We start from the raw sequence: 144,179 nt of genomic DNA, 5'->3' as shown, positions 1-144,179 counted from the left end.
TTGAGCTCTTTCGTTCACAATTTCGATGTAAGGGAGCTTCGATGCCATAGCCATGTGAGGGGGAGAGGAGGTAGTTAGCCCATGTTCACCGCCCAACAACAGAGGATAAGAATGGTGCGGTTACACCTCCCACTAATATGTGTCCTGCCATCCACATTCGCCCAACCATCCGACCACCTAGCTCTATGGCTAGCCGTCCGCCTAGCTCTATGGCTAGCCATCCAGTCACCTAACCGCCTAACTCTATGGCTAGCAAGCCGGTCACCCGGATGGCCACCTAGCTCTATGGCTAGGCGGCCAGTCACGTGATCGCCTAGCTCTACAGCAGCTTGTTGGCAACCGGTCACCTAGCCATAGCCAGGTGACCGACTGCCTACCTCTATGGCTAGCGAGCCAGTTACCCGATCGGTTACCCAGATGGCCACCTAGCTCTATGGCTAGGTGGACGGTCACCCGACCACCTAGCTCTACGGCGTGCCGGCACCCAGGGTGATCAGTCACCTAGCCATTGCCGGGTGACCGACCACGCCTAGCAGTAGCCGGGTGATCGACCACATAGCTCTATGGCTAGTCGGTTGCCTATCCGTAGAGCTAGGTGACCGGTCTCCCATCTACAGCTAGGGAGCCAATCACCCCGGTTCACCGACTAGCTCTACGGCTAGGTGGTTGGTCACTCGACTGCCTAGCTCTATGGCTAGCTAGCCAGTTCGCCTAGCTCTATGACTAGCCATCCAGGAAATTGGTTGCCTAGCTCTACGGCTAGCCAGCCAAGTGACTGGCTGCCTAACTTTACACTCCGACTGTGGTATCCTCACCCCTGAACCTCACTAGCTCACATTGGTCATGCTCGATCCTCGATGCTCAAAGCCCGCTCTAGTGGTCGAGCCCACGTATGATGCTGCCTACAGGCTACATGACATTAGCCCCCCCTAAGAATAGTTTTTGTCTTTGAAAAAAAATACGTCGTTGTTACTACAAGCTACATGACATCCAGGCTTGCTAGGTCTTGAGCTCTTTCTTTCACAAGTTTTTGTTACAGCTCTTTGATGATGGCATCTTTCCTTCTGAGTTCTACAAAGCAATTCACCTCAGTTTATTATTTAGCCAATGCATTAATGGTTGGCTCTTTTTCCCTCTACAACATGCCTATGGCCTTATCTCTCTTGGTGAGGTGGGATTGATTTCTTGATAGTAGGTGGGAGGAATGTAAGACCCCTACCCCTCTTTCTAGTCTTTAGTTAGCCAGTGGAAGTCTTTTATCTTTAGGGTAGAGAATCTTTAATCGGGGCCTCTCTTACAATTATCTTTATCGTTGGCTATCATGGAGACTTGCCGTCGAAGTTCAACCAAAAAAATCCCTTAGTAGAGAAATGCAAGTGGTTCCTCCAGACGTTTAAATCTCACTTTACTCATATCATTTCCCCTTTTAATTCTCACAATCAGACTTCTTCAGCAACTCCCTAAGGCTCAATAGGAAAGATCACACTCCTCATGTAAAGAGAGAACTACTTAGTGTTTTATTTCACAATTTTTTTTTAAGATTTTGGTTTTGGTTTGGAAAGTACTTGAATCTTGGGGTCCACCCTACCACCCACTTTCCAGTGTTTGGTTCCTTAGCTACTTAGACTAGTTCCATAAACTCAGCCTAGCCCCATCCAATCCCATGGGTCTTGCCTTTTGCCCAACACTAGGTCTATTGATCCGGCATTTTTCAATTAAGGTTGTTGGGGGGTGCCTGGGGATTAAGGAGTATTCTCCAAGCTTCCTAGTTGGCATCGATTATTGTGTGATCATGCAAAAATATAGTCATACCGCTAAAATTTAAGAACACATGCATGCCTCAATCATTTTACTCACATGCTTTCCTTGTTTTAACTTCAAACAGTCCTTATTTCACAAAACTATTACAATTACTAAATCCTTGAGAATTTCTCTTTGTTATCAATCCATCATTTCTTGGGCACTTTGTCCAAGTCTACATATTCCATATAACTTGCATTCCTATCACTTAAAGTCATTGGACTCTCTTGCCCTCATCCCAAGTGAACGATATAACCTGCATCCTCATCACTTGAAGTCATTGGGCCCTCTGACCCTCAACCCAAGTGAACCATATAACCTGCATTTCCATCACTTGAAGTCAATGGGGCCTCTAGCCCTGATCCCAAGTGAACCATATAACTTGCATTCTCGTCACTTAAAGTTGGGCCCTCTGGCCCTCATCCCAAGTGAACCATATAACCTGCATTTCCGTCACTTGAATTCATTGAGCCCTCTAGCCCTCATCCTAAGTGAACCATATAACCTGCATTCCCGTCACATGCAATCAATCATGGCAACCACACACGATTCCATGTCAATAGAACTTTGAAAACTCCCCAGGGAGTCCCAACCCTAGATAGACGGTCGTACATGGCAACCACACAAATGCCCATTCTAACAGGAATTAAGAGACTACCTAGGGAGTCCCAACCCGAGATAGACAGTCAAACATGGCAACCAATCTGGGTCCCATGCCAACATAGCCCATACTGTCATACCAAGGAAGGGTATAGCCTTGGCAAACTATTGCTATGAGAGTGCACCCCATACTGTCATACCAAGGAAGGGTATAGCCTTGGCAAACTATTGCTATGAGAGTGCACCCCATAGTCGACCTCTATGAATATCACACTCAGGGCATTCTCGGGATATAAGGTGCGACCTCGAAAACCACTCAAGGCATCCACATATCCACTTTATCAATTCATAACATTTTCTCAACAATAACAATATTCATACTTTCAACAATCAATGTAAAATAATAACTCAAACAACTAAGCAACCCTTTTTCCTTAACTCGAAGTTATTTTGAGGGCCCCTAATTTTCACGGGCCTACACTTTGCTTTTCGTGGATCCTACTTTAATGGGGTTCCATCATCAATAGTTCCAATAAAAATCCATAACTCTTCTTTAATCAATGCAAGATATCATATAAGAACAAGTTAATGAACTAAAGCATCAATAATTTCAATAGAAATCCATAATTTTTCTTTAATTAATGCAAGCTATCATATGAGAACAAGTTAATGAACCAAAGCATCAATAATTTCAATAGAAATCCATAATTTTTCTTTAATTAATGCAAGCTGTCATATGAGAACAAGTTAATGAACCAAAGCATCAATAATTTTAATATATATCCATAACTCTTCTTTGATCAATGCAAGATATCATATGAGAACAAAGCTATCATATGATGAGAACAAAGCTATTGAACCAAAACATCAATAGTTTTAAATAAATTCATAACTCTTCTTTGATCGATGCAAGCTATCATATGAGAATAAAACTAATGGACCAAACCATCATTCGTTTAAATAAATCCATAACTCTTCTTTAGTCATGAGAAGTAACACCTATCACACATGAGTACTTGATAAATATGCTTCAACAAGAGCATTGATTTATACAAACTATGCTTATAAGCTTGAATCAAGCTTAAGCCTCATACATAATTTGTTAGTATACACTCAATTCTTGCCTCTCAACATGTATCTCAGTTTGATGTGTATAATGCACATTTGTTAGGCCCCCATTATTGAGGAGTAGCCATGGTGCATATGTCTTTAGTGGGAACCCCGGCTTAGATACCGATGGGGTCATTATTGTGACCATTGATGATGGTTAGAGGATGGTCAGGGGTACAAGTGTTAGCGGGAGCATAGGTACCAGGTCCACCATTAGTGGGCGGTGGTGGTGGTCGGTGGTCAATGGGCCAAGTTCTTGATACGACGCATGCGATGATCGTGTCTATTTAGTGTAACCGCCCCCATTGTATACGTGTCTACCACACCGCCTCTATAGTACTATATATGGAGATGGTTGCCATGAGCTAAGATATCCACCAATACTGGTGAGTATCCACCTCCTTTTACACTTCGTACATCCTCCATCCAGAGTCTGTCTAGATCGCCATCTAAGCTCTACTTGAGAGTGCACGGGTGGAGAGCACCATCACTTGTACCTCTTTGGTATAATCAAAATTTTTAAATTCTCTCCGTTGTGTATCTATTGCATTTTCTATTGTGCTTTGTCTTGTTATCTCTTTCCGCTCTGCTATATTTTTATATGGTATCAGAGCTTAGGTGCTCTTAGCAAGAATAGTGCATAAAGTTTAGTCTTTCTTTGCATAGAATCCTAGGAGTGATGGCTTCTATCTCTGTTTGCTGCACAAGTCTTGCGTATTCGTCCACCTACCTTCACAGAAGGCAAGCTTGATGGGATGAACTACACTCTCTAGAAATTTAAAATCAATGCCATTCTAAATTCTTATGAGCTCCTAGAAACCGTTCTGGGAATGGATGCAAAACCAGTGGGAAGTCTTGACCCTAACAACCCTATAAACATGCTTCCACTAGATGCTACACTTCTTCAGGCATGAAGAAGGGACAACGTTGATGCACTTTGTGCCATTGTCACCAGCGTAAGTGATTCTGTTCTCACTCTGATTCAACGTATTACCAAGGTTGTAGAGGCTTGGATCATACTAAGAAATCAGTATAAGAATTGGAATCAGAGCAGGATTCAGAACCTGGAAAATCAGCTTGCTGGCTGAAAAGTTTAATGAAAGAGAAGCTACTGAAGCATTTATCTCGCGAATCAAAAATCTACGAGATCAAATGGCTACTGTAGGGATTACACAGACTAGTGAGGAGTTGGCCTAGAGGTGTATCCGAATTCTTCCACAGAAGTATGATGGTTTGGCTACATCACTAAACACTCAGGTTATAGTACCACCTTTATCATTGGAGAATTTAGTGCTATGTTACTTGAGGAGGAGATATTGAAGACCCACGATGGTGGTGATGTTGCATTTTTGGCCAATGCTAAAGGTAAAGGCATGACATCTTCTGATGAGAAGAAGAAGAATCCAAAGAGAAGTTTCAAGGGAGCTGCTACTGTGACAAGAAGAGTCACGCTGTCAAAGATTGTAGAAAGAAGTAGGCTGACGAGAAGAACGGCATGCACCTTGGAAGGGAAAGGAGTCAATCAACAGTGTCAAGACCGAGCTTAAACTTTGGGTCACCACATTGAAGAGTTATGGTCATCTGCTCAGGCTCCAATTGTTGATGATTCATGGATTTTGGATAGTGGAGCATCCTGACACATGACCAATAAGAAGGGTTGGTATAGTTCCTAGAAGCCTCTACATAGGAACCCATCACTGTTGTTGTTGGGAAAAATGCTAGTCACATAAATTCCTTTTACTTTAAGCTCATTGGGCCTCTTTTATACATTACATGGAGATGTTAACCAAAACATACTACCTTGCACAAGAGAGGGAGAGAAGAAGAGAATGATGCCATGCAAGAATTGATTCAGAGACTCGCACACTTAGCCAACCCTAATGAGGGTTAAATCCGAGATGTGAGGCTGCTAGGGGCTCACTTCACCTCCACTTGTGTCACTCAAATGGAGATCCACAAGCTAGGTAGTGAGCAAAGAAGAAGGGAGCTCTGGAAAGCTCTACCTCCACTCAATGCCAATGTGCATGCAAGAGGGATCTTAAGAAGGAGAAGACAAGACAAGACAAGACTCATCCACTCCATGCACACACTACAATCAAGCAAGCAAGCATTCACCAACACAAGCTCACTACCATAACCACAAGAGATTGAGAGAGAGAGAGAGAGAGAGAAGGCAAGACTCAATTGTGACAATGGGATTATGTCTTTTCATATTTCATAAATCACTTATATACATGAGCTCACTTTTTACAATGGCCATCCACCCATTTACAATTGGGGGCACAAATCTTACTTCCTAGTTCTATGTACATTTAGGCTCATTTCTAGGGCCGGCATTATACCAGTCCGTAACCTTGGTCATCCCATATATCTTTTTTCATTAAGCATTTGATGTAGTTATATAATAATGGATTACAAAAAACATAAGCACGCTTGAAAATTGATGTTAACCAGTGTAGTTAACATACCCTCCTCCCTAATTTAGATCCATCCTCATAGCTAGCAAGGGATCTAGTGGTAGTAGATCGAGTAGGTGTGGATGAAGTCTCACCACTAACATGAGATGTGGGGAGGCTCGTCGATGGAAGACTTTGTAGCTTGTCCAGAAGTCTCGGCACCACGTGAGATGTGGAGGGGCTTGATGGAAGACTTTGTAGCTTGTCCATAAGGTAGTCTCCATCATGTCTTCAAATGTTTGCAGGCACTAGGCAGGTATCCATAGGATGCACTCATAATAGCCGAAAAGCTGCTTTTTCAAAGTGGGGCCTTTGTTGAGGTCGAAGGTCAGGCCTTGGCTACCCTCATGGTAGTGGTGCCAATCTAGGAATACTTCCAAGAGAGTGATCATGAGGTGAAAAAAACCGAATGGTGGCCACCATTGTGGGATCAGGCACCTGCTTGTATCTATCAAGATGAAGGCATGTGTATGCACTTGAGCATGGTGTCCTTAGTGCAAAGGTTCTAGGTAGTCATAAGAGTGAACCATGGGAAGTTGTAGCGAAGCTTAGGGTTCTTTGCTTGCTCTCGATGAAAAATGTCCCAGGCCCAGCAAGGCGTCGGATGGGCAGATAGGCTAGATCAATGCGTAGTTTGTCGTGGCTCCTTGCAGTATTGTTCCCAGATGAATGGTTTGAGAAGGAAGGGCCTACGCAAGGCCGACTGCTCTCCCATGAGGTCGACCGTGATGGGGCAAGCAACGGGCGGGGGGCTTGTGGCAACCTCCGTGTTGACGGGGGGTGCTCGCATTTCCATTTTCTATGCTTGGCATTGAGGTAGGGCCGTATGACATGGATGTCCCCATGTGGTCAATCACCCTAGGGATGGGGGCTTCCTTGAGTTGTCGACCCAGCAGGATGTGTATTGCCTACTCAAACTCCATGCAATCTAAGGGATCGTGCCAATCGAGGGGGTTAAGGGGTGGATCCACCTCATCTTGTTCCTTCGTGGAGGTAGGGGGATTTCACCTTCCTCCAAAGGTGTGGGGGAAGGGATGTCTAGAGGTGGTTGTGATGATGGTGGAGGGGCTAGCGAAGAGGCTAGCATGGTGAAGGTTTCATGAAAGAGAGGGGGAGGCCTTGTCGATTATTTTGAGGGAATGTCTTTAAGAGATAGGGGAAGGCCTAAGTGAAGATTCAGGGTGGTGGGTGAAGGGGGTGTTGGTGATGGAGGCAAAGTGGGGAGGTGAGCGGGTGTAGAGGATTATGAGGGGAATAGAGAAAGTGTGGTGGTGTCAGGTGGGGGTGGGGGTGGGGGTTGTGGGGTTGGGTGCTTGTGCTGGGGTGTGATGAATTGGGAGGAGGGGGTTGGTGCAGGGGAGATGAGGGTGGAGTTTGCCGATGGGGGTGGTTTCCTATTGCTCCTCCTCCGCTGTCATCTTTGTAATCGTCATCCTCGGAGGAGGTGTTATCATGGCTTTTAGAGTGGAAGAAGGTGCGGGCGTCGGGACGGCTTCTTCGGGGGTGAACTCCATGGGAAGGCCATGTGGGAGTCATCGAACTACATGATCCCTGTGGCCTAGATGATCTCCAATTGAAGATTGCATCATTGGTAAAGAATGAGGAGGCCCTCGGCTATATAGGGTGGAAGCTCGTAGGCGGAGGAGGGATGTGTAGGCAATGTAGACAATATCCTAGTCACTGCGGTGGAGGTAGCAGAGGGCGTTGGTGGTGCTGGGAGGGGGGGAGTATACTTTTCTCCTTCATAAAATAAATCCACACTTTCCTAGTGTGATCATTAATGAATGTAACATAATACTACAACCTTGTACATTCAAATGTATAACATCCAATGGCCTTGCACTGATATGGATAAGGGCATAGCCCATCTGCAAACCGCTAGGTCAATGGGGTCAGTTTGCTCTGTGGGTTGCCCAAAGCGAAGGAGATGGACCCAGTTCATGAGATTGGCTTGGGGGGGATGGATAGGGAGATCAAAAAAGATGGTGGGGTGTGTGAAAGAAAGCTGGCCTTGAAAGAAAAGGTGGCCATGAGGGAGATGGAGACGAGGGGGAGCTTGGTGAGGACATATGAGAATGTGGCTTAGGAGAGGGGTTCGTCGAGGAAGATATCATGTTGGAGTAGATTTAGACGAATGGTGCAAAAGTGGAGCTCAAGGATTTGGGCTAGGTTTTAGGGAGGGACGGTGAGGATGGGGAGTTCGGTGGCAGTGTCCACATCAACCTTTTTTCCTTTAGCACTAGGGATAGGGCTAGATGGGGTGGGTGGGGGTTGAGTGGCCCAGGATTCTATGACTTTGAGTTGAGAGGCTTTGTGGGCGGAGGGCTTCCTCGGCAACCTCACGGTACTGCTAGAAGGCGAAGGTGGTGCTGGTGAGGTTCTCTTTAGCTTGTGCCACTTTCTGTCGGAGGTTCTGGGCTTTGGCTTGGGTAAGAGAGAGGGCGTGCAATGCCTGTTGTTCGGCATTGTGGGCCACCTGGAGCTTTATCTAAAGATTTGAGAGTGAGGAGAGGGTGTTGGCGATGGTAAGCTCACGATCCTCCAGTGTCCATTTGAGGTTAAGGTTGGCGATAGTGGCATCATAAAGGGCTCTTGGCTCTGCTACTCTTGGGCCTTTGCTACTAGCAACATCTATTGCTATGCCACGGTCACTTGCTCTTGTTACCTGTACATGCATTCCATCATCTGGCTAATGAGCTCTCGAGCCAAGTTTGAGAATCCTTGGGCAAAGTCCGGCACTACTCCATGAGTTGTACGGATGCCCTTTGAGTAAGCCTCCTATGATAGAAAAAATTGCATGTTCGTGCCCAACGGAGGGTCTCCAATGTGTTTCATGAGGGAGAGGAGGTGGGGGAAGAGGGGACAAGGAGAGAGCAAAGAAGAGCTCAGGGGTGGGGGTGTTTCATACAAATGCTAAAAAAAAAAGCCTTGTGTTGCGCCTCCTCTTCAGTGGTGGCCGCCTACGCTGCTCCTCTTCTTCAACGGGCTTCAGCATCTTGTGCCTCGATATTTGGTTCAGGGGTGGAGTGGCGAGGAGCCTGCTCCTATCTGCTGAGAATCAGAGTGATGGAGCTTGGGTGGTGGAGAGGTGGGAGAGGAGCAAGGGGGAGGGAGAGAGACCGGAATGGCATTGGGACCCTCTAGTTGGATGGCCCTAGGGAGCTCATTCCACCCTACGGCATGATAAAGGACCTTTGTGAGCAATGATGTGGCCGCACGCTTCCCTTGTGGGTTTGCACATATCAAGTGCAGCTCCTTGTGTAAGTACTCAGCACTGTTGACAAGTACTCCGTCCTTAACCTGGGCTAGTGTGGATAGGCTGCATCGATTGAAATGATCTATCCAGTGGGTAGCTAGTAGAAATGATAGGGCACAGGCATGCATGATTAGCTCCTCCTAGGTGATATTGGACCACTCTACCCCATCCTTGGTGGTGGTTCACTAATAAGTGCCACAAACATGGCATGTCATGTTGGTGAGGCGCACATAGGGGTGGTCCATCCGTGGAAGCGGCCCCCTATTGATCGCTTCTTCTTCTAGGGGGTATGGGTGAGGACCTTGATGGAGGAGTCTGAATGTGTGGCCATTGTGCTAAGGCTAGTTAGCTAGGAGGTGAATGCGTGGCCATTGTGCTATGGAAGGTGAGTGCTTAAGAAAACAATTGGCAAGGGTTTGGCTAGGGAGAAAGCAAAGAGTGAGGAAAATGAAGTGGTGGGCCTTGTATTTATAGTTTTCCAAGAAGGACATGGGCATGGCATAGGAAGGACATGGCATAGAAAGCAAAGAGTGAGGAAAATGAAGTGGTGGGCCCTGTATTTATAGTTTTCCAAGAAGGACATGGGCATGGCATAGGAAGGACATGACCATGGCAATCTGAAAGGTACAAGCATGTCTTCACCAAGGTACAAGCATGGCTTGAGGTTGGTACGACCATGGTGGGGCAAAAGGAACTGGCATGGCTTCAGGTTGGTACGGTCGTGACTTCAGGCGTGCTGAGAAGGGCATGGTCGTGTCTTCATGTTGGTATGGTCGTGACATCAGGTGGTGCTGAGGGGGGTACAGTCATGACTTCATGTTGGTACGGTCCTGAACTTCAGGTGCTGAGACGAGTACGGCCGTGTCTTCTTGTTGGTATGACCGTGACTTTAGGTGCTGAGAAGGCTATGGCTGTGTTTTTGTTTTGGTACGGTCGTGGCTTCATGTTCGTACGACCATGACTTTAGTGATTTGTTTTTTTTTTGGCACCCTATAAATAGGTTTTGTACCCCTTGGCTATTATGTAGCCAGCATCCCATTACGGGTTTTGTACTGACTCCTTGCCCAGACTCCTTGCCCAGTTTGCCAGAGTGAAAAGGCAGCTCCAATTTGGTTGTGGTGGCGAGGTTGGTATATCCTTTGCAAGTTCAAAGGCTTCCAAGGAGGGAGCAACTGAGGGTGGAGAGGTTGGTTGTGGTGGCGAGGTTGGTATATCCTTTGCAAGTTCAAAGGCTTCCAAGGAGGGAGCAACTGAGGGTGGAGAGGCAAGGGATTGATTGGGAGTACACCGAGAGTCCGGATAATTAGTTGTTGGGGAGTAGCCGAAGTTGAGGGTAGGCCACTTTGGGCTTCCATTGAAATGTGGGTGCTCGTTAGATGACAAGGGTAGGAATGGTGTACCTTGGGTGCCAGGGGACCCAAATTTGTTTATTGCCTTGATAGAATTTTCGAGCTTGAAGTAGAGGCTTAGGGATCCACCGGCTAAGTCATCCTTGGGCAAGGCCGAGGTTTTGGGCGAGGATGGATCTGCCTTGGGGAGCGTTTGGGCAAACGAGTGTCTTGTAACCAGTGGTTTTATGGTTTTGCCAAATGGGTTGCCAGCGTCAAGAGGGACAAGGAGCTAGTGTTGCCGATATGTGAGTTTGGGAAGTGAATCGGTGGGGGATCCACAAAGTTGTGGTACCTTCATAATATCCTTGGTCCGTGAGGAGAAGCTTCTTAGGTATCCACTAGAGAGAGTGCTTGCCCTATGTACATCGATTAGACTTGTTAGTAGGGTTAGTCTGGTGAGTGGGGTTAGTGTTGCAAGGGGGTTCAGCAGTGGTGGTGGTGTTTGTGATGCAGGGTTGGGCTGTTGTAGAGTTGGGTAGTGGTGAGGGTAAAAGAGGCAACTCGGTAGGCATAGTGGAAAGAGGCCTCTTTTTAAGCGACACGGATTTGTATTGGTTGGAGGGTGGAGTAACAGTGGTGAGGGGAGGAGGGGGGTTATCAACTTAGGCTGAGTGATCAGGGGGCAAGGGATCTTCTTCTATCATTAAGACTGTAACTTGGCCGAAGGCCACTTGGAGGGTGGCAATCCCAAGGGAGAGCCAAGTGTCATAGGACATTAAGCTGTGATTAGCCCCTATATCGACAAGAGCCAATTTTTGGGTGAATCTTGTTGGGGTTGTCATTCCTAACCACAACCAAGTAGGTTTCACCTCCTAGTCTTCTTCTTCAAGGTCTACTACTTGGGCCATGTTGACTACGATGTTTTCCCCTCGAAGTTTTGCTTGGCACTCCTTGGCCTCTCGTTGAGATGTTTCTTTCATCTCTTCATGTTGCATTTTTTGTTTTTTTTTTGGTCATGAATGGCCCTTAGTGTGGATCCCGTGAATGGGCCATAGTATCGTTTCAGTTTTCTATCGTTGAAATACGCCGCCATCTAGACACCGTCGAGTGTTTCGATGCGCACTATGCCTTGCGGGGTTATCTCAGTGACTAGGAAAGGTCCTAAGCCTCTGAGTTTGAGTTTCTTTTTGTGGTTTTTTTTGCTAGAGGAGGACCATATCACGCTCGTTCATTTGTTTGTCCTTAAGTTGCTCATCAAACCACCATTTACGCCTCAGTTTTTCTATAATCATACTATATATAGTGCGAGGAGGCAAGCTTTTCTAGCTCAAACAGGAAAACAGCTGAGGACATTACCTGTGAGAGTTTTTCCTTTACCACAATTCGCAAACTGGGGACCAAGAACTTCATAGGCATGATAGCTTCAATACCATATGTTAAATTGAAGGGTATGTTCAATAGGCCCAGAGTGCTGCAGGTAATTTTTGTTCCCAATCATTGCGCGGTTGGCTTCAACTATTTTGGTTAAAATGGCACAAAGGACTTTATTTGTGCTCTCTTCTTGGCCATTAGCTTGGGGGTGGTAAGGGGAAGATTTCCTGTGAGAGTGACTAGGAATTCTTGTAAGAGGAATTGTATCACCTCAATAATGAAGTGCATGAATTGTCGCTCACGATCTCAAGAGGGCATTTGAAGCGAGTGATCACTGATTCATACAAGAATTTGGCAGTGGATCGCGCGTCAGCCTTGCAGCAGCAGGTAGCCCTGGCTTTAACCCATTTTGTTCAATAGTCCATTAGCTCTGCGATGATGTATCGAGCTTGAGTGTATCGAGTCGCTAGACTAATGGGTCCTATGAAATCAATGCCCCATTTTTCAAACGGTTGCAAGGACACAATGGGGTTCAAGGGCATGTTGTCCTTAAAGCGTAGAATTGCCACTCATTGGCATTCATCACACCATTTGACATATTTCACTGCATCTGACATATTCAGATGTGTCTGCCATCAAGGTGGGGCCACCATAGCCCTGCCGTGAGGAATTTGCGAGTACTCATATCTGTTGCGAAGTGGCCCCCCAACACAGGTGGAGTGAGCCTATTCTAAAAGGAAGACATACTCATTGTTAAAACCCTCAAGATCTCTCTAGCTAATCACTATGCATAAACTAGGCATATACTCATCCACCCAACCACCCCGAGCCCAAGGGTGCACACATAAATACAATGAAGTACCACATACCTAACCTTGGTGTCCCATACCATCAAGAGATATGACTTCATTCCAGCAGCACATAGCTCTAACATGAAATGGCGAGAGAGTAGATACAATGCTCTACACAAGGGAACATCCCTTGAGAGTGCCCCATGCCCCTATTATATAGGAGGGCCCTCAATGAAGTACCACATACCTAACCTTGGTGTCCCACACATAAATACAATGAAGTACCACATACCTAACCTTGGTGTCCCATACCATCAAGAGATATGACTTCATTCCAGCAGCACATAGCTCTAACATGAAATGGCGAGAGAGTAGATACAATGCTCTACACAAGGGAACATCCCTTGAGAGTGCCCCATGCCCCTATTATATAGGAGGGCCCTCAAGTGACTCTTGACTCTCCATTTCCATGTGTGACCCTTGGTTACCTGACCCTAACCTCAACCCAAGGTTAGACCTAACCCTTACCCCACTAGAGCATGTTTCCATGCTCCCATGCTCACATGCCTAGGGTGGGTTAGTCTCCTAGTATATGTACATATAATGTGCATATAACATACTTCCCCTCTCTCAAAACATTGCATTCTTGCAATAAAAATAAGAAAACCTACATGAACGTTCTCAACTCACTCCCAAGTCAAATCCTCAATTTCCCTATCTTTCCACTTAATTTTAACCTCAGGGATTAAGCAACTACAAAGTTTCCTTTCCCTGAATTCAAGTACCTTTTCAGGTTCATGTGGAACATAGGATAAATCTTTGACTTCAACGAGTTCTTGAGGAGTAACTGTGTTATCCTCACCACCTCCCAACTTCTCTTTTAGTCTACTGACATGAAAGACTGGATGAACTCTAACATGTGGAGTCTTGGCTCAAAAGACCGAGGTGAGCGTCCCCTATCAGCATAAAACCATGCTCTATCATGAGCACTCGTGATAGAATCCTAAGCTTGGGTCAGGATTTCTTGCATATCATGGGAGAAATCCCTCGATGCATCAAGCTCAATGACTTTAAGACCGACATCAATAAGTGCCCGGTGAAGTTGGTTCGAGTGAATCATGATTTTTGAAGAACCTTATTACCATGGCTCATATTGATTTCTCAGTCCAATGATAATGTCGATGAAATGAGTGATCATCCCAACTTAGGTAGGGAAGATCTTAAATTCCAAGTTGAAGAAGAGAAGGCTATTGGAAATAGTGGATTTATGGAAGTGACAGAGCGTCTAGAGGCAACTATAGCCAAATTCCATGACGAGATATAGTCACTGCTGAAGATGCAGATCTTGACTTTGCAAAAAGCTCTTTTGGGCAGCACCTCCTACTCCTACCAAGTGAGTTGCTCTATCATTTGCACCAAAGGTGTACTAGATCCAATCCAAATCTATACTTAAGCCATCTTGAGAAACCTTATGACCCAAGTATAACAATTCCTTTTTTGAAGAAATCACACTTAAATAACTTACAATAGAATTTCTCCTTCATGAGCCTTCCAAGAACCTCTTTAAGATGATCCTCATGCTCAGCCAAAGTTTTATTGTATATCAAAATATCATCTAAGAAAACCACCACAGATTTTCCCAACAGATCCCAAAATATATCATTTATCATGTGTTGGAAAGTTGCTGGTGCATTAGTGAGACCAAAGGGTAACACTCAAAATTATTAATGGCCATAACGTGTCCTAAAAGTAGTTTTAGGAACATCTTCCTCAACAATACGGATCTGATGATAACGGTTTGCAAATCAAGCTTTGTGAAATACTTAGCTCCTTGTAACCTATCAATAAGATTGTCTGATCTAGGCAATGGGTATTTGTTCTTAATTGTAGCCTTGTTAAGACGTTTGTAATCAATACACATCTGCTAGGTACCTTGATCTTTTTTCTTAACCAGGAGGACTGGTGCACCCCAAGGAGACTTACTTGGTCTAATCTGATCCATCCTCAAGTATTTAGCTAGTTGCTTGGCTACCTTGTCTTCCTCAGTCTATCTAAGCCGATATGGAGGAATACTAACAGGTACTGTCCATGGTACTAGCTCAATTTTATGGTCCACCTCTCATTTAGGAGGTAATCCATGAGGTAACTCATCAGGAAATACATCTTGAAATTTGCTCTTAATGGAATTTAATGCTTTACTTTCCCAAACATCTAAAGAAATAGTGTTTACAAAATGAACACATACAGACACTGGATCCATAACCAATTGGAAAAGTTTATAGTTAAAAAAATTTTCCATTAACTCAAGCTCATTAATAAAAGTTTCCTTGGGTACAACAATGTTTCCCTTAAGAGTAACAAGGTTTCCATTGTGATGGAAAGACATCAAATGTTTGACCCAATCAACATAAAAATCTTTATTTTTTCGATGAAACCATTCCATCCCTAAAATGATGTCTATATGACCCAAGCTCATAACATGAAAATCAAGTCTATCTCAGTACAACTGGATGTCTAACGGTAGTTTTGGTACCTTCTTGTCCCAAAATTGGACTTGTCCCCCAGCTATCTTGACCTTGTACATGTGATCATTCTGTGTTGGTTTCAGCTTCATCCTCTGTACCACAATGTTGTTAATAAAATTATGAGTACTACCAAGATCAAACAAAATATGAACATGATATCCATTTATTAATCCATAAACACGAAATAATTCGTTTGGACCAAAAATGTCTTTACTGAAAGTACAATCTGAACATTGGCTTCCTTCAAGATGTATAATATTGACCTCAAAAAATTTACCTTGAAGTCCTGTAATGTGTATATATTTATTTGGTATGAACTTCTTCAATGCCACCTTTTGTCCAAGCGTGGAAGGTGCTGTAGCTCCATTCAAAGGACATAATTTCTTCGTGTGTCCCTTTTCCTTATATTTTAAACATGTGATACTATCCCTTCTCACAAATTTCTGCTTCTTGCTAGCATTGTTATAATTTTTTGGTTTTGGTGTGAAAACCAACTTTCTTTTTTGTCCACTATTTGAAAAAGTGAACGTGGATTTCTTTTCATTAGACGATGGTTTTGAAGTGTTGGCACCGACCATAGTCTTATGAAAAACCTAAGCTGCCTAAATAGCATTCTCAGTTGTTTTGACCTTGCATTTTTTTACCTTGTAAGTACTGATAGTCACGAGCTAGACCACTGATGAAAATCCGACACAAGGTATGATCATCATACTTGGCTTTGGTAGCCAATTGTCTAAACTTTTACACATAATTGTCAAAAGACTGATTTCCCATGCTATTTTTAACAACCTTGGCAATTATTTTGAATTCATCCTCTGGTTGGACAAACTCTTTTTGAAAGCTTCCTTGAAAGTTTGCCAAGTGGTAGGAATGGAATCTTGTTTGAGATCCTTTTATCAAGTTAATGCCTTCCCTTTCAATAACCCCTACGCTATCTGTAGATTTTGCACATCAGTGAATAGATGAACATGTCTAGATTCCCCTGAACCGCCAGACTCCCACCTATTCCTACCCGTGTTTTGACATTATGGGTAATGCCGCACATTGAGTTCATCACCTTTGAAATATTGTCCGAGTTTCAGTGGGGGTGCCAGTGATCCCTTGAGGTTCGATGAGTTCATCATCTTCTGTCCCATGAGAGCTACTAGCTCTGTAGACTCTTGCATCCCGGCTCCAAGATGTCCCTCCATCCAATACTCTAAATCCTTCCATAAGCTTGGGCTACCTTGGAGTAAGGTGCCAATGGGGATTTGGATATGAGACGAGAGGACTACAATGTCTCTGGGAACAGGTGTGGTTTCATGAGGCGGGTCTCTTGTGCTTGTCCTTAAGCTCTTGCCCGTATAGGGTATTGGGATCTGGACTTCTGTGTCCATCCTTTTGAGGCGGTCATCCCCCAGGTTTTTGAGATATTCAGCTACCAAGGTTTCCGTGGTGGGGGATATCTACAGCGGTGGGTGTTGCTACTTGTGTGAGTTTATTAGGGGGTGCTTGTTCTTGGAACTCTCTGGTATACACCTGAGCTTCCTCAGTAGGCACATGTTGGAAAGCGAGGGGCATGGTTTGAGTTGGAGGTTCATCCTCTAGTTAAGCTTAGTAGTCCCAAACCAACTCTTGGGCTGTCCTTAGCCTCTCCTTTTCCTCAATGGGATTAGGGTATTCGGTTAACTTCTTGGGAAGCTAGTTAGGGTTAATTGGCTCCCTGGCATAGGTGGCTGAAGGTAGCAGTTGCTCCTCTTCATATGAAGAGGTTCATCCTCTAGTTAAGCTTGGTAGTCCTGGACCAACTCGGGCTGCCTTTAGCCTCTCCTTTTCCTCAATGGGATTAGGTTATTTGGCTAACTTCCTAGTTAAGCTTGGTAGTCCTGGACCAACTCTTGGGCTACCTTTAGCCTCTCCTTTTCCTCAATGGGATTAGGGTATTTGGCTAACTTCCTAGGAAGCTGGTTAGGGTCAATTGGTTCCTTAGCACGGGTGGCTAAAGGTAGCAGTTGCTCCTCCTTAAATGAAGAGGCTAACACATGGGTGGCTGAAGGTAGCAGTTGCTCCTCTTTAGATGAAGAGGTTGATGCATGGGTGGTTGTGCTGTCTTTCGAACCGCTTTTTATGACTACCCGGGTATCCCCTTTTCCAATTTTTGTGGCCTTCTTTCGCGAGCGTTTAGTCATGTGCGCTTGTTCTAGGACATTCTTTTAAGATAAAACTTTTGCGTGTCCTTGGTTTTGCAAGGTTGATGCCTCTCCTACACCGTGAGCTACGGCCCTTCGTCTGTTCTATAATCTGGTCACTATGTTAAGAGGGACCGTGTGGATGAAGCCATCTCTTACACTCAGTAAGTTAATGCTGGTGCTGGGATTAGCTTCCCAAGCTTTTCTTGCTATGCCTACTCTCAGAGCAGATAGTCCTTGTACATGTGGTTGATTCTGCACCCAATGCATAGGGGGGTTAATGTGGAAGCACCTACGAGATTACTTGCCATCCCTTTTTTGATCGGATACTCAACTACTCAGTGAGGTCTTGCACAATGGTAACATTGCATGGGTGGTCATTTAGCCACAGTGTTCATGTCCCATCTCCCTGTGGATTTGGGGTGGCTAAGTATACATGGTACATATGGTCGCCCTCCATCACATAATGGCTTAAAATTTGGGAGGGTGGACTGTTTGGTTCAAGAGGCTCGAAGGTGGGTCCTTTAGCAACTTCCCCCTCATCACCTTCTTCAAAAATTTCCATCAAGGTTAGTTGACAAACTGGAGTGACTCAAGGTAATGAGGGTTGAGGTGGAAGTACAGGGGGTGGTAAGGGCATCTCTGGTACCCTAAGGATTCCTCTTTGGGCCACTTCCTAGCCTAGTTAAGGTGCATTATAAAGTGCAGGTGCTAGCAAGGCTAGCGGTTGCCTGGGGTTTGCTAGTAGGGCTCAGGCTTGAGCAGCTCTTTGCTCATAACAATTTGTAATTTCATGACTCTTTGGTAGGATGTGCAGTAGAGGGTGGGATGGGCTCTTAGATGTGGATACTCTATGCTAGGATGGTTAGCTCAATAAATTGGACACCACACTAGTTCCCTCTTGGGGTAGAGATGAGGTTGACCAACTCGATCCCGGCCTTGGCTGGTTCTCTAGTGTTGGGTCATTTACTACATTAATGCAGGTTGGTGAGCTGTTTGCTTGTTGTCCTAAGGTGGACTCCTTGCCTTTTCTGTCAGATCTGGTGCTTGTTGTTGAAGGAGGCCTCAGATATGCCCTCATGCAGTTCTCGGGAACATGTTCCCTTGAAGTTATCCTCAAAGTCCATAACATTCATGCAGCATTGCTCAAAGGAGGTATAGGCTAGGGCATACAAAGAATTATGTAAGGGTACATCGTCGAGGCCTTCAAGAAATCTCCCAATTAGCCTTTCATCAGAGAACTTGTCTCTAGCACTACAATGGGAATGGAGATACCTCACCCTGTTGATGTAGTCCGGAATGGTTTCTCCATGCTTTTGTTTGACATTGTGTAATTTCTCAACAAGACTCCATCGGGTTCCTTGACGGGAGTATCCAACTTTAAAGGCCTCTTTTAAGGCTTCAAAGGTGGCCTTATCCTTTGTCTTCAGGGATCTAGCCCAAAGGTAGCCCAATATTCTAGCAAGGATATGAGAAGGGGGGTGATAAGCCTTAAAAAAAAGATAAATATAACTATTGTCAGAATCCATGTCATTATATCAATGAATGCATAAAAAGGTTGGAGAAGCAGAAGAATAAAGAGTCAGGCATGGTTATGGTGGTTGATGCATTAGTACCAAGTGGTGAAAAGGAGGAGTCAGGCATGGTTATGGTGGTTGATGCATTAGTACCAAGTGGTGAAAAGGAGGAGTCAACGAACTATGCACAAGATGAAGGGCATTCATTATGCACTATAGTTACAACCCTTCTATCCATGATGTATGCATATCAATAATGGATCAACATGTCTAGTATTTTGATAGTGGTGCTAGCAAGCATATTACTTCTCAAATGATTTGTTTTCCTCTCCTGAGTGTGCTCCTCGAGGAGGCACAATCACATGTGAAAACAACTATCTTGCTTCTACTCTTGTGTCTAAGCAACAATGTAATAAGCTGGATGATAAGGCGGTAGAATGCATTTTTGTCAGATGTAGCTTAGAAAGCAAAGGGTATAGACTTTACTATCTGGCTACAACGTGAATTTTGCTGAGAACTCAGTTCAAGCCATGCTTTTATGTAAATTATAACAAAAAATTTTGCTCACATGGCATCTTTGAAACACTCCTACCTTTGTACAATGCCGAGCATCGATGTGTGGAGCAAATGAATGCTCAACAAGGGGCTACAAATCATCCCATATACCAGCTAAAAACTAGCTTGAATTTTAGCATATATATCAACCTATTGATGAGGTAATTGTGGATAATGCAATGGATAAGGAAACAGCTGCCATATAGGCATCCAAAAGTATATCAAATTGGCTTGTGTGTAAACATTGTGGGATAGCAAATTAGCTACTCCTTTGCCTAGCAAAACACATGCATGCTCTTATCATGCATCTTATTCTTTTGTGGATCATAATCTCATTGCCACAGTATATGAAATGAAGTGGAATCTATGTAGGCCATGTAGGACGAGTACGACTTAATCGTCAAAAATGACACTTGGTATTTAGCAGATTATCCTTATGGTAAAAAAACCATTGGTACAAAGTGAGTTTATAAGCATAAGCATAAAGCTAATGGTAGTAGCTTATTACAAAGGGTTATGCTTAAGAGAAGGGCATAGATCATGATAAGACCTTTGCACCCACATCATCATGGTTGGAATGTACCTCAGTTGGAATATTAAGACTGCCTTTTTGAATGTTGATTTGCATGAGGAGACTTATGTATCTGAGCTTCGTGGTTTTGTTGAGAAGAGGCAATAGTCTTAAGTACGTAGGTTAAGAAAGGCTTTATATGGCCTTAAGCATGCTCTCAGAGAATGGTATGAGAAGAGAAATACATACTTGATTACAAATTATTTTTTGCAACAATCTAATTGAGAGTACCCTCTATGTAAAGAGGAGTAAAGATTGTTTTTTGGTCATCATTTTATGTGTTGATGACATGCTTCTCATCACAGGCCGATCTGGGCTCATTGTATTATTATTTGGACATAATCTATTCAATGGGATGATGGTATTATTTGTAGTTAAAATACATACACAGACTAATTACATGGTTTTGTTTGGAAGACTATAAGCCAATTGTTATTACAATAGTAGAGACAGGTGCTAGGCTCAGTCTCTATGATGCAGGTGAACCATTTTGATACATCACTTTATCAACAGGCTATTGGGTGCCTCATCTACCTATATAATACAAGGCCAAACATTCAGTTTAAGGTCTCCCAATTAAGTAAGTTTATGCACAGTCCCAGAAGTAAGCATTGCTAGGGATACCAAGCGGGTATTTCGATACTTACAAGGCACTCAATCCCTTAGCCTATTCTACACTAAGGGGGGTGATATTCACTTGTATTATTTTAGTGATTTTGATTGGGTTAGATGTTACGACACACGAGTGTCCACTAGTGTATTTTACTTTTTTCTTAGTAATTCATGTATATCATGACTCAACAACCAAGGACAGTGGCCACTTTGAGCTTTGAAGCTGAGTATAGAGGAGCTTTTATAACAACGACTGTAAAATGTGTATGGCTCATACACCTTTTGACAGATCTTGGTGTTAGATAGTAGTCCCCCACTTCCATCTTTAGTGATAGCCAGAGTGCATCAGCCATGTGAGAGACCCAGTGTTTCATGCTCACACAAAGCACATTGAGGTGTAATATCATTATGTTAGGGAGAGGCTCATTATAGGAGAGATTAGACTGGATTATGTCTCTACACACGACAATGTGGTAGATGTATTCACGAAGGCTCTCCGAGAGAAGTTTGCTTATAAAGCTTTGAGCTTATTACCATTTAGGGATTGATCAACCATATAATCCCTATGCATGCTCACATTATCACTAGAGGGAGAATTCATAGTCATTTATATGGCTGTGATGTGTGGACATAGGTTAATAATGGGCCAAGGTAATTTTTCCTCCTTATGAGTTTTTTTAACATGAGCATGTGTACACACTCTTATAAGCATGTGTAAGTGACCTTATCACGTCACTTCACTTGTACTTCACTTATTCTCATCAATCTACTTTGAGTGTTGTGCTTCTATATATCTCTCCCTGCTTGCTGCATCTATGTGTGTGTTACTACTTTTATCTCCACCACTCCAGGGTGATTTCTCCCTCCTTAGGAGGTTTTTTTCCCTTGAGTGTGTGCACACTCTTATGAGTGTGTGGAAGTGATCTTGTCTCATGTCACTTCACTTGTGTTTCACTCATTCTCATCAATTTTCTTTGAGTGTTGTGCTTCCAGCTATCTCTCCTTTCTTACTACATATATCTATGTGCTGCTATCATTGTCTCCACTCCAACAGTTTCTCAAGAGTTAAAACTCATTTTTTCTCTCAATTACCCTTAAATTTCATATTTTTTCAAAGATTTTTCAAGCTTAGGCATATAACAAAATTTTCTATTAGTAGGTAGGGTTCGAGGTGAGTTATCCCCCACAAGGATCATAACTCACTCCAAACATAAGATTACTCAACAATTTCTATTTCCAAATTGAAAATCTATGTATTATTTTCTAGTGCTAATGTGTACAATTCTACACGTATATATTTCCTAGTGCTAATGTGCACAATTCTACATGTACATATTTCACTAATGATTTTAGGTCTTTTGTGCATAATAGTACACATAAACTAGTACTTTGGAGTTAAATGTGTATATTGATACACATAAATTATCCTAAAGATTTAATTTTAATAGTATAAGAAAATATATTTATAATCATATTTACAAGTATAATTACCAAAATAAAAAATTTCTATTTTTCATTAATTCTCAAAGGCTTCTGGTAAAGAAAACCTTTTTCCCTTTACATGGAGGTACATTATTTTCTACCTCTATTTATGGACTTAACCAATAAATAAATTTGAGATTTAAAAGTCAAAAACTAGAAAGATTAAATTATTTCCTTAGTGTACTTTGTAGACATGAAACAAGCATTATTTTAAAAGAATAGTGTACCTTTGAATAGCCATGAGTGAAAATGAGTAAAAAGGGGGTCAAAGCACTTGATTGCTTGTTGATTTTTCTTCAAAAATATAAGGAAGGATGCCCAATTTCTACACACCTAGGAGAAAAAGTCTCGTTTTGCCTCCAAAGTCACCTAGGGAATGTCGGTGTGCAAACTCCCAAGTGTGCAGCAACATGGTACTATGACAGTACTCAGTACCCTTGTCCCCTCATAAATTCATGAAAAGAACTCTAACAATTCTCAAGGAAAATAAGCCCTTTTCTTCATGGTGGGGAAGAGGGGTCTAAACATGTAAGTAACTAGTGCCAAGTGGTGGGATAGCCTCATTTTACTCAACTGAGAGTCTATTCACAAAATTTTAAGGCTCTTTAAATATTTATTTCTAGAATCAAGCCTCGTGGGCCAATGTGCATTTCTCATTTAATTTTTATGAAGGTCCTTAATTTTATTTTTTAATTCACTTTGAGAAACAAAAAGGGTGAATGTGCACTCGTGTATATAAGGATTTTTGCTAAAATCCCAAACTTGATAACCCAAAGGATCCAATTACTTTGACTTAACACAATGTTTCTCACTCTAGAATTTTTCACACAAAAAGGTTTCTAGGCTTACCACTTGGCTCCTTATTTATAATTGAAATCTTCTTGAAATTCCAAAGGGTTTCATAATACACAAGAGTTTCTTAGTGAGGGATCTTACAAGATCAATCCAAGTATCACATGTACTAATCCCTAATGCAAGGACATAGTTCAAAAAAGAATACATGGATCCAAAGGGAATCAACGATTTGATGATTAATCTAGTAAAATTCTCTAAAATTACCAACAAAGATACCATAAATCTAGAACATCAGTGGGTAGTTCTCCAATTGACTTGCAATACTCGATCATTGAAGTGCTTGTGAGAAGCTCTCGAGACACTTTGGGTGAGAAGACCAACATTGTGCGGTCATGTATTTGAGACTATTTGAATAATGGTCCACAAGATGAAAGATGAGACCTAGCCTTCTTTCAAAGCTTGTGACATAGAGACCATGGGGGGCAAAGGGTTAGATAAGCAAGAACTTCAAACAAGTTAGATAATAAAAATAAAGGCATCAACGCATAAGTAAGAACTTCAAGGCATTCTACTTTAAAACAAGATAGATAACGTAAACAAAGTCATCAATACAATGCTATAATTAATTTCCTAATGAAAAACTAGGGTCTTAAGTTATCCCTTAATCTTAGACAACGGATTTATGAATACGATGCTATAGTTCATTTCCTGATGGACTAGGGTCTTAAGTTAGCAGTCATTAAATTTGTGAATGACGTCAATATAAGCATATCTGAACAAATGGAGGTTGTATCTGCTATGTTAGATTATGTGGCTTCAATTGGTGATTTTGCTACATAAATCCATTTGGTATTATTCTTGTACTTTATATTTAGCCATTTGTATCTAAAAAGAGACATATGCATTTTGCCTACTACTAATATAATATAGTCTTTTCTCTTAAAATGGTTTGTTTCTTTAGTAAAATGCTATAGAGATCCTAATGAACCATTTTAAAGGGCCCCTAAAATATCTCAACACCCCCAAAAGTTGGGGTTGGAGGTTTTTTGTGTGCTTAAGCTTCATGACTTTTTTTGCTAGTTGTTCATAGTAATTGGTTCTTGCAACCCAAACTAACGCCTATTTTTTATAACACACAAGGATATGGGATAATAGAGTTGGTGAGAATTAGGAGTGAGATAACTAGTCAAATCCTTGAAAAACCAAAATTGCATCCCTCATTGGGGGTGTCATTATTGCCTAAATGGTTTTCCATTTTGCATCCCTCATTGGGGGTGTCATTGCAATTTCTCATTGCTTTCATAGATATCTTACTTGCAACATATATGTTGAAGATTATCTCGAGAGATGTGATTACATTGTTGCCACCCCCCGGGATTTATGTTGTACATATATGAAATGACACCTATGTGCATGACCCCTTGACCATGTATATGCAAGAAGTGTGGAGCTTCTATACCATAATACTATATGGAAAGAAGATCAATACGATACCCTTATTTTCCAAATATATAAATTTCTTAAGTAACACAAAAAAACCTCCTACCCATTGTGTATACAACATTTGTCCAAGCCCAAACTGAACTGTACACCAAACACATGGGCATTACACAAGTGAAATCCCCTTGGTTGCAACAAACTACAAGAATGATTCTTGAATGAGCCTTTACTCAACTTACATTAAACTAAAATAGATATTTAGAGAGGATTGAGAAAATCTATGATTATATGCTTTTCCCCATATTGATATGGAATAAATTGAATGGACACCATGTCCATAGTAGTTGCAACAACAAGATGATACATTAGCAAGATCCCAAGTCTCTAATGGAGTAGCATGATTATATATTGACATGACACGTGCATCTATCCACAAAGGCACACCGTGTAAAGCAAAGATTCACCAACTAAGTGTCCTAGTGGAGAATAGAAGGCATGTAGTAGGTATGTGCCCTTTAGGATCCCTTTAGGATTTTAAAGTGAAGAAACAAACAAAAGTGATCAAAGGAATGAAAAATGAACAGTAATCTATACTTTTCAATTGATTAAAAGGTTTTTAAAAAATTAAGTTGAGGCAAAGAGGAAGTTAAACAAGTGGGAAAAGTCATTTATGTGGATACATGGTCTTATGCTAGGACATTAATAATGCTCTTGCAAGACATGCTTGCATACTCAAGTGTTATGCAAGTATTCTACTGCTGAAAATAATTTTATCCTTTGGCATGGTTCAATTTCCCTCTTCACAACCTAGTCTCCTTCTAATATTAATACCTCACACAACCTTTTCAGATGTGTTATTAGAAGTAACGAGCTTTTCTTGGAGCATTTCCACCCACCTATGGGATTTTCACTCTTGATTGCTCATGATGTCACATAGCATCAAGAATGGGATGACATGCAATTCAAATATGCTAAAGAGAGGAGTATCGCATAGACTCTCTAAGTCCACCCATTACCTACACATATGTTACATACTTATTATACCCTATACACATTAGTGCTAGTGCAATGCTCAAGCTTCCTACAACTTGTGGTGAAAGGAGATGTGGGTGAAAAATTTCAAGCATTTTTTCAACATCTCTAGCGAACCGCATAATGTCTTTTTGTAAAACATGGATATGCACTAGGGAAAATATGCAAAAACCACCCCTAGTGCTCTAAACTATCTTGCATAGTGTGCAACCTTGGGATATGCAAACCACATAACGTCTTTTTGTAAACAATGGATATGTACTGGGGAAAACATGCAAAACCACCCCTAGCACTTCCACACAAGTGCTCTTGTCAACTTTTTATTAGTGATGGAGCACACGTGTAGCAAGACATGATGATGAGCGACCACTAAAACAATAGGCAGGCCCCCCATCTTGAAATCCCCATGTTCACCACCTTAAAGGTGGAGGGATAGGGGGCCCAATGGGCTAGTTAGCCCTTTATCTAAGGTCATAGACCTTCTAATTTTATTATATGGAATAACTAGGAGTACACATGTCAGCCAGGAGAAACGACACACTAACACCCTCCTATTGTTCAACTCAGCGTCACACGCAGTATCCAATAGAGGTTGTAGCTTTTTTGAAGATGGCTTAGCTTAGAGGCTTGCGGTGGCTTGGGCTCAAAGGCACTATCAATGGTTTGGCTTGGCTTTAGCAGCTTGGCTCACAGGCAATACTCATGGCTTGGCTTGGCTCATAGGCATGAACATGTCCATTATACTCCAAAATGTTGAGTGTGAAATGTCGATGTATATCGCTGCACAGGGTGGCCATAATTATCCTAGCATCATGAATATGGTTGACCATCTAATTAAAAAAGGATGCAAGTGTAGCAGAAGACGTTCTTATTTTCAGTGCAATTTGCAACCTAAATTAGCAACTACCAATTGTGACAAACAATGTAATATAAAACTAATTAGTGGTATGGCATTTAACCCATGCCAATATCTACCAAGTTTGAGATGATGGAGTGCATGACTTGTAATGTTTATTTGTATAGGTAAGAAGCTTGTACATATATGCATTAAGAAGCACACTAATAAAATCTTGAAGACAAATTTCAGACATGAGCAAGAACTAACAATTAATGGGTTATTAGAAACTACAAAGAAGGACCATTTAATGAATTTTTAAAACCATGCTATTTTTATACCATTAAGAAAAGTAGGAATTGGGGCACTCTAGGACTTGGTTGATTTTTGTATCATTCTTAAACCGACATATTTCAATGCCTTACACAAAAAATAATTGCAACAAAGAAGTTATATATGGCAAGATCCCAAGTCTCCCATAAAGGGACATGGTCACATTCTATATGACAAGTGCACATGGTCACATTCTATCTACAAGGTCACATCATGTAAAGTTAGGATTTAACAATTATGCATCCTTGTGGTGTAGGTATATAGTGTTTAAACTTCAAAGTGAAGAAGCAAAGCGAATCCATAAGAGGAAGGAAAAGTAAAGAGGCATCACCTATACATATAAGCTGATTGAAACATTCAACAAAATTGAAGTCAAGGTTCAACAAGTGAGAGAAGGGGCATATGGTTTTATGCTAGCACATTAAGGTTGTTAAACCTTAATGGTTTTATGCTACCACATTAAGGTTGTTAAACCACCTAGTTTTCATGCATGCTTGAATGATCAAGTGTTAGTTGAGTAGATGTTAGTAAGAAGTTGAGACATCTTCGTGGTTCATTTCTCCTTGGCTTCTTCTAGTAAGACAAGCAACTGTGCTAGAAGCTATATTAAGAACTTACGAGAAAAAATGGGCATGGCATGCAATCCAATTAAGACAAGGAGGGGTTGCCATTAATTACACCATGTATGCAAATTCTCTCCACACATTCTTAACATACAATGACATGTTTTTGAATCTACATACATACCTTAAGGGTGGCTACACGCTTTTAAATCTACACATGTTGCTTTCTGTCGTCCTTGTACGCGAGGATGTTGGGCATGCAATGACTTTGTGGAGCCCAGGACATTGTGATTTTTAGGAACATGAATCATTCGCACTATAGTTTGAAGGTGATTGCAATACACTAAATGCACCACATCCATCCTATTCTAGTTTAGTTTTGGAAGATGATAGGCCCAAATAAGGACACATGCGTAGTCGTGTGGGTTTTTTTATATATGTGAGAGTTGACATTGAAAGTTGGGCATATTTGAACCCAATACCTCCTTCTAGGGAGGCATGGGTGCTGCTCGTTAGGCTAGGAGGCATGTGTAAGGTTGGTTACACAACCACCCTTCCCAAACAGTAGTATAGCAGCCAAACAGTAGTGGCCATCCAAGTTGCCTCATAAGGGATGTAAGAGTCAAGTCGAACAAGGGGCTTATTAGGCTTCTACGACTTTGTTTCTAACTAATATCAAGGAGGTTTTTGAGCAAGCCCACGAGTCTCGGCAATATTTGTGAACCCCAGAACAAGCCCTTGAGGAACCCCTACCCCTTTCCCCTCTTCTTTGTGGACTTCAGGAGTTGCACGAATCGTATGTGAGATTGCACAAAGATGGGCGGCTTAAGAGAACAATCAACAATCCTTATGTGAGATCTTAATTGGCAGAACAATCAACAATCCTTATACAGGACTATAAGCTTACGAAGGGCATGGTGCTCCCCACTTGGTGGAATGTCCACAGGTCATCACACGATGTGACATCATGGGTATTCCTTATGCCCTAAAGGAAAAAGTGAAGCGGCATCTACATCTACATGCGAATTATTTTTTGAAAAGGTCCTTAGCTCTGTGAGCGGTAGGCAGTAGTGGAGCTTGGATCCCATGGGAGGAGAATGCGTTGCTTTTTCCCTTATTGCTGCCTCCATCATCGACGCATGACAATGCGCTGGGGTGGTTATGTTCTCCAGAATCTCCACAATAATTATAAAGGGGAGGTGTGTCGCCATAGCTCCGAGGTTCTCTTCTCGTCTCTTCAACACTCCTTCCTCTCTACTGCCCCAGATCAGGAAAATGTCTGATGGCGTCAAACCCGTCTCCCATGTCATTCTCGACCTGGATGGCACACTTCTTGACACAGGTACGCTCTCTTAGTTGCTCATGCCATCCAAGGTTTTCCGTCAAGCAAATCGCGAGGCAACTTCTGGTGATGTTGTGTCTATGTGTGTGCACGTGTGCACTGTCTACGTGTGTGCACATGTGTTGAGGTTGGTGGCGCGCTAGGGTTTGAATTCTGAGATGTCAGCTAGAAGAATTGGAAATTTGCATTTTACTGGTGGTTGCCTGGAAGGGTTCATGCTTCTTGGAGGTGAAACAAGCATTCACATGTGAGAAACGGCTTGGGAGGAGGTCCCCCGCCAGGGTGGGGTGTTCCGAGCTGGAAATTGCGTGTTTGGGGAGGGGACGTTCCCTCCTGTCAGGCTGAGCCCCCTTCCGAGCTGGGAATTTTGCCCTCCTGTCATCCCCCGGCTTACCAAGTGCGAAAACTTCCAGCCGTATTATTGGTTACTGTTTTTAGCTGCATTTGATTGGTGGAGCAATCGAGGATGGATAATAACATTGTAGAATGCTACCAGATGTATGGTTCAGATTCGCTGGTAGGCTAGAATCAAAAGCCCATAGGAGGGGGGGTGGTTTCGGGGACGGGGACGGGGATGGGGATGGGGATGGGGACGGTTCTGGGAGACTTCAGAAACCTTTGTTTGAAACTTGTTATTTTCATGGTTCGTTAAGATGAAATGAAGAGAGGCGAGATGTGTCACATCAACACAACTTCTCCCTAAGACTTCAGCTGTCCTCAGCTGCATGACTTCTCGATAGGCAACTGAGAGATGTGACTGATTGGTGAACCAGCTTAGGCTGATCCAAACTGCTTGTGCATGGGGTAGCTTCCAATCTTCAGCAATTATGGCAAACCTTCTTCAAGGAGGCCCATTTTCTAGTGATGCAAAAGGACCTGCTCAGGAACCATGTTTCCCAAATGTCGCTATAATCAATCGATTCTTGGTTATCCTATTAATTGGAGACATCAACTCTGGGCAATAATCAAGAAGATTGCTCGAATGGAACATTGTGAGCATCCACCATTGGCTTTGTGATAGTAACATCACTGGGTGACCTTGAACTGTCTATTGTCTTAGGCATGAGCTTTGCTGACCTTGGCATATTTACCGTTGGCAGTACTTCTGAATCTTCAAGTAGACCTAGGTTCCTTTTTTGAAGGTTGCGTTTGTTAGCTTCCTTCACTTGTCCTGATTAGGGCCTTTTATATCTCCTCTCCCCCACTTACACCAGCCCCCCGCCCCGGCCCCCTTCTTCCTTGATCTGAGGGAGCATTGGGTGGAACCTATGCCATAATAACCTCAATGACTAGAACTTTTTACAAACACCTGCATAGGACCTTAAAAGTTGCCAGGTTGGTAGTTACAATGGTGTCATTCATGACATGGAATACCAATAGCAGATACTCCCTCCTAAGGCTTATGATGCTTTGAACAATACACACCAGTATAGTGATTGTGGCCTTGTTCAGGCTCTTTGTCTGCCTGTCTGCCTGGGGGTGTGTGTGTGAGGGAGGGAGGGGGGGAGCTTTGTATCGAAACTATGAAAGACAGCTTTTCACCATGTGCCAATGAACGTTGGATATCTATCTGTTAGTTACTGATTTGAAAGCCTATGAAGTATAAAAGTCTCAAGTGAGTGTGGTTACCACCTGGGCATAGGCAGGGATAAGGATTGTTTGCTTTTCAACCTATGGACTACTATCATTGTAATAAAGTAGGAACTTTATTCAATAGGGTTAATAATGGGACAAGTCCATGTATAAAAGAGGGGACTTGGACCATGGTTGTAACTTTTGATGATCATTTTTAGAAATGGAAACTTATGTTTCTTGGAGCTCATGGCTTCTCTCTTGGCTTGTGGAAGGCTATTTCCATTCTCTTGGTGAGAGACTAAACACACTTAGGCATCATGTTTACATGGTGATTACTCATATTTTTCATGCATTACATCCCTTCATTCCAATTGGTATCAGAGCTCTTGATTTTGATCATGGGCATGCATGGGTTGTTGGGAAAATTTGCTTGAAAATTTGAGTTTCTTTTAATTTTTTTTCTCATTTTCTTGTAATCCTTGAGTGATTCTTGACAAATCTTCTCTAATCTTGCTTAATCTCATGGATATGGTGAGCATTTCATGGAAATTGCTTGAATTTTGAGTGATTTTGGCCAATTTTACCATTTTTGGACCAAATTTTGGACCTCTGGACCAAAAATTTGGGGCAGTCGGGCCAAAACTTAGGGCAAGTGACTAATTGCAATTAACTTTCTTGCTAATCACATTTAGTAATCATCTTCTTCTTCCTCAAGCTTTCCATAGCCATGGGATGCTCTTCCTTTACCCGTTTTGATGCCAAACCTTAGGGTTTTTGTAGAGCTTCTTGAGATCTTTCATTTGAGCCTCTTTCTTGCAAATTTTTTTCTCAAGATTTGGGAGCTTGTGAACCTTTCTCCATGGCTGAAAGTTGAGCTTTCATTGCCAAGTTCTACTCAACATAGATGGGTGCAAGCATCATATTATGGTGATTTCTTCTCTCAATGAGCATGGAGACTAGCAATGGGGTTGAATTTTCACTTCCACGTTGAATTTTGGGGCTGATTTTCGCTGATTTTTATCGCCTCTTCCATGCCTCCTCCAAGCTATGAAGCTTAGCCACAAGCTTCATGAAGGATTGCTAAGTGTTTTAGCCCTTTTTGGTGAGATTTTGGGGAGTATTTCATGGCCAATGGAGAGGGAGAAATGGTGTTCTTTGGCTGCAAATTAGGGAGCAAAAAGAGGCTACGTTTTTCTTCAACAAGAGGCTTCTTCAACATTTTCTACCATTGAAGCTTTCCGGATGACATTGGTGAGTGGTTTGATCAATTTCTTGCAAGTTTGAAGCATTTGGTGGAGCTTGGGAATGGATTAGGGTTGGACACATTCAAACTCCCCTAATTTTCAGAAATTAACCATTAAAGCTTGACCATTCACATGCCAATATTGCTTCTCCATGCATTATTGATGGCAATGGTGAAAGGAATTGATTCCACATGAGCTTGGCCAATTCATAGATCACATTTTGGGGGATTTTCTTCATTATGTCTCATTTGGCATGCCATTGATGGAATAGCAAGCTTATGCAATGTTTTTGGAGTCTCTCATGCTCATCTTGATGCCATATGGACACTATAGATGCTATACATAGCCATGCCAATGCTATGTTTTACACATGGGCATAAGAGAGCATTTGGAAGCATGCATTTGTCAATATGATGTGAAAGGGATTGTTGGAATGTAATTGCAAATGCCTTGATTGTGGTTAACAAATGCTTATGCAAATGCCATGGTGAGGGCATTGTGAATTGTTGGTTTGTGTTGGAGTTTTTGGATGATGGATTGAGGCATAAGTCCATGCTTTATTGGTGAGTTCTAAATTGTAAAAGGGCATGAGTCATGCTCAATACTTGTAAGCCAACAAACTTGTTCTATCATTTGATATTATCCACATCATTTTGTACCTACACTCACCATTGCTACCACTTCAAGTTTCTATAGAATCTAGCAATGTGTGAGGGTACCTTGGCATTGGTTGGAGAGGCCAAGGGGAGAATGGCTTGAACTCTTTGTGCCGTGATTGCCTTGGAAAAGCGGTACAAAGGGGGATTAGGTACACCGGTGTGAAGACATGGCCTCAACCTTCACCTTGGAGGAAAACTCGGTGAAGGGGTGAGAAGAGCTTGGCCGGGAGATCGGCAAGCTTCAACGCGCGTCCTCAACAATCCTCACCATCGAATTTGTGGATGCATTTGGGCAATGGGGCCCCTTTTTCCGTCATATTGTGTGGATATTGCAAATGCTTTGATGGACAAAGAGTGCATATGATCTTTCATGACATTGTGGGATACAAAGAGTATTGCATGGTGATTTGAGAAGTTGCATTTTCATTTGAGATTTGGTACCAATTACAAAGGAGACTATGGCGGAATTTTTCCAACAAGGGAGCCAAACAAGCTTATTGATTGGAGATTTACCCCATGGATACACTTGAAGAGTTATTCACAACTACCAAGGGGAGAAACACCAATCATTTGTAGCCGGATTGAGCTTTGGGACCGAATTTTGAGAATTTCTGGGATTTTACAAAACCCTAATTCAGTCCTAGGGTTTTTGGGATTAGGTCCGAGTGATTACACGACTCTATTCTACTCATTGAGAGTTTTCAAATGAGCCATAGAACCCCTTAATCGGATATCACAATCTTGGTCAAAGTAGTCATGTTGACTTTTTGGTCAAAATCAAACAGAATATACTTCCACTTTGACTGAATCAAAATGCTTTTAGGGGTAGGTTCTATCTTCCGTGAGCTTTCTATAGAGCCGTCAAAATCCTAATTCCGACATATATTTTGCATTTTAGAGCCAAATTACTACTTTCAGCTGTCCCGCACAAACCCTAAAACAGAGAGTACTTGCCCACACCTAATTCTTACTGTGTTCATTTGGGAGGATAGTAGACACCATTACCTACCCATAGAACCTTCTTTTGTCCAATTCCGACATCATTTGGGCATTCTACCAACATCTTGCATTTCTTCACTATGCCGAAGGGAAGACCTCGCAAGGGTGGGGATGTTGTGCAAGAAATGATCATTGGTGATGAGGACATGGAAGGTAATATGGATGCAAGGGATGCATTCATCAATGAAGACAATGGGGGCAATGTACATAATCAAATTTCTCAAGGGACACAAGCGGCGGTTAACCATGACACCCTCATGCAAATGCTTGTACAACGGTTGGAGACCTTAGACTCCAAGCTTGATTCTCATTTTGAAACATTATCCTCACGGATTGGTGTGATGGAGGACAAGTTTGGGAAGTCTCAAGCACAAGAAAAGCATGGGAATTATGGTGACTATGAGCAAAGAAAAGGCAAGGGCATCTTGAATGAGGATTCCATGAAGGCCGTACAAGAGGATCCATTGGGAGCATCCACTCGGGGATTCATGGTGGATGCACGGAGACCTCTTGTCAAGGACATGTTTCCTCCTTCTTTTCATTCGGGTTTGTCTCACCTCAATGCATCAAAGGGTCCTACCTTTTCTAGGGCAATGCATTCAAGGGAAGAGGATGAGGTGTTTGTGAATGATGAGGAGATTGCACTCGATTGGAATCAAATGTCCTTTGCCCAAAGACAAAGGGATGCTCACGAGAAGTGGATGGAATTGTCGAATATCATCAAGAGGGATTACAAAGACTTTGCACAATTTATGGAGTCATACTCGAAGATGCAAAGATTCAAGCCCTCTACCCAACATGATAACCCATCCCACATATCTTCCAAGGATGTCAAAGACAAAATCTCACTATCAAAGTTCAAAGGTGACGGGTCATCTCCGCAAGAGTTGGAGGAGTGGGCTACCAAGCTTGACACCTATTTCCAACTTTACCCAAAAAGTGAGCGTGATATGGTACAATTTGCCTCCTTACATCTTGAAGATTATGCTCATCAATGGTGGAGGCACTTGGTCAAACAAGGGAACACGCCATCAACTTGGGAAGGATTGAAGCGGGAGATGAACTTGGCCTTCATTTCACCCTTAGTGCTCGACCGATACCATGAAGAATGGTATGAGCTTTCTCAAAAGGGGATGATGGTGAGAGGTTACATCAAGAGATTTTTGAAGCTTTCAATGTACGTGGAAGACTTGAGTGAAGACATGAAGATGAAAAAGTTTGTGCATGGGCTTGAACACTTCATCAAGGCGGATGTGTCGGCTCAAAGGCCTAGCTCTCTCAAAGAAGCTATGAGGTTAGCCGAACTCTATGAGCCAAAGTACAAGAGGTCTCAGCCCATGACCTTCACCAAAGACACACTCAAACCAACCACTACTTCTTACAATTTTGGGAAAGGTCCTACCTCTATATTACCATCCTCTAATCCAAGAACTCCTACATCATTTGGGGGTGGACAGCCAAAGAATGGGATACATCAATTTGATGCCAAAAAGAGTAGTGACTTCATGAAGAAGAAGCCCTTTCAACCCTTCAAGAAGACTCAAAGAATGGATGATCCAAAGATTGAGGAGTTGAGAAGCAAAGGGCTATGTTTCAAGTGCAAAGAGAGGTGGTCACCCGGGCATGTGTGCAAATCAAAGAAGATTGTGGCCACTATGATCCTCATGGATGAGGAAGAGAACAAGGATGACTCTCATGACATTGAGGAATGGGAGGATTGCAATGAAGAAGCACATGAGGAGTCACTTGAAGACCATTCTTTCATCACGGAGGATGGTGAGTTTCCGTTTGATCCGGGAGGTGGAGTTAAGGAAAGCCTTGTGGACGGAGACATGCCTACCAATGCAGAAATTTCAGCTTGCATATGCTCTATCTCACAAGAGTTGTTGGCGGGTTGCAAGAACCCAAGCACACTAAGATTGGTGGGGACCATCAATGGGAGGGTTGCACATATTCTTGTGGATTCCGGGAGCACTCATAGCTTCATCAACTCTCTCAAACTCAACACAAAGAAGTATACATGCCGTAATTTCTGGACAGCTTTGGGAAGGTCTACTATTGGGCCTATTTTTCTACTCCAACAAGCTTCATGGCGTATCCTAATGAAAGATTATGATGTGGGCTACATATGGCTGAGTGTACATATCATTTTGAGCCCAATATATGGAGTCTAAATGAAGGATTTTCAAGGGTCTTCATCGACTAGAAGGGCTGTCATAACAGTCCCACTCATACACTTTGGGTTTGAAGCTTTGTGGACTTGTATACATCCAGATTTTCATTGTATATGTGCTTTGGATGTACTTGAGAACTCTTAACCACTTCCCATTGATTACATTAGAGTCTCATACTTTGAGATTGTACATGTTATTGATTTTGAGGACAAAATCTTTGGGAAGGGATGGTTTGTAATAAAGTAGGAACTTTATTCAATAGGGTTAATAATGGGACAAGTCCATGTATAAAAGAGGGGACTTGGACCATGGTTGTAACTTTTGATGATCATTTTTAGAAATGGAAACTTATGTTTCTTGGAGCTCATGGCTTCTCTCTTGGCTTGTGGAAGGCTATTTCCATTCTCTTGGTGAGAGACTAAACACACTTAGGCATCATGTTTACATGGTGATTACTCATATTTTTCATGCATTACATCCCTTCATTCCAATCATGATCATCCAAAAAGATGTCCTTTTATCGCATACGTGAACAAAACCGATATTGAAAACCACTAACTAAGACACACCATATCACTGTATAAAATTATAATGTGGAAGAACTGTTGGGACTGAAAATGCTGAGACCAATGCTAAACTGCGACAAAGGTGAATCTTGGAGTATTGACATAGGGTCCTGCTATAGTGATCAAGGTTGGATGACTTAGTGCCCATTTGTTAGTCAGTCGCTCGAATTCGCACATACTGTTGCTTCTTGTGCCTGCCTTATGCAGCTTCTTGTTCCCACCTTATCCAATGTTTTTTATCCAGTAAAAGGTCCTTCTACTAGTTGAAAAACCATCTGCCCAAAGCAGACTATAATCCTCAAAGGAGGTGCATAGCAAAGGTAATGCTCATGGGAGGTCTAAAAACCAGAAAACCATAAAACAAAGGAAGGGGGCACCGGGATTGAAGAGGCAAGAATGGCCGAAATTTGAAAGTGAGTGAGCTTGAGAGCTAGGTGTGAGGGCAAAAGGACAAAAGGACTAGATGTACGAGAGATCAGAGCAAAACAACACAGCATAAAATGAGTGAGTGAATGTATATATGATGGTGAGTGAAAATATTTACAAGAGGCCCTCTGATGAGAGGTGACTCTGAGTAGAAGACCAGTGCAAAAGCAAAGATGATGTCGGAGCTGAAGCACGGTCGATGACGAAGGCTCGCGTCGATGTGAGGCAAAGGCACTCCAAGAGGTGGTCGGTGTTGAAGGCTCATGTCGGATGCAGAGGCACTCTGAGGTGGTAGTGAAAGTGATGCAGACTCCGGTGACAAGGGTGTTGCGGTACGTGAGGGGTGATGAAGAGCAGAGAGAGCTGTTGTTCTAAGTGATGCTGACGAGGGTGCTGCAATACCAGAGTGGTGGTGAGGAGCGAAGAGGGCTGCCGTCGCAAGCGGTGTAGTGGTGCAAGCTCTGGTGACAAGGGTGCTGTTGCCGTCCCGATGATGTGAGATGGTGAGCAGAGAGGGCTGCTGTCCCGAGGTGAACTGTAGAAGAAAAACGCAGATGTGCTGTAGCAGAGAGTGGGCTGCTACCAAGATATGAATTGATGACAAAACGCTGATGTGCTGTACTGTAGCAGAGAGTGGGCTGCTATCCCAAGGTGTGAGCTGATGTAAAACACTGATGTGCTCTATTGTAGCAGAGAGGGCTGCATGTTGTAGGAGAAAGTGGGCTGCTTTGTTGAGAAAACGTGGTGCTCATGCTAGATCAAGCGTGTGGAGGTGAGGGACTCACAAAATACAAGAACAATATCTTGCTTATTAAGTTGTTTATGAATACAACTAGGCCTTGCTCAATACAAAATGCCTCCTAGCTCTACCTTTAAATAGATGAGCTAGTGGACCTTAAGTACCTTCACACTCACACCCTTTTCTTCCCCTTCTACATAACCTTAGTCTCTTAATACCCCCTCTCAATACCAACTACGAAAGAATGGAATAGGTGGTATTGGACATAGGTTGCCTTTATAACATTAGGCATACAAGGATGTCATGGTGGTGTAGTTATCTAGGATTTACAAATATGTTCCTAGAGCCTTAGAGGCTAATACAATGATGCCATCTAAGTCTTTATTTGATGTCGATGAAGATGTACACCACCTCAATGATGGTGCACCCCACTCTTTGTGCTTGCTTGATCTCTTGTAGCTGACATGCTTTAGACATACATGTCATTGCTTCCACATGCTTTCCACCTTGACCATTCTCACACAATGATCAAAACAACGCTGCCACCCTTGCTTAAGTGGTTTGCTTATAGATGTTCCTTCAACATGCTTGATGCTTCCTTTAATACCATACCTCCTCCATGGGCAATGAGGTAGATTTATATGGGAAAGGGAAAGGGAGGGTCTTACCACTTGCCTTATGAATTGGTCAAGGGCAGTGTCTACTCCACAATTACAACTTCTTTTGTGCATGTTGGTTACATGATACCCATTAGGGTTTGAAGATACAAGCTTAATGAGAGTGAGTAAGTGGTTGAGGTAAATGCTCAAACCAATAAGGTACATCATCCTTGGCTCAAGAAGGAGAGGGCATGGCTCATAATGTTGCCAATGCCTCTTACAAAGACAATGCCAAGAGATGTTTAAAATCATGACAAACAACAAGGTAGAGCACTTAGTGATGCTATGCTCAACCTTACAACTCATCTTAGAAGATGAAAATGTTGAATATGCAGCGGAATAACATGCCTTGGGCTTGGGAAATGAGAGCATATGGCTTATGACATGCCTATGCCTCTTACAAACAAGAGCCTCAAGGGTGATACATATAAACATTGAAGATGAACACTTAGTGTACATGTGTCCAACTTTAAAACCACTCAAAATAATGAGTTTTATGATGAAAAACCAGAAATCTTCAACCTCTTTGGCTTATGGGATGAAGACAATGGTTCATGGTTGCACCATTTCTCCTTGGAAGAAACGGGTTGACGATGAAGACTTGTAATGTGGCACTTATGGTGTGTGCTTGGTCTCCAATGTTGATGAAGAAGAGCCTCCTTAGTGTTAAAGACCTCCTCCTTTGATGGTTAAGACCACATTAGTGTTAAGCAACACTTTGTTTGGTGATTAAGATCACCATTAGTGTTTAAAAAACACGATTAGTGCTTAGGAGCATATTTTTAGCATCTAATGACGCTTGTATTGGTGATTAGATTCACCATTAGTGTTTAATAACACTTTTAGTGTTTAAAAACACTTTAGAGTAACTCCTCTTTGCTGGACTTGAAGCTTCATTAGTGTTAATCAACACTATTAGTGCTCATAAGCACATTTTGAAGAGATTTGAGAGCTTGAAGATGAAGAGGAAGCTTGATGACGTGATGGATGAGACTTATGATGCCTCATATGGTTGGCCACCGCTTCAAAATCAAGAGAAAGATCAGCATCAAGCTCTCACACTATCACTTGGGTGATTAGAGCAAAGATGGGAGGATTAGAGCAAGAAAAAAACCAAATTTGAAGCTTTAATGGAGAGCTTCCATGGAGTTGAAGAAAGCCGCCTGTTTTTTTCAGTGTAGCAGCCACGTCACGCCATCATTTGAGCTCAAATTTGAGCTGTAGATAAGAGAGAGAGTGGACTTCAAAAGCCCTCAACTCCCATAGTCTATAATGGCTTACAGGCGGCGTAATTGTGTACGGCCAGCTGCGCTGCAGAGAAACTGCGCCGGCCTGCAAGTAGCGCAGTGGCACGGCAGAGAACGCCCGATTCAGCTGATGAACAGTACGAAATCATGCGCCTACGCCTCTACTTCACTTCCCTAGTTGGAATCTCCTCAAGATATGGCCTCACGAATGGCTGGAGGTCCTCCACTAGCAGGGGGTTGAGCTCCACACAAGAGAAGATAAGGAAAATGAAGATTTTTTGACCTATTCTACACCACAAGGAGTTCTAATCAACCAAGGCTCTGATACCATGTTGAGAAAACGTGGTGCTCATGCTAGATCAAGTGTGTGGAGGTGAGGGACTCACAAAATACAAGAACAATATCTTGCTTATTAAGTTGTTTATGAATACAACTAGGCCTTGCTCAATACAAAATGCCTCCTAGCTCCACCTTTATACATAACCTTAGTCTCTTAATATGCTGTCCCAAGGGTATGCTGCAGAAGAAAACGCTGAAGTGCAGAGAGTGGGCTGCTGTCCCAAGGTAAGGTCTGCAAAACAGAAGAAAATGCTGGAGTTGACCTGACAACGATGATGATATGCTGATGTAGAGCAGCAGCAGCAGATGATGAAGTGGTACCTGATGTGGTACCAGATGTTGAATGATGATATATAGTATGTGGGTTGCTGGTTGGCCCAGTGCAAGGGGCAGTTGGCCAGCAGCAAGACACAAAAACATGAATAAAACCAAAATAATCCCCGTTTTAGGGCCGGATAAAATGCCATTTTCATCTGTCCGCGACAAGGCAAAGGATGACTGCCTCTTACTGCTTCGTAAAACTGCTCCTGGGCCTGAAGTAGATCTCCTCGTGTCCGGATCTCCTCCCCAAACTGAGTCACTCCAACCGTGGAGTCGAACTCCATACAACAATCCCCCTCATGTGTACAAGAGTCCATGATCCTTCGCATGCCGCAGAAACCACAAGAAACGCAATCGTGCCTCCCAAAGAGTCATCCGCAACCATGAGCTCAACTGCCTCATCAGGAAGCTCCCGTCCAATCTGGTGTCCATCAACCAGATCAATGAACCATTTTGCTTCTGAGTCAAAGAGGCATCACACTGCTCACAAGGATCAACACCTGTTACGGTGCAAAAACAAGTCCTGGAAACCTGCTGAAGACCACGCAAGGCCTTCTGAAACCTGTCAACCACCCCCTCTGAGTCCGGAACCACAAAGCCTGGAGTAACCACCTCCTTCTGCAAGTAATCAACTGCCACCTGCCTGGCTTTCCGAAAGGTTCCCGTGGAAAGAACATCCTCATCTACTGGAGGTTCTTTGTCCCGAATACTACGAGACATCAGAGCATAAGTTACCTGTTCAGTTTCCTCTGACTGACGAACACAAGAACTACCAACATCAGTACTGGAAAGTTCCTGCCAATTGCTGCCATCTACTGGCAAGCTATCCACCATCTGGTCCTGGAAAGCCTGCACCTGCAGCGTATCCACACACAAGTGGCCATTACCAGATTGCCACTCATCACAAACCTGAGGACTTGGGAGAGAGAGTGCTGAAAGCTTGTAAACTCCATTCTCCACTCCGCCTTCCCAAACCACTTGGCCTGTTGCTTTGTCCCGGCGGAGAGCAACAAAATGCTCATCAAACTCCACCCGTACGCCAGTCTTGCAAACCTGATGCACTGACAACAGATGAAAACCAAGTGACGGAACATACAACACCTGGGAGGAATGCTTCCCCCCTCTGCCATCGGGAACTATCTCCATCCTGCCCTCACTGTGAACTGGGATAGTGGATGTATCCCCAGTAAGAATGTGACCAGAAAGCCTGTAGAGATCCTGTAAACCGGAACGGGAAGGAGTCATGTGCCTGGAAGCACCACTATCTAGAATCCACTCTCGAGTATCCGTTGCGGAGAGTCCTCCAATCTCCTCCCTGCCTGAAGAAAATGAAACATCAGTGTCCACCACCTCCAGGTGCACAAAAGCCGGAGTCTTCATGATTGCTGCTGAGGAATCTTCACCCTTATCGGTCTTCCACTTGGGACACTGCCTCCAATAGTGGCCTTTCTCGCCACAATCATTACAGGTCCTCTCTGCCTTTAGTTTCTCGCGGTCAGTAACGGACTTCTTCTCAGAAGACTTCTCGGATGAAGCCTTCCCTTTGCCCGTGTTACGGCCTTTCGACTGTTGGCCAGTTAAGGACTCCGAACCTCCACCCTGAGGAGGGTTCGTGAATCGTTCCTCCTGGTCCAGGACCATGGGCACAAGCTCCTCCCACGTGATGGTGCTGAGCCTGCCACTGGTAATCAAAGACGAGTAAAATGCTGAGTACTGAGAGGGCAAGTGCGACAACAACGTTATGGCCATGTCCTCTGATGATATCTCCTTCCCAACCTGAAGAACTTCCTGCTGAAGAGCCTGCAGCTTGTTAATAAGCTCCCGCATCGTCGACGACTTTGCAAGGTTCATAACCCGCATCTGTACTTCCAAGGAAATCCTCTTCATGGGCGATACCCTATTGTAAAGAGAGGCCAAATGCTGCCATATACCTCTGGCCAGCGTCATATGCTTTACATGATTGATTACCTGCGCTGTGCAATCGAGAAAGATAAACGAACGGACCCTGGCGTTGACACGATCCCACATCTGTGTCTGAGCCTTCCGGTCCTTTCGGATCGACGGTAACTCCCCTCCCTCTACTTCCAGCCGTGGAATCCCAACAACGACGAAATCAGCGAGGTCGTAAGACTCCAGAACAGATTCCATCATAACCTTCCATATGCCGTAGTTGCTCCCGTCCAACTGACGGTCCACCGGGAACGTGGGGAGTGTCGGGATCTTCACATGCCTCTCGGCCATCTCAAATAGATCTGCCATTGAGGGGATGTACTCTGAAAAGGATGGGTAGGTGGGAACAAAGAAGAACTAATACCTGCAAGTGGCTGTCCAGCAAATCAGCCCGCCTTCCTCTTGCTTCTCCTCTTCCCGAACAGTCCCGTACGGTCCACCAATCAACAACACAACAGTCCCCCTCTTGCTCACACAAATCCCAAGAACTATCTAGAGCCTAGGCTATGATACCATGTCAGAATGCACAGCAGAGATGATGACCAGATCTGGGAACACGAGCAAAAACGCATGCAGAAAAAATACAGCACAAGAGAGAGAGAGATATAGGCGTGTAACTCTGCTCTATATACACAAGAAGATCCCGGAGTATGATACAACATGGAATGGGGGGCTGGGGGCCTATTTATATGGCCCCATATACCAGTCGGCCTGTGCTACAGGCAGCCGACTGGTCCTGAATCTCCACGGCCAGCTAAACTCAGTCGGCCAGCTAAACTAAGTCGGCCAGAACAGGAATGTGGTCGGGTACATGAAGGTTCAGTCGGCCAGCAGAAAGGCTCTCCTGCCAACACACAAAAGCCACCCAAGCCATAGAAAAATGGGAAAAAGTAGGGGAAGAATACGGAGAGGGGGGAAAAATGAGAAAACACCTCATAAGGGCGGGCACACCCACAACAAAGGCCCTGGTGTATAAAAATAGACAGGAGATGACTTCTAACAGCACTCACATCACCCTTGGAGGGTAAACCTCCCTTGGGACCGTTGCCCGAGAACCTATTTGGCTCACAGGCTTGCCATCCCCTCTGGCTCTATGAAACACCACCAACAAACCTCCTGGGAGAGCTCTTCCTGATTCTGTGCTCCTTGCCTTGGGCTTCGTATCCGTGTACTTTCCTGTACCTTGGACCTGTACACCATCATATGGGACTGAATCAGTGTTTAGCTTTGTTGAGCCTGATGCTCTGATACCAATGTAACATGCGGAAGCTCTTGGGGTCTTCTTTCAGCCCTAAACACTCCTGGAAACATGCTGATGCAAAACGCAGATATGGAGAGAGAGTAGAGAGAGAGATGTGCTGGAAAATTCAGTATATTGATATGGTACAAAAAGGGTACTTTGCAACAGCCCTAGGCTGTCTTCATAAAAGGTGGTAAACACCCAAAATCTGGTCCTACTATAGGACCCTAGGGACCCAATCCCTAAAGGATTGAATGAGTCCAACTATGAGCTACCTTGCCTATTTATAGCTCCTTTATTTCCTTTGGAGAACTGGCCGACTGCTGGTCGGCCAGCAGTCTTGGCCTTATATCCATAATATCCAGCGCCGCCCTCTGGTTGGCCAGCCGCCTCTTGTTTTGGTCCAGCCGCCCACCTTCTGTAAGCAGCCGACAGCCCTTCCTGGTTCAGCGAACAGCGCATCATTCCTTGTCGTGGCTCCAAGTCCAAGCTACTACCTCATTTGCACCGTGATGCTCCTAACGTCTGGTTCATATTCTTTATCTGGCTGCCTCTTCTGGATCAGCACCTGAGAATGTCCAAGTAGCAATAGCCTTCTCGACACTAGAATTGATGTCCACAATCTATCTGTACAGATTTGATGTCGGCGCATGGCAGTCATACAGAAGGTGAAGATGCCAATTCAGCCCTAGCCGTACAGAAATGATGACAGCAGAAGTTCTGACAGCCGTACAAGGGACGAAGTCAGCTGATCATGTCGCCGTACAGAGGTGATGTTTAACAGTTCTGTCAGCCCTACAGCAGTTGGCAAATCAGGCCATACAGGTGATGAAGAAGAGGTTGGCGCTGATCGTACAGTAGTGCAGACAGTGGTAGTACCAGGCCGTACAGCAGATGACATTGGCAGCCCCTGGTTATAGTCCTGCAGTAAACTGGCTGTATAGAAAAGAGTTGGCGATGCAGTTGATGCTGGCAGCCTTCCATACAGAAATGATGAAGGGGAAATCATCACCTTGATGTGTAATATATATAAATTGGTAGGCCTGCTTTTCCAAAGCTTTTCTTCAAAAGCTGTTGTAAGCTTTTAATCCTTTGCTTTTTTCTTTTTTCCTTCACTAATGAAGGTCCACGCTTATGTCAAGTTGCCCACACTTATTATTGATGACCTTTGGATTTTCTCCTGGTTGCCCACACTTATGTATGTGAAAGCCAATAAATTAAGTTAAGGGTGCACTTGCCACGTGCAAAACCCACAAGGCTACTGTTTTAGACTGAAACAAATAAAAGTAAAGTCCAAACAAGCATCAATGATGCATATGCACATGTAACTTGGATAGTCATCCATTTGATCTTGTATTCCATAAACCTTACCCGGTTCGTTATCATGATATCCATAAACCTTACCCGGTTCGTTATCCTACTATGTTATAGATATCATCCATCTTGGGTCTCGCCCACGGTCGAGTCACATGATTGCAGGATTAATCAAGACAAAATGGTGTGGCAAATTAGGGATTTATGATATCCCTCGGTTTCTAATTGGTTGCCGATGACATCTCCCGCCTTCAAAAGTTCTAGATAATTGTAAATATAAGCCTCATCTATCCACTTTGCGTCCAACATTGGATAGTTCTTGAATTTCACAGAGTATCTGCGTATGTGTCACATGCGGAAGCCCTAGGAGTCTTTTTTCAGCCCTAGGTACCGTCTTGGAACATGCTTGATGCAAAACGCATATGGAAGATAGAGAAGAGCGAGAGATAGCCGGGTATTCAGTATATTCATAATGTACAAAAAGGTGTACAAGTCTTGCAGCCATAGGTGGAAATCACCTAACTAAACCTAATCTATGACCCAATCCCAAGGAGGATTGAATGAGCGACAAGAAGCATAGCCTTGCCTATTTATAGGCCTTGAAGACCTTGGCGGACTCGGCCGACCTGGTGTTGGCCAAGTCCCCCGGACAAAGTTCCTGCCTTCTTGCAGCCGATAGAGATCTCTTCTCACGCACAGTGGCCGACAGCCTCTTGGTTATTCCCACCACCTTCCTGCCCATGCCTTAGCTGCTATGGCTCCATAGTCAAGTCAAAAACTGGTTCTTATCTGGTTCGTTATCTTGTTGCCCTTCAAGGATCTGCCTGCACATGTCTTGCACGTAACAGTATGATCTTGCCCCCATAGTAACCTGGACCGGCAGAAACGGTCGGTTCGGACCGGGTTGGAAACGGTGTTTCCGAGTTTCCGCGAGGTCGGAAACGGCAAGAAACGGAGTTTCTTTTGAATTTATTTTAGACATGTAAAAAACATGCATAGAGACATCCTATTAAATAAACTTATGTCAAGAGATGCAAAAAACATGCATAGTGAGACTTGAAAGCACTTGCCCTTGAGAACACTTGCCCTTGGAGGCTTGGGCTTGAGCCTTGAAGCCTTGAAGAATGGGCTGCCCGGCAGCCACCTGTGAGACTGGAGAGCAGGCTGCTGCAGAGTACAAGCCTTGGGGCCTTGTGGGGGCAAAGGCTTGAGCCTTAGGGCCTTGGCCTTGAGCCTTGGGCCCTTGTGTGGCAATGGGTGATAGGCGCAGCGTTCGTAGAATCGCAGGAAAGGAGTGAAATGAAAAAATCGCACGCGCCTTCCCCCCCGCGTTTAACCTGCCAAAAAAAAATGTACGGAAACGGCGTTTCCGCCGGTCTGCCGTTTCCGGAAACGGCCGAACCGTTTCCAAAGGGCGGAAACGCCGTTTCTGGTTACTATGCTTGCCCCTAGGGCCCTTGTGCTCCTTATAAACACAATCTTATGAATACAATTTGCTTAGGTTGTAGGACCTCCTCAAGCTCATCCACTTCGGGTGGATCTTCCAAAACTAGCTCTATTGGTGTGGGTCCCACATACGGTCTCAAAAAACTCACATGAAAAGTATTATGTATTTCCAGATAATCTAGAAGAACTAGCCGATATGCACCTTCATTAATCTTTTGCAAAACATGGAAAGGTCGATGCAATCTGTTGGAAATCTGAAGATAAGTTGTCTTCTGTTGCGTGCGCGGAAGCCTTCTAGTGTGATCCAGCCCTAAGCCTGATTATGGAACACCTGTAGATGGTTAATGAAATGATTAGACAGAGAAGAGAGAGAGAGGTGGCTGTTGGTATTTAGTATATTACTATCGTACGAAAAGATGCATGTCTTTATAACTTCATCAGGCCTTTGTGATTGCTAGACTTTGACACTTTGACTGAACATGGTCCACTTTTGAACTCCACTTTAAGTCTTCATGAAGAACTAAGCATGTGTTCCATTGTTTGTTCCCATGCTTGCTATCCCTTTCCCTTAACACAACGGCGGGTCGCTTGTCAGAACTGATCATGCTTGTTGCTAGGCAGAACTGATCTGAGAACTAACTGATGTACTGTTTCTCAGTATCTTGTGTACATCTTGCGAAGTCCCACAGATTTGATAATAATGACTCTTGAGGTCAATATGGCTGCGGCATGCTGCACCCTCGAGTTTGTCCAAGATGTCGTCTGTATATGAGGAATTAGGAAGCAATTCTTGTGTTCAATATTAATAGTGATTAATGTGGGAATAAACAAGTGCTAGGTGGTTGTGTAAACTTGGGCTTTAAATAAAGTGGTTTCAATGTGTGTGTGAACAACCACTAGGATCTTATGTAAGCAATGATGTGTGATAAAGTGACACTTATTAGGGACACTTTTTTTTGACCTTTTTGGAGTTAGTGGATTCATGACAATCAAAGACTGTCTTGATGGTCCCACCTACTCATTGGTGATGTGGGAGCTGGACAACCTAACCATGAATGAGGGTGATCCCATTGCAGATCACCTTACCAAGGTAGTTGATAACATGAAATTGGTCACCACCATTCTTAATCCCTTACTTGAGTCCTATAAGATTTTTCACACTTCTTTGAATCTCTCTTCGAGAGGAGGAGGCAATCTTGTAACTATTTGGTCCTCCTAGCTCTATTTCACACGATGAAACCCATGCCCGGATACCAGACCGGTGGAAGAAAACATGAGGACAGGGTCCATAAGGTTTGATTAAGAAAAAGCACCATTCTTGGTCAAAAAGCAAGGAAAAAACAAAAAGTCAAACAAAGTTGACCGTGAGCCAAGAGCACCATTAGAAAGAGGAGACTGAGCCGGACCAAAAAGCTAAAAGCCGCTTTTTCAAAAAGCAGCTCCAGGGCCAAAAAGCAAGGCCTGGAAGCTACAAAAGTAAAACAAGAACTTTTGACTAAAGTTGACTAATATTTTACTATTAAAAAGACCAAAAGCAAAGTAAAAAGCAAAAGCATCACTTTTTGGCAAAAAGCAAGGCTTCCCCAAGTATAAAAGAAGCATGAGTCTCTCTTGAGCATCAAGTTGAAGAAGAACCTCTTCATCGCGTTGCATCTTCATTGAAGCATGGAGAGATCTTCTTCTCCATCATCATCTATGTGATCATGAACCAAATCATGGAATTTTTCATCGCTGTCCGTTGATTTAGAGTGTCTCCATCAACTGCAGTGTCACGTTATCACCTGCTCGTAGGACTGTACGGATCCGTACAACCATACGGAATTGTACGGACATGTACGGACTGAAAATTTTAAAAACCCTAAAAACTTTTTTTGGAGGTTTTTATTGACCAAAAACCATTAAAATAGGTTTTATATCAGTTTTCTTGCGAGAAAGAGCTTTTCCATGGTTTTCTTCATTGACAAGGCTATAGGAGTTGTGGAGATTACTCATGGGATGAGCGAATGTTTCTTGGACTTGGACTTGATCAATGGATTGGAACTAGAGCTTGGACTTGATCATTGGATTGGACTAGAACTTGGATTGGAACTGGAACTTGGATTGAAAGAATGGGTACTATGCTGAGATACCGACTTAGAAATGCTGCAAGAACTGTACAACACTGTATATGGACAACAAGCATAAAGGAGAAAAGAAGATCACTGTGTTGGGGTAAAGGCGTTATGCCCACCCTTATAGTGTGTACAAGCCCATAAGTTATAGTACATAGTACACTTAGTACTTTTAATGTACTAAGTGCACTATGTGTACTAGTGCAATATACATGTGTGATAGGGGAGTCACACACTCTGCTTTTTCATGAGTTGACTTATCCCCACAACTCTCTCTCTCTCCCTTGCTTCTCTGTGTATGTCTCCCATGAATGAACTCTAACCTAACCCTAATTCAGGTTCCTTCTCCCATTAACTGGTATCAGAGCCATATGGTCCCTCCCTCTTCTCCTTGCTGATTTCTGGTCGTATTCAGCCCCATCAACTGGTCGCCTGCTTCCATCAACTGGTATCAGAGCCATATGGTCCCTCCCTCTTCTCCTTGCTGATTTCTGGTCGTATTCAGCCCCATCAACTGGTCGCCTGCTTCCATCAACTAGTCGCCTGCTTCCATCAACTGTAGAAGGTCGCAGACAGGCTGGGCGAGCTAGTGGCACAAGGCAGCATTCGCAGGAGCCGATGCAGGTTAGCCAGCGCACCAACAAAGTGCACTAGGCGGGTTCTGTGCAACACAAGGCGTCGACAAGAGCAGCGAGCGGAAACAAACGCTGGGCGTGGAGCGAAGGAGCATAGGATTGCTGGCCCTTCAGCGTAAGAGGCGAAGCGTGTGAGCGAAGGTATTAGCGCTGGGCGTATAGGCGCTAGGCAAGTTGAGCGAATAGGCTGCGAAGTCGATCAACTGGCGCCGGCTGCATGCTTACACCTGCCAAGTACCCCTTCACCTCTTCTTCCAACGAAGGCCTTACGTTCACCTTTAACGAGATATGCTCACAATTACAGTGCGCATCTCCGCGTGCGTGTCATCACCTGCTGCTCCCCTCAGTCGCTCTCATTGGAGCAGCCGTTGGAGCTGCAGGAGCATCAACATCAAGACTCCTGGGGTAAAGGAGTAAGGAGATGAAACCCGCCCTACCTACATAGCTGCAGGAGCATCAACATCAGCATCAGCATCAGCATCAGCACCAAAATCAACCTGCAAATCAGAAAAAATCAGAAATTTCAGAGGTATTTTTGCTTCAATTTTGCGAATTTCTTATCAATTGAAGCAATTGAGCAGGTACAGGTGCCCAAATTGCTCAATTTTGAGCAAAATTGGCAAAATTGGGTGACATTGGTCACAATCAGGATAAATTTGCAGGAAATTGGTCAAATCAGGATCAATTTGCAGGAAATTGGATGTCGAAATTTGGGGCTTTTGATGTAATTGTGCAATTAAGCACTCATACATGCTGTATGATGTGAGAAATCGCACATTTGGGCAAAATCGCAGCAAATTGCAGCAAATTGCAGTGCAAATCAAGGGGCTTTTGTGCCGATTGAGTTGATTTGCATGCAAGCAATCGCATTTGATGCTGTGGATAATGTGCTGATGCCTTACAAGCACTCAATGTGCCTGTAAATCAAGGGGCTTTCATGTATTTGATGTATATGTGGCCAGGGGGAAGCATCGTGAACACACAGGATGCCTTCATGTGCGTCAATGTACCATGTATGATCAGAAATTGATCTCAAATCAAGGGGCTTTTCAAGTTTGTATGCTTGTTGAGCTTGGCAAAGCAGCAGGCAAGACATTTAGGCCTTGAATCCTCAAAAATCAGCTTGCAGTCAAGGGGCTTTTGCCCAATTTCTGTTCGGAACTGTTGTATGCAGTATACAGGACTGTAAAAGTCTGATTTTCACTCATTTGGACAGCCAGGAGAGCATTTATTGCTACTATACCTGCTGGTACAGATTTGGTACAGATTTGTACATGTTTTGGCATGGCTGTACACTGTTTTGAGTGATCAAAAGGTTCAAATTCAGCTGCTGAAATTGCCGGTACAGGTTTGGTACATCATTGGTGAGCGCTTAGTACTGCTGTACAGTACTTTGGAAGGGCAAAAGAGCACATTCAAGGTGCTGTCCAAAATCTGCAGCAACCAGATTTTGGTGTTTTCATCAAAAAAAGTGGGAGAAAAGTTGCATTCTTGCTTCCGCAGTGGGAGATAAAGCTTGGGAGAACATTTGTGAGCACTTTGTGTGCTTTGGGTGCAGTGTTTGCACATCTTTTGGTGCAGTGTTTGCACATTTGCAGGGAGTCAGGCATTACAGGTTGCATTTTGCTATGGCAACCACAGGTGAGAGCTCTTCATTGCTTCACATCAAGAAGCTTGAAGGCTCGCATAACTATGATATTTGGCAAACCCAGTGCTACAATGTGTTGCTCCAGAAAAAGCAGCACAAGCCTATCAAAGAAAGGGGTGTGATGCCCGCTTCTCTTACAGCTGAAGAGTGGGAAGATATGGATGAGCTGGCAAGATCTACTATCATGTTGTCTGTGTCAGACTCATTACTTTTCAGCATTCGTGAAGAGAAGACAGCTTGGGGAATGTGGCAGAGATTGCAGGACTTGTATGCCCAACAAAGTGCCTCAAGCAAAGTGTATTGGTTGAAGAAACTCATAGGCCTTCAGATGAAGGAAGGGGCTTCTATGACAGCCCATCTCAATGAGTTTAATGGTATTGTCAGCCAGGTTATAAATCAAAAGTTGGCAATGGACGATGAGTTCAAAGCCACTTTTTTGTTATGCACTTTGCCAGAGAGTTGGGACACATTTAGGACAGCCACTAGCAATTCGAATGCTATGCTGTCATATGCAGATGTTGAGGGTGCTCTTCTTCAAGAAGAGATGAACAGGAAAAACAACTCTGTTGGCAAGTCAAATGCAATGAATGCACGTGGGAGATCCCAGCAAAGGGGGAAAAGCCAAGAAAGGGGAAGGAGCAAGTCTCGCTCCAAAAAGGATTTGGAATGCCATTATTGTGGCAAGAAGGGACACATTAAAAAGCAATGCTACAAATGGAAAAATGATCAGAAAGAAAAGGGAAAAGGCAAAGACAAAGAGAAGGATGAAGCCAAAGATGTAAAGCCAAAGGGCAAAAGTGGAGTCAAGATCGAAGAAATCAATGTGTCACATGCAGGTGGCAGTGAGGATGAGGTCCTCTTTACGTCTTCACTTGATGCCCATTCACTTCTTACAGGTGGTCATGGTATGCACTCATGGATCATTGATTCAGGTGCCTCCTTTCATGTCACAGGTTGCAGAGACTTGTTTGTCAGGTATACTGCTGGCAATGAAGGAGTGGTTTATTTGGGTGATAACCATGCATGCAAAATTCTTGGCAGAGGTGATGTGAGGCTTGTATTTTCAGATGGCTCACAGCTTATGCTCCATGATGTCAGGCATGTGCCTGAGATCAAGAAGAATCTGCTTTCTACTGGACAGCTTGATGATGCTGATTATGTTACCACATTTGGTAGTGGAAAGTGGAAGATTAGTAAGGGCTCACTGGTTGTTGCCAGAGGCTCTAAGGTGGACACTCTTTATTTCATGCATGCAGGTGTTTGTCACCATGCTAATGTAAATGCAACCGAGCTGCCGGAAATTTCTATGTGGCATAGCCGGTTGGGACACATGAGTGTCAAAGGAATGGAGCAATTGTCTCGTTTGGGTTACTTGCCTTCTCTAAAGTTTTCAAGTTTTCAGTTTTGTGAGCATTGTATATATGGTAGGCAACTACAGTGCCCCCACAAGAAAGCTCTTGGACAGAAAGATGCTCAGTTAGAGCTTGTGCATACAGATGTATGTGAGATGCCTCAGCTTTCTTTGGGAGGGGCAAAATACTTTGTGTCTTTTATTGATGATGCCACACGCAAGGTGTGGGTTTATCCTCTTCGTTTGAAGAGTGATACATTCTCAGTGTTTGAGAAGTTTGTTGCTCTTGTTGAGAATCAAACTGGCAAAACACTGAAGGCTTTGCGTTCCGACAATGGTGGAGAGTATACGTCCAAACAATTTCAGGACTTTTGTGATGCTAAAGGCATCAAGAGGGAGCTCTCTACTCCTTATGATCCTCCACAAAACGGGACAGCAGAGAGGATGAACAGGACCATTCAGGAGAAGGTCCGTTCTATGTTGTCACATGCTGCATTACCTCATGGTTTTTGGGCTGAAGCTGTTATGACAGCCGTTCACCTTATAAACAGGTCACCTAACACGAGGCTTGGTGGGAAAGTGCCAGAAGAAGTATGGACAGGGAAGCCTCCGTCATACAAGCACTTGAGAGTGTTTGGTTGCGTTGCGTACGTGCACATACGCAGGGAAATGCGCACCAAACTTGATCCTAAGTCTCATAAATGCATATTCCTAGGATATGGTGACAGAGGTGAAATGGGGTATAGACTTTGGGATCCCATGAATAGAAAGATCATACGCAGCAATGATGTCATTTTTGATGAAACATGCATGTATAAGGAGCCTGCAAGGCAACAGGAGCCTGGCAGAGTCATCTTTGATGATGATGGACATCATGGACAACAACAAAGGGCTGTAAATCAGCCATTACAGCAGCAAAACCAGCCCTTAAATGGTACTGAAAATGGTCCAAATGGACAGCCAGAGATGGCAGAAGATATCCCTATGGATATACCACAGTTAGAGGAGATACCGGGCATGATTTTTCAGCCTTATGGCATGGAACAGGAGCCACCAATGGGTGATATGCAGGCTGGACAGCAACCTGCAAATGATGGTCATTGGGTACGGAGGTCCACAAGACCCTCCAGAGCCCCTGACAGGTTTGTTCCAGGGGTTGACTATTTGATGCTTACTGACTGTGGAGAGCCCTCATGTTATAAAGAGGCTTTACAGAGGGCAGACAAGGCTCTTTGGGAGCGTGCCATGAAATCAGAGATGGATTCTCTGCATAAAAATGGAACTTGGAAGTTGGTGCCTTTGCCTGCAGGCAAGAAGGTTTTGCCATGCAAGTGGGTATACAGGCTCAAAGTTGCATCAGATGCTAAGCCAAGATACAAAGCCAGGTTAGTGGCTAAGGGCTTCAAGCAGGAATATGGTGTGGACTTTGATGAGATCTTCTCTCCAGTGGTCAAAATGACCACACTTAGAGCTGTGTTAGCTTTGGTTGCACATGATGATCTGGACTTGATTCAGATGGATGTGAAGACTGCTTTTCTTCACGGTGATCTCCATGAGGAGATATATATGCAGCAGCCAGAGGGTTATGCAGTAAATGGAAAGGAGAAGCTTGTATGCAAGCTGAAAAAGAGTCTTTATGGGCTCAAACAGGCACCAAGGGAATGGTATCACAAATTTGATACATTCATGAAATCTCAGAAATTCAAGAGAAGTGACATAGATCACTGCTTGTACACCAAGAAAGCTTTGGATGGCAGTCTATTGATTCTCATTTTGTATGTTGATGATATGTTGATTGCCGGGAAATCTCGTAAAGAGATGGATGCTTTGAAAAAGAGGCTGCATGAAACCTTTGATATGAAGGATTTGGGTGATGCAAATCACATTTTGGGTATGCGGATACTTCGGGACAGAAATCAGCATGTGTTGTATTTGTCTCAGAAGGAATACATTGGCAAAGTCTTGCAGAGGTTCAATATGGACGGGGGGAAGAAAGCTAGTACTCCTTTGCCTCCATATGTGAAACTCAGTGCTATGGACAGCCCACAGTCAGATAGAGACAGGGCTGATATGGCCAAGATTCCGTATGCTTCAGCTTGTGGCAGTCTCATGTATGCCATGGTTGCTACTAGGCCGGACATTGCATTTGCAGTGGGAGTGGTTTCTAGATACATGGCCAACCCTGGCAAGAAGCATTGGGAAGCAGTGAAAGGTGTCATGAGATACCTGAAGGGCACACAGGATTTGTGCATTTGCTTTGGCAAACAGGATGCATTAGTGCATGGTTACACGGATTCGGATTATGCCGGTCATCCAGATAACCGGAAGTCTACTACCGGTTATGTATTTACATTCACAGGAGGTGCTGTGTCATGGATATCCAGGATGCAGAAGTGCACTGCCTTATCTACTACAGAGGCCGAGTATATTGCAGCCACAGAGGCTTGCAAGGAGGCATTATGGCTATCTCGGTTAGTGGTTGATTTGGGCTATACAGGGGATATTCCATTGTTGCATTGTGACAGTCAGAGTGCCATTCAGTTGGCAAAGAACCCTGTCTTTCATGCAAAGACGAAGCATGTGGATGTGAAGTATCACTTCATCAGAGAGGTGATAGAGAACAAGCAAATTCAGCTTGTTAAGATTCATACGGATGACAACCCGGCTGATCTGTTGACGAAGAGTTTGCCTCCGGAGCGGTTTGCTCATTGCAGACACTTGATGGGCATTGGATGAGGCCATTTTCAGCCTTGATATGGCCTTGTATATTATCATGTACATGCTGATTTTTTCTTTTCCTTCATTTAAGGGCACTTTGCCTTTAAGTGGGAGGTTGTTGGGGTAAAGGCGTTATGCCCACCCTTATAGTGTGTACAAGCCCATAAGTTATAGTACATAGTACACTTAGTACTTTTAATGTACTAAGTGCACTATGTGTACTAGTGCAATATACATGTGTGATAGGGGAGTCACACACTCTGCTTTTTCATGAGTTGACTTATCCCCACAACTCTCTCTCTCTCCCTTGCTTCTCTGTGTATGTCTCCCATGAATGAACTCTAACCTAACCCTAATTCAGGTTCCTTCTCCCATTACACTGCTGAATATCACCAGAAAAGGTAGTACATCATGTGGAGCAGCATGAGGGAGGTCCCGTAGATGCTACCTATCACTGCAGAAGCTGAAAAAATGAGATGATAATGATGCTAAGCCAAGCCACCTATATATTTGTGGGAGAGGAGCTTGTCGGCCAGCTGTAGCAGGCCGACAGCTTGGCTGTAGCAAAGAAATGCTAAAAATGCCTAAAAAAATGGTAGAAAAAATGTTGAAAAATCTCTGCTAAGATATGCCAATGCAGGGCTTCATATGGAGCCAGATACCTACATGAATATGCATGGGAAAGTCCATCCGGAGATGAAATAATTTCCAACACCTCCTCTTCAGCGCCAGATGGGTGGATCAACTCCCACACATTGCAAAAAATCCTCCAAAGAGTCTGAAGGAACAACCTCCTCATAAAGGGCACAAAGCTCGCGAAGATATGGTACATTTGAATACTGAGAAGGTCTCCGGAAGAAGCCACGAGAAGATCGAGGAGATATCGAAGACAAAACACCAGGATCAATCTGGAGAGAGAAGCCCTCAGGAGATTGAACCATAGATGGCTCCGAAAAATGTGGTACCTCCTCTGCATCTGCAACATGTATCGGGACTGAAGTAGAATAATCCTCTGAAGAAGAAGGAAATGAAACAACCACTGGAACAAACTAATCATCAGTGATAGCTGAATTTTCCACGTTCGAAGTAGGAACAAGCTCCAGGATAGTGGAAGATGGCTCCTCTGAAACACAAGAAGGAGAAGCAACTGCCAGGAGAGAAGCCTCCAAAGTAGGAAGCTCCAGAATATGTGAGGATATCTTAACAAAATCATCTACCTGCTCTGTAGAAGAACCACTATCCTCCTCTGAAAGAGAGGAGAGAAAATCAGCAATAATAGCATCAGCATGGAACATCACAAGAGAAGGAAGATACTCATCCAAAGGGATTAGAGGAACTGATAAGGTCGCTGTCAGAAATTCTTGTAAATAATCCTCTAGGGCACTGACTTCTGAATCAGAAGTATCTTGTGTGACCACCAGGATGGACTCATCCTGCTCTTGTGAAGATGAAAGAACATGGGGATCATAAACAGCAAGAAAAGCCATCTTAGCATGAGTCTTCTCCTCTGTCGTTGGTGAAGTATCTTAGCCATCTGTCGTGGGTGAAGTGTTTGAGCCATCGGAGGAGGACTCTTGCTTTGCTTTAGCTTTGCGGGAAGCAACCTGTTGGGCAAAACATTTGGCCTCCAAATGACCAAGTATGATAGTTGGTTGCTATAAGCTTCATGGAGTCACTGACTTGGGGAGGGTTGTAGGATGGTATGTGGGCAGGGGTGGGAGCAAGACCTGGATGAGAGAAACTCAGAGAGGAAAGATTGGGAATAGGAACCACCTGTGGAGCGGCAGGAGCAGGGGATCCAGGTTGTGATGGAGCTGGAGAAGAGGTAGGAGAAGGAATGGCTGTAGAGAAGGGGTCTTCTGAAGCCATGTTTGCTATAAAAAAAACAAAGTACCTCCTCTCAAGTTGTGCACAGCAAGAGAAAGAAGAAAGAAAGGGAAGGGAGGGTGGGAATCTGAAAATAGAAGAAGCAGACTATCTCAGAGTTCCTATCCTCAGCACCTATGAAGAGGGTGTCAGCTAATAACAGTAAAAATGCAGAAAACGCAGCCTACAATAGCAAGAAATTGCACCACTTGAGGCAGTCCCGCAGCTCCACTGTAAAATGCAGGTTACTGATGAAGAAACGCAGTAGTAAACAGCTCCTATATGCTGTAAACAGTCAATAGCAGCATGGGAAAAGAAACGCAGGTCCCTGTAGATAGATGTTTCCCGCTCTGATACCATTAAAGAATGGGTACTATGCTGAGATACACGCTCAGAAATGCTGCAAGAACTGTACAACACTGTATATGGACAGCAAGCATAAAGGAGAAAAGAAGATCACTGCTGAATATCACTAGAAAAGGTAGTACATCATGTGGAGCAGCATGAGGGAGGTCCCGTAGATACTGCGTATCACTGCAGAAGCTGAAAAATGAGATGATAATGATGCTAAGCCAAGCCACCTATATATTTGTGAGAGAGGAGCTGGATGATGCTAAGCCAAGCCACCTATATATTTGTGGGAGAGGAGCTGGTCGGCCAGCTGTAGCAGGCCGACAGCTTGGCTGTAGCAAAGAAATGCTAAAATGCCTAAAAATTACCAGAAAAATGGTAGAAAAAATGCTGAAAAATCTCTGCTAAGATATGCCAATGCAGGGCTTCATATGGAGCCAGATACAAGCATGAATATGCATGGGGAAATAATTTCCAATAGGATTGGAACTGGAACTTGAACTAGAACTTGGATTGGAACTAGAACTTGGACTTGGACTTGCATTCATTGGATTTGGATTTGGATATTGGATCTGGTACTAGGTCGGTGAGAGATACTTGTGGGTCATCCCTGTGGTGGCTCGGTATCAGATATCTTGTGCATCGACATCAACATTGACATCGACTTCGACTTAGATATCCTACATCGGCATTGTTTTGTATTCATTGATTGTATTGATCCTGGCCAACGTGCCCGTGGATTGTTCTTGAATAAATTCCTGAAAGGGGACGGGGCATGTTCCCTGCTCAGTGTGGTGTACTGTGCAAGATCATTATTCCCTTCTCTCTCTCCCCTCTCTCTCTATATCTTTATCTCTTGGACACATGGTTGAGTCAGTCATTGCATGCCCTACTAGGCTTACAGTGGTATTAGAGTAGGATTTCTCTTGAAAAAACTTTCTTGGGGTGATAGAGCCATGTCGAGAGCAGAGGGAGACCAAGGGCCTAATGAAGGGAAAAACTATGAGGCCAATATAGGACTTCAAAATGGGACCCAAGACTGTCAATCTATTATCATGAAACCGCGGTCATGACATCAAAAGAATACCATGACCAGACGAAGAATTTCTTTCTTGGAGAACCAAGAGAGAATAGGACCAAAGAAGGGCTCAAATGTTTGCAGATTTCATCAAGGATCGAGCCATTGAAGCCGAAGGAGTTGAAGCTGCTAAAGCCTATCTTCGGGCCAAAGGAGTCACCATTGCAGAAGGATCTAGAGCTACTCATTCTATTTCTTATGGAGGAGACGGGGAATCTACTCCTAGGCCTGCTCTCTCAGATGCAGCTTCCTTGGGACAAGTAAAGGAAAGGAAGGCAAAGAAACCAGAGAGATCGAAAGATCATCAAATTGACATCGTGCCAGGAAGTTCGACGAGTGGCTTGCAATGGTGTTTAGCCCATTGCATGTTTCGACAAAGAAAGGCGTGGAATCTTTGTGGACCAAAGCTGAAACAAAACCTTTTTGAAGCATTGAGACTTTATGCTAGCAAAGGACCGGTGTTGGTTATTCTAAACCTTTTTGTGGTTGAACATGATGAGATTGCATTGGAGCAGTCTTGAACCAAGCAGGCCATGTTGTGGCCACCAACCACTTTCTCATAAACTCGAAGTATATTTGGATAGTCCTTGAAGTACTTCTCTGGCATTTAATAGCGAATAATTCTCGAATTCCAAGAGGAGCTTTGTGACCAGTCTTTCCACTTTTTCTCAGAGAATGAAACTCAATATATTCTGGGTCTTCCTCCCCTGGTGGATCCTTCAATACAGGCTCCTCCTGTACATGGTTTCCATAAACTGTCATGGAAGGCTTTATATATCCTCTAGTGATCTGAAAGGTCCAATCGATGATACACATGGTTGGTCTTCTTGGTATATCCTGAAGAGGTTCATATATCATCATTCCTTGACTTTGGCAATCCAAAGATAAAATCCATAGCAATACTATCCCATAGAACATTCAATGGGTGCAATAGTCCTGCTGGTCTTTGTCGATCAAACTTGACCTTCTGACAAACCAAGCTCTCCAAAGCTTGAAGTGTAGTCAAGGTGTCTCTATGCCCCATGTAGGAAAGAGCATGGCACTCTTCCATTACCTTGGACTTAATTCCTTGTGTCACACATAACCTGGGGTTGCATTATAAGAAAACCCTACTTGATGACATAAAAGGTCACCAAATCTCTAATCTGCAATCTATTCCAAAACATCTTTGAAATCCTCTTTGGTAGCATAACGATCCTTCATCAAAGTGAAATCCATGTGGTACTACCTATAGTACCCGCATCAATAGTGATGCTATGACCTCTATGTACAAACGTAATCTTCTCCTCTTTGTAAGCCTTCCATGGTTGTTAATGATGATGCCAAGGCATTTCCAAAATTATATCATGTCCTGTGAGCGTCGTGACCAAGTGATCATGATCCAAGTAATCTCTCTGGTGTGTATACGAAGCACGCCACAGATCCCTTCTGTCACGTGCACACCCATCAGGTGTACAAGTGGCATGGCATCATCAAGCATTAATCAGGACATCTAAGTATTATTCAGGCATATATCACATAAGCAGGTATATGGGGGTGTTTTAGCACTAACATCAGTACCTTAATCTTCATGAGCATGTAAGGCATTTAGTTGCATCAGGTTGGGGCTGTTAACACCAGCTGACAGCACTTTATGACCAACCGACAGCATGTGGTGACCAGGCGACAACAGTTATGCATTTATGGCAGGTCGTGAGCATCCAGGAGCTGGCCGACAGCAGCAAGGCTGGCCGACCAGCATCATTCCCACATATATATAAGAAGCGCATTCATTCAGTCCATCAGATCTTAGTTCAGCAGCGCATAGATCATCCATCTCCTCAGCGTTTCCTTCCCAGGCAACAAGGAGAGCATCAGTTCAGCATTAGTTCATGAGCGTTTCAGCATACAAACAGCATCGCATCAGTTCCAAGCATTCCCTTCAGCGTTTCCTTCCCAGGAGACAAGGGAAAGTCAGTGGGACAGCAGTTCATCCAGCATATAGTCATCAAATCAGCATATTCAGGACCATAGGCAACATATTCAGCACTCAAGTCATCATTCCTACCTCCTACATAGAGGGAAGCCGGCATCCAAGGGTGGACCTCAGCATTGGAGCAAGGAACAGTCCTCAGCATCAGCATTCAACCCATCCATCTCATCCCGAGAAGGATCCTCATCTAGGACAGCATCATAGATCTATTTAGATCTCATTGTAAACCCATTCATCTAATATAGCCGCATTGCATTGCATTAACACTATTTGTCTATCTCTTAAGCATCATTAAGTGAAGTTTAGTTAGTCTAAGGTTGTGTTTACGACGGTCAATCTGTCACATGTCACATTGGTATCAGAGCGTTACAGGGTAACCAGCCTTAGATCATTTTCATTCCATCAGTCATTTAGTCAGACATCATGTTAATCGCTTCCGCACAGTTAAACCCAGTTCTCAAAATCTTGCAGGTCATCCTTAGGGATTTTCCCTTAGGCATGCATTAGTAACCCAGCCATCTGCATTCTTGCACAGCATATAGGGTTGCACATGGCTTGCATGCGAAATGGAAAAGTGCAGCAAAACAACTATGCATCCTCAAGTAGAAATAATGTCACATGCACTCTGCACTCAGTGCATGGTGACAAGATGGCTCATCATTAGAAGTGCAACAGTTGTATAGTATTAGAATCCAGTAGGATGATATTTGTCGTACGCCGTGACCCCATTGTACATCCTCAGTCCAGGATAAGTCAGGCACGAGCTACGTAGGTCATTCCTCAGCCTTAGTGGGTCAGTCAGTCAGTCAAGTCCCTTAACCCACTTGGGAGAATCATTCATGCATGTAGAGTCAGTAGAAGCCTTAGGGTTTGCATCAGAAAGCACTCTGCATCCTGCATAATATGCATTCATATGCCTGTGCATCATTCCCAGAAGCCTTAGGGAATTTACTAGGATTTATCTGGTATTTTTTTCATATTTTATAGTATTTAATTAGCATTATTTGCATTATTTGTCATTTATAAATATAAACTTTATTAAATGACCAGCCAACTTGACCAACCTCCAGTTAGTATAAATAGGCTTGCATAGGGCTTAGTTTCTCATTCAGTCTTCAGTGTGCTAAGAGCTTTCCTCCTTAGCCCTAGGGGTTCCCCTTGCCTTCAGCACTGACTAGTCTCTTGGAGTGCTTGAGGTTGCTTCAGCCAGCCTTGTTCATCCAACACTTGCAGTTCAGCAGTCCCTACAGCCCTAGGCGCCTGCATTCAGCCTCAGTTCAACGCGAGAATTCAGCATACAGTCAAGTCTCAGTTCTGCATGTGCACCAGCCGCCTACAGTCCTCTGCGTTTACAGATCAGCAGCGGTATAGTCGCCTGCGTTTCTTGTCTAGTAGCAGCCGTACAACCAGCGTTTCTGTCCAGCAGCAGCAGTACATATATGCGTTTCTGTCCAGCAGCAGAACAGCCTGCGTTTCAGTCCTACAGCCTGCGTTTTCAGTCTTGCATCAGTTCTACCGCAATGTCCAGCCCTCTGTGCATCATCCATACATGCAACAGTCATCTGGTGAAGGTAACATAGCATTCATAAGCATTTACAGCATTCTAACATAGCTTAGAACAGTCCACCATCTTCTTTTCTCAGCCTCAGGTGTGCAGCCCTTCTTCATGCCCTTGGGAAGAGTGCATAGGCTCGAGATCAGGTCATCGAGGTGTTTCTACAGCCGTGTACAGTTCAGCCAATCTTCGATCCTCCGAGATCTTGCGTTTGGCTTATCTACAGTCCACAGCCATTCTCTCTAAAGAAATAAAGCAAATACTATCTCGTTATCGGGATAGGGGGCCCTTCAGTGGGTAATTCGGGACCCAATCTGGTGTACAGTTCTCATATCTCTCTCTCATATCTCTTTAAAGTTTGAAGTATTGAAATGGATTGCTAAACTCACGAAACTCAGGATACAGAAGACGGTGTGAGCATCTGTGTGACAGGATCTTCCAATACAAAGACTTCTGCTGCATATCACATTGGTATCAGATTCAGATTGTCCACACACACCGTATCCTAGCGTGGGGGCATCCTTGGATGGTTAGATTGCGTTCGGGCACGACCACCGACTTCAGCATCATGTCTACAGAAGAGAGTACTCATCAGCCGGAAGACGTCTCCCCCGAAGGAGACCATGTTCTTCTGTCTACAGCAGACACCATAGCTCTTCTTAGAGCTCAGAACCAAGTGCTCATGGAGCGTCTCCAACTCTTGGAGGCAGCAGCAGCACGTCCTTCTACACCTCCAACAGCACCTAACTACATCTCCCTCTTCTTTCAGATGGAACAACAAAGGAGAGAGGACGAGGCCCGAAGGAAAAGAGAAAAAGCAGAAAGACGGGACTATGAGGAACCCCAACGCAGGATCGACGAAGACCGGCGTCAGGCTGAACTCGCCGCTCGGGAACACCAACGTGAGCTTGATCGAGAACGTATGTTACTCGAACACCAACGGGAAAAGGAGGCCATACACTTGAGGTATCAGCAGCTCTCCTCAGTCTCCCCAGTCATAGGTGTCACTAGCCAGCAGCCCGCAGCAGCATCAACCACCATCATTCGCAGTCAACCAAACTTCAGTAAGTATGATGGTAAGTGTGATCATTCATCTGTTAATCAATTTATTCATCAGTTTAATGCTCATTTTCCATTAGCTAGGATCACAGACCCTCAAGACAAAGTCCACTTAGCGGCTCCCCATCTCACTGGTGAGGCAGTCACTTGGTGGCAGCATTGGTCTAGTATTCATACAGACCAGGCCACAGGTGTCACAGCCTTTGACTAGGATATCTTTGTCCATGACCTGAAGACCAGATTTCTCCCGCCCCAGTACATGACCGGTCTGAAAGACGAGTTCTATGGACTCAGACAGAACGGATCCCCAGTGCTTCAGTTTTCCGGTAAGGTTATTACTTTAGCACATCAGTTAGGGTTATCTGAGCAGGCTAAGATGGAGCAATTCATTCGTGGATTGGACTCTAACATTCGGTTCACAGTTCGTAACTTTGAACCAAGTACATATGACCGGGCTCTGACTCTCGCTCAGAACGAAGAAATGAAGCTTAACGGAGGCAAGTCCAAGCAGTCATCTCAGTCCAGTACCAAACCCCAGCAGCAGCAATCAGCTGCACAGACAGGGAAAGGTAACGCGTCTTCTAAAGATGCTAAGAAGGACAGCAGTAATAGCTCGAGTTCAGGGGGTAAGAAGGATAAAGAACCTAAGAAAACCCCTGATGAAAAGGCTAAAGCAGGCATTACTGGAGGTTATCTTCCTCCAGAGGAGCAAAGGAAGTACCAGTCAGAAAATAGATGTTTTTTCTGTCATATTATAGGGCATGGTAAGAAGGATTGCCACAAATGGCAAGCGGCACAAGCCGCCAAAGCTCCTTCTGCCACAGTTCCCACAGCCTCCCCAACTCCTCCAGGCCCGCCTACTACCTCAAATGCAGTTCAACTTTTACCTTCCATGCACCCTATACTATCTGTGGTATTTGATGCTAAGCAGGAGGGTGAGAGCGATGCTGCTCAGAAGAGCCTCATCCGAGCTTATGGCTCTGCCCAGGGCCGACAGTTTGTAGTCCTTTTCGATATGGGTAGTTCTGAAGACGCCATCTCTCTGGTCTTCGCACCCACATTTCCCAGAAGGCACAGCAATTTGCCTTTGAAGTTCAGAAGGCCTCATTTCAACGAGATTTCATCATCTCTCCTCTGTTGGGGTGTGACATGATCTTAGGAATTCAGTGGTTCCGTCAGTATGAGCCTATTCCCAATTGGGGGCTCAACACTTTTACTATTTGTAAAGGTTTTCTTGAGCCTGTCTCATGATTCGTGGGGATAGAAGCATTCTTGGCATCCCATTGATTTCACATCTCCAGGCCAGACGAGCTATCCGCAAGGGAGCAGAAGGAGCACTCCTTTATGTTCGTGCTCAAACAGCCCCTCCCTCATTAGTAGCATCCGTTACATCTTCAGTCCCTCAGTTAGCAAACCTCCTATCCAGACACCAAGACATTATGCTTAGGGACGATCTCTTGCCCAGTCTCCCACCCTCTCGCCCTGAGGACCATCACATTGATTTGGTCCCTGGATCAGCTTCTCCTAGCAGGTTTCCCTATCGTCTTTCCAAGACTTTAGAGGGCGAGTTAGAAAAGCAGCTATCTGAGCTTCTCCGAGCCGGCTTCATTCGGCCTTCTTCCTCCCCATTTGCTGCACCTATCCTATTTGTCCAAAAGAAGAACGAGTCTGCAGTTGTCCAAAAAAAGGACAAGTCTGCACGCCTTTGTGTAGACTACAGGGCATTAAACAAACTCACTATCAAGAATAAGTTTCCTATACCCAAGATAGAGTACATTTGGGAGCGTTTAGACGGTGCTAAGTTTTTCACTAAGATCGATCTCAAGAGTGGTTACCATTAGGTCCGCATTTTTGAAGCTGACATTCCAAAAACAGCTTTTCGGACATAGCGTGGTCACTAGGAGTTCGTAGTCATGCCTTTTGGGCTTACAAATGCACCCGCAACGTTCAATAAGATGATGTCTAGGATTTTCGCAGTCCACATTGGGAAGTGTGTTTTCATATTCCTTGATGACATACTAGTCTTCTCAGCCACTGCGGAGCAGCATGAGAAGATGTGGAGAAAGTCTTGCAACTTTTGCGAGATAATCAGCTCTACATAAACGCCAAAAAGTCTGTCTTTGGTGTTAAGGAAGTTCAATATCTGGGCTACATCATCGGTTCCGATGGGATTAGACTGGACCCATCAAAGGTTCAGGAGATCTTAGATTGGGACATTCCTAGACCGCCCAAGAAATCCGTTCATTCGTAGGTCTTTGTCAGGCCTATAGTACCCATGTCCATCAGTTTTCCAACCTTGTAGCACCTCTTACCGACTTGCTCAAGGGGGTGAAGACTCGCAAGCAGAAAGTCTCAGTTACAGGTAAGGCACTTGATGCATTTCGTGCACTCTAGAAAGATGCATTTCGTGCACTCTAGAAAGCTGCCTGAGAAGCACCTGTATTAAAGTTAGCATCATGGGACGAACCTTTCGAGGTCATCACCGATGCCAGCAATGTAGCCATAGGTGCAGTCCTCCAGCAGGGACAATAGACCCGTGGCATATTATAGCAGAAAGTTGGATGTCGCCGAAAAGAATTATTCGGTATATGACAAAGAGCTTTTGGGTGTTAACCCCGCACCTGTCCTGGACGTAACATACTTTCCCCCTTAAGGACCATTGAAATCCTCGGCAATGAAGTCGGGAAATTGTGCTTTGAGATTCCTTATAGATTCCCATGTAGCTTCCCTTTCAGATCTCCCCCTCCACTTAATCAAGTATTGTAACTTGCCCGGGAAGAGATCGATAGTTGGAAGAAGAGCTTAAAGATATGATGCAGTGCCTACAATTTGACATTAGGGAGAGACGTTTCCTTCGTTTTGTGAGCCAAAATTTTGGAAGGTGGAGCCATATGCTATAGTGACTAGATCATTGGGATGTTGTGTCCTTTGCCATCAGGAGGAACTGTTATAGATTCTGATAGAAGATTGAAAGAGGGACACAAGTGGGGAGTGGATGATCGAGGTCGACGTGGAGCAAAGGTGAATAATGTTCCCCAATCCTCCAAGTTAGCAGGAGAGGATGTCATGTGTACCAATTAATTTGGTGACATGTGGACGTAATCCTATAGTTTATGGGCAGTTTTGGACTGGTTTTAATTTTTGGTGACATGTGGACATAATCCCATAATTTATGGGCAGTTTTGGACTAGTTTTAACTTTTGGGCCACCTAACCATGTGTAAACCAGCTTGGCCAAGGTGCCAAGGATGGGGCACTATTTTAGGCTAGTATGGACGTGTCATATGACTGTTATGACATTATTTTTGGGCTTGTGAAAGGCTTGCTAATTGGAGTTAATTTTGCCTATAGATAGCATGTCTTGGGTCAGATTCTAGCATTTAGAGTGGATATGCAAGCCTCAGCCATGGTTCAGCAGTTAGCGGCTCAGGCACATCAGTTTTGACCCCTATACAGCTTTGGAGTAGCAAGTACAATCAGTATCATGCATCAATAGTCAACGCACATCATTTAAGATTCCAAATCTAGTCAAACCAATCGTTGTAAATATACATTCATTCAGTTAATATATGTAGTAGATTAGGTGAATTTCAGTTTCTACATCAATTAGTGCAAATTGCAGCACATAATATATGTAGTAGATTAGGTGAATTTCAGTTTCTACATCAATTAGTGCAAATTGCAGCACATAATCAGCACACTTCTATTTAGCATGCTTCATTGGTATCAGAGCATAGGCCTTTTCTAGGGAGTCATGCATGCATGTCACTTAAGTTTTCATCCATATGAGTTAGGGAGAGTCTAGGCAAGTCTAGGTCTAGGTAGTAGTTAGCAAGATTTGAGTTTTTCTCTTGAGGTGCTCAGTGGGAAACATGGATTATATAGTAGAATGGGGCCGACGAGAAAATGTGATTTTGGAGGAGCAGTACTGTTAAGATCGAGAAGCACAAGAGGCCACCTTGAACGAACACAAAACCCAATTACATTAAGAATGTGAAGGATGCGAAGTCCATTATAGACGGGAAGATGAAGAACATAAAGCTAGATATCTGAAGAAGCGAGAAAACATGATGACAGCTTTTAGAGACTGAGTCAATGCAATGAAACAATGTGGCAAATGCTAGCAAAGTTGACAAAGGCATCAAAGTGGTAAGTGCATTAGGCATTGAAACTCAGTAGGAGGGAAATTCTTCAATAGTGGAAAGTTTCAAGGATGTGAAGTTTGTTGTCCACGAGGGTGTTTTTGTTAATGTCAGAGAGCTTCAACAAGAACCCAAAGCTCTCCAAGAGTTTGAACTCATGTGAGACAAAGAACAGTTGCTGTTGTTAGTTTATGGAGAGTCAAGGTAATTTCAAGAGATAAGTCTTGAAGATCCAATAGAACCCACAACTGGTAGTGGCATCGATATTCTCAATTATTTGAGTTCATTCCATTAGGAAGTAGGTTATCTAATAGTAATTTTCAATTTAGCAATTATGGAGTTAGAATGGGAGGAAAAACGTGAAGATATGGTGCAATGTCTACAGTTTGACTTCACAAGGAAGATGTTTCCTCTGTATTATGAGTCAAATCACAGGAAAATTGGAGCCATATGCTATAGGGACCATATCATAGTAAGTTTTGTGACTATTTCAATATCATGTCCTTTTCCATCACGAAGATCCATTTGAGATTTGGATAGAAGAATGAAAGAGAGACATAAGGGGGGATTGGATGATTGAGGTGAGGTAGGGCTAAGGTGAATTGTGTTCTCAAGTGCTCCAAGTTAAGCATGTGGGAAAGCTGTTGGAATCAAGGTATCCCAGGAGGAGTTATGGAGGATGAAAGATATCCATGATAGGTGTGGTGTGTAGGAGTAGAGTGCAAGTAGAGAGATGATATGGAAGCTCAAGCCATGACCATGGTGGAGAGAGAGAGAGAGAGAGAGAGAGAGAGAGAGAGAGAGGATAACACACAATAGAGAGGAGTTGCACCACACAAGAATGATTGTATTATGATAATACTTCCACCATGTATAATGTTTTTATAGGCACCAAGGCCCTATCTTTTGACCCTAAATAAGAGGGTTTTCACACCTACTGTGTTCACACCACTAAGGACACTTGACTAGACTCCGTACTAACTCTGAAATACCCAACAAACCCCCCTTCGGAGTGATGCTGGAGTTGCATGCTTAACCTTCAATAGTCCCATACTCCAACACGAGCAAAGATCAGACATACTCAGTGGTTCATGAACATGGCTCAAAGGCTAAAATCACGGCCCAATGCAATGTTACATGCACGGAAGCTCTGCGTCTTCTTTCAGCCCTAAACACCTTTCATAGGAACATAGATGAAAATTGCAAAGAAGAGAGAGTTGTATTTTCAGTACATTCATATAGTACAAAAGGCTACATGTTCTTAGCAGCTCTAGCAATGCTGTTAGGAGCTTGTGTTTATTTCCCTCTGGACAACGAGCAGGTGGACACGGGCACAGGACACACAGTGTGGACATACATCAGTTAGATGTGAAAAGGAAACCCATGTTGGAGGCCAGCCCAAGTGTGAAAGGGGACAAAAAGGATCTTCAAAAATCTTAAGGTCTTTAAAACCTTTGAAGACAAATATTATTATTGGAAGGCATGCATTTTTGATAAGCTGCTTTTCGCGTTTTTATGAAAAGTGCTTTGTTTCTTTAAAGAGGGCGAAGGGTGGCGAGTAGGGGGAGTGTGATTGCCGTGTGGAAGGTGGCCATGGTGTGGCACACAGGTACTGCCGCCGTGTCGCCACAAGGTACAGCTATGCCACCACCACCAGTTACTGCTGCTGCGTCGCCGTCAGGTACTGGCGCCCGCCGCCACCGCCGGCCGCCGCCGCCGCCAGAGTTGGGCGCCGCCGTCGGGTACAAAGGGGCAATGCCGCCAGGTATAGAGCCGCTGCCGCCGCTGCAGTCGGGTACTGTTGCCGTTGTCGCCGTTGCAGTCGGGCACTACACCGCACCGCTGCTGCTGCAGTCGGGTACTCCTAGGTGCCGCCGCCGCCGTTGCCAGGTGGAGCCGCCGCCGTCGGGTGCTGCCATCTCCGCCGCTGGGTACTGTGCTGCTGCCTCTAGCTGGAGCTACTGTTGGCCGCCGCTAGCTGTTGCTACTGCCGTTAGCCACTACCGTTGCTGTTGGCCGATGCTGTTGTTGCCGTGCTGTTGTTGGGCGCTGATAAGATACTGATGCACATGACCTGCAGTAGGGTGCTGCTGCACCTAAGCTCCAGGCAAGTGCTGTTATGCATGGGCAGTCAAGCAGGTGATTAGGTGGTTGAGCATGGGTTACTACCAGTAAAAAGCGACATGCAACTATATCTAAGGGCTACTGTTAGCAATGGGCAGCTAGGCAGGCGTCAGGCAGGAGTTTCTATGCAGATAGTTGGGCAGTCAGACGAGGATCAGATAGGGGACTCTCTACGCCAGGTGACTGCATGTGTGGAAGCAGTTAGGGTGGATCTCTCTCTCTCTATCTCTTGAAAAGAAGGTGAGCTGAAGGAGACACCGAGGGACTAACAGCCAAGGACTCTCTCTCTCTCTTTCTTCGCAAGCAGGTTTTGTTTACGAGATTGGGATACAGAGGATCAAGCTGCATATGCACAGGATGATGTTCTTGGAAGAGATGTGTGTTGCTCTTCATCTTGGACTTATGTGTATTGAGGGATGGCTTGACACATTCTCTATCTTTCTCTCTCTGGGTTTTTGGCATCGTGATTGGATGATGCATACATGGTTAGTTAGTACGAAAGGTACGATACGGTACGGTACGATAAAATACGGTACTAATTGGTATCTTAAAATTTTTTGAGGTACGGTACGATATTAGTACGTTTATAAAAAAAAATACTTCCTAAACTTAAAAATTGTAGACAAGAAGTTACAAAATAGTAGAACCATGAACATAATGTCATCATGCCATTAGAGTACAAAATTGCTACAAAAGGATAGGCCAAAAACTCATGGCATGGGCAACCGCCAACATGCGTACATACATGATACTACATACTACAATACATCATCGATGGGCTAGAAGGAGATAGATGCCCAATGCCTAGAGAGCTATAACATATCAAAAGTCTACATCATCACCAACATCTCCATGATCATCAACATGATCACTACTAGAGTGTCCATCAAGAGAGTTCTCTGAAGAGGACTCTTCGAAGGTGGACGAGACACTCTGGGGATCATTCTCGCTAAGTAGGTTGCCGTCATCATCAAACAAGGGCTCTCTAGGCAGTGGGGTATCATCATGAGGGGGCAATGGAATATCATCATGAAGGCGGGGATTGGAGCTCGAGGATCCCCGCCTCACATATGTGCGAAGGCCACCCTTTGCTGATGTCGAAGGCGGAGGCCTATGAACTCCAACTGCTCGGTCCCGTCCATGCTGACTCCTGGTGCTGCGAGTATCTGCTGCCACAAGCTCACTATAGAGCTCCATGAAGATTGCCTCCTCCTCCTCATCAGGTTGTTGATTGACACTTGCAAAGTTTTCACTCGTCAACGTGAAAGTGTCAACATTGACCTACACATTAAGGCACAAAAGTTAGAGTCTGTACAGTGTACACAAAACTTAAAAGTTATGAGTCATGACAAGTTAGAGTCTAGACTTGTCACTTACCTGCTTGGGACTACCCATACTAAGAATGCCCTGCATCATACGCAAGTTAGTGCGGCAGTAGACCAACCGCTCCAATTGTCGTGTGCTCAGTCGATTGCGTATCCTCGTGTGTATGAGAGAATAGGAACTCCAGTTCCTCTCACATGCACCCGTAGAACAATCCTGGGCTAGGACCCTTAAGGCTATGGGTTGGAGATGCTCTAGTCCATACCCAAAATTGTCCCACCAAAAAAGGGGCTTCACAAGTGACTCCCTCCTCCAGCAAGTGGGAGACGAAAAGGAGGTTTGACCTCTCTGATCAACATAGCAGCCCAACTCCTCTAGAAAGGCATTGTGCTCATCAATTGGCACAGCTCGAAGCATATATGCATCCCGATCTTGTCGAAGCTCCCTATCGGTGCAAACTACTGGAGACTTGTAGGGTGGATGTACCAATGCTGCAAACCCGTGGATTGGTTTGTGCATCCACCTCCATCTCTTCTGTGCAATCTCCATGATTTATGCTCGCTCGTCAAATGTAATGTCTGTGCAAGCCTCCAACTCCACAAGGGCAGCTCTAAAGAAGTGGACAAGAAGGCCCATGGTGGACCCCTCGCAATCTGTCATCCGCAAGAGCCTATAGAATGGAGTCATAGCAATGACAATTGCTCGGACTCTAGTCCAAATCTCTCCTCTAGGCAAAAGCGTTGCATGGCTTTGGCCTCTTCAGTGACGTGCTCATCCCATTCGTTCCACATGGTGGAAACAACTGTCTGGCGAAGGGCGGGCCTTACATCGTATAGACGCTCCAAAACCAGCCACATGTAGGCAAAGCGGGTGGCCGATGGCTTCTTCAAGTCAAGCCTGCTATGCTCACGAAACATAGCAAGCACCTTCACCTTTAGCATAAAGAAGTTGACAATAGATGTAGCTTGTTGCACAATCCTCTTCACCCACCCGAGCTTCGCCACATCCTCCATGCGTAAGTCAATGCAATGACTCGCACATGGAGTCCACACAATGGTGGGGAATTCCTCCTCAAGCAAGCGGCCCATGTGTCGACAATTTAATGCATTGTCGGTGATGACTTGCACCACGTTTTAAGCCCCAACCTACATGGTAGATAAATCATATGAGTTGAGGGCTTTGCACAAATGACAAAATCAGCCACACTTAAGTAAAATAATGCTTACCTCTATGATCGCTTGCCTAATATGGCGGTAGATGAAACTCTCGGTAGTCTTTCTCCCCCTTCTCCCGGTGTCAACTGTACGCAAGAAGTATGTGCCAAGCGGGCAAGACCCAAGGATGTTGATAATGCCACGCTTCCTTTGATCACTCCATCCATCTCTGAGAATAGAACATCCATACTTCGTCCATGCGGCTCGAATCGGGTCAAGGGCTCGATCAATTCTTTCCTTCTCTTCATCAATCTTCCTCGTTTGCATAGCCGTGTAAGAGACCCCCGTCCACCCCTCACATGGGCCCACATTCGCAATCGCCGTCACCGTCTTCTTCCATTGCTCCTTTTGGAGTACATTGAAGGCAAGATTGCATTCAATAATGGTGCGAGCAATCTCTATCTCCGCAAGGCGTTGCCGCTCCTTAAGGAATGCAACCGAACCTCTCACACTACCCGTGACTTGGTGGAGAGAGGGTTGCACCCCTTCACGCTCCACCACCCTTTGCCTTTTGCCCAGTGCGGAGGCGGACCGTGCATCCGTGGAAGTGGCAGTGGAGGATACACCAATGAAAGAGCCGCTGGCCGCTTCATCATGTGCCGATGGTGGTGCTGGTGGTGGTGCCGGTGCGTGTGTTGATGATGCTCCTCTACTTGAATTTGAGCCGCCGCTCATCTTCCACGAAATGTCATCGGCAATGCTTTGCAGAATCTCCTTGCATGGGGCAACTTGTCCCCCAATCTTTGAAAGGTGCTGGAGAAGCCTTGTTGTTGCACTTGTGTATGACTTGTTGCAATATTGGCATGTCCAATGATGGGAGTTGGACTTCTTGGTGTCCTTCTCCACATTGAGGCAATGCAAATCAAAAGCCTCATGCTTCTCCCGAGGCATGATGGATAAGAGAAGGGCTAAAGCGTGGAGTAGAGGAGAGAGCGTAGAGAAGATGAAGTATGGGAAGAGCTTGGAGGAAGACAACTTGGAGTAGAGGCTCAAGTGGGATGGAAGGAGCTTGGAGGAGGGTGGAGGAGGGTGGAGGAGAGGCTTGGAGTAGAGGCTTGGTCCTTGAGGCTTGGAGTAGATGGAGGGTGGTGGAGGAGAGGCTTGGAGTAGATGGAGGAGAGGCTTGGTCCTTGAGGCTTTTATAGAAGGACTCAGGAGAGATGAAAAGAAAACAACCAAAAAAACGGCCAGAAAACGGCTACTTCCAACGGGCAAAAAACGGCTACTTCCAACGGGCAAAAACAGGGAAAATTCGTACCTGATCGTACGGATACGTACGGTACGAATCGTGCGTACGGCCAGATCCGTACGGCGTACGGAACTAAGCATGGATGCATATGAGGATTTATCTGTTATGGAAATAGGACATTGGTCTTTTGTGAGGAGACAGGACTTTGGTATCGGGGATACAGGCCTATGGTTTATGGATACAGGTCTATGGTTTATCAGATACAGGTCTTTGGTTTCGTGAGGAAAGCATGTCTCTAGATTCATGTGAACAGGTTCTCGTTTTCTCAAGGTTACACGCAGACTTTGACTATAGGAAGGACATATGGTTTGGTACAGCCCTACTGCTGTTTGGGAAAGGGTTGTGAGATCCATGGTTGAGATGGAGAAGACCTTTTCAAGCAGGGAGGTGTCGTATAGGTGTGCCTTCTCTATGGAATGCTTTGCTGCAATAACGAGCGTTCTTATTTGGAAGTCCTGGGTGAAAAGCTGAAAGGGATCCTATTGGTAAAGGATTCGACAAGTTGTACTTTGTACTCAAATTTTGTTCAAGTAAAGAAATACCGCAAGGGGCGCCACTGCGTTTTGGGGCCAATCGGTGTCCTTGTCCTATTTGCAAGAGCATTCTAGCTCCCCTGTTTGTTTTACTTTTCCAGGTTCCCATGGGTGATGAAGTGTTTTGTGTGCGAGTGTTTGTTCCACCGCCCGTCAGATTTCTGAAGGCCGGTTTCATGGCTCTCGTCGACTTTCTCAAGGAGGCAAGCCCGTGGTTGTCACATCAAAAGCTTCAACATGAGGAAAGTGAAAAGGAAGTACAAGAGACAGTGCAGGATTGATTGTCTTTGCCTATATGAGGTGAAGAGCAAAAGCTAAAGATGAAGCACAGGAGAAAAGACACCAAGGACAGGAAGTAGTCAGCCCCAGGAACAAAGCAGGTTAAGAGTTATGGTGCAAGAGATGGGTTGAAGGCTATGGCTTTCGACACTTGGTCATCAGTGGTATCTTCACGGAGGCTTCATGGGTTCAGAAGGCAGCTTCTTTCTATGTTTAGCAGTGGTGATCTACTATGCTTCATTGGGACTTGTGCTTACCACTTGGGTGGAGTGCAAGCAGGTTTCTGGGTGCATGTGGATGTATCAGATGAGGCTCAGACGGAAGCGGAGGAACTTGATGAGGTTCTTATTCCCGAGTAGATATTGGCACATAAGGAAAGAAAGGTACAAGGTAAAGTTTCCCATCGCTATCCTGTGAAGTTCAAGAATTGCTCACCAATGGATGCGAAGTGGATGGAGGAGGGTGACTTAGCAAATTCACCTTAGGTATTGCAGCTTTACCTTCATGCCTTTGAGTTGGAGCCGACTCTTGTGACGGCTCATTCAGGTTCAGCAGAGCATGGGTCTGGAGCATTGCCTGATGCTCAAGAGGGGAGTAGCACCTTCGCTCCCTTGTTATAGACAGGCTCAGTTTTTCATCTAGAAGTCGCTTGGTGACATCTTTGTATTCACCCGAGGTACTGAGGCTGACAGTACATCTGCTTATGGGACTTCTATGGTATTGCGTACTAGTCACATGAGATGGTAAAGTTGGGTATGGTTCACAGTCGGCCGCACCATGAACTATAACTACAACTATGGATGGTTTTTGCCTTTGGAACTAAGGTGACTGAGGAAGATTGGGACATTGATCTTTGTCATATGGTTATGGCTGTTCTTGACCACAGGATTGGTCAATTGGATATTGAGATGATGCTATTTGTGGAGTTGGTCTCCTTTGGAATGACATGGTTTGGTTGAGCTCAAAGGCTGCGGCAACCTGAGCTAACACTTCGAGACTCTATGGAGAGCATAAGTCTTGTGAGCAGTCCTAGAGTTGGTTTGGTTGATATATGGATTGAACTCTATTTATGCATGTATTTATACACTTTCCGAGATATTATGGTATTCTGGTGCCATTGGATCTTGGTATCCTTGAGAATACATTGGGTAATACTCTGGATGTGTCAGGATGAGATGTATGTATGTTGATATGATACATCAGGTACTTTACCATGTTCATGGTGTATCACTAAGTGTGGCTCCTGAGGGATGGCCATAAATAGAGTGTGTAAAGCATCAAGAGGGACATATGTGGAAAGTACTTAGTGGAAGTATAGTTTAGATGCATTGAGTGCTTTCATATGCTCATGTTGTACCTTCAATCGTGGGTCCTACAGGGATACCCATGGGTGTAAGGATTGCAAGCAACCCTGAGACTGTTATTGTGGAGTGGGTAGAGCATTTTGAGGAGCATATTGTTTGCGAATGCATACATGTGTCATGCATATGTTTGTCATATGTAGAATGATGTATGGATTTATTTTTTGGCTAACACAGGTTACGTGTTTCCACTTGGTTTTAGACTTTTGTTGTAGGTTCTGAAAGAACAAGCAAGAGTTGTTTGTCACTTTGATGTGACGGTTTGGCCTTATTGTTCAGGATGATTGTTTCATCACCCAGATACACTAGAGGGGCATTGCTTTGGTCATATGGAGGAATCCTTCTTCATTGGATGCTTACTGTGTTATTGAGTGCAATCGAGGACGCTTGCTATTTTTCAAGAGGGGGGTATGTTACGAGCCTGTGTTTTTTTCCCTCTGGACAACGAGCAGGTGGACACGGGCATGGGCACAGGACACACAGTGTGGACATACATCAGTTAGATGTATGTGAAAAGGAAACCCATGTTGGAGGCCAGCCCAAGTGTGAAAGGGGACAAAAAGGATCTTCAAAAATCTTAAGGTTTTTAAAACCTTTGAAGACAAAAATATTATTATTTGAAGGCATGCGTTTTTTATAAGCTGCTTTTGACGTTTTTATGAAAAGTGCTTTGTTTCTTTAAAGAGGGCGAAGGGTGGCGAGTAGGGGAGTGCGATTGCCGTGTGGAAGGTGGCCATGGTGTGGCGCACAAGTACTGCCGCTCCGTCGCCACAGGGTACAGTCGTGCCGCCACCACTAGTTATTGTTGCTGCATCGCCGTCAGGTACTGGCGCCACCGCCGAGTACAGCCGGGCGCCGCCGCCGCTGGTACAGGCGCCGCCGCCGCTGCCAGAGTTGGGCGGGTACAAAGGGGCGTTGCCGCCAGGTACAGAGCCGTCGCCGCCGCCGAACAGAGCCGATGCCGCCGCTGCAATTGGGTATTGCCGCCGCTGCAATCGGGTACTGCCACTGCACCACTGCTGCAGTCGGGTACTGCTAGGTGCCGCCATCTCTGCTACTAGGTACCGTGCTGCTGCCGCCACCGCCAGCTAGAGCTACTGTTGGCCGCCGCCGCTAGCTGCTGCTATTGCCGCCAGCCAGTGCCGTTGCTGTTGGCTGATGCTGTTGTTGCCGTGCTGTTGTTGGGCGCTGATAAGATACTGATGCACATGACCTACAGTAGGGTGTTGCTGCACCTAGGCTCCAGGCAAGTGCTGTTATGCATGGGTAGTCAAGTAGGTGATCAGGTGGTTGAGCATGGGTTACTACCGGTAAAAAGCGACAGGTGACTATATCTAAGGGCTACTGTCAGCAATGGGGGCAGGCGTCAGGCAGGAGTTTCTATGCAGATAGTTGGGCAGTCAGATGAGGATCAGATGGGAGACTCTCTACGCCAGGTGGTTGCATGTGTGGAAGCAGTCAGGGTGGATGTCTCTCTCTCTATCTCTCTTAAAAGCAGGTGAGCTGAAGGAGACACCGAGGGGCTAACAGCCAAGGAGTCTCTCTCTCTTTCTTTGCAAGCAGGTTTTGTTTACGAGATTGGGATACAGAGGATCAAGCTGCATATGCACAGGATGATGTTCTTGGAAGAGATGTGTGTTGCTCTTCATCTTGGACTTATGTGTATTCAGGGATGGCTTGACACATCCTCTATCTTTCTCTCTTTGGGTTTTTGGCATCGTGATTGGATGATGATGCATATGAGGATTTATTTGTTATGGAAACAGGACATTGGTCTTTCGTGAGGAGACAGGCTTTTGGTATCGGGGATACATGTCTATGGTTTATGGATATAGGTCTATAGTTTATTAGATACAGGTCTTTGGTTTCGTAAGGAAAGCATGTCTCTAGATTCATGTGAACAGGTTCTCGTTTTCTCAAGGTTACACACAGGCTGTGACTATAGGAAGGACATATGGTTTGGTATAGCCCTACTGTTGTTTGGGAAAGGGTTGTGAGATCCATGGTTGAGATGGAGAAGACCTTTTCAAGCAGGGAGGTGTCGTACAGATGTGCCTTCTCTATGGAATGCTTTGCTGTAATAACGAGAGTTCTTATTTGGAAGTCCTGGGTGAAAAGCTGAAAGGGATCCTATTGGTAAAGGATTCGACAAGTTGTACTTTGTACTCAAATTTTGTTCAAGTAAAGAAATACCGCAAGGGGCGCCACTGTGTTTTGGGGCCAATCGGTGTCCTTGTCCTATTTGCAAGAGCATTCTAGCTCCCCTGTTTGTTTTACTTTTTCAGGTTCCCATGGATGATGAAGTGTTTTGTGTTCGAGTGTTTGTTCCACCGCCCGTCAGATTTCTGAAGGCCGGTTTCAAACGCCCAAAAGGTAGTGTTCACTCCAAAAGTCCTAGTCTAGATCCAATCCCAAGATAGGAACTAGATGAATCAAAAGGTTCTTGGCTGAGCCTTTATATACCAACCTATGTTGGCCGGTTGCTGTCGGCGGCCAACATCTATGGACATAAAATCCATAAATGCTACCGACTAGCCCAAGATGGCCTACACACTTAGCCGACCAAGTCATGATCTAGGGGGATCCTTTTTGGTGTCCTCCAGCACCCTGTTCAAGCCCTAAGTCTTTTGTTTGTTTGCTACTTTTCAGAGATTAGCCTTGGGATGAGCATGTCTTGGTGCATGCACATGACATGCAAAGGACTCAAGGTCAAGTCCTGCCCAGGGGACAAAGATTGCTTACATCGGCACATTTCCCCCTCACCCCCCCCCCCTCTCGGGGCCCCCAACACACACACACACTTTCTAAAGTAGGAATAATGGAGAGGAGCCTTTTATAGAAAACTAGGCATTACAAAGCCAAAAGAATCCAAAAATATATAACTCATGTTTTGGGGGACTACTTGGGTTGAGAACCCAAGACTACAAAATAAAAAAGGACTAGAAGTTGAGGAAGAAGAGTCTTCCCTCGATGCCGATGAAGGTTCTTTTGCATCGTCGTTTCCAAGATTCTGACACTAGATGGTCAAGTGTGGGATGTTTCCTTGGTCAAATTTTAGCATTTGGAGTAGGACATGTAAGCCTCATCCATGGATTAGCAGGTAGCAGCATTGGCACAGCTCTGCAAAGCTTTGGAGTAGCAAGTGCAACCAATATCATGTATCAGTAGTTAACACACATCATTCAGGAGTTGAGTCACAAGAAATCGTTGTAAATATTCATTTTTTCAGTTAATATATACAGCAGATTAGGCGAATCTCTTTCCTTCTCTCCTTGGACGGCCAGCTTGTGCCCTAATCAACTGTATTTGCTTTACCAATTCTTTCTAGTTGCTACTTCCCGTAGTGCTAGGCTTCATTAGCGGTGCATTTGCCCTATCAACTACTTATTTGCTGTACTAGTTTATTGCTACTTCCCGTAGTGCTAGGCTTCATTATGGCTGAGCCTGCCCTGCATCTCCGAAGGTTTGACAGAAACTTAGTACGAAGGGCTTTGTGTGAATATATGTTCGTGTGTGTGTGTGTGTGTGTGTGTGTGTGTGTGTGTGTGTGTGTGTGTGTGGAGTGCGTGTGTGAGAGCGTATCTTGATAGAGTTCTACAGCCACTATTGGGCACTGATGACGTTAGTGGGGATGTCGTAGTATCTAGTCCATACTATGCATAATGGAGTTGATAGTTATATAGTCTTGTGGACTGACTACCATGAGTATATAACATGCACGTTATTAAAAGGTGAATTTGGGCATGTTCCTGGATTCATCTAGGTATATAATTCAGCCGTATTAGCGAACATGCAGATTTCACATTGTGAAGTTTTCGTCCGAGTTGCGGCCAGTTGATTTTGTGCTTTATTCTTTCTATCTTTAGCGGTGCATTTGCCCTATCAACTACTTATTTGCTATACTAATTCTTTCTAGTTGCTACTTCCCGTAGTGCTAGGCTTCATTATGGCTAAGCCTACCCTGCATCTCCGGAGGTTTGACAGAAACTCAGTACGAAGGGCTTTGTATGAATATATGCTCTTATGTGTGTGTGTGTGTGTGTGTGGAGTGCGTGTGTGAGAGCATATCTTGATACAGAGATCTACAGCCACTATTGGGCACTGATGACGTTAGTGGGGATGTTGTAGTATCTAGTCCATACTATGCATAATGGAGTTGATAGTTATATAGTCTTGTGGACTGACTACCATGAGTATATAACATGCACGTTATTAAAAGGTGAATTTGGGCATGTTCCTGGATTCATCTAGGTATATAATTCAGCCCTATTAGCGAACATGCAGATTTCACATTGTGAAGTTTTCGTCCGAGTTGCGGCGAGTTGATTTTGTGCTTTATTCTTTCTATCTTTAGCGGTGCATTTGCCCTATCAACTACTTATTTGCTGTACTAATTCTTTCTAGTTGCTACTTTCCGTAGTGCTAGGCTTCATTATGGCTGAGCTTGCCTTGCATCTCCGGAGGTTTGACAGAAACTCAGTACGAAGGGCTTTGTGTGAATATATGGTCTTATGTGTGTGTGTGTGTGGAGTGCGTGTGTGAGAGCATATCTTGATACAGAGTTCTACAACCACTATTGGGCACTGATGACGTTAGTGGGGATGTCGTAGTATCTAGTCCATACTATGCATAATGGAGTTGATAGTTATATAGTCTTGTGGACCGACTACCATGAGTATATAACATGCACGTTCCTAAAAGGTGAATTTGGGCATGTTCCTAGATTCATCTAGGTATATATATATATATTTATTTGCAGCATAGAATTTGCACGATTCCATTTGGCATGTTACAAATATTCTTATATAAGGGCTCATTTTGCACCACACATAAATTGCAGCTGATTTCTCTTGCTTCTATATCTTGCTCCAATGGATAATGCTTTATGCCTCATGTTTGCAACCTCTCTAAAAGTGCCCAACTCTTTTTTCACTATCATCTTTCCTCCTTATTCAAGGCTCATTTGAGGACCTTTTGTATTCTGCCTATGTAGCCATAGCTAAATATGTCTCACCTTAATTGATGTGGAGTGGTGATGCTTATGATAGTCCATATTGCAACCAGGTAGTCTTGTGCGGGCTCTTCTATCTAGTAGTACACTTTGTAAGGAGCTACTCTCTGTTTTTTGTGTGTGTGGATCAGAAAACCTGTTTCTAGCTTTCGAAACCTTGAAACCTTGAAACTTCGAAACGTTTTCAAAAACCCTTGAAACCTCCCCAGTACGGTAGTTTCGCCCAAATTTTAGGTTTTGTTGTTTTTTCCCAAATTTTTTTGGATTTTTTTATTTTTGTTTTTCTTCCATATCCTCCTTATCACCTTCCTTCCCTCTTCTTCTCCCACCTCCCTCCTTCCCTTTTCCATCTTTTGCTACTTCTTTCATCTCTACTCCTTCCTTCATTCTCTTCTTCTTTTCTCTTCTTCCTTTCTCTTCTTCTCTCCTCTTCTTCTCCTCTCTTCTTTCCCCTTTTTCTTCATACACCATCCTTCAATGTCTTAAATCTTTCCCAATTCCTACCTTCTCTTCTTCAATTTCTTAAGAGTCCTTGATTGAAACACTTGTGGCATCTAATCAAGCAAAATTGCCATAATGCCTCACCAAAATAAGGATGGTTCCCGGAGATGTGTGAGAAGACACCATTTTTTATATCATTACACTATGTTTTTAGATGGCTACTATAAGTTCTTTAAGTATTTATACTTTACGTTCGAAACCTCGCGGTTTCTTAGTCAAGGGACCTATCTAGCAGTACACTTTGTAAGGAGCTACTCTCTGTTTTTTGTGTGTGGATCTGGTTTCCAATGTTGACTGTTTTTTTCCTGGCTGTTTGTAGAGAGGATTGTAGATGATGTCAACAAAATTTTGTTCTCAAAGTTTGGTGGGAAGCAGTGGGATTCGAAAGGACTGGAAAAGAGGCTTGGAAAACAGCCTCTTGAGGCTGCCAGCATATTAGTGGAAGATTATGGGCTACCATGTACTGCAGAAGAGTTTTTGGCATTAAGTGCACCCATGTACAAGGAAAGGTGATACAGACACGTGTGTGTGTGCATGTGCTGTTTCTAGCTTATTCGTTATCTATGATGGGAATGCTCACTCAGCACATAGGTTAACCCTTTTGTGGGATGCAGGTGGTCTATGGTTCGACCTCTTCCAGGTGCTGCTCGTCTTATCAAGCATTTGCATGCTCATAGAATACCCATTGCTTTGGCCTCCAATTCACCAAAGGCCAACATTCTTGCAAAACTGACATATCAGCCTGGTTGACTTTTTCTTCTCACATTATGCATCTCTCAAGAACATTTTAATGGCTAGCTTGTTTCTTGTCATTTCATTGGCAGACTTTTGAATATAGTGTCTGATGGAGGCGTGCTGTTGTCTCATAGGATGGAGAGAAGCTTTTAACGTGATAATTGGTGGTGATGAGGTAAAACAGGGAAAGCCTTCCCCAGAAATGTGAGAACTTATCTACTTTTACAGATCCACTTGGGTGCGCAATGTTGTGGAGCATGCCATATCAGATTTTACGGAAGCTCCTTTTGTTGTTTGCAGATACACAACGGCTGCAAGTTTATTGGGGGTTGAGTCCGAGAGATGTCTCGTCATTGAAGACTCACCGTAAGAATCTGTTTTTGCTACACACAAAAAGCACCAAGGCTTGCAATACACTAAGTAATGAGTGTAAGTGGGGGTAACATTTTTTTCTTGCAGACCTGGCGTTTTGGCAGGAAAAGCAGCTGGGATGCAGGTTGTAGTTGTCCCATCTTTGCCAAAAAAGGATGCTTGTGATCAGTACAGTTCAGCAGATTGTATGCTGAGTTCTCTTCTAGATTTTAAGCCTGAGATCTGGGGGTTGCCTTGTTTCCAAGACTGTAAGTGTATTCTAAACATTGGTTCTCTACTTTGATGTGGGTTCTTACCTGAACATGAAATAATGGATGACAACAACGCCACCAATTCCTAAATCTCAGTACATTTTTAGAGCTCCTTGTTCAACACTTGGTTTGAAGGGCAGCTTCCTGTTGAAGGGGATAACCTGCTCTTACCGATGCATTGAGAAGCTAATGAATTTTTGTGTGGGGAATTAATATGCAGGGGTATGCAATGCTCTTCCTATTGAGCCATGGCATGTGGGTGGTCCTGTTATCAAGGGGTTTGGCCGGGGTTCAAAGGTCCTTGGAATACCAACTGGTATGTTCATGTAAGTAGCAACATTGATAGGGTTTGTTGATCATCAAAAGTTCTGGATATGAGTCGTGTCTGCGGTATTTAGGGTTTTGACTGCTAATACTAATTTTGTGAAATGTTTTTATGGCTTGCAGCTAATCTGCCAACGACCGCATTTTCCAGCATTCTCTCAGACCATGTTTGCGGTATATACTTAGGGTGGGCTGGCCTTTCTAATCGAGGGGTTTTTAAGATGGTGATGAGTGTGGGATGGAATCCTTATTTTGACAATTCAGAGAAGACAGTCGTAAGTGAATCCTAATTACTAATTCAAAGCGTTTATGGATATCTAATGAATGACCTAGCAACTTGGAAGGCCATAAATTATAATGATTGCTTTTAGTGATACCAAGGGATGAAATGTACCCGGCCCACTGTTTGTGATAGCCCCACCACCTTGCTTTACCCCACTAGCATGCACCACCTTTTGATGAGGTTTTGCATATCACATCTTGCCAACATCAAATCTCCATCAAGAAATCTGCTATAAGCATAATCCCCCTGGCTCTGGGCTATTGATTCCAGTACTTCTGATCATCTCTAATTGCTACCATTGCCAGTGCAAGCAAAGGTAAGGTAGCACATGCCTGTCATGTTACATATCCAGTTCAACTCCCAACCTTTTGACTAGCCTGTTGCTGCTTTCCAGCAGATATAGCACCCAATTCTCTTGGTTTCTGTGAAGTCGAACAGCAGCTTGTAAGGTAACACAATTAAGACGTGGGATTTGCCTGTGCTTATATTCTCCTACAAGTATCTCCATGTACCAAAAAATTCGCCCAGCATCCTCTTGGTTTTCTGCTTTCATCTTTCCAAACTTATGGCATCCCTTGTACTTCCAGAAAGACTTGCCATACCTCTGAACTATCTTGAAGGGAGCAGGGACCTCTCTGCCTAAGATAAACCAGGTCATCAGCTCATCTAGCTTAGTGCTGCTTTGGAGTGCTAGAGAGATATCATCCAGAACTTTTCTTGCTGTATAAAATTGGATCCTATCTTCTAGATGCCCTTTTTCTACTATTCTTGTGCGCGCTGTCAGTACTGTCAATCAGCTTCCCCGTCTCTCAAGGGACTCGGGTTCTGGGGCAACATGTGAAATTTCAGGGACGTGTCAATATGAACAAAAAACAGTTACCAAGTTATCAGAACTAAGATCTCAGCTTTTTGCTTTTTCTTCTTGCTTATCGGCTAACAAACCTGATTCTCAACCTTACAGTCAACCCTAATCTTGGAGAGGCATTTCACTACTGATCTTCAGAATATCGCCTCACAGCACTCCGGTAATGTATTTTGTCCTGTGCTCGTGTTGCTGCTGATGGGATCAATTTGACCACAAAGCCTGGTGGTCTTGGCCCTCTTCACCTTGTTGATTGTGATGCCAAATACACTCACTAGTCATGTTGTCAGAATACCTGATAAAAAACAGCTCACCCATTTTCTCAAGTGCTACCGATGATACCTTGATTGCTTAAAGAAATCTCACCTGTTAATGATACCTTGATCACATGATTATGCATTTTATCACTTTCAGCTTTGGCCTGGAAAACTATCAATCTGTTGCTGCTATCACTAGCAGCAAGTGGGATATCTATTGGTCCCTATTATAGAGTGGTGCCTATCACCAATGTGGCCCCACAATAGTAAGCTATTCAAGGCCTAAAGGTGGTTCTTTGCAGGTTGCCACTGGTATGAGATTTACACTATGATAACTAGGTCTACAGTGTGAAATGGAAATAAATCATGTAGAAATGCCTGATGAGGGAATGCAAGACAACTTGTCTATGGCCTCCAGGATCCCGGTAGTCTGCTGATTCATCTTGTGGTATGGGTCCCATCTATGGCTCAGGATGTTCTTTAATGTGTATTGTGAGCTAAGGGAAAAGCTTTACTATCTGCCCGCATTCTTATCCCAAATGACAGGTTTAATGTGACCCACCTGCAAGTACAAGGCAAGCACTTGCAAAGGCTTTTGTGAGCAGCAGCATGGGCATCCCAAAGGGCAGCTTTAGGGAGCCTAAGCATGTCCAGACCAGCCTGGCAAAGGGGCTAAGGTTTGGGCACCCTTTTAGCCAAATGTGAACACATTGACTTTTATGACTCTCTCTTATCAATAAAATTCCCCCAGCCATCCATGGAGCAATATGTCAATTCAATTTCACATGGAGGCTTGCAAATGGCTGGCCAACTGGACACGAATTTGCCTATAAATAGGACCTGCACCCCTTCTCTTTATTCATCAGATAATCTGCATCTCAAGGGGCTTCAGAGTATTGCCATGGTGGAGCCCAGCCGTTTTTTTTGGGGGGTAGGGGAGGTGGTGGTGGTGGTGGTGAAGGAGACGACAGTTGCCCCTGGGATGGGAGTGCTGGAGGACCGTGTAGATGCTGAGAAGAGCCACATTGTGGTCGTGTGAGAGCATGTGTATGGGCAGGAATGTGATCCATTGGGTGGCCCATGATTTGAGGGGGGCTGCCGAGGTATCCGGGGAAGGGTGGAGATGGCCGAGGCTATACGGTCTTGGCCAGGTTGGAGAAGTGCCTGATTGGTACCTAGCTTAGGCTATTGGATTAGGGGCGGCGGTGCTGTACGAAAGAGAGGCAGATGATGTGTAAACAGGGGTTGGTGCCTCAAGAGAGGAAATAGCAGATGCTGAGGCGGCCCGGAGGGGGAGGGGGTGAAGGAGGGATCGTGAGGGCCTGGGGACGAACTGGGGGGGTCTCTTGCTGTCAGGGGCTCCTCTGAGGACATCTGGGGCTGAGTGGGCTTCTGCCTCTGCAGTCCCTCTTAACTCGTGCAGGGGGGCAGTGGGGGCCCTCCCCCTCTGGGACTGAAGGGCTGCTGAATCCTCTCTCATCACTGAGGGTGGATCCTGTGGTAAATGCTCATAATGGTTCTATGAGGAGGTGGGAAGAGCCTCTGGTTCACCACCTGGGGAGCTGTGCCTGCGGTGGCCTCATGGCTCTTTCAAGCTGTCTAAGTTTGCCCAAGTTCTACCAACAACAAGGCCGTATTAAGTATTTGGATTGTGGAGTCTCAATATTTATTCAACAAAAAGTGACATGTAATTGTTCTGCATGAGTGGCCAGCCAGCTTAATGGTTAACAGCGAGGCCAGGTGATATATTGTGTCCAGACTAATAGGTAGCCTTGCGAGAGAGGAATGAAGGCTTTCATGAACTGACAGATCCAAAAAAGTGCTCAACTGAAGCTTCTTTTTTGAACCCTGCGACAAAGAGAAAGAAGGGCTTGTTGTGCGCACATGCTGTATTGGCTGCTCACATCACACTCTTCTGCAGGAGCCTTGGTTGCTGCACGAATTTCCCGAGGACTTCTATGCAGAGGAGCTTCGTTTGGTTGTAGTCGGCTACATCCGTCCAGAGGTACACCATAGTCTCCTCTATTTTGCTGAAAAACCCTGAATGTTGTAAACAAATGTGCATAAATTTTACACTAACACAAACCTTATATTGACCTCTTCTCTGTTGCATTCTCACACAGGCAAATTTTCCTTCATTGGAAGCTCTTGTGGAAAGAATCCATGAAGATGGGCGCATTGCCAAGGTCGCTCTTGACGTTCCCCCATACTCAAATTATCAAAGTGAACCTTTTCTGACTACTGCTTTGCAAAAGGAAGGAGAAGATTGATTTGTCACCAACCAAGCTTCTATTGCTGGAATATTCTCATATTATTAGGTTTTATAAGCCTTACATTCAACTCAAAACTTTTCAGTTAATGATTGCACCTCAGAAGCTATGTCACAAACCCAAGAGAAGGTTGCTGTAGAAGGCTGTCTTAATCATCATAGATTCTCAGTGCATTTAATCAAAGGATGTAGACCTTGTCACCTTTTGCAAGGGTGCAAAAGGATGCAGTTGACATAGCTAGAGGGCATTGCTCCATTAGGGGCTATTTACACATTACTGTTATCTAAGATATGTGAGATTCACGCCTTGTTGATGTATCTCATATATGCAGGTACAATTTGTGGTTCTTTTTTTTTGTGTGCAAACCTTAAGAAGTCTATCTCAGGTTGAATCATCTAAAATGCTAATTAAATACCTACTTTGTACGAGTCAACAGTGAGTTTTGAATAAAACATCTTGGGCCTAATTCTTGATCAAGAAAGAAGAAATTTATTCTGAAAAGGAAAAAATTGTGAACCGCTTCATTTTAAAAGAGAATGGTTTGCATGTATATTTCTTGCAGGATGAAATTCTAGTTGCATCCAGAATTTATCCCGTTTGTGCTACACCCAAATTATTTAATGGCCCATAGCAGCAGCTCTCAAGGGCTCAACTCAAGTGGCTCCAAGTTGTAATTTAGTGGGTGCACCACCTGCATATGGGCTGACATCTGCCCGCATTAGATGATAGAGTTTGGTATCTAACACTAAGTAGCCATCCCTGTAATCAAAGGTAAATCTGTTGTAAGTTACATTCCTCAGGATAAGTGTTACGACGATGAATGTAGAGGTAATGAGAATCAATTGCAGCAAGCTGCTACAAGCAGCAATAGGTCGATTATGGATGACAAAAAGAGCCAAGCAAAGGTTCATTTGTTGGAAGAGTTTTGTTGAGAATGCAAGCAGATTGCATGAGTAACCTCATCAGGATGGACTCTGAAGGACCGATGGAAAATTCTTGGGAAGTCCTTGCATTAGTGCTATCTACATGAATCACTAGAGCAATATGTAAGGGTTTTTCTCATGCTTGGTCATCTTCTACCATTATTTGTATTCACAAGGTTGGAAATCCTGTGGAGCCCAATAGCTACTCAACAGTCATGGTGAGAATATATGCGGGCAAGAGAACATAATATTATTTTAGGTGCAATCGATTACAAAGCAACATTGGGATGAACTAGAGCTCCTCACTGCCTCCACCTCTTCTGGATTTTGCATTGATGAATACATTCAACGATTCAGGGGTTCTGGCTTTTTGTTGGAACAAGCCACTATATCCGTGCTCTTGTATGCATGACATTGTGGTGATTTTGTCATCACTCCAGGGGGTTGGACAAACAGTGGGGCGCTCACATATTTGGAAGTGGTATTTTCAAGTTCATTCTTCTCTTTATGTAAATGAGAGTAGTCACCTTAGTCAGGGGTATGGTTCCTCGGAACCTCTTGAGAGGTAATGTTTTCAAGATCATTTCTAGGACCTTACACAAAGAGCCTATTTATTTGACTAAATGGTATGTCTTGCAGCCATCTTTATAAGGATAAAACTGAATGGGCGGAGATTGAGATGCTCCAAAATATTATGTTCGATAGACTGATTAGGAGCAAACCATGAGAGACTATATTATGTTAATTACTCATTAGGAACAAACCTGATCAGTACCTCACTAGATCATCTTGGCTGAATTATGTGCCTTTTGATGCAAACTTCCAAAATAGTCACATACCTTTGGAATTGGTCTCTCTCAAAAATTTGATCAATTTCATTCAATACAACTAGCAAATATTGGAATAGGATGGGACTACACGAGTACTAGGTGACCCTTTCATTTTAGTCTTAATGACTTGTACCTTAACCTTACGAGATAGGATCGTGATTATATGATTTGGATGGACATCCTTGAGCTACGTGGCTTTCGAGCATGGATTGAGCTGTAGTGCTGATGGAACCCTGAAACTCATGCCTCGATGGGGGCCAATTTAGCTCCCCAAGGGCCGCCCAGATCTGCTTGATGGCCATGGCGAGCTGACCAACATTCCATTCTACACCAGATCTTTCAAAGAGCTTGACTAATCACAAGGTCTCTGACTATATTCCTTCAGAAAGCTCATAGCAACCACCTAGAAGAAAAACAGTCCATTCCACTCTAACTCTCCACAAGGATTCATCCAAAGGCCATGATATCTATATAAGCATATTTCATATGCTTTTAGGATAGCCATTCGCCATATCAAAGTTGGATCAATGAAAATGGAGCTTTCTCGGGAGCGACACTCACGAGGAATAAATGTTATTTCTATGCTCAGAGCCATTTGTACATTTTATAACATTGGAGACATTGAGAGAGGAGCACTACCTTTTTAAATGCCATGTCTATAATGATATATGTAGAAGGTTTCATTCCCTTTTTAGGAGGACTCTGGGCCTGTCTCAAGTTTTATTCAATAATACAATCATCTACATTGCATGGGTTTCTTTCTTATGGTGGAGACTAGGATAGTTATTAAGTGCTAGGGAGAGTATTAGAGAGACAAGTACCCTTGTTAGCTCTTTCTTCCAAGCTATAGAGGATTGCAAGAAGAGAACATGCATGCTTCTAGCTTTGAGCGACATACTAGGGTATCCCATATGTTAAAAATGAGGATCTAAGGAGGCTCATAGCAAGTGATTAAGCCCATGATGAAAGACTAAGAAAATGCTAATATGAGATTAAGATAAGATTAATCAATGATACAATGATTAAGGTACAAACTCCATAATCTCGTTGTTATAATCACGTTTCATACACCCATATTTATAGTCTTGGTAAGGACTCCAATCCATGCTTTTTGTGCACCCTAGTGCCAACAATGTGTTCATTAATGCTCACACTACATGTGCAACCTTGTGCTTTCCATGTGTCACCTTTTGACCATTGACTTCACCTTTTACAAGTGACAATACAAATCAACCTTTGATATTAGACCCTTAGTCTATTCCTTTATCTAATGTGCATGCTTCTTCTCTTGCTCATGTGACTCACTCCCTACCTTCCTTGTGGTGCTCCATGGCACCACATTTCTCAACACCATATCCCATGATAGTGTACAAATGCATCTCTTGGAGATATTTTACCCCAGATCATCACGTTGCTCATCTAGAGTTAGGGAGGATGCATCTGGAGTGATATAAACGAGATGTTTGAGTCTTCGTTCCCAACAATTCAACACAAACTTGTAATGAGAGGTAGTCAAAATCATTCAAAGGTATTGGGATGTGCCATGTCTTGCTCATGATTGGGAGACTCTTGTTGTAGAGGATGAGGAGCAAATGCCCCATAGGTATTAAATCTAGTTTTTATAGTAAAGTATTTTTAGCATCTACTTTGAAGTAGACATTTAGTTGTGTTACCTTTTTCTATCACGTTTCATATTGTTTAAGTCGAGGGCTTGCCTTAGACTTACTGAAACATGTGTCGTTGGGCCTTGCCTTCAAACTGCAAATGTAACTTCCTAACGTGGGTTTGTCTGTCGCGTCCTCATTCAATTGTCACACTACTGGAATGCTCCTTTGTGAAGAGGTGAAGGGAGAGCTCTCTTCACCATGATGGAGGCAAATAGAGATGTCCTTTGCGAGATGGTTCTCTCTCACAAAAGGTGGGGGAAGAAGAGGAAGCTAAAGTAAATAGAAAACTTACAAACAATCCTATCTAGCATGTATTCATCAAGCAAGCAAGATTAAATAGCATACATGCAAAGCAAGAAGAGGGAAGAGAAGAGCGCACAAGTATTCTACCTCAAGGAAATAATTGTATGTTGCTTATTATAAAAAATGACTTATATACAAGTGACAAGTTTTCACACTAGGACAACCAAACTTAAAAATGGACCTACTTCTATTACTAGTCTTACGCAAGTATATACACAAAATCCTTAGACTTTTCATATTTGGCAATAAGAACAAGGCAAGGTGCCTTATATGTTCCTGAAACCACTCCGTAGGTTAACATGGGGACCTACCATAAGGCGCTTTGCCATCTTCCTGGCTTGACTCACCTTGTGCTTAATGTTAAATAGGAAAATTCTAAGGACTTTGTGTATATACTTGCTTAAGACTAGTAATAGAAGTTGGGCCATTTTTAAGTTTGGACGGTCTAGTGTGAAAGCTAGTCACTTGTATATAAGTCATTTTTTACAATATACACTATTATTCCCTTGTAAATGGAATACTTGTGAGCTCTTCTTTTCTCTAGTCTTTCTTGCTTGTATGCTATTGGATTCATGCATGCTAGATAGATGCTTGCTTGAATAAGTTTACTTATATGTTTCCCTCTTCCATTAGCTTCTTCTTCCCCAACCTTTTGTGAGAGAGAACCATCGCAAAGGACCATCTCTATTTGTATCCCTCTAGGTAAAGAGAGCTCTCTCTTTACCTTATTGACAAGGAGCATTCAGGTGTGACAACGGAGTGAGGACATGACAACGGGGACAAGCTAGTGTATCCATCTAGGTACCATCTCTATTTGTATCCATCTAGGTACGCCCTATTGGCAAGGAGCATTCTAGTGTGACACAACGGAGTGAGGACGTGAGGACGGGGACGAGCTAGTGCACCCACATTGGGAAGTTACAATTGTGACTCTAAAGGCAAGGCCCAATGACACATGATTTGGTAAGGATAAGGTAAGCTCTCCCTTCACCCCATTCGGTAATGACACTCCAAAAAACATATAGTTTTAGAGTCATTAGATGCGTTTAGTTGTTGTGCTTGATTTTAATATGAAATCTATTTATATTAGGATGTTCTAGTTTCTTGGGTTGGGAGACATGAGCCCATAGTCCCACAAGAAAAGACATGAGTCAACACACATGAGCCTAGAGACGTGAAGTCATGAGTCAACCAAACGTGAGTCTAGAGTAGGTATACCTAATATTGTACCGACCAATATTACTACCTTAAAGACTTGTAAGGACACACCTACTCATGTCCTTTAAGGATTTTCTTGTCATACAATCTATATAATAACTAAATTTTCAAGGAAAATTCTTGTCCTTTGTATTTATTAGAATATTAAAGTATAATTATTACATAATAATTGTACACTAATCGTGTCACGGACCTAGTGCATAAAATTCCATGCCCCAGGTTGACCTATTTTATAAAAATAAAATACGTAAGCCTAGTTGATACAAAAAAGGTGTGAGCTTGGAGATGAGAACTTGGAGAGATGAGCTTGCAGGCATGAGCCTAGACACGTGAACTTGTAGACATGAGCCTAACATGCAAGTCTAAAGACGTGAACCTAGAGACATGGACAAAAAAAAAAGAGGTTCAAAAAACCAAAAAACTTAAAACTAAATAAAAATAATGTTTTTTGTGTTACAAAAAAAATGTTTTTTCATAACTTGAGTAGAATAGACGTGTCTAAAATGAGTTTAAGACCTGCTTCAAGAAGCACTAGGGACCTGTTTCACTAGAGTGAAACACGATATGAAAAGATGAGTAGAATAGACGTGTCTAAAATGAGTTTAAGACCTGCTTCAAGAAGCTTCAAGAAGCACTAGGGACCTGTTTCACTAGAGTGAAACACGATATGAAAACATGATCTAGACTAATTGTTAGAAATGATAAATATAGTCAACTATAGTACATCAAACCACACTTCCTTAAACCCACCAAGTCTTCAATCCTAGCAAACGACCCATGAGACTCAACTAAGTGCTACCCTGTTAAGAAGGATACACTCCGTGTAAGATCCACCTCAAGCGAGGAGATTTGGGAAGAAATAAGCCAACAAAACACATACTTGGAAATATGAGTCTTCGCACACGGTCCTCTAAACTTCAGATTCACCAATTGGCTCTGTAAACAATGCCATAAATAAAGAAGGCATTATTAAACCACCCTATCTTCCAATGAAGCTCCAGTGAGGGAGTGGGAGAGCACGACCATAAACCTTAAGAAAGTAATCAAACCACGAATGCCACAATATTCTAAACCTTTGTTGTCGATCTTGAGTTGGATTATCCCAAGCTGACCATGACCAACAAGCAGCCCAATATTCAATATTATGGTAATTTTGGGACATATCTCCTTTGTTGTGTATGATTAGGGACAATTGTTCCTCAAAACACACAATAACAAGCACACACAATGCAAGCAAAAGTACCACTCTCCACATAAGTTCATTATAGAAGCACCTTTATCATGAACCAAGTTCCACGAATGCCACAATGTTTTAAACATTTGTTGTCGATCCTGAGCTGATTATCCTAAGTTGACCACAACCAACAAGCAGGCCAATATTCACAATTTACAATAATTTCGAGATATGTCTCCTTTGTTGTGTATAATTAGGGACAACTGTTCCTGAAAACCCACAATGAAAAGAGCACACAATGTAAGCAAGAGTCCCTCTCTCCACATAAGCTTATTATAGTAGAAGTAGCTTTATTAGGAACCAAGTTCCAATTCTTCTCCATTCGGATGAGGAATATGGAACATGAGGAAGGGTAAAGAGCCAATGTCTGGGGCTACCTTAAAGCAAAGGGATCCACAAGGGTATTTGCATAACGTGTCCTCAATAGCCGTTAGCAGGCCATTAGCCTCAAAGCTAGGCTGATGTAGGATGGGTACTATTAGAAACACCATAGTCCAACCCCATGGGGCAAGAAATTTCAAACCTTGAAATAGAGAGTTTTGTGCAACCACTCCCTTACATTCCACTGCCCTGTGAATACACAAAAGACATGCTTAGGATGGTGTTTGAAATGGGAAGGGGGGTTGCCACAAACATAATACCTAGAGACTCAGAGTTGGACAAAACAAAGCCAATCTCACATCTCAAGATGATGACCAAATTTGATGGAATTGGAGATCCCATTATCTAGAGAAGCTCGATCAAATTTATAAGGCCATGGAAAGGATTGATGATGCCACAAGGATCTATTCGTTCGAACTTTGCCTTGAAGGAAAAGCAAGCCAATGGTTTAGGTCTCTAAACCCACATGAAAAGGCCACCTATGAGGTCTTTAGACACACATTCATAGTGGGATTCTAGCCTAGGGGAGAAAATGGAGCCCCATTGCACAAATCTATAACCTCAAGCAAGAGGAGGGCAAAACAATGTGGGACTACAGTGCTAGAACCAAGTATCTCCATGAGAGACTAGATTACTTATTGCTTTGATTTATGATCGTTCTCATCGAGCAAGCTTCATGACCATATCTATAGGTCTAGGCACTACATCTTTGATGAGTGTTGGTCGCAAGACAATAGACCTAGCAAATAATCTCCAAGACAAGGATGTAAAAGTCATCCACCTAGACCAAGAGATAGGGGCCATGTCATCCAAAGCCTTAACATTCAAGGGGGTTCCCCATAGCACCAGCTAGAGTCCTAGTCAAGGACATGAGCACGGATGAGTTGGTAGAAAATCTACTCAACCATTTAGGCTAGCAGCGATGATAGGGCCAACCCACAAGAGCGACCTTAAGGTCAACCCCATCCAACTCCCCAAGCTGGACACCCACACTTATTTCCACCATGGATAGATATTGTATGGTGTGAAACTTGCCCATCAAAATCATACAAATATGGAGTTTTAATATGTTGACACCTAGAGACCAACAAAATTTTGCTCATCGCCAACGCCATGGGAACCACGATACAACCCATTCATTGTTCATACCACAAAAACCTTATTGCCCATACCAAAGAATCCATTAGCCTTGTTGCCCATACCACATGCTTCTCAATTGGCACTTAGTCCAGTGCCCATATCTTTCAAAACCCTATACCAAGAGGCATATACAGACTGCCACCAATGCCATACCCACCTCTCCCCAACCGATTCCTCCTGAAACCATGCCAGTACAACAATACTCGATGAACGTGAAAATGCAATGCATGATTAATTATCAAGGGTAATGACGTAGTGACCATGAAAAGTGGTTCTGATGATAGCTTTGAAGTTACCTCCCTGGTGTGGAGAGACAATGGATGATCTCTTGCTAAAACCAGCTCTTCCCAAAGAGAAGAACCCCATTGAATGAACAAACCCTCCAAAGAAACTCAAAGAATACTACAACCCCATGTTGGAGGAGAAGCGAATGAAACAAGCCCAAGAACTTGTAAGGAAGGTGTAGGTTGAGAACTAGAGCAAGTACTTGAGTAGGTGGGAATGAACACTAACCCCGCCTGAGAGTATTCGCCACATGACTCCATTCAAGAGTCAGCATAGAACCAGCAAAGGAACCTCAGAGTGTGTCAAAGGCCATAACCAAACCCGTGACCATTCTTAAGAAGCCACAAAAAGAGCTAGTTCCAAAGACTCTACCTCCACTACCAAAGGTCATAGCCACCCAAATCTTCTCACCAATATGCCTTGTATCCTACTTTGTAGATCGGGGGGCACCTCTTGAAATTTTTGGGGTCCACATTGACACCTTCACCTTCATCAAAGAAGAAAAAACCAAAAAAGAAAATCACTACACCCATGTGTCTCACCAATTTGAAATCCTGATTGCCAATTCCAAATTTCAGATCACCAAAATTTTTGGATTGCCATTCCCAAGTCTCAGATCATTACCTTTTTTTGATCTCAAAATTAATAGTTTCGATCGTGCCAATCCAAAAATTAATAGTTCCAATCCACTAATCTAAAATTATGAAATCACTATTACTTTTGGATTTTTGATCTCATTTTTAAATCATTTCTATTTAGATCGTTGATCTCATTTTCTATTTGGATTGCGGATCTCGTGTTTAGATCATTCCGTTCTCTGATCACTACAGTTTTGGATTGCTGATTCAATCGACTTTCCATGTCGACAATGCTCACTGAGATTTCTAAAGGACCGAGAGCATATTGTGAGGTTTATTTCTTGACACATAATTAATGGGTGCAAGTGTGTGGTGAGTTGTACTTACTCTTAAATAAGTGCATCTTACATATAATGTCTTTTCTTTTCCCTACAACAACACAAGAGAGAAAGAGAGACACCTATATGTTGAAGTTTTCATCATGAAGCTCACCTTTTAAGAGAGAGGCCCCTATTTTCTCTCTCAAGGAAATCATTAGGTAAGAAGGGATAGCTTGCCTTTCAAGAATTGAAATGAGATAAGATGAAAAATATCAAATTTGAAAAAGAGACAAAATGAATCTCTCCCCTTTCTCCCTTGGCCCTCTCCCTCCTCACCTTTGGCCACGTGGAAGGGGAGTGGCTCTCTTTCTCTCTCTCTCTCTCTCTCTCTCTCTCTCTCTCTCTCTCTCTCTCTCTCTCTCACACACACACACACACACACACACACACACTCTACATGCACTTGTGCGACTATGTATGCGTACGTATGTGTGTGATTATATATTTACTATAAATATTTTTAATTTTATTATTTTATTTATTAATTATATATTTTTATTATATTAATATATATATTTATAATATATAATTATATATTTAGTATATATATATCTCTCTCTCTCTTTAATTTTTTTATTTATACTTATGTATATTATATACATATAACATTATATTATAATATATTAGTATAGTTTTTATATATATCCTTACTTATTTTATGTTTATATATTTTTGTTATATATATTTTTATTCTATATATTTTACATTTACTTATTATATATCTTTATTTTTTTGTATTATATTATTTATTTCAAATTTCTTCTCTTAACATATCCCTACATTCCTCTCTCTCCCCCCACCTATTCCTCCTCCTCTCTCTCTCACCACACATGGCTCCTCCCCTCCTCCATCACACCTACTTCACTCTTTCCCCTACCCCAACACTTGGCCCTCTTCCAACTACCACGTGTCCCCTCCCCTTTTCTCACAGTCTCCTATTTATAAACTCTCTCTCTCTCTCTCTCTCTCTCTCTCTCTCTCTCTCTCACACACACACACACACACACACACACACGTATGTATATAGGTATATGTGTCTAAATATAATAAAATATAGTATTATATATATATATATATTTGAATGTGTGTGTGTGTATTTATAAATATAAATAAATTTATACACACATATATAATTTTAAAATTTAATAGGTGGGGATGTGTAGTGAGGTGTGATGCGTGGTGAGGTGTGCTCACTCTTGCATAAATGCATCTTACATGTAATCTCTCTCTCTCTCTCTCTCTCTCTCTCTCTCTCACACACACACACACACACACACACACACACACACACACACCCACACACACATTACACACCCGTGCATGTACTATTGCAAATGCACACTTTCCTCCCCCCACATACACACTCTCACATATAGAAATCTCTCTCTCTCTCTCTCTTTCTTGCACACACACACACACACACACACATGCTCCTTGTCTTTTCTCACACACTCTTCCACATAAAACTCTCTCTCTCTCTCTCTCTCTCTCTCTCTCTCTCTCTCTCTCTCATACACACACACACGTGAATATTTATATAATATTATGTTTTAATATATATTTAGACACATAGACCTATACATACATATATCTATGTGTGTGTGTGTGTGTGTATATATGCACATATACATATAATTTTAATTTAGATTAAATTTTAATGGGTGGGGATGCATGGTGAGGTGTGCTTACTCTTAAATAAGTGCATCTTACATATAATGTCTTTTGTATTTTCTTGACAATGAGAGAGAGCAAGATAGAGATAACTACATGTTGAATGAAGCTCATATTTTAAGACAGAGACACCTACATGTTGAAGTTTTCATCACAAAGCTCACTTTAGAGACACCTACATGTTGAAATCAGACTCCGGGTAGGTCAAGCATTGGAAGCAGAACAATGCTGATGCAAAGTGGCATAATCAAAAGCCTCAATTTTTTCAACACATACACACACAAACGTCTTTTCCCACCCTTTTTTAGTAAATCCCCAAAAGCTAAAGATTAAAAAGAGTCCTAAAAGTTGTTTTCTCGGTAGGCTCCTCTATTAAAAAAGCAACTTGCTTGCCCTTTATCTTCACTTATTTCCCTTTCTTTCGTCCTTAGCCTTTTTCATGCTCGCCCCATCTTAAGAAAAATTCCTACTCGCCCACTCCTCCCCCCCGTTCACATGTCCATCTCCTATTTCCACCCTTCAAACTACCCCCTTCACACCTACTTCACACCTACATTGCTCCTACGGCCCCCCTTCACACCTCCATCTCCTACTCTTGCCACCTTCTCCTGCTTGCTCCTTCACATTGCATGGTCACCCCAAATTCTACTTTGTTTCTTTGCTAGCACTTATCCTCTCATTTTTTGATGTTGTTTAGGCCTTCTCCTCCTTGCATCCTATTGTTTGCTAACCACTCACCTTCGCTCATCCTTACTCACACCACCTCTGTCTACCTGCCATCTTCTCTCGTGTTTGCTAAAGCCTATTTAATTGGACATGGATTTCAAAACAATCTAATAGAAGGCACTCATCAAAAAGGACAAGCAAGATTTGCTTGTTACTATTCTTTATTTCGATGATATGCTAGTGATAGGAAACCATTGAGGATTTGATTACAACCTTTAAGGCTAACCTCAAATTTTGAAAAGTCAAATCTTGGTCTTTTGCACTACAGAGCTTCCCACATCGTGTCCACTCAGGAGAGCCTGCGAGATCTGGGGGACTATGCCCCATAACAGATGGTATGAAATTGCTTCTTCCTTGGACAATCATACATCTCTTGGCTAAGCAAGAAGAAACCAACCGTGGGCAACCTTGTCGTATGAAGCTGAATACAGAGCAGCTTTCACTGTAAATGTGTATGGTTGATAAGACTGATGGTGAAGGATCTTTGTGTTTCAATAGACACTCCTACTTCAAATCTCAATGATAGTCAAAGTGCAATGATAGTAGCCAAGAATCTTATCTTTCATGCCATGACCAAGCACATTGAAGTGCACTACCACTATGTGAAAGAGAGACTCCATGTAGGTGAGATCAATCTGATGTATTACAACACACATGACAATGTTGTAGATCTTTTCACTAAAGCCTTATCATTTGAAAATTATCCCTTTCAGAGACTAATCTGTAATCTCTATAAACCTCACATTTTTACTATAGGGGGTTTGATAGTTTTATAGTAGTATTGTTGTAAGTATGTGCACTTATACCATTGTACTTTTATCCCATCGAGTTTTTTCCCATGGCCATCTAGGTGTGAATGGATGACCATGGGCACTTTTGTCCCACCAAGTTTTTCCCCCATGGCCATCCAAGTGTGTAAATGGACACCGTAGGGTTAGCTAGTATATAAGCAACCTCAACCACAATTTATGTTTGTTTTTCATTTGTACTCTTGTACCCTTGAGCTCTTGCTCCAGTGATGATGAACAAACCTTTCTCTTCTCTCACACTCCTCACCCCTAGGCTCTCTAGCCCTTATGTGTGTGTGTGTGTGTGTGTGTGTCTCCAATAGAACTCATTTTGGTCGTGCTTCACTTCTCTTGGAGAGGTTGTCTATAGACTATGAGAAGAAATAAAAGTGGGGATTTACTATCTATCCATCTCCTTAGGTGTCCACCTTAGGGGTGGAGCCATATAACAGTGTGTTGTCAACCCACTCATTGCTTGAAAACACTGATGTAGTTGTTCTACTTGGAAATGAGGCTATCTTTCACATTTATCGTTGTTCCTTGGACATTGAAAGACCTACTTACAAACTTCAACCGTCACCAACTACAACAAGACTAACTTTGACACTCTCGGCAATCCCCACTGAGGATGTAAAGGAGTTGATTGAGAAGGAAGGCTGATTTTTCTCGCAAACATTAGCTTTGGAAGCTAGTGGGTGCATATTCTTTTTAGTGCTAACAAAAATCTATAGAATAGTTAGTAAGAAATATTTGATCGCAAGGGGCCAAGAAGATGGGAATGGCAATACGACTTTTTTGATGGTCACTAAGATCGTCATCCTAGGAGATGTTCAAGACCTCCCTATCTACGAGGAGAAGGGTACGAGCTCAAGGTTGTGCAAGGAGAGGTTGTGTGAGAGAGAGAGAGCTTTTCTCTCTATTGACATGTTCACACCACCACAACACCTATTTTAATGCACTATGAGGTCCTGGTTCTCTAGATTTTTTGTTTGTGTGTGTGTGTGTCTATGTGTGTCGCTATGTGGGTGTGTGTGAGTATGAAAAGAAAAGAGCTTGATTGTCTCCCCTCCACTAAGTGGGTAGAGTTCTCCCCATGGAGGGTAGAGCTGGTACAACGGGGCTTGTTTTGCATGTATATCGTGCTGCGAATAGCTAATTTCCAAACCATAAATCTCATTACCACCAAATCCAAATCATCATCTTCCACTTATAAGCAAACCATGGCAAATTTTCAATGTGCAGTCAACCCTCTTCACTGATATCCATTTGCCCCACTGACACCCATCCATGCCCCATGCCAACGCTTTGCATGGATGCCTTTGATCCTATTGTCTTAACTTCTTTATTCAGTCTTGTTCTTGCTTATTCTAGCCTTCTTTCCATAAAGCACAATTTTGGCATCCGAATACTCACAAGGGCTATTAGCTCTCCATCTGCGGCATGCTGGGACTTTGTGAAGATGCCGCCAGAGATGCCTCGATCTTGCCTAGTCATATGGGCACATGGGCCAATCGTGGTCTATGGAGCCGTCGGATCCATGTGCCCAAATGGAAATCTTTACACTCAACAATGATTCCATCAAGCGCATTTCCCTCCAAGGCATAACATTTACCTCTATCCGTGCTGATCCAGTAAGGTTGGGTTGCCCAAAAAAGGTCAAAGTAATGCCGCATAATACCAAGGTTCGTAGTGTTTGGTACTCCAAAATTCACCCAAGCCGCAGACTCTCTGTAATGCTTCCCTTCTTTTCGCTGACATCACCATGCTTCAAGAAAGCATTAAGGAAAATTCGAACTCCAAATGAACCCTTTTGGAGCCAATTAAAAAATATAAGGCCAGCCAATGAGAGCGCTTGGATTCTATATCCATGTAACATGGATCTTTTTTGTTAGAGTGGGCCCCACAATTTTGAGCTCAAAAGAGGAATAAAATATATTGGCATAAAACTCCAAAAATAGAAGAATGTGAGGCCATACCACCTACCAAACTTTAAAAACAACATATTTCAGAAGGTATCAGGAAAAGAGGCTAGGCTGATTGAAAACTAGTCTAGAGATAACAAAATCTCAAGTTTTACTTTCTCCACAATTTAAACTTTGTTCTCTTTGTTTCCTGCCTCTCTTACAAGTGTGTCACTCATTTCTGTCATAGCTGCTTCATCTTTTCTTCTTCTTCTCTCAACCTCTTTTTTCTTCCATCTTAATAGTCTAGTAAACTTCTTTAAGCTATATTTGATAATCCTGATTTCTTTGTGATTTTATTTTGTTTGTTATATTTGTCTGTTGAACCTTATTGACCATGATGTTTTTTGTGAAAACTTACAGGGTTATTTGTCAACACTTGACTACAAGGAGAACCGAGTACAAGATTCACAACATTTTTCTAAAGTTTTATTTTAGTTATTTAGATTGTTGAGCCTTTCGAAGAAATGGTAATAATTTCATGTTGTCCCTTTATAGATGAGCTCTAGGAGAAAACGCATTTGCAGCATTGAAAGTGTGGAGCTTTTGAAACAGGAAGGATGCTGATGGGGGTAGCAAGATCCCTCAACGATTCAGGAAGTCAGACTAGATTACGACTATGAGACCCAACACTCAAGGAGCATTCAAGGTAAAATTAAAAGACATTGGTGATCTTAACAAGCATTAAAAATGTACGATCTTGGAGTTTTGCAAGGCGGCCAAATGGTGCAATAGAGGTCCTCGTGCAGTATGCTTATATGCACAAGGACATAATGCTATATCACGGTGAAAGCACAAGATCTAAGACAAATAATAAGATTCAGTAAAAGTAGTCTTTGTTTTTTGTATTTAACACCTTTTTTGTGCTCTATAGCTAAGCATTAAAATTTTCTTGTAGCTTTATATCCATTGAATGTGCAGGAGTGGCAAAATGCAGAGTGCATCAGTGGAAGAATTAATGTCTTCCATGTAGAGATAGGCACATTGCTATATGGCAACCCACCCAGCCATTTAGTAGCACATGGAATCTTCTTTTACGATTCCATGTATGTTTTGGATAATATAAATGATAATATTAGTAGACTATAGTCTACTAGTAGACTATCCCACTACCACCATTGTCTAGCAAAGAATGGGTTTGTTCTTGCATAGACATCATTATAGCATGCAAGAATAAGATAAGAATAGATATGCATGCATCAATGAAACCATCAATAGGTTCTAAGGACGTCTACCTAAGTTGGTTTATACATTTGGCGCCTTTGCACAGATGTTTGCATCATGTGGTGAGGTCACTTGATAGTGATTGGATGAATAATTTTTTGGGGGAGGGAAAGGATGTAAAGAGGATCTTTGTAGAAGATGCCATTGAATGCAAAGTAACAATGCCAAATGTTGCGTTCAGGTGAAATCAAAACATAATGTTTGTTTGTGTTTGTAGCAAATTCTGTTAAGCGTGACATCCGTTAATTTTTAGCATTTGTTGTTTCTATGAGCAGGTATTTCATTGCGAGGTAAACATTATGCATGCGATTTTGTTAGACAAGATGGCAAATTTGGAGAGGTGTCTGGAAAAGCTTGGATCAAGACATGTGTGATGGAGCTCATTATTCCATCATAGGTGTTGTAATCCCCTCACAAGGTCGAGACCCGCCATTGGCCTTTCTTAGATAAGAGATCCAATTGATGTGTAGTGATGCACCAAGGTATTTCTATTTTAATTTAGATGTTAGGAAAATCGGAAGTAGGAGTGAAGCTTCTAAAACTTTCTCTGTTTATATCAAACCACATATCCTAGAGGTTGTAGAATCACCTTGAGATTGAACCCCCACATCGCGTTGTACTAAATTCACAATTAAAGAAGCTTCAACATGCAAAATTGGCTTAAATGACAAACAAGGAAAACTTGGATAAAAATCACTACAACATGATAGGAAGACATCCAACACATTGAATCCCCCACATCAGGTTATATTTAATTCACAATTAAGGAGACTCTAAAATGCATACGAGTGCTTCTACACATCTTAAACACCTATTTAACAAGTATGTGTACCAATCAATATAACGTGAGAGGAGAACCCATAAGTGTGTAGGGCGCTATCCGCGTTGTCGTGATTATACTAGTGGAAGGGCGGTGTTGGAGTCTACAAAAGTACACAAGAAATCACCTTATTCAATACAACATGATATGTGATGTTGAACATGAATGAAAAAATTGAGCTCGTTGTTGTGAATAAGACGCATGAGTTATTAAACATTAGATTGAGAAATAAAAACTTACTCATCACAACATAAATGTTGTCCACAAGAATGAGTAGATGAGATGGCTAGATGACGAAGAGCAGACCATGCTGAGACGAAGACAGGCAAAAATAAGACGTGCTATTTTAGAAAAGCTCGCCACTAAATTTGATGGCTTAGGGTTTACCAAAAGAGGTCACACCTTAAGTAGCTATGACACTACATGATGATGTTAGAAGTAATGGCATTATAGGTGCACATGGCATGCAATGAGTGATGAATGATCGAATGCATGAGTGACACATGTTTGTCCCACATGTAAAAGAACATGGCCCACCAATGTATGCCTACCATGTGTAAAGACTGAGGGATAAAGCATTCCCACATGCATTATTTATAGTGTGACTTTTTAGAAACTCTTGGATTTTTTTGTGCAACTATTTTCTTATACTCTTGCTCTTCTGGTGTTGGCACTTCTCCTATCCTCCTGCAATAGCATGATATCAATAATCTTCCCAATATACTGACTCGTGACAGTCTCCATCCCTTTGCAAATTTTAAGGTGTGTTCTCAAATGATTATGAGCGTAAGTTATATACCTAAACAAATTATGTATATTTTAATTCAGTACAATGTGATATATGGCTTCACTCACCAACATCCACCCTAAATCACATTGTACTGACTTGTAATACAAGGTCTCTATAGTGTGAATATGGAACCCTACGGGGCCGATTGCCAGCCCACAATCACGTTTAATGAAAAATTATAGTATCATGAGCTTTTAAAGCTGGTTGTTAGTGGTTGTTGCGTATTTGTGCAATAGACATTGTATATTGCAATTCAGTACAACGTGATGTAAGGCTTCACTCACGTTGACATCCACCTAAATTGTGATGTGTTGAATTGCAATATACAAAAGGTCAGTATAGCACGAATATGGAACCTTGCCAATCGATGGCCCATACTTGCGTTTTAATAAAAATAGACAAGACTTGCGTTTTAATGAAAATAGGCTAGACTCGCGAGCTTTTAAAGTTGGTTTTTAGTGGTGGTTGCATATTTGTGCAACATAGATCTTCTATATTGTAATTTAATACAACGCAATATAAGGCTTCACTCGCCAACATCCACTCTAAATCACATTGTACTGTCTTGCAAAATACAAGGTTAGTATAGCACGAATATGGATCCCTACATCCAATCACCAGTCCATAGTTGCATTCTAATGAAAAACTATAGTATCACGGGCTTTTAAAGTCGGTTGCTAGTGGTTGTTGCATATTTGTGCAACATAGACCTTGTATATTATAATTCAATACAATGCGATATAACACTCACCGACATCCATCCTAAATCGCACTGTACTTGCAATTATACAAGGTCAGTATAGCGGATAGTATGGAATCCTACCAATGATCGCCAGCTCATAGTCGTGTTCTAATGGAAAACTATAGTATCACAAGCTTTTAAAGCCAGTTGCTAGTGGTTATTATATATTTATGCAACATAGACCTTGTCTATTACAATTCAGTACAATGTGATATAAGGCTTCACTCGTGTTGTACTGACTTGCAATATACAAGGTCTGAATATATACCACAAATATGGAACCCTACAGTCGATCTCGTTGACCCATAGTCACATTCTAATGAAAAATTGTAGTATCACGAGCTTTTAAAGCCGGTTGCTAGTGGTTGTTGCATATTTGTGCAACATAGACCTTGTATATTGCAATTCAGTACAACGTGATATAAGGGTTCACTCGCCAACATCCACCCTAAATCGCATTGTACTAACTTCCAATATATAAGGTCAGTATAGCTCGAATATGGAACCCTACTCTCGATCACCGTCCCATAGTCGCTAGCTTAATTTTTAAGTACACAAATTAGTATAGCGCGAATATGGAACCCTACGGCCCATAGTCATGTTATAATGAAAAATTAAAGCATCGCTAACTTTAAAGCCGGTTGTTACATATTTGTGCAGCATAGACCTTGTATATTTCGATTCAGTACAACGCGATATCAAGCTTCACTCACCAACATCCATCGTAAATCGCGCTATACAAACTTCTATACTGTAATTGCAAATCACCATTATTCTTTCATTCCTGTATAGTTAACAATCTTTTGACGACCCATCCTTTTGAGATCGAGTTTAAACCCAATAATTGGTTTTAAGAAACTCCTAAGAAGAAATTGTTCAACTTCCTTCATAAAGTCGGCCAGCACACCATTGCCAACCTGAGATAATACATATGTTTTCTTGCAATTTCTCCCTCGAGGATATGATCATGTCTGCATGCTCGTATCTCCAAGAGAAAGAGCAACAATACTAGGAGATCACTTTGAATGATGGAATCATCCTAGACAATGTTCAATACGTGCATGTGGACGATCTTTTTTCTTCAATATCCTCAAGACATAAGGTAAATATGGATATTCCAAAGGTGCCAAAGAATAGGAAGAAGACACATAGTAAGTTCCGTGTACACAAGCGCAAATGTCATCTTGTTAACTACCACCACGGGTTTATTTTTTATTTGCATCTGCTACTTAAGGATAAGTAAGTTTTAATAGAAGGAGATGAGGAGAGGGAAGAGGAACCTTCAAGAGCAGAAGATAAGGCTTAGGAAGTTGCGTAGGAGATAAACTTGGCTATGAAGAGGGACCTCATCAGCTTGATACTAACACCCTTATAAGAGGAAACCCAAGTGGTTACAGCTAATGAGGACCCCGTTGTGATAGAGGAAACATAGCACATTCTGACCTCAGTTCTCCTCGTATATCCAATAGGTGACAACCAGTATGTCCTAATAAGAGATATTTAAGTGTTGTTTGACATTAGGGAGGACTACTATCTCACCATCATCGCACAGAATCTTGAAGAAGATGATGATTTCGTCAATCCAGATGTGGATAAGTATCCTCTATTGGACTCAAATGTCAAGGACAGTGAGTTCTATACTCCTGTTGAGACACTAGTAATAACGACGCACAAGGACACTCGTCACTATGAAGCCAACCTTCCCATTGAAGAGGAATTTCAAGCTATTCAGCAAAGACTCAATATTTTGCAAATGGGAAGGGAAGGAGAGTCTTCATCTATCTAGGATGCCAACTCAACAATCAATATATGGACAAGAATCAAAAGGCCTTATTACAATAATTTTAAATATCATGATGAAGCTTCATATTACATTTGTTTTGTTGGCTTATGGTGGACAACTTTTTTTTGTGTATGAGGATGATTTTCTCCTGCACACATCAAGAATACGAGTGGGAGGAGTAGGAAAGGACTCAGCACTGGGAGAGTACATTAACCAACTAAAATTTCCACAATTCCTTAGATTCCACAAAAAGTTTTCAAAGGATAAACCTAAATTTCCATTGTTTGTCCCAAGACATTATCTAGATATCTTGGGAGGTACACCGTCAAGTCAAATGCAAACAAAATCTTGCTTCTGGAGAAGCAGTTAGCGGTGCGAATCTTCGATTAGGGCCCCAAAGTGTATGCTCTAAGGAGAAAATATTACTTAGCTTATACCGCATATGGATTAACATGTAAGATCAGGGATCCCAAGATGCTAAGTGAATATGACAAAAGGGAGCTTCTCAAATTCAAAATATCGAGAGTTCCGCTAGTTCTATAGTTGCAAGATGATGCCGAGCCATCTTCAAAGAGGGCAAGACTTTATGCACCAAAGGATGCTAGTCTCGAACAAACACGATCAGGAGTAGTAGTAGACTCCCATCTCTTGTAAACAATTATCTTTTTAATGTAATACAATGACACTTCTGAAGTAAAACTATTGATTATGGATCATGGAGTCATTGATTTATAATTGTGAAGCTTTTTGAAGAATCAAATTTTCAATATTCAAAGCATTAGGCCCCATGAAGTCAATGTGTTATATCGAGAGTGGCTTGTTTCTCCTCTATCCTAACTGCAATCCTCTTGTACCACCACATGAGTAATTGTCTCAATGCAATGACTTCATGGATTCCACCGCCATGCAAGGTGGCCTTTTGAAACCCACAAAACGAGCTTGCCAATGTGAGTGCTCCCATGCCTTGGGTAGACCAGATAGCTAAGCTTCTCTAATTTGAAAAGTAGGGACCATGAGCCTCTAAAATGTGCTGGAATAAAAATGATAATAGCATATGCACATTGGTTATTTTCAATAAGAATCAATAACATGAGAACATACAAAATTTGAGATCTTACCATATAATGTAGTATGCTACTTGATGTGGCACATCACCTCATGCTGGGCCTTTTCTTGGGCATGTATTAGCCAAGTAGCGTTTGATCCGAAACTTCTTGTGGGCCGGAAGTGATGGGAGGCCAACCAGGGCATGAAGAGTGATCATTCAACCACGTAGTAGAGAGGGGCTTGGACTCATCGATCTAGCTATTCAGAGCCGTGCAGGTGGCATGAAGAGTGATCATTCAGCCACGTAGTAGAGGGGGGCTTGGTCTCATCGATCTAGCTATTCACAGCCGTGCAATGTTGGGCAAGTTGATTGCCAGAGGACTACCTACCCGATGGTGAGCCTTGGAAGGATTTCCTCTTGGCTAGGATTTCAACCTGCACTCCGAGCCTTTTGGAGGCCCATGGCCACAGAGTACTAGATGGATCTTTACAGAGATGCGAGCCTGTGGCTTTAGTCATGCCTTTGAGGAAAAATTCGTAGCCAGTCTACTTCGTGCTTGGGATTATATGAGGGCAACCCTCAGACAGATTGTTCCATTGGTCTAAGAGGAGCAGCTTCGACAGCCTTTGATCTGGACCCCCGTGATCCGCTTACCCACCCAGTGACCACATGCTAGGGGCCCGACCGCATATATCCTAGGGCACCTTGAGCATTGGACCAACCAGGTCTCTCGGAGATTGAATTGCACATAGGTAGTTACCTCAAGTGGAGCAGGAGAGAGGCCTCATAGGGATCCGGGGTAGAGACAGGCTCAACATCGACATCGACTCAACTATTCCTCAAGAGTTGCTGACTCCTATTCCAAACCCGACCCTCCCTCTCGATGTGGCTAGGCGTGTTCACCAGACACGATATCCTCGTGGCAGTCCATGGAGCAGATGAGGATAGTGGTCTGCTCACTTTTTCTATTGGATCCCATGGCAGACTAGAGAGATCAGAGCACCCCTTGGAGGATTTTAGAGACTGCACCTTGCAGAGGGTGAGGGTGATTGGTTTTCGGGCACGGGCATGGCACATAGATCCAGCACCAACCAAGGTGGCTAGGGAGAGACTTTGGCGGTTTTGGATTTGGGAGTGCCAACCTCTCATGCGGTTGTAGTGGGACCTAGGAGAGTGGACTTAGCATTATCCCCTAGATTAGGTGGATTCTCCGCATCTTCTCTATGGACAGGGCATCGACCCGGATCATCACTTGGGGTACTCTCGCTTGGGCCACCGAGGCTATATCCTCTCCTTCTAGAACACCAATAAAACCTCACCCTTTGCCTCCATACTCTAATTCAACACCAATCAAACCTCGCTGACCAATTTGTCAAGCAAAGGCCCAATTTCTCCGCATCACGCTATGAGATACGAGTATAATACCTTGTTGGGCAAGACGTATTGGACCTCCATCTACCCATGCCAACCATTCCATAAGATCCCAGCACACATTCCGCTAAAACACAGGATGCAGTCGCTTCTACCAACCTCATGTTGAAGGGCCCACACACTGCTTTCACAATTAACAAAGCCCTGGCATAAAATACCTCTATGTCACCTATCACTTTCCTGCCATCAGGACTATCCATCACTTTGGTCCATACTTAGTTGTGGGTCGGTCTCGAACTCGGTCCCGAACTAACTATTTAACCTTGGCTGCCAACAGCATCCTCTTCTCGACAACAACTTCATCACCGATGGGTAATGTGAAGACATGACCACCATTAAGAAGGGAGATATGTTAACCACTCTGTTGGTTAACGTGGTTTTGTCTGCCCAACCTATCGTAAGATGCTTTGCTATCTTACCCGCTTGAACGAACACTTAACTTCTGTAAGACAACATTGTAACATATAAAGCAACCTTATCATGGGCTTAATGTCAAATAGGAAAAGTCTATGAACTTAGTGTACATAACTGATCAAGACTAATAATAGAGGCCGGACCATTTTTAAGTTTGGCCAACCTAGTGTGAAAACTAGTCACTTGTATATGTCAATTTCGATAATAAGCAATACACAATCATTCCCTTGCAATAGTTTTCTTGTGAGCTCTCCTCCTTCCCTCTTCTTACATACTTGCATGCTATTATGTTGTTCCTTGCTTAATGGATCCTTGTTTGGATACGTGTGATTATAAGTTTTCCTCTTGCATTAGATTCTTCTTTTTCCGCCTTTTGTGAGAGAGACCATTCACGAAGGATCATCCCTTCTTGCCTCCATCTAGACACTAAGAGCTCTCCCTTCACCCCTTTGAAAAAGGAGCATTAGAGTGTGCCAATAGAGCGAGAACACGATAGCCGAGCTCAAATAAGAAGCTACATTTGTGACTGAAAGGTAAGACCCAATGATACATGCTTCGACAAGGCTAAGGTAAGCTTTTAACTTGATTAGTACGTTGTATATCTAACGAATTGTTGAGCTACTCACATCATCGCATGAATTGCCATCAACTTCGAAAAATTTGAAGCTCAAAGATAACTAATAAGTAGAAAAGACCTTTCCTCCAAGGAGACAAAGGGTGCAAGCACCAAGAGAGGAGTGGGGGGCTAACCCCAAGTGTTTCCCGAAAGTCATTGGCCACATGATGATCTCCAACATAGGAGAAAGATAACAATTTCTTTGACTATGTGATTTTTAAGGGATGGTTTCCATGGAGTCCCATTAAAAATAGAGAAGAGAAATTCTTATCTTCATCCATTAAATCCTCCAACAAGGGAACCAAGAACTCAAGAAAAACTTCACATTCTTGTTTAATTATTAAAATGCCTCCTCAAATCAATGGGATAAGGAAGAAATTCATCCTTGAAAAAGGATCTAACCTAAGGCTTGGTAAGAAATAGTTTCCCAAACACCATGCTACCATGGCATCCAAGATGCCATTGTTGTGCTTGGATCTTACAAGGGGTGTGGAATTAACATCATTTCACAAAAGAATGCTGACCTCTAATCGTACACACTAATACCACCACCTGGGAACTTACACCTACATAGCTTACATGTAAAAGGTATGCAACAAGAAACACAAGAAAGCGAGTAGGTCTTTGAGGGGGACGAGTCCTTAATAGAAGCCATAATTCATGCATATTTGACCTAGCTTGCAAACAATGAAGACTTTTGGTACTATATGAGGACGTTTCATGATGCATTGCAATTGAACTTGGTTCCAAAGGTGTAATTTGCCCAACACTAATGTTAATCCAAACTCCCCCCTATACGTATACGTGTGTGTGTGTGTGTGTGAGTACATAGAGACACAATTTTAGCCAAAAAAAAAAAGGGGGGGGGGGGGGGGTGCTTGTCCTTGTAATTAGAGCAAAAATAGGAAAACTTGATAATCTATAGAGAAGAAAGTCCACTACAAATACAAGATGAAGAGAAGGAAAAAGAATTTTGTAAAGAATTAGAAATGATTAAAAGTATACGAAGAAGAATTGCATTTGCCTTGCATTGCCTTTTTTTTTTTTGGCTATTTGATGTACATCATGTGACTAATTGTGACTCAGGCTAAAGTTACAATTGGTGGTCTCACCATACTGAAACAATGCTTGGAAATTTTATAATGATTGCTTAGTAATCTTGTAAGTGAATAAGCATGCTTGTCTATATGCACTTTGATGATTAATTATATGCTTGTGTCTGAAAGAAGTACAACAAGCATCATTATGTGTAGATATGTCAGAGACCAGTGGTCTAAGAAAAAAGACTCTGACATCCACCTAGTACTCACCTCCATATCTAAACCATCTGCAGGGCCAGCGCGCACTCAAGCACACATAATTACAATTACTTAATTACACTGGGATTTATCTGTACTTGTGCACCATGTCTGTTTGAGTACGTACATCAGATGTATGCATTCCGGCTCCAGCTCAGAGCATGCAGCACAACAAAAAATCCCAGTCCCCTCTTGTTGCTACCCATTTACTTGCATCATCTACAAAGTGTGAAAGCATCTCCTCAATGCATTAGACCTTGCTGCACACAATGCTATGATATGACCACAAATCTAGCCACAATTTCCTGATTTGAGTACCCTCGTCCACACTCGTGTAATGCATTGAAAAAAAAAGCTGATTGGGCATAATCCTGTGAGCAGAGCGAGCCACTTAACTTTTCTCTCTCTCTCTCTCTCTCTCTCTCTCTCTCGTGCTTATGGTTTCATGCTTGTGTTTGTGAATGCTTTTCACGACAAAACACAATCTTAGGCTTGGCTTCCACAATTGACAAGTAAGTTTCTCACTAGCTCCCTTGTGAAAATCCACAAGACTCAAGTTTCTCACTAGCTCCCGTGTGAAAATCCACAAGACTACGTCTGAGTGTATGCTACAAAACTTTATGTTACAGTATTGCTTTACTACAAATGAACCTTCTTAGAGTAGACTTTTCCATCAGTGCTTCAAAGACTGGCCGACTTGCTGAGCTCCCAAGAACAACGCATCCACAAGAAGAACAATGGCCACCTGTAAAAAGTCGTCTTGTTCATTCCGTTTTCTGAGAGAAGAGAGAAGGTTTACACTACTTTGCAACAAGAAGAAATGTACTTCTTAAAATGCGCCAACATTTCTCATCCACTTCATTTGAGAAAAGCAGCTTCCATCAGAATCATGATACAGGGGAGCAGTAGTATGGAAAGACCAACATGCTTGGGAAAAAACTTTGGAATGGGCAGCTACACAGTGCCATCATGGTGCGGCTGATCACTCTCAGACTAGCTATCAATTATCTCAACTTGGACGACCAGCTCACAAGCACATGCCTATCCCTAGGCAAATCTATCCTCTGGGGTTTTGAATGCTTCTCCTCTCCTCAAAGAAAAGACTACCAGACATGGGATTGTTTGTCACATGCATCATCCCCATTGATTAGATGCATGTGCCATGCTAGGCTACTAGTTAGGGTCAGGGTTTAGGAGAAGGAATCGGCCCATGTCGTGAGCCCAAGCCCTAATCTATGAAGGGACAAAAGAGGGCTTTGCGCCTGAGGCAAGGGGGGCCCACAACCCACAAAAGTAGGCTACCTGCTGCCCTTTTTACCTGCTGCCCAGAAGTGTGAATGTCTTTGTTGCAAAGTAACTTTAACACAACCAATGCAAGATAACACAAGATGGCCTACTTTTTGGAGACCTATAAATATAACCTCCCTTTTCTACATATCTCCTTCAGGTTTCTTGGAGCAGCCAGCCAAGGGGAGAAGACCAATCTTAAAGAGTAGCAGGTTCAAGATTCCCTATTGCATCAGATTTCGCCAAAGTGCAAGGGAGAGCAGCAAGCAGCATGTGATTCTTTTATTCAACGAAGGAATGCTTGTACTGCAACAAGTACATCAGAGTGTAGAAGTCCGGTCAAAGCATGGACATGCCAAGAAAGGCAGTTTGAAGATCAAGCAGCCTAGATAATATGCCATAAGCTTCCCTCTCCTTTCTAACTACGAATCTACGTGTGGACCTAAAATAGCACAAGCATCAATCTGACAAGCTCACAAACTGCACGAGCAAAAATCAAACACATACAAGTCGGCTGAAAAACACTGCTCTGTAAGTCCAGCCCTCCTTTGCACCCGCAGCTCTTTGCTCGTCTGTCCAGCTGGCAGACCAAAAAAAATGATAAGCAACATAACTAATCATGCATAGAGATTGTCCCAAAAAAAATGTTAGATGTGATTCTCACCCTAGAAATTCAGAGACTCCGCCGATACCCGCAAACTTGAAAGGTTGAGGTCCCTCTCTGCTTAGATCCTATGTCACCATCATAAAACCCCCCAAAAAAAGGTTCATTAACCTGAGTTTGAGCACAATTTGTCCGACATCACACCCAAAAAGCATCAGAAAAAATCCCACCCCTTCTTCTGCAGCATCTAGGCCACCTTCTATCCAAAACAGGTTCCTGTAGCCAGCATTATAAAGCTGCTCACATGCTGCCAATGATCTGCAAGCATAAGAAGTTGGCACAAGAAAGCACAAAGAATCGTTGATTTGACTCTCCATGCATCCCACTGTTGCACAAATTTCCAGAATGATTAAGCATAAAAGATTCTCTCCAACGCTAAAGCCATGCCAGCCAAGCTTGGTGTAGCTCGGCTAAGTCATGCTACAGGCAAGATCCCCAATTGATCACAAATACCATGAGGAACAGAAGAAACATGGCATGGTCAATGCAGACTCTAATTATGGACTTCGAAGAGAGTGAATACTGTTTCAGGTGTATGAAGCTTCTTCACAGAATTTCAAGTTGCTTCCGTCAGTGCTGGATTCACACACCATTGTTCAGGGGAGGGCGCAGTGGATTATAGTCAGGGTTGGGGAAGGCCGTGTGGGTTTCCTCAACAGTTATGCCCCTAATAGGGTGGTAGGGTGGACCGAGTTCTCGGCCCAAGTAAGACACCCAAGCACATTTTTGGTGCACATGTGGAGATTTTAACATGCTGAAGGACCTAGAGGACAAGTGAGAACACGGCCTCGGGGAGTTGGTCCTCTCCTTGAGGGGCCAGGATCCATGGCACTTACCAGAGTTTGGCCACACACCGGGGAGCCTTCTCTTCTCCAGATCAGACCAGAGGATATAGGGACCAGAGGATATATTTATATATGTAGGTTGCCAAATCGTCATATTCATTTGCTTTCTCTAAAGGCGAAGTGCTAGCCAAGAGTGAACAGTAGGTCACAGAGCTGCGAGTTGCCGTCTTCATTCTCAGCCACATCTTGTACTTGAATTTCAATTGTATTACTTCTTCTTGTACATAATACAAAGCAATGTTTAGGACTTGTTTGTGCACTGTATGTGTGATTCCGTCGCACTCTTCTTTCTCTATGGAAAACCCTAGCACATAGGCACAAGAGTTCTACAGCTAGTTTCAGCGCCACAAATTTCTTTTCTTTGCTAGCACCCATGTGCATTCGGGGTTTGGGAAGAGTAAATATTTGGATTCTCTTCACTGTACCTGGGTTATTTGGGGTATAGTTAGCTTCCCTATCCAGTATCCCACCAAACCCACCTGTCTCACCAAACCCGTACCTCATCATGCAAGGCTGAAATCCCTCACCCGGTCCTTGATCACTAGATATTTGTCATGGATTCATAACTCACTGATTTGCTTCTCAGCATGAAAGCATCCATGGACGCGCAGGCAGCTAAAACTCAAGCACCTAGTATTCCGGATCTATAATCTACAAGGGCCCATGCTTCAGAGCAAGTTTTGGACGATTTTGAGGACGCAGTGGCAAAACTTTTCATTCTACACTTGCGCATAGTTGGAAGGAGAAATGCCATTCACATCAGTGACGGTCTCCTTCGCAGAGTTCCTCTCCACCAGATTCTCTAGATGCCATGGCAGTCGGGTACAGCTGGCCCAGCAGCTAAAACTGGCAGACTAGGAGCATTGGTGCATATATATACATGGGTTTCCAAATCGTCATATTCATCTGCTTTCCTCAGCGTTGTACTTCACAGAGCATTTCTCTGCAGGCGAAGTGCTAGCCAAAAGTGAATAGTAGGCCATAGGGCTGCGATTTGATGTCTTCATTCTCAGCCTCATCTTGTACTTGAATTTCAGTTGTATTACTTCTTCTTGTACATAATACAAAGCAATAATTTAGGACTCTTGTGTGTGCTATGTGTGTGATTCCACCGCACTCTTGTTTCTATCTCTGGAAAACCCTAGCACACATAGGCGCAAGGGCTCTGCAAGGATGGGATCAATGCTCGGTTCAGACATGGTCAATGGTTCATACTCGACCACTCACTCAAGTACTTGCTCTTTCATTCGCTCTTTTTCCAACACAACGTTGGAATACTCCTTGAGTTTCTTCTGAAGGTTTTTGTAGTCAATGGGTTTCTTCTACTTGGATAAAGCTGATTTGACTGGGAGATCGCTCGTTGTCTTTGCAAGAGCTGGTTTAAACAGGGGATCGCTCATTGTCTCCACGACGGAGACAACGAGCATTCTCCCATTCGTACTCAGGGATCAGCTCAAGCAAGGTCGGATGTTGATACTCGACCACTTGCTCAAGTACTGGCACTAGTTCATCTTGCAACTTCCTTACAAGCTTTTGGGTTGGTTTCATTTGTTGCTTTTCCAACACAGGTCTAGGGTACTCCTTGAGTTTCTTCAGAAGGTTTTTGTAGAGCTGGTTTGAACGGGGGATTGCTCGTTGTCTCCACAAGGGAGGCAGCTTCAAAGCCATCATCCGAACCACTTTCAATGGTCACGACGTCGTTGCCCTTTTCGTAGTCAATGGGTTTCTTCTCATTCCATAGAGCTGGTTTGAACAGGAGATCGCTCGTTGTCTCCACGAAGGAGGTAGCTTCAAAGCTATCATCCAAACCACTTTCAATGGTCACGACGTCGTTGCCCTTTTTGTAGTCAATAGGTTTCTTCTCCTTCAGTAGAGTTGGTTTGAACGGGGGATCGTCTGTTGTCTCCACAAGGGAGGCAGCTTCAAAGCTATTATCCAAACCACTTTCAATCGTCACGACATTGTTGCCCTTGACAACTGATCATGCGTTGCATTTCTGCGTGCTCTTCGTTCGAGGTCTTCTTCCTCTCCACCTCTAGTTCTGGTTCATTAGCCTTTTTAGTGGTTGTTGCTGCCTTTGGAGCTTGTGCCTTTGGCTCTTGGGCTGTTGGCCTCAAGGTCGAAGCTTGAGCTTTATGCTTCTTTATTGCCTTGGATGTTTACTTGGCAACGCCCCTCGACTTGATTTGGAGCCTTGTGATGGCATTAAGGGGGACAATATGAATAAGTCCACCTTGTACACTTAATAAGTTAAGGCTCGCCAAAGTGGCCAATGTTCGGCTATCACGCTGATTGTCACTCTATTGGGATAATCCTTGCAGGCATGTTCATGTCCACACTTATATAACATGTGCCTCCATATGGAATGACATTGGGGTTTGGCACTAGATTCTAGGATGGAGTTGGGGCTTAGGTGTGATGGTTCTATGAGGACACTCGGCAACACAGTGCGGGCCCTTGCAATGGAAACATTGAAGAGGTCGCCTACGTGCCATACTGTTGAGGTCTCTCGCTCTTTATTGCACCATGGCCTTGAACAGAGAGGTATAGTCTATGGCTGGAGGTTGCTCTGGATATCTATATAAACCATATTGCTCATATGACTCATAGCTCTTCAGTTTTGGACTCTAGGAGCCGCTCGCAAAGTCATTGAGTAATGTTGTACTGGTGCGGTTCCACGAGAGACCAATTGGGGTGGTAATACCGGAGGTGGGTATGGCATTGATGGTGGTCTGTACATACCACTTGGTAAGGGGTTTTGAAATGTAGGCCCTGGAGCTTGTGTTCCGTGGTAAAGACACTTCTATAATAGGCTCCTGTGGAGAGCGGGACTTCTCTATGTGCGCTTGCTGTTGGGTGTACTGTGGAACATTTACCCCCAGTGGTACAACAAAAGAGACATGTCCCGATTGTCGTAACTACGGTTGTTGGGTTGTTTGCTAGTCATGGTCAGCTTGGGATAAACCCAACTCAAGATCAACACCAAATGTTTGAAGCATTGTGGTGTCTGACATGGTTTGACAACTTCCTATGGGACCGAACCCTAAGGTTCCTAGTTCCTACTCCTACTCCTTTACTGGAGCTGTACCCAAAAATAGAGTGATTAAATGCCTTCTTCATAAAATTTGAGACGCTGTTAAAACAGAGCCAGTTGGTGAATATGGAGCTTAGAGATCCATGGTGGCTCCTGTTTCCAAGGGTTCCATTGTTCCTCCACTCATGTTTGTGTTTTGCGGGCTCATTTACTTCCAAAGCTCCCCGCTTGAGGTGGATCCGAAGAAGTCTCGACTTCTTAACAAGGGGGCACTCTATTGAGTGTTGGTCGTTTGCTAGGATCGAAGGTTTAGTGGGCTTGAGAAAGTGTCTTGATGCACTACAGCTGACTGTATTGTCGTTTCCAACAATTACTCCAGATCGGGTTCGCATCAAAGGTCCCTGGTGTTTCTGGTGCAAGGCTAAAAATGGTTTCAGACATGTTTTTTTTTAGTTGATTTTTTTCCCTTTTTTGGCTACTGCTAAGCTCATGTGTCAGGTCAGGTTCATGTATCTAGGCTCACATCTCTTGGCTCACGTGACCAGATTCACACCTCTAGGTTCACTTCTCCACGCTCATGTGTCTAGGTTCACGTATCTAAGCTCACGTCTCTTGGCTCTCACATGTCCAGGTTAACACCTCTAGACTCACGTCTCCAAGCTCACATATGCATACTCACGTGTCCAGGCTCACATATGCAGGTTCACCTCTCTAGGCTCACGTCTACAAGCTTACGCCTTTTTTGTATGAGCTCAGCTCACATACTTCCCTTGTATGAAATGAGCCCACTTGGGGCACGGAAATCTAGAAACTGGGTCTATGACAAGGTCAATGTGCAATTATTGGATAAGAAATTTCCTTGGAATTTGTAGCTGGTACAGATTGTATAACAAGAAAATCTTCCAAGGACATGGGTAGGTGTATATGTACGAGTCTTTATGACAGTAATAATTGGTCCGTACTATATTAGGTATACCTACCTCTAGACTCACGTCTCCAGGCTCACATCTGCAAGTTTACGTCTCCAGACTCACGTCTATAAGTTCATGTCTCCAGGCTCATGTTTGCACATTCACATGTGCAAGCTCACGTCCACACGTTCACGTGTCAAGGCTCATGGCTCACGTGTTCAAGCTCACAGCTCACGTCTACAGGCTCACGTGTCTAGACCCATGTCTTTTAGCGCGGGATTGTGGGCTCACGTCTTCTACTCGAGAGCTCGTTTGGCCTGGATTTTGGTATTTTTTAAAGATTTTTTGGACTTGGAGTGATTAATGACCGTAATTCTAATTAATGACCCTAATTCTAATTAATGGTTGTGATGCAAGAAATTAAATGCTTGTTGATTGTTTTTTGATGATTATGCATGCTTCTAATCTACTGATTCTAACAATGGACCTAATCACAATTGCTAAGCTTATCCTTGGCTCAAAGCAATGAAACCTAAGCCTCTTGGCCTACAATTTCATGCAAATCACCCAAGAACGGGCTTTTTTTTCCGAGTAGCCTCGGGCCCAAGATCCTCCCGTAGGTACCATTTTCCCCCACCCGTAGGCACATTTTATCCGCTTGTAGGCAGGCGATGCTGCCAAGGAAGCACCTTGTGGGGTTCTAAGACCCACGACCTCCTGGTTGTAGGCAAACATCTTCACCCCTTGGGCTATCACCTCATTGGGAGAAAAGAAGAAGCTAATGGAAGAGGAAAACCTACAATCACACCTATGCAAACAAGCATCCATCAAGCAAGTAAAAATACAATAGCATGTAAGTAAGCAAGAAGAGGGAAGAAGGAGAGCTCACACGAAAACTATTGCAAGGGAATGATTGTGTCTTGCTTATTGTCAAAAATGACTTATATGCAAATGACTAGTATTCACACTAGGCCCGCCAAATGGCACGGCCGCTTTATATGTTCTAGAGACATCTTACAAAGGTTAAGTGCCCGTTTGAGTGGGTAAGATGGCAAAGCACCTTATGGTAGGTCGGGTGGGCAAAACCATGTTAGCTTATAAAATGGTTAACACCCAACTAGACAAATCACCCAACTGGGATACTGTTAGATAACACTAGGGATCAGACTCATCCAAGCTCATATAGGTGTCCATTTCAAGTCCCCGCAACTCGGGGACGTCTCAAAAAAATCTCCGTCGACCCTTAAAGGGGTCAAATATGGAAATATCAGCCCGCACTTGCACGTAGCCTATTTGGCAATGTGCCAAACCTGTCCAATCTGTCTCAAACCATCTGGTCACAATCGTGTCCAAACCGGGACCTCTCAGGCATTTGACCTGCTAAAACAAAGGGCAGCTTCTCCTCATAAAGGGGGCGACACAACATAGAGCTAGGTAGTACCTGAGAAGATGCAAAGGAGCATTGATTTCCAACACACAGAGGATGGCAAGTCACAATTTTCTATGGTAAAAACATGATGGCCTACAAGTGAACCGCTCATGGGTGCACTTTAAGTCCCAGATGTTATGTAGGATATGAAACCATCCATTTTTCATTTACACCTGGGAACTTCGAAGATCCAGAGTATGCCTCTACTTGTTTCAATGGCCAGAGAAAACTAAGCTTCATCCATACTTGACTATGTGAATACCTGGACTTGGATCACAGACTGCAGACAAGCATACTACAGCCATTGGCATCCACCACAGGGTAATCTGAAATGGTGGCCGGCAATAAAGAACGACTCCCCTCTGGACACGGCCTACAATTGGACAAAAAAATGCAGGCCAGTCTGCACACCCCCCTTCTGCAAGTTCTCCAGGGCATCAGGCCGGGGGAAGCAGGGATCCCCCTCTCAGTGCCCTTCCAAAATTCAGTTGTGTGGTTCTCAATGTCAGGATTTCAGTTATTCTATAATATGTATTGCTCTTTATGTGCTCTGTTACATGGTGCATTACATGGTTATTGTTTTTCCATCGCACCCACTTGGCTTGGCTTGGCTTGCTTAACTCTTGCCAATTTGGAAGCATGGCAGATTCACATAGAAGTTCAAGCCCCCACAGAAGAACAGACACATGAAGTACACTTCATTCAAGCGCACACTTTTTCAAAGAAAAAAAAATGTTACCTCAAACCTTTTTGGCATACAACTATAATGTTGGAATCTAGAGATATTTTCGCCATCGTCTCGGGCAGAAACTGGCTGGACAACAGAACAAAGAGTAAGTGAAACCACTGCTGATTGTATGAAATGTTTTCCCTCGTTCAACAGCTTTTACTCCAAAGCACTCAAGGGTTTCGTTGGCTTTTGACATGACATGAGGTCAGGGTGTTTATGTACTACACATTTTTTCCCAAAACACCAGAGCCTCGAGTTTACTCCAAAGCAATGAAACTTCTAAGAGACAAGTCAGTTAAACTCACTTGTTATATTTCATCAAAGGGACTCCACTCCACCAACCTCCTGCACAATGACAAATCATAAAATAGTCAAACTCCTCTCATGCTCTTTGTGAGACAATTGGAAATCCTTCACAAGCATGAACCTATATTAACCCATGTGCATTTCCAACCTTACTTGCACTGAAGGCCTCTGTTTATTTTTTGAAAAGCCAGCAGTCTACTAAAAACCTTAAGTGTGAAAGCCATAATTTTAGCTTTTCCACTAACTTAGCTTGTGAAGAAAATTTGAAAACCAGCAGCCATTCTCTCTCTAGAGCAGGCATGCTAGGCAGTTCTGTACAGGGAGGGCATAGCCAGGTGCATCTAGCATGCAGCCTGACAAAGCTGCAAGCCTGACTATGAAGAGACAAGCCTAAGGAAACAGCCTCAAATTCTGCACTTTGCATGAATCAAGAGCTGCCATGTGCCTGCAGCCTGCCTCAAGCTTCAAGGGGTTAGCAGGTGCGAGTGGAAGCTAGCTCTCATACCCTTGGAGACAGAGTTAAAATAACTTGACACCAGCCATCAAAAATGAAAACTATAAGATAAAACCATAGAGTGACTTCACACTAAGAAGCCCTCTTCTTGATAATATGGCAGGTGGGCTTACATGACACTCTAGACAGAGTGTCACCATGCAGATGAGATGGCCAAAGAATTGACAAAATTTAAAAAAAGCTTGCATGGGACTACAATTTTATTTCCCAAGGTGGTCCCCATCATATGCAGCCCCAAATGTTAAGCCCCAATAGTCAAGAGGAAAAGCCGACTCCAGCAATCAGTCATGGCATTACATAAAGCTTATAAAATTGCTTTTGCATACTCTCCTAATCAAATAGAAATAAAAAACATAGCATCACATACCCATGGTGAAATTTGAGAACCTTTTCAATAGAGTTTCTGGTTCAAATCCCTTGTCAGCATCAAAGATTGGGATCCATAATGAATCTTTGACCCACGCCTGAAACAAGAAACAATAGAAAGATTGAAACTTGGAACTGCTTTTTCTGAAATGTGATGCTTGAGAAGCCATAAATGATATGCACACGTGTAATGCACATTGACATGAGGATGAGAGAGAGAGAGAGAGAGAGAGAGAGAGAGAAAGCTATATTAACGTCCTTTAGAGGCCACATCTGACCTATAGGACTAATCAGATACATCCATGTGATTACATTCCACTTCGGGGGCAACAAAATGAAAATAGAGATAAAACTAAAAATAGTTCAAATTCCCTACATGACCGTAGGAGAATCCTAGATAACATGAAGGATTTCTCTAGTAGCTACTCTTCATTACTACCATGTTTGGTTGTCCTGAAATCTGCAATAACAGCTCTACCTCTACGGTAGACTGCCCATTTTCCTTGTTTCCTTGCTTCGTATACTTTATTGAGTTCTTGTTTCCTGTTTTTTAGTTGTGTGGCTGTGAGTTCATCTGCCATCCACACCTTCGTTCCCTTAAGTGACCTTGTTTGCTTCATGACTTTAATTTTGTCTTTCATATCTGCGTACCTCAAAACCACATGTTTTCCTTTGATTGCCACTAAGGAAGAGAGAGTTATGGCACATGCTAGTTGGAGGCCCACCATTAGAGGACCACTTGCGAAAGCGCCGGATTGCTTCTGGTAATTGTGTCTTTTGTACTACATGCTTGGAAACATGCCCGCATCTTTTCATTTCATGTCCGGTGCCAAAGAAGGTGTGGGTCCTTTCTCACATATGGATTCCGTTGACAAATAGGCCCATAAGGGTTAAAGTCTAGATTTTTAGCAAGATTTCGAATGGGCCCAGATAACCTAGAACATTCAATTTTCTTTCATTTTTTCAAGTGGACAAGTTTGTGGCATATCTGGTTAACTAGGAATGCCTTCATATTTGATGCAAAAGTGGGTATTACAGCTCACATAGGTCGTATAAAAGGGCTACTATTATGGCAAGTCTCTTCCTTGCGGTTAGCTCATTTGGTGGAGAATGACATGGCTATATATTGGATGAGGGTACTCCGAGCCACACCTATGGTTCGGAGTAATTAGTGAGGGAAAGCTAGTACATCACATGGCAGCCATGTGGCCATTTGTAAAGTAATTTTTGGTAATATATCTGCTATTACGATAAAAGAAAGAAAGAAAGAGAGTTATATTAAACATCTACAAATGACCCAAAGGATTTATGAGACCAAATAGTAGTACAAAGTTTCCATGTGATACTGATCCATGGAAAAGACTCAAAGCAACTATAAAAACTCATTAAAAAGGATAGGCTAGCTATATGTCTATCGCATCATCATCATGATCAACATAATCATAGTAAGCATGTGAATACATGTGGAGAGAAAAGAAAGAAAGAAAAAAAGTATCCACGGATTCCATGCCAATTGAAGACCCAAAAGGGTCTATGAGCAAAAGGTAGTACAATTGATCCATGTATAAACTGAACGTTGTAGAACATGGATAGACAAAAACCCTGTGACTAAAGAAACATGGCTAATGTACTATGCGGACCCTGTATGTACAATGTTGTCACCATGTGGCCACCCAAATGGTTCTCTTCAGTTTCTTGTGCCCGTGTGTGGCCAGTTTGTGGATCCGAGTGCAAGGGATCCCAGCTCCGCACTTTCCGATGTGCCAAACTTGTGGCTAGAAATGCTAGTGTTGTACTTGTTCCATAACCGGGAGATTTGCTCATAACAAAGTGCACATGCACACAAGTTTGCATGTTTGAAATTGTTTTTGCGTCAACTGTTTTCGTGTGTGGCACTATGAATGTTCAGTTCACGGGCCTGGGATGCCTACCCATGAACCGTGCACTTGTATTCTAACGGGTTTTGTGGCCTATGAACACGTGGTAAGTGCACTCAAAAACTCTTCTATTAGTTTATTAAAATGCTTTGTAATGTTTATAACCTTTGCAAGTTCACATTCCTTTAAAATGGGTAGACATTTTTATAAAATGCCCAAGGCCCAACTTGGGGACACTCAGCTTGGACAACCTGGTCACCATTGCGTGAGGTGGCCACCCCATAGTGAGGGGTGACCACCCATGTGGCCAATGTTTTGTGACACGCGGAAGCTCTCGGATTCTTCTTTCAGCCTTCTGGAAACAATCTCATGCAAAACGCAGATATGGAGAGAGAGTAGAGAGAGAGATATGCTGGATATTAATATGGTACAAAAAGGTACCTCCACTACAGCCATAGGCTGCCTTAAAAAAAGGTGGTAAACACCCAAAATCTTGTCCTACTCTAGGACCCTAAGGACCCAATCCCTAGAGGATTGAATGAATTCTTCTATGAGCAAAACTGCCTATTTATAGGCCTTCTTGACCACTTGGAATGCTGGCCGACTGCTGGTCGGCCAGCCGATTGTGCATTAAATGCCTAGGCGCAGTTCTCCATGCAGCTGACAGGGCATCCACCATAAAACGCTGAGGCGCTTGAATCTGGTACAACCGACTCCACGTGTGTAGCCTACAGCACCCCTTCCACCTCTTCCATGCCCTGCGCCAAGTCCAACTCTGCCACTTCTGCACGTTGTGCTCCAAATCCTAGTTCTAGTTATCTTTGACTGGTTCATACTCTTTATCTGGCTGCCTCTTCTGGACCAGCACCTAAGAGTGTCCATGGCATTTATCATGCACACGACATCCCCCTCATCTAAACTTGATGACGGGATTCCAACCTACTCTTGGATGACTGTCATCATCCCAAATCTTTTCCCGGAGTCCCTTTGTCATCCATCCATCCATGGCAACCCTTTTCTCTAAAAGCCCGGCCCGTTCTGAGAAATGAGTCTGGCACTCTCACATCACCCCTTGGAGGATAATCCTCCCTTGGGACCGTTGCCCGAGAACCTATCTGGCTCACAGGACTGCCATCCCCTCTGGTTTTGTGGAACACCACCAACAAACCTCTTGGGAGCTCTTCCCAATTCTATGTTCCTTGCCTTGGGCTTTGTATCCGTGTACTTTCCTGTACCTTGGACCTGTGCACCATCATATGGGATTGAATCAGTGTTTAGCTTTGCTAAGCCTAACGCTCTGATACCAATGTAACACGCGGAAGCTTTGGGATTCTTCTTTCAGCCTTAAAACACCACTGGAAACAATCTGATGCACAACGCAGATATGGAAAGAGAGTAGAGAGAGAGAGATATGCTGGAAATTCAGTATATTAATATGGTACAAAAAGGTACCTCCACTACAGCCATAGGCTGCCTTAAAAAAAAGGTGGTAAACACCCAAAATCTTGTCCTACTCTAGGACCCTAAGGACCCAATCCCTAGAGGATTGAATGAATTCTTCTATGAGCAAAACTGCCTATTTATAGGCCTTCTTGACCACTTAGAATGCTGGCCGACTGCTAGTCGGCCAGCCGACTGTGCATTAAATGCCTAGGCGCAGTTCTCCATGCAACCGACAGGGCATCCACCATAAAACGCTGAGGCGCTTGAATCTGGTACAGCCAACTCCACGTGTGTAGCCTACAGCACCCCTTCCACCTCTTGCATGCCCTGCTCCAAGTCCAACTCTGCCACTTCTGCACGTTGTGCTCCAAATCCTAGTTCTAGTTATCTTTGACTGGTTCATACTCTTTATCTGGTTGCCTCTTCTGGACCAGCACCTAAGAATGTCCATGGCATTTATCATGCACATGACAACCCCCTCAACTAAACTTGATGACGGGATTCCAACCTGCTCTTCGATGACTGTCATCATCCCAAATCTTTTCCCGGAGTCCCTTTATCATCCATCCATCCCTGGCAACCCTTTCCTCTGAAAGCCCGGCCCGTTCTCCAACACCATTCTGACTCTGAATAAATCTATGCATCTGTTCCATCCAGTCCCCAATCCATTCCTGCCCTGACTCTGAACACTGTCTTGGTCTTCATTCCTGAGAAATGAGTCTGGCACTCTCACATCACCCCTTGGCTCCTCCCTTGGGACCGTTGCTCGAGAACCTATCTGGCTCACACAACTGCCATCCCCTCTGGCTTTGTGGAACACCACCAACAAACCTCTTGGGAGCTCTTCCCAATTCTTTGTTCCTTGCCTTGGGCTTTGTATCCATGTACTTTCCTGTACCTTGGACCTGTGCACCATCATATGGGATTGAATCAGTGTTTAGCTTTGCTAAGCCTAACGCTCTGATACCAATGTAACACGCGGAAGCTTTGGGATTCTTCTTTCAGCCTTAAAACACCACTGGAAACAATCTGATGCAACCATAGGCTGCCTTAAAAAAAAGGTGGTAAACACCCAAAATCTTGTCCTACTCTAGGACCCTAAGGACCCAATCCCTAGAGGATTGAATGAATTCTTCTATGAGCAAAACTGCCTATTTATAGGCCTTCTTGACCACTTAGAATGCTGGCCGACTGCTAGTCGGCCAGCCACTGTGCATTAAATGCCTAGGCGCAGTTCTCCATGCAACCGACAGGGCATCCACCATAAAACGCTGAGGCGCTTGAATCTGGTACAGCCAACTCCACGTGTGTAGCCTACAGCACCCCTTCCACCTCTTGCATGCCCTGCTCCAAGTCCAACTCTGCCACTTCTGCACGTTGTGCTCCAAATCCTAGTTCTAGTTATCTTTGACTGGTTCATACTCTTTATCTGGTTGCCTCTTCTGGACCAGCACCTAAGAATGTCCATGGCATTTATCATGCACATGACAACCCCCTCAACTAAACTTGATGACGGGATTCCAACCTGCTCTTCGATGACTGTCATCATCCCAAATCTTTTCCCGGAGTCCCTTTATCATCCATCCATCCCTGGCAACCCTTTCCTCTGAAAGCCCGGCCCGTTCTCCAACACCATTCTGACTCTGAATAAATCTATGCATCTGTTCCATCCAGTCCCCAATCCATTCCTGCCCTGACTCTAAACACTGTCTTGGTCTTCATTCCTGAGAAATGAGTCTGGCATTCCTGAGAAATGAGTCTGGTTTATACTCTTTATCTGGCTACCTCTTCTGGACCAGCACCTGAGAATGTCCATGGCATTTATCATGCACATGACATGTTTGGTGTGGGCAACTAATAATCCATGCACAACTCATTTTCATCTCCCTGGGAAGCAAATCATCAAATCGCCATAGCTCCTGCTCATCGTTTTTGTTCACTACTGGTGCAAAACTCAACGGATCGCAATTCCAACCACACTTTGGGGATCAATAGCCACAAGGCAACTCTCTCTACTACTCACCACGTGACAATTCAGCCAGCACATAATTTGTTGCACGACTAGCCATGTCAGCAGCCCATACACTAAACATGCAGTCCTTTGCAGCCGTTCTCCACTGGCCGTCCTGATTTTTTTTTATAGCTGCCTTTCCTCTAGGTGTTGAATACAATTTTGGTGCTGTCTATTTTGAGCCCGTGGGAGGCATTCATGGTCAGCTGAAAGTTCCCCTCGTGCTCCAACATCATCATCAACGTCACCGGTGCTTGAAATCGTACCCGGGAGTGTCCACCGATGCCAATTCTCCATTTCCAGCATTCCCACGTTGTGAGAGGGCAAGCCAGGCACAAATATGGGCACACCAGTGTCGTGTGTGGACCTAGAATACCAAGGACGTGATTGCTTCTCTCCAGTGAGGGGACAAGGAATTGTTGTTCAACGGAATTCTTCTCCGACAAACACTGTTTGATTTTTGTATTCATTTCTTTGTTTATGGCGAATCTCGCTATCTTAGCCCGTGGAACATTGTACAAATAAAATACTCCATATACTTGGTATTGAGGAGGGATTGGTCCAGGTTCTAGCCCCAATGTAGCACACATGCGCAATTTTCAGTTTTCAGCTTTCTTAATTTTTGTGCTGTGTCCATTTCGTTAAGTGAGTGATTGTTATATATGAGACAGTGCCCAATACGTGCTCACATCTAGCAAGGTGAATTACATTGGTACCAAAGCACAGTTGTTTCCCTTTCCTCAGTGGAGAAACGATCTTCTGGGCTTGGACACCGCGTTAATAGCACACTTGATACTATGGACTGCCAGACAAGGCGTGAAGGAGTGCCCAAAACTAAAGTTTTTATAGATGAGGATGCTCAATTGAACATGAAGTTCTTAGAATCCATAGGTTATAAAGTGGGAAAATTAGATGCTTTTATGGATGTACAAGCTTGTTTTTTTGGGAGCCTATTAGGAGGAAGAATGTCTATTGCTTGCTAAGTTTGCATACATTGGTGCAATGCTTGCTGCAAAATTGTTTCCGTGCTCTTTGATATATTAGATTTGAGTGAAATCCATGGTGGAAATCTGCAAAGATCTCTTGTAAGGGAAACTGAATTAGTTGCTTAAGAGTCACTATTTGCTCTAGTTTGAGCTTAATTCTAAGGAGATGGCTTGCAAATTCTCACTTGGATCAGAATGATCCATAGAGGGGAGTGGAGTTGTTAGGTGTCTTAAGGAAGTGGTTATCAAATAAGGCAATGATTCGCCTAAGCAAAGGAATGAAAACACAAAACATCCATGTACATGAGACACTGTGTTGTTGCGTCCGAATGGCTAGGACACCCCACCCTCCCAACAAAACCCACCTGTCTCTTTGCAAAGTATTTCTGTTGGAAATATTGTTCAGCCCTAGATGGACTCCCTGCATGCTTGTATCTGGCCCATTTATAAGGCCCCACACTGCATATTCATCTGCTATTATTTGCACCATTTTTAGGAGCATTTGTAGCATTTTTTGCTTATTTTATGGACTCTTGTCTAGGTCAGCCTGTAGGACCTGGCCGACCAGCTCATGAGGACCTCTATAAATAGGTGCCTCATTCCCACAGCATTTCATCCCTAATTTCAGCCCTGACTTGTACGTACCAGTACTCACGGGCCTCCCTCGTGCTGTACCTTCATTCATATTCAGGTTCTTGATCATCTGCAGTCTATTGTCTACACATATATGCTGTTTTATTCTCTGTTTTCGGATTTACAGCAGTGGCACAGATTTCTCACATGGTATCAGCGCCTAGAACTGCTCTAGGACCTGCGTTTTCTTTCAAGAACCTGTTGGTTACAGATTTCAGCACATAAAGACCTGCGTTTTCAGGTCTGGGAACTGCGTTTTCATCCGGGAGCTGCGTTTTTCATCAGAAAGCTGTGTTTTCTCAGTGGTGCTGCGTTTTCTTCAATCGAGCTGTGCTACTCTTCACAGAGCTGTGTTTTCAGCATCCGTGGTGCCATTGAACCTTGGAGAACCATTTCATTTCTCCTCTTCTAGTTTTTCTTCTTCATCCTCATACTAACTGTGCTCAGTTTTAGAGGAGGTCTAGCTGCTTCTAGTCCCATTTGAAGAGGAGAATTCTACGTTTGGAGGATATGACTTCTGGAGATCAATATTCTAACTTCTCTGGACTTCTTTTCTCTTCCCAAGGAATCCTATCCCCCACTTCTGAGGCTACCACTTCATCAGTACCCTCTCCCTCTTTCTCCCCTCCCACAGAACCTGTCCCCTTCTTTCTCTCATGTTCCATCCTACACTCCTCCCCAAATCAGTGATTCCACGAAGCTTACAGCCACCAATTATCATACTCGGTCTTTATATACCCAGTTGCTACTTGATGATGCTGGTGTTTGGACATCAGTTATGACACCCTGCCTTGGTGGATCCATCTTTTTGGGGAGTTTTGGATCGTGCACGCCTCATCATCATTCATTGCATGACTCCTGCCATACAGGCACACTTTATTACTACAAGGAATAATGCCTGACAGATGTGGCTTGAGATTCACAGGAGGTTTGGTGTTGTTTCTTCCGTGAAGATTGCCAAGCTGGAGGCGGATCTTGAGAAGATTCGCATCAGTGAATCTTACAATATCACTGATAAGATTGGTGACTTTATTCGCATCAAGCGGCAACTTGAAGAATATGGGAGCTCAATCAACAACCTGATCCACAAGCTGCTTGGTAAATTGCCTCCCTCTTTTGATTTTTTCAAAGAACATATTTACTTTCGCTAGCCTCTTCCATCTTTTGAAGAAGTTGAGTTATCTACATGACAAGTGTTTGATGAGAGGCAAAGGAATCTGCTTTTGTTGCCCAAGATAAGAGCAAGAACAAAGGAGGATGAGGACGCAACAACAACAACAAAGCTGCCCAAGAAAAGGGCAAGAAGGATGCTACAGAGGCCAAAGGTAACAAAACCTTGGAGTGTTCTTTTTGTGGTAGATCAAACCATACGGAGGAACAATGCTTTGCTCAACGTGACAGTTCTTGGGTTGCCAAAGCCAAATACAAAGCCAAAGATAACTCTCAAGATTCTGACAAGGATTCTGATAAGAACAAAGGCAAGGAAAAGGTGAAGGACGAGAGCAATGCCAAAGTGGCATATCTGGCAGTTCCAGATCCTCCCCCTACCTCTCCACAGGATACATTCCTCGTGATCACAGATATAACTTCTTCCACAAAGGTTAGTGACACACCGACAGAGGTTGAGTGGGTCAATGACAACGGTGCTTCCGCTCATATGTCCAAACATTCACATATTTTGGAGGATTACCAGCCGCTCTCTTCTTCGGTTCGCATTGGAGATGACTCTTCCTTACCGATTCTTGGTATTGGTAATGTTTCTCTTGGTTCCTTAGCTACTCTCCATGAAGTTTTACGTGTGCCTCGGCTTTCAAAGAACTTGTTTTCAGTTCACATGGCTACTCGGAAGGGACTTGGAGTTTATTTTGATGATGAGGTGGTTGAGGTCATTGACAGAAAGACACTCTCGGTTGTGGCCAGGTTGTGGCCAATGGAGTTCACAATGGAGGCCTCTACAAAATCACCACTTTCTCCTCGGATTCTCTCATCCGATTCTCATATCCATCAATTATTCTCTCCTTCTCATGCCTTAGTCTTCATTGATGAGACCTCTTTGTGGCATTCACACTTTGGTCATGTACCTGTTTCTAATTTGCAAAAAAATTATTCCCAACAGCTAGTTCTTGGTTTACATAAGCACCGACAACTACCACTGTCATGTGCATGAATATGCCATGGACATTCTCAGAGATTATCCAGAAGAGGCGACCAAAAAAAGACCATTAGAACTAGGGATTTGGAGCACAAGATACAGAAGTGGACAGTGTGGACTTGGAGCAAGGCCTAGAGGGCATGAAGAGGATGTCCTGTCAGTGCGTTAGGAGAAAGGAAGGCTATCGGCTGCTCGCAGAGTGTGGTCGGCTGAACTAGAGGACAAGGGCGGGCTGCAGGCGCATCATAAAGTGAAGAGGTCCAGTCGGGCTATGTTGAAGAGCATTTAATGTATTTTTGACTAGCCGACCAGCAGTCGGCCAGTATACCAAGTGTCCAAGAACCATATAAATAGCAAAGTGTGCTCATTGTTTTATTCATTCAACTCATTTAGGAGTTGGGTCCTTACGGTCCCAGTTAGGGACAGATTTTGGTGATGTTCACCTTTTCCAAGAGGGCAGCCAAGGGCTGTAGATTAGGAGTACCTTTTTGTACTATATGAATATACTGAATTTCCAACATATCTCTCTCTCTCTACTCTCTCTTCATATCTGCGTTTTGCATCAGCATGTTTCCAAGAGTGTTTAGGGCTGAAAGAAGACCCCCAAAGCTTCCGCGTGTTACAACCACATATATGCTCGTCTTGCATGTGGACAAACATCACAGAGACGCTTTTCTAGAGGAGGCTACACATCGGGCTGCTACACAAAAGCTCAAGTTTATACATACAGCCTTGGCTAAACCTATGGAGGTTGAGTCCCTTGGAGGGGCTAAGTACTTCATGCTTTTGGTGGATGATTCTACTCGGATAGTGTGGGTATGTTTTTTGGCTTGGAAGTCTGATGCTTTTGCCAGTTTTAGGACTTGGATAGCTATGGTTGAGAATCAGTCTCACTCTACGGTTTCATTCTGGAGGACTGACAATGGTGGTGAGTTTGTACCCTTTGATGAGTTTCTTGCATCGAAAGGTATTCCACGGCAGACAACAGTTCCTTATACTCCTCAACATAACGGAGTAGTTGAGAGGAAAAATCGGATCATGAAGGAGATGGCGAGATCTTTATTGCATCATTATGGGTCTTCCTCCCGCATTTTGGGGAAAAGTTGTGGCTACTTCTGTTTACCTCATAAACCACTCGCTCACGAAGGCGGTTGATAGGTTGACAACGGAGGAGACATTTTCTGGACATAAGCCATCTGTATCACATTTTCGTGTCTTTGGTTGTGTTGCTTTTGTACATGTCCTAGATAAGAAGTCGACTACACTTGCCCCTAAGTCCAAGCGGATGATTTCACACACTATAGCTTGAGATCCAAAGGATACCGGTTTTGGGATCCGGATGTGGAGGATATTATCATATCTCAAGATGCTTGGTTCAATCATTATTTGGACTTGATTCTTCTTCCATGTCTTCTTCTGAGCAGATTTTGGACCCATTTCCACCCGACATTGGAGAGTTTTCTCATCTACCACAGTGAGCTTCTTCACCCGCAGTGACTCCGATGTCTTTAGCACCAATTTAGTTCGTTGTACCCTCTGTTTCAGCCCTTGTATCTGCTGTGTCCAGCCCCTTGCATAGAGTTGAATTGCCTCCTGCATCTTCTCCACTAGTATCTGCAGCCTCTCCATTCTCTTCTCCACATTTGGCTATTTTTTCTCCATCCACTGTTGTCCTACATACATCCATTTTTGCAACAGTACCTTCCTCTTCTTCTTTCAGATTTGAGAAGTCTGGTCCACTCTAGTGGGATTATTAGAGGACTCTGGCCTTTCTGACATCCAATTGCATTCTCAAGCATCTGCTCCATCTTCCGGACCTCGGAGATCTTCTCTGCTTGCTACTTCTGATCATACCGTGAATTATGCTCTAATGAGTACCCTTCAGGATACTGATGAGCCCGAGTCTCCAGAGGAGGCTCTTGCTTTGCCGCAATGGGCGGCAGGCTATGGAAGCCAAGATGTCTTCTATCGAGCAGAACAAAACTTGGGAGTTAGTTGCATGCCCATTACATCAGAAGGTCATTAGTGTCAAATGGATTCTTAGAGTCAAGTATCAATCTGATGGTACTTTGGATAAGTACAAAGCTCACCTTGTTGCTCGTGGTTATGCTCAAAAAGCTGGCGAGGACTTTGATGAGACATTTGCACACCTACAGCCAAGTATACCACCATTCGGATTGTTTTAGCCTTTCCTCATTTTGAATGGCCTGTCTTTCCGATGGATGTTAAATCTGCTTTTCTAAACAGAGATTTAGAGGAGGTATATGTTGAGCAACCGCTTGGATTTGAGATTCAGGGACACACAAATCATGTTTATTTATTGCGGACAGCTGTATATGGTCTCAAACAGGCATCCCATGCTTGGTATCAGAAGATTGATGCCTTCTTGATTGCACTTGGCTTTGACAGAGCTTATCCAAATTCAAACCTTTATGTCTTTCTCTCTGATGGTGATATCTGTATCATTGTGCTACAAGTGGATGATCTCATCCTTACAAGATTTGTTTCTCACTTGGTCACTCATATTCAGTCTCAACTTTCACAGTAGTTTGAGATGACTGATCTTGGATTACTTCATTACTTTCTTGGTCTTGAAGTATGGCAACGCGATGATTGCATTTTTTATTTCTCAAGAAAAGTATGTGCGCAAATTGCTTTCTCTTTATGGTTTGACAGATTGTACTATGCTCTCTTGTCCCATGGATCCTAGTTCCAAGCTTTCAAAGGAAGAATATTCTCCTTTGGTTGATTCTACTGAGTATTGGGCAGTTGGTTGGTTCATTGCTCTACCTCAACAACACTCGTTCGGATATCTCTTGTGCCTTGAGTACTCTCAGTCAGTTCTTCTCTACGGCTCGATAGTCTCGCTGGCAAGCTGCTTTGCGGGTTCTTCGGTATCTTCGTGACACATCCAATTATGGTATCACTTATTCTAGTGTTTCTGATTTGGTGGGATTCACACGTGCTCATTCGGCTGGTTGTGTTGATTCTCGGCAATCTACCTCTCGATATTGTTTTCTACTTAGATCTGGAATGGTTTCTTGGAAGTCTTAGAAACAGAGGATTGTTGCTACATCATCTACTGAGGCTGAGTATAAGTCCTACCTTCTCTCCATGACTGAAGCTTTGTGGATTCATCAGAGTCTGAAACATTAATGTTGTGCACAAGATTCTCCTATCACAATTTTCTCAGACTCCCAAAGTGCTATTGCTTTGGCACAAAACTCGGTGATTCGTGGTCAATCCAAACATATTGAAGTGCATTATCATTTTGTTCGGGACTGGATTGAACCTAGTCTTCTTTGCTTGGTGTATTGTTCTACCAAGGACAACATTACAGACCTCTTCACCAAACCGCTCCCTTGTGCTTCTTTGGAGGCCTTAGTTCAGGCGTTGGTCCGCCCATCTAGCGACGAAGAGGTGGTGTTGGAAATATTGTTCATCCCAAGATGGACTCCCTACATGCTTGTATCTCGCCCATTTATAAGGCCATGCATTGCATATTTATCTGCTATTTTTTGCACCATTTTTAGAAGCAAATTTTTACTTATTTTATGGATTTTTGACCAAGTCAGCCTGTAGGACCTGGCCGACCAGCTCATGAGGACCTATATAAATAGGTGCCTCATTCCCACATCATTTCATCTCTGATTTCAGCCCTAAATTGTACATACCAACACTCACGGGCCTCCCTCGTGTTGCACCTTCATTCATATTCAGGTTCTTAATCATCTGCAATCTATTGTCTACACATATATGCTGTTTTACTCTCTGTTTTCAGATTTACAGCAGTAGCACAGATTTCTCACAATTTCCTTAGCTGATATGGAAATAGAAACTAATGGTTGAATATTTACTTGTACCTCAGTGTGCTCTCACCATCACCAAGCAGCTCCTAGAGATTTTTTTCTCGTTCCACCTTGGTTGAACAAAATCTTTCCATCTAGGTATATTGATCCACAAACCACCAGAATATTCACATGACTATGGCAAGCTTGAGGTGATCCACCCGCAATTTACTACATCCGTTCATCACAGATTCAATAGATATTATGTGCCACCCTGGGTCACACATTGTCCTCTGTTGACTTGGCATCAATGGCAAACTTGAATGTAAAATTCTAACATATATATACCTAGATGAATCCAAGTACATGCCCAAATTCACCTTTTAGGAACGTGCATGTTATATACTCATGGTAGTCAACCCACAAGACTATATGACTATCAACTCCATTATGCATAGTATGGACTAGATACTACGACATCCCCACTAACGTCATCAGTGCCCAATAGTGAGTGTAGAACTCTATATCAAGATATGCTCTCATACATGCACTCCACACACACACACACACACACACATAAGAGCATATATTCACACAGCCCTTCGTACTGAGTTTCTGTCAAACCTCCGGAGATGCAGGGCACACTCGGCCATAATGAAGCCTAGCACTAAGGGAAGTAGCAAATAGAAAGAATTAGTACAACAAATAAGTAGTTGATAGGGAAAATGCACCGCTAAAGATAGAAAGAATAAGCACAATATCAACTGGCCACAACTCGGACGAAAAAGTCAAAATGTGAAATCTGCATGTCCACTAATATGATTGAATTATATACCTAGATGAATCCAGGAACATGCCCAAATTCACCTTTTAGGAACGTGCATGTTATGTACTCATGGTAGTCAACCCACAAGTCAGCAGGGCAGCCTTGAGCACACATCTGGCATATCCCATGTACATGGTTCCACAACTCAGTTCACATATACATCCACTGTCCATTCTCTGTTTCCACCCTTCAAACTGCCATACCCCTCCTCTCACAAGGGGCCAGATAACACAACTCTGCAGCAGACATAAGCCAGTGGAAAGAAAGAAAGATGAACAAGTTCAGAGCTTACCAATTTTAATGCGTGGTTTTGCGCCCGTGGGACTGATCGTACCAGTCTGTACTTGACAAAGACTGTATGTACTCTCTTCCCTGCAACCACCTGACTGATGCACCAAATATACTCTGATAAAGCAGCAGTACTTGACTGTACCTATCCGTACAGGACTGTACGGACTGTACCTACAGTCGCCTGAATCTGCCCGCCTGCTGTCTGGACTCTGGTCCCCTGCACCGCCTGAACCAGATGATGCCCAGCTGTCTGTACCTGCTGTCGTACAGCAGCGCCTGCAACCTGTTATGTACAGCCACCAACAGTACGACTGTACCAGCTGTCCATACCTGCCTGCGCTGCCTGAACCTGCAACAGCCGACTGTACTTGCAGCAGCCGACTTTACTTGCTGCAACCGACTGTACAGGTAGCCTCCACGTGGATTGTACGGTCTGTATTCAGTACAGCCTGCACTCTTCACAGCAAAACCAGCAGCCCACACTCCTCCACGCAGCTAGTCGACCACGCTCTTTTCTCCTCCACGCAGGTTTTCTTGCACGCCTCCCAAAAAGCAAGAGACAGAGAGAGATGCGTGTAACTCCAAAAGTAGAGTTGCCCCTCTCTCCAAAAATATCCTAGGCCCCTTACTTTAAAATTCATTAAAGTTCCTAGGGGCCACCCCAAGGTTCAAACATTAAAAATATTAATGTCCTTGGTCCCCCTTCACACTTGAGGGTGTCCACACATCATTCCCTTTGTCCGGGCACCCCAAATATGAATCATTTAATATTTATTTTGCTCAGCAACCACCATGCCCACACTTGTGCTGTTCCATTTTCACAGGGTCATGACATACCCCCCTCTTGAAAAATGGCAAGCGTCCTCGATTGCAATCTGGTGATATAGCAAAATATTCAAAGTGAAATGTACAATCAACGTCCCAATCCCTCTAAGCCATGCACATGTAACAACATTCACTGCAAACCAATGGTGTAGTAGTAGTCCAAGTTGTATACCACTGTGAACCATACACAACCACAACATCCAATGTGACTAGTACACATATATCATAGAAGTCCCATAAACAGATGTACTGTCAGCCATCAGTACCTTCGGGTGAGACAAAAACTGCACCAAGCGACCTCTAGATGTCATCTGAGCCTGTCTGTATCAAGGAAGTGGAGGTGCTACCCCCCTCTTAAGCATCAGGCAATGCTCCAGACCCATGCTCTGCTGAACCTGAATGAGCCATAACAAGAGTCGGCTCCAACTCAAAGGCATCGAGATAAAGCTGCAAAACCTGAGGTGAATCTGTTAAGTCACCTTCCTCCATCCACTTCGCATCCATCGGTAAATAGTTCTTGAACTTCACAAGATAGCGACGGGAAACTTTACCTCGTACCTTTCTTTCCTTATGTGCCAGTATCTGCTCTGGAATAAGAACCTCATCAAGTTCCTCAACTTCCGGCACCCAATCACCCAATGCAAACTCTAAAGCACGTCTGTGACGGTCTGCTACTTTCTTTTGCTTTTGCTGAGTTTTCTGGTGCCAACTTAACTCTCCGATGAGCTTCATCCATACTCTCCACATACTGATCAGCCTCAAAAATCTTATCCTTTGTGTGCAAAATGGGTGGTACCTTCTTCCCTCCTTCCACAATCTCAAAAGGCGCCTTGCCCGTCGAGGTATGGACAGTGTTATTATATGCAAACTCCACCAAAGGAAGATACTTTTCCCATTGTTGCTTGTGCTCTGACACATAACACTTAAGAAGATCTAACACTGTAGAGTTAGCCTCTTCCGATTGACCATCTGTTTGTGGATGAAATGAAGATGAAAACTTGAGAGTTGTACCCATGTTGTCAAACAACCCTCTCCAGAATAAACTCGTCATCCGTGGATCACGGTCATTAATGATAGACGTAGACAAGCCATGATACTTGAAGATGTTCACCGTAAACAACTTCACCATATGATCAACTTTGATCGTCTTATGCACGGGAATGAATTGAGCCTGCTTACTGAACCTGCATATGATAGTCCAAATGCCATCATTCCCCGTTTGTGTACGTGGAAGATCAAATATAAAATCCATGGCAATGCTCTCCCATGGTCTATCTGGAATAGGTAAAGGCTGTAATAACCCTGGTGTCTTTTGACGGTCAAACTTTACCTTCTGACATACGATGCATTGCCTAACAAAAGCATCAACATCTCTTCTCAAGGTTGGCCAATAAAAGAAAGTCTCCACTGCTTTTACCGTGGCGTCAATTCCTCTATGACCTGCATACGGTGGAGAAGGACTTTCAATCATAACCTTGAGTCGCAATTGCCTAGTAACACAGTCTACCATGCATCAACAAAAACCCATCTCTGAGAGTATAGTGCTCATGCCGCTAACCCTCAGACATCTGATCATACAACCTTTCAAAGTCCTCATCATGGGCATACTGCTCTTTCATTTCATCAAGCTCATGATGATAAGCAAGTGAAACTACTGAGACCTGTGGCTTGCGTGACAAAGCATCTGCCACAACATTCTTTTTGCCTTCCACATGCACAATCTGGAAGTGGAACATAGACAAAAAGTTTGCCCATCGCATATGCTTCTCTGAAAGCTTAGTTTGCGTGAGAAAATAACGCAAGGTCTGATGATCTGTCTGCACAGTGAAATCAGCCCCAAGCAAATAGTGTTTCCATGTAGAAAGAGCATGAATTACAGCCAACATCTCTTTCTCATAAACCTGTAAATGCTTCTCGGCATCCTGCAATATTCGACTCTCATAGGCTATCATATGTCCTTCCTGCATGAGAACTGCCCCAATGCTGTTTCCACATGCATCACATTGGACAACAAAAGCCTTTCGGAGGTCCGGTAATACCAATACTGGATCCGAAGTAAGCTTTTCTTTAAGCTTTTTGAAGGCTGTAATTTCCTGATCAGCCCATCTAAACGGAGTTGCCTTCCTTGTTAAGGCATGAAGGGGCGAAGCAATTTCAGCAAAATACCGTATGTACCGCCTGTGATAGGAACACAATCCCAGAAAGCTGCGTACATCATGCACGGTCCTCAAATCTGAACAATTAAGAATTGCTTCCACCTTTGATGGATCCATACAGACTCCATGCTTAGACACAATATGCCCCAAGAAGTGTATCTCTTGCAAGAAGAACTCACTCTTCTTGCCATTAATAACCAGCCTATGGTTCCGGAGTTCTGCAAACACAATGGCCAAATGCCTTCTATGCTCCTCCTCAGTTTGTGAATGCACAATCATATCATCAAAGAATGTGCCCACAAACGCTCTATGAGGCCGGAAAATCCTGTCCATCATTCTGTTAAATGTGACAGGTGCATTTGTCAAACCAAAGGGCATAACCAAGAACTCATACAATCCAAAAGTGGTTCGAAATGCTATCTTATGCACATCCTCGGGTCTAATACGTATCTGATGATACCCGCTTTTCAAGTCAATCCGACTAAAGACTGTGGAGCCCTGTAAGCGGTCCAAAATGTCATCGATCCTCGGAATGGGGAATCGATTCTTGATGGTATTCTTGTTCAATGCCCTGTAATCAATACACATGCCCCAAGAACCATCCTTCTTTTGCACTAAGAGTACAGGTGAGCAAAAGGGTGATGAGCTAGGCTGTATCAACCCTTTATTCAACAACTCCTGTACCTGACTCATAATTTCTTCTTGTTGGGCTGCACTAACACGGTACGGCGGTCTATTTGGTGGAGTACTACCAGGAATTAGATCAATGGCATAATCTTCTGGCCTTTCCGAAGGAAGTTCCCCTGGCAATGACTCGGAAAAACAATCTTGGAACCCACATAAGAAATCAGTCCTGTCCTTATCTAACATAGACAAATTAGACTTAGACTCATCATCTTTTGCATCCTTTACATAAATCAAATCAAGTACGCGGAAAGATGCTTTCTCATTACTGATGAAATTGCCGAAGCTCATACAATAGGAACAGATTCCCCTTTAAGTTTTACATCCAAAACATGTTCTTTCCCTCTATGAGTCAAAGTGATCTTCCTATTGTATGTATCCACCACCGCATGTACTCTGTGGCACCATGGCATACCTAGCAAAACATCACATCCATCAAGTGGCATGATGAAAAACTCTTCGCTGTCCACATAACCCTGCAAATGAAGCCTGAGCTTCCCAATAATAGGAGTGACGGGTTTTGCATACCCAGGACAAGCCATGTTAGCCTCATATAAAGGCCCCATCTCCTCTACACGAATCCCCAATCGGCCAGCCAAATCCGATGAAATAAAGTTGGCTCTAGCACCTGTGTCAAAGAATATCAAGGCATTTTGATCTCTCACTTTGCCCCATGCCCTGCACAACTCAGTCTCTTCACCACCTGGCTATTCCCCAACAAGATCAGGAACTAACCCTACAAAAGGTTTAGGTTTCTTTGACTTGGGCTCTCCTTTGGTGTCAGAGTCCTTTTGGAACTTTCTCTTGGGACAATTAAAAAACATATGTCCCTCCTCTGTACAGTAAAAACATTTCCGAGCATCCATCAAAGCCTGTCTCTCCTCAGGAGTTCTCTTGGGCATTGGCAACTTCTTATATCGCTTCTCTGTAGACCCTTTTGCATCACGCGAAGCATGCCCTGACTTTTCAGATTTCTTGCTTGAGTTCTTCGTGCCTTTAAATCCAGATGAGACTCCAGTGAGTAACGCATTTGCTGTCATAGCATTCTCTATCATCTGTGACATATTTGTTACTCGAGTCTTGATGCAATAGTCATGCACTTCCTTGGGCAGCCCACAACAATACTTCTCCACCTGCTCAGACAAAGGCACTGCACGATAAGAAGTAACTGGGAGTAAAGCTTCCCAAAACTTATTATTGTAATCTTCAAGATTTTCATACTTTGATGCATCCAACTTGTGCCATGCTGTCATTACATCCACCTCAAAAGTAGATGTGAGCCATACGGAAGAGAACACCTGTTTAAACTGTACCCAAGTAGATGGTGCTATGCCCTGCAAAAGAAGAGTAGACCACCACTGCAATGCATTGCCTTTGAGAAAAGTCGCAGCTTTTCTCACCTTAGAGGACTCCGTGTAATTACCACCAAAAAAAGCAGCATCAAACTGCTGTAAGAAGGTAAGTGCCTTTAACTTATCTTTGGCCCCACTGAATGTATCAAATTTCACAGCAGCTCCCCCTTCCTTATAATCCTTCGCCTTACCCATAGGCGTTAGATTATCGTAAGGAAGTGGCTTCACAAGATTGCTACCCCCAGCATTCATGCCCATCATAGGGTCAACATTACCAATTCCCACACCTGGCATGCCATACATTCCAGCCATGTTTCCAAACATATCATTATGCATACCGGGTTGCATGCCCCCATACATATTTCCTTGCATTCCAGGTTGCATGCCTGCCCCCAAACATATTTCCTTGCATTCCGGACTGCATACCACCATACATATTCCCTTGCATACCAGGCTGAAAATTTGCTCCAAAAGTCCCTAGCATACCCATGCCTCCCTGAGGATAACCCCCAGTCATGGATTGGAACACAGAGCCACCACCAAAATAACCTGGATGCATAGACTGCTGAGGAATAGATGGCTGTCCAAAAAAGGAACTCTGTGCGTAAGCACCAAAATGATGTTGCATGTTCGGAAACTGTCCAAAAGATGGATCCTGTGGGAAGGCACCACTATGACCCTGAGGTAGGTTCTTAGAATGCACCTTCTTCTTCTTCTTTTTTTCAGGCTCAGAACGGGATCTCATAAATTCAGCAAACTTCTCGCATAAACACATCCATTACACCGGCCAAACGATTTTTAAACTGAGTATCATCTTCCTCTTTACTAGGCATATCTTCTGGCTGTGTTACATCCTCATATTGTTCATCATCTGCAACCTGTTCTCCTGCAAGAATATCCTCAGATTCATTTCTCTCAGGAGAGGTCTCTTGCTCTTCCTCTTCATTGTAAAAATATTCTTCTTTTGTGTCAGACATGCTGCTGAATTTTTCAGCAACGACTTTTCTCGAGTCAACCACGAGCTCACCCCCTTAAGAAAGTTGATGATGGGTCCCGGCAACAGAACCTTGAAACCGGCCTCTGGTAGAAACCAAAGTGCGGTAGACTAGCAGTCACCCTTCCACTTGTAGTCCAAATAAATAACAAAATTAATTGAAGCTAGAATGCCCCAAAACTGAAATGAAATCGACACTTGTTGGCCCCAAAGCTTGGCGTCCCTTTCGGTATTTCTTTATTCAAATTCAATGAGATGTAAAGCTGAGTACAACAAAACCAGCCAGGAGAATAAACCTGTATGTCCAATCTGGCAGCCCTCAAGACCTGTTAGCACAGAGGATTCACACACAGATCTGTGTCCCACAAAAGCAACACACTGTGCTTCCCTCTGATCAACCAAGACAATTCAGCAGGGCAGCCTTGAGCACACATCTGGCATATCCCATGTACATGGTTCCATGACTCAGTTCACATATACATCCACTGTCCATTCTCTGTTTCCACCCTTCAAACTGCCATACCCCTCCTCTCACAAGGGGCCAGATAACACAACTCTGCTGCAAACATAAGCCAGTGGAAAGAAAGAAAGATGAACAAGTTCAGAGCTTACCAATTCAATGCGTGGTTTTGCACCCGTGGGACTGATCGTACCAGTCTGTACTTGACAAAGACTGTCTGTACTCTCTTCCCTGCAACCACCTGACTGATGCACCAAATATACTCTGAAAAAGCACCACCTACAGCTGGAGATGCACCACTTGCAATCTGTTCAGGACTGAACATAACTGTTTCTGCCTGTACCTGTCCGTACAGGTCAGCACTACTTGACTGTACCTGCCCGGACTCCGTACAAGACTGTGCGGACTGTACCTACAGTCGCCTGAATCTGCCCGCCTGCTATCTGGACTCTGGGCGCCTGCGCCGCCTGAACCAGATGATGCCCAACTGTCTGTACCTGCTGTCGTACAGCAGCACCTGCAACCTATTATGTATAGCCACCAACAGTACGACTGTACCAGCTGTCCATACTTGCCTGCGCCTCCTGAACCTGCAACAACCGACTGTACCTGCTACAACCGACTCTACGGGTAGCCTCCACGTGGACTGTACGGTCTGTATTCAGTGCAGCCTGCACTCTTCACAGCAAAACCAGCAACCCTCACTCCCCCACGCAGCTAGTCGACCAGGCTCTTTTCTCCTCCACGCAGGTTTTCTTGCACGCCTTCCAAAAAGCAAGAGAGAGAGAGATGCGTGTAACTCCAAAAGTAGAGTTGTCCCTCTCTCCAAAAATATCCTAGGCCCCTTACTTTAAAATTCATTAAAGTTCCTAGGGGCCACTTAGGCCTAGGGGCCACCCCAAGGTTCAAACATTAATAATATTAATGTCCTTGGTCCCCCTTCACACTTAAGGATGTCCACACATCATTCCCTTTGTCCGGGCACCCCAAATATGAATCATTTAATATTTATTTTGCTCAGCAACCACCATGCCCACACTTGTGCTATTCCATTTTCACAGGGTCATGACACTAGTCCCCAATCCATTCCTGCCCTAACTCTAAACAGTGTCTTGGTCTTCATTCCTGAGAAATGTGTCTGGCACTCACATCACCCCTTGGAGGATAATCCTCCCTTGGGACCGTTGCCCAAGAACCTATCTGGCTCTGGCTTTGTGGAACACCACCAACAAACCTCCTGGGAGCTCTTCCTGTTCCTGTGTTCCTTGCCTTGGGCTTCGTACCCGTGTACTTTCATGTACCTTGGACCTAGACACCATCATATGGGATTGAATCAGTGTTTAGCTTTGCTGACCTGATGCACTGATACCAATGTAACACGTGAAAGCTCTGGGAGTCTTCTTTCAGCCCTTAACACTACTAAGAACATGCTAATGCAAAAACTCAGACAGAAGGGAGAGTAGAGAGAGAGAGAGAGAGATATGTTGGAAATTCAGTATAATTCATATGGTACAAAAAGGTACCCTTCTACAGCCCTAGGCTGTCTTCATACAAAAGGTGAACATCACCAAAATCTGTCCCTAACTTGAACCCAACTCCTAAAGAGTTGAATGAGTTACACAGTGAGCAAACTATGCCTTTTATAGGATTCTTGAACTTAGAAGAGCTGGCTGACTGCTGTCGGACCAGCCGACTGGGCTTGGACTCCATAAATGCTGGTCGGGCTGCGCCTCTCCATGAACTGAAGCGCCTGCTACTACAGCCGACCTCTTCTGGTACAGCCGACTCCACTTTCTTGCAGCCAACTGAGCCTTCCAAATCCTCCAAGCCTTGCTCCAAGTCCACACTGTACCTTGTGCTCCAAATCCTAGCTTTACTGGTCTTTTTCTTGGCTGCCCCTTCTGGATTAGCTCTGAGAATGTCCATGGCATTTCATGCACATGACAACTTACTCCATCCATGAACCATACACCATTCTATGAAACATATCGGTCCTCCTTATACAAGCCTTGCAGAGAATGATAAGAGACCAAACTCAATCTCTATGACCAAATCAAATCCACGAAACGAATTTGGTTGGCAGATCTTCCTAATATGATTGTAGAACCCACTCAACCATGAATTTGGGAGTCATATCTTGAATCCACCATGACCAACACACTTTTTGATCTCAAATAACTCACTTGTTTACAAGTTAATAACACCCAACAGAAAAACAATTCCAACAGTGGTGATGCCCTACCTATGCATCCACGCCATAAAGGTTTACTTGGATATGCCATACAAGTTTTTTTTTTTTTTGCTATACTTTGATTCCAGAAAGCAATCATCCAATTTCTTTGTCCACCAAGGCAGGTAAGAACTGCCCAAAGTCTAATAAAGACTCCTCTCTCGTAATAGTCCAAGGGAAGTCCAATCTAAAGAACTCACTCTTCCTCCATTTCAGCATGAAGCACTTTTATCTCTGAAAATGCTAATCGAAATCTCAAGTATTGTATATACCCTAGCAAGATGTCATGTATCACCCTTCATCTCTCAGCTCTCTTTGGTGACACCAAAACTAATTAGCAATTTGGTCATCTGGTAGAGTTAAAGACATTGTATTAGAAGTCTAACTAAAATCTGATCCCGTCTCTGAGGACGGACTCTCTGTGATGGTGCAGCTCTAACAAGTAATGCATCACTGGTGAAAGCGGGCCAAATTCTCTCTGAAGAAGTAATAGAATCTCCCTCAAATCTCATAGCAGACTAGGTAAGTAGACAAGTAGTGCTCCCCTGTCCTCGGTGGTGCATACCCTGCATGTTCATTCCTCCAATGGTATGCCCCCTGCTCTACCTGCCTCAATCCAATCCAATGGGACAAGGCACTCTGACCAATGACAATCTTCCCCCACTTACATAGAATCGTGTTGTTCAAATGTATAGGGTCCCTATCTTCCGATGACAGAGAGAGAAATATACTATTTCTTGAGAGGGTCCCCGTCTTCAAAGAATTTTGTTTTGCCAAGTTCCTACATTGTGCGTTAAAAGAAGTCCCCAACTGCAAGGTGTGTTTTTGGGGTCCCCTGCATCTGACGAAGAACAATATACCATCTTGACAGAGTGCCAGCTGAATCGAAATAGAGACCAGATCAACATTGACATAAATGTAAGCCAGAGAGGAGCACACTACTTGAAACACTCACTCTGAACTGCAATCACTTTAGTGAAAATAAGGCAAACTTTGTCCTTGCTGGAGAAGTGATGCATCGAAGTGTACTATGAGATATGCTGTCAAATGAGAGACATGCTTACTGACTTGACTATCTGGCACACTTTTTCGACGAGGAAACTTCTGGCAAAAAGGACCGATTTTCCATCACAATTATGATAAGTTACTTACCTTGTTTCTCTCTACTGATGGACGCACATCGAGGATACAGTATTCTGCGAGTTGGGAAGCATAACCTGCTTGCTTTGGCGAAATGGCTTTCACTTTTCCATCACGCACCTGATGCAAAGGGCACATGGATGATGTTAAAAAAACCATGGCAGATAAAGGGAAACATCCAAGATAATAAAGTGATTAGGGATCCAAGTTAAGATGCAAGCAAATGCTGATGAGAGTTCAGTTGTACTTGAGAACGCCAACGCTTCTCAGCTGCAGCCATTTCCTTCATCTGCTCTGCCAAGTCTTGGGAGCGCAGTGATTTACTCTATTGGGCAACTCCACCCCCCACACACACACACACACCCAAAACCCAGAAACGAAAGCATCAGTCACTCAAGACCCATGAATGGAATTGTGCTGATTTTCCCTACCCAGCTTTTTTTTTTTTTTGGGATAATATGGACAAAAATTGACTTACCCAGAAACAGGGTGGGTTGTTGGTAGAGCAAGGTCTCGCAAAGGAAGGGAAAGCTGGAAGAGGCCTTAAGGAGGCCAGCTCCTGAGCAAGGTGACCATGGTTGTTGTGAGACTTTGAGCGAATTGATGCTGATGTTTCCGACAAAAACTGGCGAGGCTGGCAATAGGTAGCCACAGCCATGCTTCGCTCTCTCTCTCTCTCTCTCCCCCTCTCTCTCTCTCTCGGATCTACTTATACGTTTCACACCTTATCCACACCTATCCAAATCCAGACTTACTCGATGTAATTCGTCTCATATCTATCTATCTATTCGTATGGGCAGCTGACTTTGTATATTTAAATTCTGTACATCTATCTTCCTATAAATTCTTTATTGCAAACTCTCCACATGGCAACAGTGGTGGGTGTTGCCATGTGGCACGATTCCAATAAACCTCCCACACTCCACGCTTTAGTCCTAAGCCTCCCTGCAACACTTCATGCTCACTTCTTCACGCTCGTGACCAAGATATCACTGTTGGTGCTTTCAGCTTGGCCATTAGCCTAGGAATAGTAAGCTAAGGATTTGTTGTGTACTACCATGAATTTGCTCTACCGTGAATTTGCTCTAGTAGCAAAAACTTGATAGTAAGGTGAGAATTTGTGGTGTACTACCATGAATTTGCTCTAGTATTAAAAACTTGATCACATCATTGATGA

The 144,179-nt window shown here is 43.4% G+C and overlaps 2 protein-coding genes across 4 annotated transcripts; one reads left to right on the top strand and one right to left on the bottom strand.

The window, feature by feature from the left end:
* The first annotated feature begins 28,145 nt into the window (after positions 1-28,145).
* FMN/FHY (riboflavin kinase/FMN hydrolase) lies at positions 28,146-85,124 on the top strand. 3 transcript variants are annotated; one of them, XM_086810701.1, is made up of 10 exons: positions 28,146-28,485; positions 79,783-79,972; positions 80,078-80,208; positions 80,333-80,402; positions 80,499-80,564; positions 80,658-80,818; positions 81,042-81,137; positions 81,269-81,420; positions 84,469-84,552; positions 84,671-85,124. In XM_086810701.1, the coding sequence occupies exons 1-10, from the start codon at positions 28,305-28,307 to the stop codon at positions 84,815-84,817; spliced, it is 1,278 nt and encodes a 425-aa protein (XP_086666827.1). In that variant the 5' UTR covers positions 28,146-28,304; the 3' UTR covers positions 84,818-85,124. The 3 variants fall into 3 exon arrangements, with proteins under 3 accessions (XP_086666827.1, XP_086666826.1, XP_086666828.1); XM_086810700.1 differs by having other exon boundaries at positions 28,151-28,485; positions 80,078-80,103; XM_086810702.1 differs by lacking the exon at positions 81,269-81,420 and having other exon boundaries at positions 28,151-28,485.
* Positions 85,125-109,539: 24,415 nt separating this feature from the next.
* On the bottom strand, positions 109,540-143,711 carry LOC147630728 (Rhodanese/Cell cycle control phosphatase superfamily protein). Its single transcript, XM_086810699.1, has 10 exons — positions 143,481-143,711; positions 143,250-143,327; positions 143,015-143,122; positions 119,156-119,252; positions 118,274-118,313; positions 117,978-118,052; positions 111,190-111,277; positions 111,020-111,087; positions 110,863-110,935; positions 109,540-109,813 (listed from the first exon to the last, which is right to left on the bottom strand). The coding sequence occupies exons 1-10, from the start codon at positions 143,658-143,660 to the stop codon at positions 109,742-109,744; spliced, it is 879 nt and encodes a 292-aa protein (XP_086666825.1). The 5' UTR covers positions 143,661-143,711; the 3' UTR covers positions 109,540-109,741.
* Between the last annotated feature and the right edge of the window lie 468 nt (positions 143,712-144,179).

The sequence above is a fragment of the Cibotium barometz genome, chromosome 16 (genome assembly GCF_041138505.1).
Source record: "Cibotium barometz isolate CiBa-2024 chromosome 16, ASM4113850v1, whole genome shotgun sequence".
Classification (NCBI taxonomy): Eukaryota; Viridiplantae; Streptophyta; class Polypodiopsida; order Cyatheales; family Cibotiaceae; genus Cibotium; species Cibotium barometz.
The sequence above is the reverse complement of the archived record's forward strand: the minus strand, read 5'-3'. Positions and strand labels throughout refer to the sequence as shown.

Coding starts and splice junctions, on each gene's coding strand:
- FMN/FHY (XM_086810701.1), top strand. CDS start 28,305: ATGTTCTCCAGAATCTCCACAATAATTATAAAGGGGAGGTGTGTCGCC. Junction 80,565..80,657: donor CTCGTCATTGAAGACTCACC/GTAAGAATCTGT, acceptor TTTTTCTTGCAG/ACCTGGCGTTTTGGCAGGAA. Junction 84,553..84,670: donor TCGGCTACATCCGTCCAGAG/GTACACCATAGT, acceptor ATTCTCACACAG/GCAAATTTTCCTTCATTGGA.
- LOC147630728 (XM_086810699.1), bottom strand. CDS start 143,660: ATGGCTGTGGCTACCTATTGCCAGCCTCGCCAGTTTTTGTCGGAAACA. Junction 143,123..143,249: donor AGAAGCGTTGGCGTTCTCAA/GTACAACTGAAC, acceptor CCTTTGCATCAG/GTGCGTGATGGAAAAGTGAA. Junction 111,088..111,189: donor TAGATGCTGCAGAAGAAGGG/GTGGGATTTTTT, acceptor ATGGTGACATAG/GATCTAAGCAGAGAGGGACC.